The following is a 144,179-nucleotide window of genomic DNA, read 5'->3' as shown; positions in this document are numbered from 1 at the left end:
TTAACAAAATCAGAAATGAAAAGGGAGACATAACTACAGATTCAGAGGAAATTCAAAAAATCATCAGATCTTACTATAAAAGCCTATATTCAACAAAACTTGAAAATCTGCAGGAAATGGACAATTTCCTAGACAGATACCAGGTACCGAAGTTAAATCAGGAACAGATAAACCAGTTAAACAACCCCATAACTCCTAAGGAAATAGAAGAAGTCATTAAAGGTCTCCCAACCAAAAAGAGCCCAGGTCCAGACGGGTTTAGTGCAGAATTCTATCAGACCTTCATAGAAGACCTCGTACCAATATTATCCAAACTATTCCACAAAATTGAAACAGATGGAGCACTACCGAATTCCTTCTATGAAGCCATAATTACTCTTATACCTAAACCACACAAAGACCCAACAAAGAAAGAGAACTTCAGACCAATTTCCCTTATGAATATCGATGCAAAAATACTCAATAAAATTCTGGCAAACCGAATCCAAGAGCACATCAAAACAATCATTCACCATGATCAAGTAGGCTTCATCCCAGGCATGCAGGGATGGTTTAATATCTGGAAAACCATCAACGTGATCCATTATATAAACAAACTGAAAGAACAAAACCACATGATCATTTCATTAGATGCTGAGAAAGCATTTGACAAAATTCAACACCCCTTCATGATAAAAGTCCTGGAAAGAATAGGAATTCAAGGCCCATACCTAAACATAGTAAAAGCCATATACAGCAAAACCAGTGGCTAACATTAAACTAAATGGAGAGAAACTTGAAGCAATCCCACTAAAATCAGGGACTAGACAAGGCTGCCCACTCTCCCTACTTATTCAATATAGTTCTTGAAGTTCTAGCCAGAGCAATCAGACAACAAAAAGGAGGTCAAGGGATACAGATCGGAAAAGAAGAAGTCAAAAATATCACTATTTGCAGATGATATGATAGTATATTTAAGTGATCCCAAAAGTTCCACCAGAGAACTACTAAAGCTGATAAACAACTTCAGCAAAGTGGCTGGGTATAAAATTAACTCAAATAAATCAGTAGCCTTCCTCTACACAAAAGAGAAACAGGCGAGAAAGAAATTAGGGAAATGACACCCTTCATAATAGATCCAAATAATATAAAAGTACCTCGGTGTGACTTTAACCAAGCAAGGGAAAGATCTGTACAATAAGAACTTCAAGACTCTGAAGAAAGAAATTGAAGAAGATCTCAGAAGATGGAAAGATCTCCCATGCTCATGGATTGGCAGGATTAATATAGTAAAAATGGCCATTCTACCAAAAGCGATCTACAGATTCAATGCAATCCCCATCAAAATACCAATCCAATTCTTCAAAGAGTTAGACAGAACAATTTGCAAATTCATCTGGAATAACAAAAAACCCAGGATAGCTAAAACTATCCTCAACAATAAAAGGACTTCAGGGGGAATCACTATGCCAGATCTCAAGCAGTATTACAGAGCAATAGTGATAAAAACTGCATGGTATTGGTACAGAGACAGACAGATAGACCAATGGAACAGAATTGAAGACCCAGAAATGAACCCACACCTATGGGCACTTGATTTTTTTGACAAAGGAGCCAAAAACCATCCAATGGAAAAAAAGATAGCATTTTCAGCAAATGGTGCTGGTTCAACTGGAGGTCAACATGTAGAAGAATGCAGATCGATCCATGCTTATCACCCTGTACAAAGCTTAAGTCCAAGTGGATCAAGGACCTCCACATCAAACCAGATACACTCAAACTAATAGAAGAAAAACTAGGGAAGCATTTGGAACACATGGGCACTGGAAAAAATTTCCTGAACAAAACACCCATGGCTTATGCTCTAAGATCAAAAATCGACAAATGGGATCTCATAAAACTGCAAAGCTTCTGTAAGGCAAAGGACACTGTGGTTAGGACAAAACGGCAACCAACAGATTGGGAAAAGATCTTTACCAATCCTACAACAGATAGAGGGCTTATATCCAAAATATACAAAGAACTGAAGAAGTTAGACAGCAGGGAGACAAATAACCCTATTAAAAAATGGGGTTCAGAGCTAAACAGAGAAGTCACAGCTGAGGAATGCCGAATGGCTGAGAAACACCTAAAGAAATGTTCAACATCGTTAGTCATAAGGGAAATGCAAATCAAAACAACCCTGAGATTTCACCTCACACCAGTGAGAATGGCTAAGATCAAAAACTCAGGTGACAGCAAATGCTGGCGAGGATGTGGAGAAAGAACACTCCTCCATTGTTGGTGGGGTTGCAGACTGCTACAACCATTTGGAAATCAGTCTGGAGTTCCTCAGAAAATTGGACATTGAACTGCCTGAGGATCCAGCTATACCTCTCTGGGCATATACCCAAAAAGATGCCCCAACATATAAAAAAAGACACCGTGCTCCACTATGTTCATCGCAGCCTTATTTATAATAGCCAGAAGCTGGAAAGAACCCAGATGCCCTTCAACAGAGGAATGGATACAGAAAATGTGGTACATCTACACAATGGAATATTACTCAGCTATCAAAAACAATGACTTTGTATGAAATTAAGTAGGCAAATGGTTGGAACTGGAAACTATCACCCTGAGTGAGCTAACCCAATCACAGAAAGACATACATGGTATGTACTCATTGATAAGTGGCTATTAGCCCAAATGCTTGAATTACCCTAGATGCCTAGAACAAATGAAACTCAAGACGGATGATCAAAATGTGAATGCAGATCGCTCCTGAGAGACACAGCCAGAATACAGCAAATACAGGCGTATGCCAGCAGGAAACCACTGAACTGAGAACAGGACCCCTGTTGAAGGAATCAGAGAAAAGAACTGGAAGAGCTTGAAGGAGCTCGAGACCCCATATGTACAGCAATGCCAACCAACCAGAGCTTCCAGGGACTAAGCCACTACCCAAAGACTATACATGGACTGACCCTGGACTCTGACCTCGTGAGGTTGCAATGAATATCCTAGTAAGAGCACCAGTGGAAGGGGAAGCCCTGGGTCCTGCTAAGACTGAACCCCTAGTGAACTAGACTGTTGGGAGAGGGCAGCAATGGGGGGAGGTTGGGAGGAACACCCATAAGGAAGGGGGGGGGGGGATGTTTGCCTGGAAACCGGGAAAGGGAATAACACTCGAAATGTATATAAGAGGTTGGGGATTTAGCTCAGTGGTAGAAGCGCTTGCCTAGGAAGCGCAAGGCCCTGGTTGGTCCCAGCTCCGAAAAAAAGAACCAAAAAAAAAAAAAAAAAAAAAAAAAAATGTATATAAGAAATACTCAAGTTAATAAAAAAAAAATAAAATAAAAATAAAAAAAAAAAAAGGCTTCAGTTTCTAATGGCAGTGAGTGACATAAGTCAGGGAGGGCAATTTAGACAGGGAGCGGCATTTCTCAGTCTTTTGAATTATGGAATAAACAAAATAAATGGTCAAAAGTACCCTATTAAAAAACGTAAAAAAAAAATAAATAAAAAAAAAGAAAAAAAATCGTGGCTCCTCTAGAGCTTATGTTTTGGTAAGAGAGTATAGATGCTAATTTAGGTGAGCACTAGTCACAGTTACATAAAATGATATAGATAAAATGATAAATGTACACGTATACAATACATCTATGCATAGAATGTATAGTATGTTAGAAAGAAAGAAATTTATGTTTAAAAAAAAAAAAACACTGCAAAGGACCGAGGGCTGGACGTGATTACAGACAGTGACATTGAAAAGTGTCTTCAGTGGCAGGTAGTGGTGGCACACACCTTTAATTGCAGCACTCAGGAGGCAGAGACACGTGGATTTCTGTGAGTTTAAGGCCAGCCTGATCTATGGAGCAAGTTCCATCCAGGACAGCAAGGACTACACAGAGAGACCATGTCCCCCCCCCAAAAAAAATAATAAAATAAAATAAATAAATAAAAAAAAGTGCCTTGAGTAGAGACATAGCAGAAGTTTCGGGTAAGAGTAGACATTGCGGAAACAGTTACAGGAAGGGGAGGGGTCAAGAAGGCAGTGTGGTTGCAGGCAGCACACAAGAGGACAGATGGGGTGTAGTGCAGGGGTGGGGGATGATGTCAGAAAAGAAGGTGTGTCCATTGTGGTGTACGTATGTGTGTTTGTGTGTTGGGTGGCGGGAGCCTTTTTCAGAAGCTGTGGTATTACTGTGACACGCAGCTGAGGTTGGGCCTTTCTGTTTAGGCAATGTCATAAGATCCCCTTCTATAATTTCCCCCTGACGCCCGGGACTTGGGCTTGCAGACTACACTTCCCAGACTCCTTAGCCAGATGGGGGCCGGGCAAGTTCTGCCAATGTACGGCCGGGAGAAAAAAAAGGAAAGACACCCTATCTAACCCCCACTACAGTCCTCCTTAAAGTCAGGCTCCCGGCAGCTTCTGTCACAGCATTTCTGTTCTACCAATTAGGGATCTTTATAATGAAATCCTGTAATGAATTGCCTGTTAGAAATGTGTAGAATGGCTTCTCTTCCTGGTTGAGTGACGACTGGCATAAATGTTTTGAGTAGAGGAAGATCGTGGATGCCAGGTTTTTTGTTTTTTGTTTTTTGGTTGTTGTTGTTTTTGTTTTTTATTTTTAGCTGCTTGGTTGTTGCATTGGGAAGGAAACAGTAGGGTAAGGGGAGACTTGGGAGGCTGGCAGGGAATAGTTGCCACGATCCAGGTGGTGGCTTATGGTACAAAGTAGTCCTATTATGAATGTTATATTCTGAAGGTAGAACCACGGGTTTGTTTACTGCTCTTCGATACGATCAAGCCAGTGATACAGTGATGCGGTGATACAACGATACCATGGTGCCATGTTCTCTGAAAGTGCAAGAATTTTTTAAGTGAACAAGGAATTTCAAACATCCAATGTTTCACAGAGTATGACGGCCCATGCCTGGACGTCCAGCGGTGGGGAGGAGGAGGCAGGAGAATGCTGAGTTTGAGATCAGCATAGGTTAGTGAGACAAAAAAAAAAAAAAAAAAAAAAAAAGCCAAAACAAAACAAACTAAACCAAAAAAATCCAGAAGTATCACCAAACTGTTTTTACATTGGTTTTCCATTAAGTTCCAGGCATATGCCCCTTAGGAAACAAGCACAGAAGAATTTATCACTAATGAAATTACAGCACTGGGCCTGTAAGTCAAGGTAATACGTGGTTTTGACTTTCCAATCTAGGGATAGCACTACGGCTATGCACTGCTATTCATGTCGGTGCCTAGCCAGGTCAGTTGATGGGTGTGTACAGATTCTATTTATTTCATTTAGCAAACACATATGAGCCTTAATGGACGCAGGGCTTTATTCTAAGTTCTTTTCACTTCCCAGTTCCTTCAACCATCTTCATAGTAAAATGTATTCAGTTATTAAGTTTATTACTGTTCCCTTACTCCCTCAAGTCCTGTGGTGGTTTGAATGAGAATGTTCTCCATGGGCTCCGGCATTTGAATGCCTGGGGTAGCACTGTGTGAGGGGTCTGAGAAGGTTTTGCCTTACTGTAGGCTGTATGTCACTGGGGATGGACTTTGAGGGTTTCTGCCTTTCCATCTGAGTTCATCCCTTTCCTTGTGCTGTGAGGAGAATGGCTCATCTCTTTGGCCCTGCACCCCACAGGACACCTAGACTTCACACACAGGCCCTTTAGCATCCAGGGCCCTCCTTTCTCAGTTCTGCCCTTGTGGACTAGAGTGGCAGCATGTCCCCTCCATGCCTATCTACCAATGTCTGCAGAGTCAAGAAAGGCACTACCCAGAGATCTTAAACCATTGATTCTAGAGAAAGAAAGAAAGAAAGAAAGAAAGAAAGAAAGAAAGAAAGAAAGAAAGAGAGAGAGAAAAAAATGGAAAGAAAGTGTCTCATTTGTGTCAGGTTGGCCTCAAACTCACTGTGTGCCTAAGGTTGACCTGAAACTTCTGATTATCCCGTCTCTACGTCTGAAAATAGCCGCTGCCACCATATCCAATTTTGTGTAATACGGGGATCTATCCCAGCACCTTGTACCTGCCGCGCAAGCGCTCTGTCTACTGAGCTACTACTGCCCCAGCCTCCCTACTTTAAGAAACAAGAAGTTCATTTTTACTTCTAGAAAAGATCTCTATCAAACAGTGAACTACACATTTCAATTTTTTTTTTTTTTTTTGGAAACTGCATTCAGCATTAACTTTGTGACCCCAAATTTGCCTTCCTAACTTAAATTGGTTCCAAACATCAGTGAAGTCTGAGTCCTATGGAAGATGATGTTTTCTAAGTTTTCCACTTATGAATAATGTGAATTATTCCAGCAATGTATTCATTCAGATGAGCACTAGTCACAGTTCTGAAAAAATTGTGGTGGTTCTCTGGAGCTTAATTGGAGTGAAGTCTGTGCAAAAAGTAAATCAGGGAGAAATGTTCAGTTGTTTTTAATCACCTGTTCTCATTAGCCAAATCTTCTCATTTTCTAATTAAACATAGTTGTTATCAGAGAGTTCATATTCACACAATTATTTGAGAGAGAAATGGAGTTAGGTCAGTGTCATAACTGTGGAGTTTAAGCCCTGCCTGCGTCACAGAGCATGTAAAGCCTCAAGAAGAGAAGAGCTGGAAGTCAGTTCAGCAGACGGGCCCACGGAGCTGGGAAAAGGGCGGAGGGAGGGGCAGCTGGCCTGTCTGCTGTGCTTCCTGCCTGCCCAGGTCCCTCAGTATCACCGCTATCCACTATCCGGCTCCTAAGCACTTCCGCCCATCAGTGGGTATTTCTCAGAACACCGGGACCATTACTTCAGAGGAAAGTATATATAACATAGAGACAGCCAACCACATCTGCTTTTATAAACTCAAAGTGTGTGTTCTGAGGATTCCAACACATCAGGTAACGTGAAAGACACACGTAGGCACAAAGATGAAAGAGAGGTGTTCCGCTTCAGGGACAATTTCACCTTCACAGGAAACCAGAGATTTAAGTAGATAGTAGAAAAACAGAGTGGCAGGTGTCAGAGAGAGAAGAGAAGAAAAGTGGCGAAGTTGTTCTTCCAGAGTTCCTTTCTTGGTCGTCGCTGTATGCACATCTTCCCGTAGGGCCCAGGATACAGGCATCAGTGAAGACTCGGAGATTACTTGCTGAGATACATCTAGCTTCGCCCCGGGCCTTCAGTGTGTTGTTTGTTATCTCATCTTTAGGAAAGCTTCACAAGTAGATAGCTTTAAAAGTGATTACGAGCTAGGCATGGTGACACATATCCCAGTGCAGGCACTCAAGCGAGGGGTTCTTCAGTTTGAGCTCAGGCTGGAGTACATACTGAAACCATACATTTAAAAACATCATTTCCAGTGAGGCCCACTTCCTGGTTTGTGCCTCGTACAATCATCTCCCCTCAGGTGTTGGTAGCCCCAGAGGCTTTCTTCTAACACGAGGACAGGGCCAAGATGTGATGTCACCTATGAGATTTAATTGTAGAGAAGAGTAACTCTGTCCCTGGCTCACCCAGGCCACATGTGTGTTTTGGATAGGTCCACGGGGCAAGGAGTACAATGTGACCTCTATCCTCTAATCCCTCAGCAACCTGTCAGTGACCAAAGGAGGGAGCTTTCCCAGGACAATCTGAATGTTGCAGCTGTGCCTGGCCCCTGTGTGACAATGACAGCTCTGCAGCCAAAGTAGTCAGCTGATCCAAGCTTGTGACTCTAGTTAATAAATGTTTGTAGATGGTAAGCAAAGGGCTGGAGATTTAGCTCAGTTGCTAGACTGCTTGCCCAGCGTACATGAAGTGCTGGGTACCATCTGCACCAAACAAACGGTCATTGTAGTGTATTAGGAACGGAGGTGGGGTCAGAGGATCTGAAGTTTAAGGTCACCCTTGGTTAAACAGTGACTAGAAGCCAGGCTGAGACAGGGGATCTAAACAAACAAGCAAACACACAAACAAAAGACACAAGCACTTAAGACTCGGTGGGTGGTTCTGGAAGATTGGGTAACTAATCCAGGCCAAGAACACCTTCTGTTTAGCTTCTCATCAGGGCTTCTTATGCTCCTAGGTTTTTTGTTTTTGTTTTTGTTTTTTTTTTTTTTTTTGCAGGTCAAGAGACACTCGTGACTCTTTCTGTGATTCATGCTCAATACCCAAATCACCAACCAATTTTTTCTTAAAGCGTTTAAACATTGATTAAAATATGATAAGTAAATTTTAAAAGTTTAAAGTAGCTACAGTTTTATATTTAGGAAGCTAATCCTTTTAAACATTGTAACAACACAGTTCATGAACACAGAAAGAAGGTAAGACCTGGGGCTGAAGCTTCACCCCATCTCTGTGGCATCACTGACTGCGTGGTATTTTGTTTTGTTTTTGTTGTTTGTTTTAATTTCTGTGCTTGTTTTTCTCTGCTCATTTGGACAAACCCCTGGGGCTTCAGTCTTATTATTATTTCTTTTTCCTTCTGGGGTCACAAAATTCTTAGCAGACACAAAGAAAAGATTATCTTATCAGGACCTGAGACTGGGCCTTGGTACATGAACGGATTAATCCTTAGGCAGGCTTACTTGTGTCTCCTGAGTTGATTTTAATCCAAATCGCCGTTTCCTTCAAGGCTTTTGTATAGTTCATTGACATCTGTCACATCACAATGACTATTTCAGGTTGTCACTTATGCCTAAGGCTTAATTTTGCAACCTACTGCCTATTCTTGAGTTTAAAAAAAAAAAAATTCTCTCTTGACAATTGTTATATAACGATTGCTTTGTCAGAATCAAATATTGATTTGTTCTCTTAGTATTAAAGGCTGGCATATTTCTTATTATCATGGAGACTTAATCTCTTCAGTTGAGAGACTGGGTCTGCAGCTGGGAATTTTGCAGCTAATCGTTCTTTATTTTGGAAATCACTGTAGAACCCTTTTCCTCTTTTGTTCATGTGAGGGTTCATTCAGACGGAATAGCTCTATCAGGTTTTTCCTTACAGTTTCCACATTCATTTTCCTTAAGCAGGGAGAAAAGGCCACATGACTATGTCTCATGTACACAAAATTACTAGAAGCAGCACCATTCCCTTCTTAATATTAAAAGTAGTAGGGACTGTGCTCACCATTTTGTACTGCAGTGATCTCTGGGCAGGAGTTTTCTTCGCTTTTCTACTGTGTGTCATTTTGAGCTTCTGTTTTTTCAACAAGACTTACCTTGTTCCTGGAAGGTGCGTTGATGATGGCCACGATAATAAACTTGATGCTCAAACTACAGCATCGCGTTAGAAACTACTTCCTTTCCCTCTCCTTTGAGAAAAAGTAGAGAAGACACCATAGAAGGTATAAGAAGACAAAAGGGGGATCTTGCTGGGAGAGTGCACCCTGCAGAAAGGGAAGCCAGCGAGGCTGGAACAAACAAGGCTCCCGGGGTGGTGGGAAGGGACTTAACAGTTTGGGTAGCACTGTTTGATTTTGTTGACCTGGAAATACATTTAACTTGTTTCATTCTGTTGTTTGTACCTTATTTCTATAGTAAACTTTAACTTTTTATTACATGGAGTTACATAAGGCCATGTTGTATACAGATGTATACAATACTATGGGCATAATCCCCCTTTCTCCCTCCCCCACACCCCCATCCCCATCCCTCACACCCTCCCATCCCCACACACTCCCATCCCCCACACCTTCCCATCAGCCCCTCATGTTGCCTAGATATTTTCACTTCTATTCTCATGTCATCAATACATAAATCCACAATACAATTTTTATTTCAAACACTGTCACTGTGTAGTCAGGGGTGGCTTTAAGAGGCCCCTTATGCTTTGCACAAGGGTGCTGATGTCCTTGAAAACATTTTTTTTCTCTTTTGGTAACAAAAGTATAGTAGGAAGATGTCCTGATTTTTTCCCCCTCTGTTCTCAATCCCAGACTTAGAGATCCTCTGAGGATTTGTGTCTCTCTTCAGAAGAAAACAACACGAAAGGCCTTGTGTAAGGCTCTGAGAATGCACTGGAACACTGGGATAGGTGCTATTGATGTTGCTGCCGGGTTACTCGGAGCTGGAAAAGGACTTTTAAAGGTTATTATTTCCCACAGATATTTCCAATGTAACCGACTGTGTTGCTATTCTTTACTGTTCTTGTGTTACATAAGTTTCATCAACTTCCAAACTGATCTCCTAAGTTGACAATCTTTCCCTTTCTTTTTTTCCCTTTTTTCTTTCTTTTTTTTTAATGAAACTACTAAATGGAGCTAAGACAACCCTTTTACACCCTCTTTAGTGTAATGAACCCCAAACATCTGCCATTCGGATATTTTTGCCATTATTTTCAAACTAAGAGTTCTGTAGTAGTTCTGTGATTGTTTTGTTACTGTTCTGATTTCATTTACATTAGGTATCCTAGGCTAGCCTGGAACACCCTGCCCAGGTGAATGTTGGGAGTTTGAGTATTTACTATCCCATCTATCTGACTATTGAGAATTTTGGTTGTAAGTGGATTTTTTTTTTAAATATACATCTGAGTAACAGAATTTCTCCTCAGCTTTTCAAGTGTAAAACTGGACAATGGCAGTGCCCAGCTGTGGTGGTTAAATGACTTAATATATGCCAGCTACTCTAAGAGTCACCAAGAGTGACTGGCACTTATGTACAGAATCCAACACATGCTAGCCATCATTGTTAAGAAATTAAAGTTTACACCTTGTCTTGTTTGTACTGCATGATGATTAAGCACTTAATGTTAATTCCTAAACATACGTGCACCTTTGAGAAATTCACCAGTTTCATTCCATAGTTTGAGGGTAGAAAAAGCAGTCTCTCCAGGAGAGCTGAGCCTAGGCTGTGAGCTTTTTTCTAGTTGGGATTGTTTTTTAAAAAATTATCTTTAGGCATCTGTGTTTGAGTATCGGGGTATATGAGAGTGCAGATGCCCACACAGGCCAGAAGGTGGCATCACATCACCCGGAGCTGGAATTAAGGCACATGAGCTTACTCCTGACATGGATGCTGGGACCATGCAAGAGCAATGTGTGCACCTAACCACTGAGCTATCTCTCCAGCCCCAGGTGGTTTATTATTATTATTATTATCGTTGTTGTTGTTGTTATTATTATTATTATTATTATTATTATTATTTTAAATCTACAAGTCAAGCCTAAGCTATAGAGTAGCTAGCTAAAAAATGGATCTGTTAGTATATCATTATGAAAATTGTATGATATTTCAAATAGTTGGTTCAGGATTCGATAAAACAGTGCTCATTAAAATCCTAGTCTTCTTCATATTGTTAACACCATGAATTAAAGTGATGCTTTAGATCTCAAATGTTTCCCAAAAACCTTGTGTTGAGTTTAGGCTTGGCTGCCAGCCAGTAGCATTGACAGATGGAGGGACTTTCAGGAGCAAGAATCTAGTAGAATAAAGTTAGAACACATGTGCTATGTCCCTAAGAGAAGGTTAGGGGTCTACTCTCCTCTCTTTGCATCCTGAGTATCACGAGCAAGCAACTTCCTAACCATGGTGACAGTTCCAAAGGCTATGGGACCAACTGACCATGCATGGAAACCTCTGAAACCAGAGGGTAGGGGAGCACCCTCATAGAAGCAGGGAAATGGTGTGTATAGAGGGGGAAACTGGAAAAGGCGATAACATTTGAAATGTGAATAAATAAAATATCCAATTCAAAAGAGAAAAAAATAACAAAAGCTAGGTCTGGTGGCACATATCTCAGTGTTTGAAAAACTGAATAAGTATCATGATTCTGAGGCCAGTCTAGGCTAAACAGTGAGATGCTGTCTCAAAAACAACCAAAAAATACACCTTTGACTTAGGTGACCCTGCTTATCAAAATGACCAACCCAGAAGAAGTACCCCCCCCCCGTGCCTTTAGAAAAGATATCTCTCTCTCTAACTCACACTGGCTTAGAACCTTCTATGTATCCCACAGTCATCTTGCCCCAGCCTCCCTCGTTCTGGACTTATAGAACGTGCCATTGTGCCTTATTAAGACAGTCATTTTAATGTCACCTTTGCTTTTAATGTGACAGAGCTCCGTTTTATAGCTCTAGTTGGCTTAGAGTTTTGTAGGTAGGTGAGGCTGGCCTTGAACTTGAACTTGAGATCTTGGTTCAGCCTCCCAAAGGATGGCTTTATAGGTGTGTCACCAAAACTGGCAAGAAGCATTTGCTTAAGGTTTAATCATTTTAGGAGAATTATCATCACCACCACCACCACCACCATTATTGTTGTTGTTGTTGTTGTTGTTATTATTATTATTATTATTATTATTATGCCAGTGTGGAGATATATGAAGTCACAAGAATCTTCTTCTCTTTGGAAGACGTTCTTGACTATCGTATTTACCTATTGAGTTCAGTTTTCCCATGATTTCCTAAGTCCCAGCTCTCTTTTGCACACTGCATCCTTTCTTTGCGAACGTCAGTGTCTTTAATCTGGACCTTCGTGGTTAAGGCTTCAAAGCAGCCCGGTTTTCTTGTACTTACTCTGCACGGGAAGACTCTATCTTCGCAGAATGTAGGGACACTGGATCTTAGGGCTCTCCACGCTGGAGCCTTTCAGCCTAGTCCATGAATAGTCACGACGACGTGTCAGCACTCTGCTACACCTCTCCTCCTGGGTGCACTCTCACCTCCTCAGGGCCTGCTCAGACTTGCCTTTTCTATGGGGGATTTGTTTATCTACCACATAGAGCTTTCTGAATAATTGATGTGGTCTCAAATGGAACCAAATCTGGGAGCAGACTGACCCTGGGCTCTTAACTTCCTCTAGGTGTATCTTCCCAAAGCATCTCTTAATATTCATGTATATGATTCCTCATCTGGAAATCTGTTGCCAGGGAAACCAATCTACAGAAAGACACACATCTCTTCAGACTGTTGCAGGTGGATTGTATATGTAGAGCTTTTGGGCAACACCTGGGCTTGGGAACAGAGATCATTACCACGTTTGCTGTCTGTCAGTATTCTTGGGTGGTAGATACTTTATTGGCTAATAACATTATTGCCATTCCAGCCAATCACCCCAATCAGTTCTTTGAGGGAAAAAGATAATGGTTAGCTGAAGCTAGGACTGTAAACCATCCCAGTTCACCCTCGCTTTGCTCTGGGGCTTCTTGTGGTTGGTCACCCTGTCTCTACTATTCTCCTGCTTCTCATACCCATCCCATTCTTCAGTGTTTATTAGATCCCACCTCCCTTGAACAATAAGTGGGGACCTAGGGGTGCAGATCAACGCTAGAGTGCCTGTCTAGTATGCATGTCCTCTTAGGCTTTGATATCTAGCACTGCAAAAATATGCACACATAGGAAAAGAATAAAAACCCTTCAAGAAGAAAGCCTTTATTGTTGTTGTTGTTGTTGGAGGTGGCAGTGGTGTGTGTGTGTGTGTGTGTGTGTGTGTGTGTGTGTGTGTGTGGTTGGATTCTCTGAGCTTCAACAAGATCCTTCCATTAAATCTCTCTTTTAGTACTTAATTTGGGCACTAAGACTCCTACCTACTAGTAGGATGTAGGAGGAGAGAATAAGCTGCCATAAGTTTGGTGCTAAAAGAAAGCAAATCCTTTATGGTCCGGTCTATATTCTGTCCCCAGAGCAGCTCAGCTCCTGAGACTTGGGAAAGCCAAGCTGCCGCTCACACTCACCTTGCTTTCACCCTGATTGTTGAAAAATCCAAAAAGAAATTTGTTCATTTTGTTTGGTAAAATTGTATTATGAAAAGGCCAGCTACCTCACCTCATTAGTGACATGCATTTTTAAAAGCCTTTATTTAAGAAACGTCTTGTCAGAGACGATGGATTTTAAAAGACTGATCTCATACCAGATGGAAAGCCAGAAATTACTGAAGGGCATCTGCAGTCATACAGCAGAAAATAATAATGTCTAAAATCCGAAAGACAGAGCCAGGGAGAAGAATCAGTGGATAGAGTTAGCTGTGTAAGTGGACCCCCAGAACACATGCCATGCTAGGTGCTCGATAGCTCCTCTGTGATCCCAGCATCACAGTGGCAAGATGGGAGGCAGAGACCAGAGAGCCTCTGGAAGCTTGAGGGCTAGCTCTGTCAGTGTACACAGTCCAATGGCAAACCACAGGGAGAGCTGGCAGTGGAGGTGAGAAGTTCCACCTGAGGTTGTCCCCTGACCACGCCAGCTCACCATATCCTATATATACATGCTCACATACACAAATGTATGCATGTGTGCAGAGAGAGAGAGAGAGGCCGGGAAGAGGGAGGGAAAGAGGAAGGAAGGGACAGAGAGTGTTGATTAAGAGAGAACTTCAAATGGAACCATGCTGCTCAGCCTCCAGGAGGTCCAGGGTTAGGGCACGGGTTTAAAACAAAGAAACAAAACAAAAATAAAAAAGGCAACTAAATGTAGTGAGACATGCAAATGACATATTAAGCCTCATGTGATTTTTGTTCTTGATGCTGGGGATTAATCCAGGAGCCTCAAACATGCCAAGTCCATGGCTTATCCACAGGTTTCCCACTATAGCATAGCACCTTAAGGTGAGAAACCTCAGAAAGTCTTTTCTGAGTGCTGGGAATATGGCTCAGTGATTAAAAACGCTTTCCACATACATGTGTCACTGGTCTATCCCCAAACTCCACCTCAATGTGGAAGGAGACAAGTGGTTCTTCAAAACTGTCCTTTGACCTCCTGAATTTGCATATGACACATCTCCACTCCCACCAATGCAGGGACTGGAGATGGAGTCCAGTGCCGCCAGGATCCTCTCTGCCTTCCATCTCTGCTAGTCCATGCCTGGTATTATAGGTTAAAGTGTGTTCTCCAAAAATGTATTGACATCCCAATTCCAGTACCTCTGAATTCCAGCTCATCAGGAAGGAAGGCTTTCAGCAGATGATCAAGTTCTGGTGAGTTGGTTTGCCAGGATTCATAGTAAATAAGGGAGCTTCAGGGACTAAACGACAGAAACATATTTCTCGGGCTGGAGAGATGGCTCAGCGGTTAAGAGCACTGACTGCTCTTCCAGAGGTCCTGAGTTCAAATCCCAGCAACCACATGGTGACTCACAACCATCTGTAATGAGATCTGATGCCCTCTTCTGGTGTGTCTGAAGACAGCTATAGTGTACTCATATGAAATAAAGAAATCTAAAACAAAACAAAACAAAACGTGTTTCTCAGTGATCTGGAGGCTGTAAGTCTGAGGTGGAGCTCTCAGCAGAATGATTTCTCTGTGACTTGTAGATGATACTTCTGCCTCTGTCCCTACAAAGGCCTTCCCTCGGAGCATGTCTCTTCCTCTTCTAATGCCACAGTCATATCGGATCAGGGCTCAATGTTATAACATTATTTTAATTTAAACATCTTTCAAAAGCCCCATCACAAACTATAGTTACATCACTAGGGTTATAACTCAGTGTGTTCATGGTTTGTGTGAGATACTAGATTCAAACTCCAGCACCCTAAATAAATGAAAAGGAAGATAAATGCAGTTATAGAAGTGTTAGGACTTCGACACAGGACTTTTGTAGTAATACAGTGACATGCATTTTAAAAAGCCTCTATTTAAGCCTCTATCTATCTATCTATCTATCTATCTATCTATCTATCTATCTATCTATCTAATCGAGACAAGTCTTATGGTGTCACTCAAGTTACTTTGTCATTTTCCCATCTCAACTTTTATATTTGGTAAGATTAGATGTGTGCACCACAAGACCCAACTTCTGGGTATTTTTGTATTAAAAAAATGAGATTGGCAGATGGTATATCTCAGAGGTAGCAGTCTTGCACACTTAAGGTCCTGAGTTTAATACCTAGCACTGTGAAAAAAGAAGTTAGAAGACCTTGGAAGCTATCTAGGACTAGATACTCTAAACTTTTAAAGAGTTAGAGCCTTCTTAACTTTCTCCTGTTTCTCTCCCCCATGAGAGACTCTCTGGAATTCACTTATATGTCATCTCCAAATTAGACTCATATATTTGACTGCTTGGCCTTCAGTTGGTGGAATAATTTGGGATGGATTAGGAGGGGTGACCTCGTTAGAGGAGGTATTTCATTGATAGTGAGCTTTTAAGTTTTAAAAGTTCACACCATCCCCAATCATCTTTCTCTCTGCCTTGTATTTGATACTTGTGGTAAGGTTTTAGCTACCGTTTCAGTACCATGACTGCCTGCTACCATGTTCTGCACCATGAAGGCCATAGATCCTAATCCTCTGGAACTGTGAATCTTCAAATTAGAGGCTTTCTTTTTTAAGTTGTCTCGATTGTGGTGTTTTGTCATGCAAAGAGAAAGGTAACCAAAACACCAACACGTTTTTAAAGTAAGTTTCATAGTCCTTTTTCCTTGTGGCTCCAACTCAGCAATGAAGATCTCTAGTGTGCAGACTGGCAGGAACTCTAAGTCATGTGATCACAAACCTTATGCTGTTTAACTTGGCATGTTTTCCTACCCTTAGACTGTTTTGATGACCTTGAAATGGGCAGGTGGCATTTGCTTTTAGGTCAGTCATTCAGCCAACCAACCTCCCACAGTGCCAACAAGAGCTGGGTCCTGTAACCTCTTAGGACATACTCTTGGCCTTTTGTGGTCACTTAATCGGAGGTTGGTGAGCAGCTGCCTAGGGACATATGCTGGAGCAAAGTTGTGGCTCAGAGGAGAGTGGGGACCCAAGGCTGCCATTCTGTGGTGTACTACTCAGGGTTCTTTAGAGTCACAGGATTTATGGATAGTCTCTATGAAGTAAGGGAATTTGTTGTGATAACTTTTTTTAAAGATTTATTTATTTATTATATATAAGTACACTATAGCTGTCTTCAGACACACCAGAAGAGGGCATCAGATCTCATTACAGATGGTTGTAAGCCACCATGTGGTTGCTGGGATTTGAACACAGGACCTCTGGAAGAGCAGTCAGTGCTCTTAACCGCTGAGCCATCTCTCCAGCCCTTGTTGTGATAACTTATAGTCTGTAGTCCATCTCCCCAATAATGGTCAGCTGTGAATGGAAGTCCAAGGGTCTAGTAGTTGCTCAGTCCCACAAGGCTAGTAGATTCCAGCATATGTGCTTTGAAGTAAATGCAAACAGGTAAAGAAGAACAAATTTTCCTAGTTCTAATGTCATTATGTAGGTCTCCACCAGAAATGGGTGGCCCAGATTAACGGTGTATACCACCACACATGAATCTTGGACTTGTTTTGTCGCAGATTGATCTTGAACTCTGAGATTTCCTTGCCTTAGTCTCCTGGGATTCACAGACACTATGCCTCAAGATCTCCATGCTAAGATCCAGGTCAGAAACTGGGGTCTCCCAGCCTCAAGATCTGAACCACAGGTGAGCCTTCCAATTCTGGATGGTTATTCATTCCAGATATAGTCACGTTGACAACCAGGAATAGACATTACATGTTGTAATAGAAGCAGACCTGAGTATTACAAGAGCTAAGAGAACTTTCCTCTCTATCCTTTGTGAAGAAGTCTCAAAATGAACTCATACCAGGAAGATAGAAGAAAAGAAAAAGAAAAGAAAAGAAAAAAAAAACAAAAAACACCCCAAAAGCATATTAACATAAAAAGGAGAAAATAACAGGAGTGGAAATAACCCCATCCCAACATGATTAAAATTTCATATACTCCCATTCCATGGGACAGGGAAGGAAGCAATGGATAAGGCAGACAGGGATTTTAAGTTCAGTGATGGTTGACAGGGAGAACAGAATGAGCCTAGAGGAACACACATGGCCATGGTCAAAGTCTACTGGGCCTACATAACAGACAGTGGGTTAGAAGTGATTCTTTGGGGGATATTGTATAAGACTGAAATAGAAGACAATGCCGTGTGAGGAAAAGCCCTGTCTGATTGTGTTGCCAGATCAGTATTTTCACCTGCTTTATGAGTTCAGTTAATGAATGCTCAGGGTAGAGATTAGAGGTAGTCATTTCTTCACTGGCTCTAATGCTGATAAGGAAACTAAACAGAAAGTCTCTCCCTGCTCTGCTGGGAAGAGACAAGATGAGGTTCTGAGTCTACTGGTAAGGTCTTTTCGTTTCCTTCAGTTAAACTGTATCACCCCCAAACCTACCACGTTTTGGGGATATCATTCTTAACAGTACAATACACTCCAGCAAGCAAATGATTTCTGCTTTGTGAGTTCGTGTAGGCTCTCAGGGAGATTGGTTTTGTTTGTTTGTTCTGAGATACAATATTATTGTAGTCCAGATTGGACTTGGACACTTTGTTCTGCTTCTACTTCCCAACCCATAGGCATACTAGGAGATATTTTTACCCCTCTGTAAGAAAGCATTGGTGACACCACAGAGTTTTCTCGTCAGAAGTAGGAGCTATGGGACCTGACCCTCATCACTCAGCATGTCAAAGAAATGATGCTTAGAGGTTTAGTTCAGGTGGGGCTTCTGTAACTCTTTCCTCTGAATGAAGCCATCTTCTTTAGAGGGGGGCTCATGAGACTCAGGAAGCAATGAAACCTAGAAGACTCAAGAATCTCACAGGATCTGTCTCCAGGTCACATAGGCAGCAAGCAATTGTGTAGGGGAAAGAAGACTCTTTGGTGGAACTGCCTTCTCCCTGTGTAAAGAGTTTCAGGGTTAGCACTTCTGTGAGTTGTCACCAGTTATGGGTGGGTTTTATGGTGACACAGCTACTTTTATTCATGCTTCTGGGAATGGCTTCGATTAACCAGTCAGTTCACCAGGGTGGTTTTGGTGGAATGGTTTATTTACTCTGGCATTTGGTCTTTTGTTGGCATCCTAAATTCAGTGAACAGATGCTTGTTCCTGTGTTCCCAGGAAAAGTTATGTAACACAGGGATTACAAATTAACCATTGTTGCTGTGTGTGTGTGTGTGTGTGTGTGTGTGTGTGTGTGAGAGAGAGAGAGAGAGAGAGAGAGAGAGAGTCCTGCCACCATGGAAATCAGTATGGAGATTTTTCAAAAACTAAAAATAGATCTACACTTCTGGGAATTTACTGCAAGTCAATTTTATCATAAAGATATTTGTTCGTCAATGTTTATTGCAACACAATAAATAAGTTATGGAACTGACCTAGGTGTCCATCAACAGAGGAATAAAGAAAGTGTGGTGTGTGTAGACAATGGAATGTTTCCAGCCTTAATGAAGAATATAGTTACATTGTTTGTAGGAAATGCACGCAATAGGATATCACTGTAAGAAGTGAATGAAGCCTTATGTTTTTTTCTCATGTGGTTCCCGAACTTTATATGGTTATAAAAACTAATGTATGTCTACATGTGGGGAACTCTTGGGACTGCTAGGAATTTGGCAAGAATTTGACATTGGGCTAGGGCAAGGAAGTTGGCTCAAGATGAATACAGTTGAGGAATCTATTATATTCCTTGTATCTTGGTTATCCTGATAAGTCCCTGAAGACAGTGACCATGGGGCTTTGTTTATTGCTTTCTTTGACTACTTTGCCTTTGATTTAAGAGCTGATCCTATTCTTTGCAAGTACCTAGAATGGTATAAAAGCAGGCTGGGAAAAAATAAACCTCATTCAGCTTCAGCACTGGCTGGAGTAGTGTTATAATGTTGTCTAGTTCTCTCTTTTTTTGTTTAGTCCTTACTCCCTCCCTCAAGACCCATTTGACTGACTGAGCTGGCTTGGTCATTTACATAACATGTAAGTGATTGTGGGACATAGAGAAATCAAGCTTGAACTAAGCCAGAAGCTTCCTGTCCACTGGCTAGTTTTCGTACTGTTGGAAGGTGCTATGTAGGCTGCTGGTGGTGAAAACTCATCAGTAGTTTTACCTATGTAGTTCAATATGAATCTGCAGGTGAGAGTGCCCCACTGGTGTAATAACGGCACGGCATTATGGGGATAACCGACTGCTTTCTGATTATCATTGAGGCCCGCTTCAGAGGAGGGGATTCATTTCTGGTACTGTAGATCCAGCCAAAAAGTTCGACTGGGGAAGTCATAGGCTCTAGTTAGGAAACTACTATTGTTGTTTTGCTAAATGAACACAGTGTCAAGCTGCCGTCTAAATATTTATGTTTACAGTAATAGAATAATGCTACTCTCAGCTTTGGTCAGAGAAGCTTCTGTTGGCAGTGGGTGACAGTTAATGCAAAGGCTCATAACTGGTCGAGGTGTTGAGAATAAGTGACCCTTGAGTGCTCAGCCTTAGTCTTGACATTTATGTCACCCCTTCCAAAACCCAGGAAGAGATGGATGAAAGAGTATGGGAATCGCAGAATGGTGAGAAGTCCTAAGAAACAGTTTTCTGGATACATCATAGCTGTTGCAATCACAAAAAGAAGATTTGACTATTTGCACAAGACCTACTCAGACCGGGCCTGTAGACATCCCATCATGGACAGAGGAGGGAACTGTGAGTTCCTTTTCCTGCATGAGGAAGTATTGGCAACTAATGGTTGCTGGGGCTCGGGGATAGTCATTTTCTTTAGTGTCGTGGCTGTTCGTTGGTTGTCCATGCTCCAGTTAATGACTTCCTATTCAAGCTCATGCCACTAAAACTAATTAGGTTCAGTTCCCTCCCCCACCCCTGGTGACACCAACAGAACCATGCAGTTGAAAGTGGGAAGAAGGGGGGGGATTCTGTGGGACTGGGGAGGAAAGATGATCATGGGTGGTGAAATGACCAAAGTATATACTCACAGGAATTGCCAAATGAAGAAAGTCATAAGCAACAAAGAAAGTAGAAATGGACAGGTGATGATGGTAGAGCACTCCTTTAATTCCAGCACTCTGGAGGCAGAGGCAGGTGGACCTCTGAGATCGAGCCAAGCCTGGTCACAGCACAAGTTCAAGGATGTCCAGTGATACACAGAGAAACCCTGTCTCAAAACAAACGAACAAAAAAAAAAAAAAAAACAAAAAAAAAAAAAAACCCAAACCCCATAGAACAATACAACAACAAAACCAAAATAGAACGAAAGAAAGAAGGAGAAATGAAACAAGCTAGGAGACTAAAGGGGATTGATAAAAGACAGGAGAGGGGTAACGGAGGGGGTCAGGGAGATATAGAAGGTATGCTCGCTGTATGATACATACTTGTATGACAATGGCCTTATGTAATACAATACTGTGCATAATGAGCATATACAATGAGAAATTAAAAGAAGAAAAACAATGATCATATTCTTGTTATACAAGCTATTCAACCGGAATACAAGGGACTTGTAAAACATAAGCCACAAAGAATTAATTACAGAACCTAGCAGTTTTGTCACTGGGAATTTGATAAGTGTAGTTTGATGGTGGAGGACAAAGCTATGGGAATGGTTTCAAGATATCATAGGTTTGTCTCTCCCCTGAGGAGTACATTGGAGGCAAGATGTCTGGAGGGATACAGGAGTTAACACTGATTTGTTTGTTTTGTTGTAGGGTGAAAGAAATCACAGTGTTCTTGTGTGCTGGGTGTAATGATGTCCTAAGTATGGGTGCTGATGATGTGGGAAAGAGGAGGGCCATTGCTAGAGAGAGCCCTCAAGTAGGAAAGAAGGTAGGAGGTTTCAGTGATGTGCTGGGATTGGCTGTGAACATGGCCATCACTAAACATTAAGCATTATACAGTTATACTTAAGAAATTATATTCTAAAAGATAGTAAGTATTCAAGATGTATCATTTCCTAATGATATCACTAGTCTTTTATTATGCTGAGGTTACTTTTGACTAGCCCTATGTAGATATTTTGCTGGTCCTGTGTTCTATTCCCAACTCTATAGTGAGATTAGCTTTAAACACAGTAGTATTCTCACCACAAAAACTGGCAACTTAGTGGAAAATTACGATCTGTTTGATTTGCCTTGTAAGGGAAGAAGTTTGTAAAGCATTTGTCTGTCCATCTTGCTTTTGGAAGCCAAGTGAACAGATGGTCCTTAAACTAAGCTCAGAGAATTCACCTACTAGGACGGGGTGAAATGCTTCTATTTCTGAGTGAGGAGGACATCTATGTTTTGGCCTGGCAACAGGGCTGGGGAAGACAGCAATGGAAGCCTGAGATGAGGGAGTGTCTAAGAACAGGTAGATTAGAGACATTTTGTAAGTTGATAGACCACTGGACAGACACCATTCAAAGGCTCTTGGAAGGAGCCAAGGGTGCATAACTTAGTTGTAAAAGTGCTTGCCTAGTAAGCAGAAGCCCCGAGCCTGATCCCAGCACCACATAAAAATTATAAAAAATTGAGTGTGGTCATGCATATCTGTAAACCCAGCTGGTAATTTCTCTGGAGGTGGAAGCAGAAGAACCAGAAATTCAAGGTAATCCACTAATAAATCGAGGTTATATGAGACCCCCTCTTTAAAAAAAAAAAAAGCTGAGGGCAGGGAGAGAACAACCCAACACACACACACACACACACACACACACACACACACACACACACACACACCACACAGACACACACAGACACACACAGACACAGACACACAGACACACACCACACACACACCCACCTACACACACACACACACACACACACACACACACACACACACACACACACACACACACACACACACACACACACACACACACACACAGGAAATGGGCGAGGGAAGAGAAAAGACCCGTTGAGGTTGGTGGTTTTTGAGGTCTGACAACAAACGGCGCAGGCAAATGTAGATGCCAACACCTCAGGGAATGTCCATGTTTAACCTTGCACCAACACGTCCTAGGTCCTGGGACTTTATTTTGCTATATTATTGAGTGGGTGTCAAATCCCATGCCTTACTCCCTTTACCCAGGGACCAGCTGAGTTTGCTGCTGAATCTACAGCCTCTGTCACACAGCAAGCCCGCGCAGGAGTAGGTGAATAACTTAGGGAAGAAATGTAACATTTGCTGCTTCTACAACAGTTGCTCTTTGGAGGAAAGAAAACACAGTTCTTCTGTATCTTTTTTCTTGCTGACTGCTGCTGAACCTTAATCCAGGAACTTCCTAGAGTTGAGTAACTCTTTCCTAGACTGTTGTGGGAGAAGGGCAGTTTCCTGTAGGCCAGAGGCCCAGCCCCGTGCTTCAGGCAGCCATCCAGGTCCGCGAAGTGTGCGGTTGCTGGCCTTTGTCTCTCTGGACTTCTCAGCGCAGGGCTGTAGCACCACACCCGTAGTTTCAGGGCGGTGGCTTACCTATTTATTATATCTTATTTCTATCTGGTTGTCAACAGAGGATAATTCTGTGACCTCCGGCGGTTTGGAATTCTGGCTGCAAATCGCAGGGTTGCGGCGTGTAACTGGGTGGCTCAGAGACAGGGCGTTATCTGCAGGCGTGGCCAGGGAGGGAACGTGGGCGTTGACACACTTTCCAGTCGCTGGGGTCTGGGGCGTCCCGGGCGACAGCTTTATAGGGCGGAAGTGAAAGGGTGTGAACTATAGCCTTGTCTCGGAGGAGGACAATAAAGTTTGAGAAGTTTGAAGAGGGGAGAGAAAGTGAACGCCCCTTTGGCTGAGGGGTGTGGCCGGAGCTCGGCGAGGAGACCGAAGGCGGGTGCATGACATGGGGGTCACCGTGGACGTGCACCAGGTGTTCCAGTACCCCTTCGAGCAGGTGGTCGCTTGCTTCCTCCGAAAGGTACCAGTCCCTCTGACCTGGGAAGTGTGCCCGCTGCGGAGAGCCTGAAGTGCCCCCGCCTACGTCGCATGGTGACCGGACCCAACCCTCAGGGGTCTAGAGTCCCCCTCCGAGTCCCATTCCTGCGCGCGTGCTGCTCCCGGGATGTGCAGGACAAGGGTGGAGGCGGGTTTCCTCGAAGGCTGCTCTCAGGGATGAGCGAAGGGCGCCGTGCATGGCATCACGTCCACATGCCTCCCTCCTCAGGCAGAGGGTGTGGGCTCCGGGTGGCCTTCCAGGATGGACTGTCTAGACCTGCTTTCTAGTTTATGTCCCACTCTTTAAACGCTAATGCATGCCTTTGAAACTGTGATCTCGCTAGACTCTCGGGTGTTACTCTACTGTTTCAAGACTTTCTCTTAACTAAATAGCGGTGGGACTCCCTCAGAGCTCACCCTCTCTGGACCTTAGTTTGCTAATCTGTAGCGTGAGAAAAACAGTGCACACTCCCAGGGTTGTCGTGAGGATTTAAGTGAAATATTAATAGGGAGTGTTTATCACAGGATTGATGATTGTAAGGGTTCAGAAATACTGCTGTTTCGACTATTGTTGTTAGGGGATTCCATGGCCCTCATAATGGGGGCTCTTTCTAAGAACTGTGCCTCCGGCTAACAGTAAAATGAAAAACATCCCTAAGAACTAGTTGTCACCAGGCCTGGGAGGCGGGACTCTGAACTCTAATCTGTTTTTGGTTCAGTTAAGTCTCTGGGTGACTTTGGTCAGAGGAAATCTGTCTAGCCTAGAAGTTAAACTGAGGAGGGGCTGTGAAGATGGTCAGCTGGGACCTCCCATTACAGGAGGAGCCTCATCCCTTGTATCTGCTAGGTCCTTCTCAGCAAAAGTCTCACGAATGAATGAGTGAATCTGGTGTACACTCTGCCGTAGATCAGGCTTCTAAGCACATAAAAGGAACAGCTGACACCCCATGCTTTGATCAGACTCCCAGTTTGGAGTGTGGATCCCCAGTGTGTTTTGTGTTAGTCGCCTTTGCCCTGTGATGAAGTGTCTGGGATAACAAGGAGAAGTTATCTATATTGGCTCACTGCTACGAGGGCTCCCATTCATAATTACTTTGTTCTAGTTTACTTTCTCTTGTTGCCATAGAGCATTGGCCACAGGCAGCTTTGGGAGGAAGGGGTTTATTTCAGCTTACAGGCTATTCATTGCATGAAGTCAGGGGCGGGAGCAAAAGGCAGGAACAGAAGCAGAGACCATGGAGGAGTCTGCTTTCCTGGCCTGGCTCAGTTAACTTTCTTCCAGTCTCCTGCAACAGCTCATGAAGCTGAACATTCTGCCTTTTCTGGCCCCAAACCCTAAAATCTATACAGGATTTTCCCCACAGACAACAAGGTCAGGTCAACCACAGCACTATCCCACTGTTCGGTACCAATTTCTGTCCTAGTTTGCTTGCTGTGATAAAATACTGACCAAAAAGCAAGTTGAGGCAAGGGTTTAGTTTATTTTACTTCTGCCAGGTCATCATTAAGGGAAGTCGAAGCAGAAACTCAAGGCAGGGACCAGGAGGCAGGAAGTACAGCACAGGTCACTGTGGAGCACTAGGTCATGGGGGACATTGCTGGCTTGCTCTCCATGCCTTGCTCATTCTGCACTGGGGAGGTACCACTCACACTGGCTTGGGCCCTCCCACATCAATCATTAATCAAGAGCCTTTCAATATGCATACAGGCCGGGCTGATGGATGAACTTCCTCAGTTGAAGTTCTGTCTTAACAGCTGATGCTACTTTGTCTCAATCTGACAAGAAATAACCAGCCCAGCTGCCCTGGCACTCTGGCCTGTGGAGAGGCAGAGTGTCTCACTGTGGGAACCTGTGGTAGAGTAAATCTGCTGAAGTCTGAGCCAAGGATCAGAGCGGAAAGGTCAGATGAGCTGCAGTTCCATAATCCAATTCAAGGGTACATACCAATGCCTAAAGATCTCTTCCCACAATTCTCCACCTATTCAAGCATCTACCACTTCCCAGTAGGGCTGCCCTGGGACCTAACCATTAACTTATTCCTTGGGGAATATTCAAGATGGAGATTGCAGCACCATTGCCACCTGGGAAAAAGGACCGTTATCCTGAAAAGGAGACCTCTGCCTTCTCAGAATGGGAGGGAACACACTTTGTCTAGGCTTCGCTGACCATCTCCTCCTTCCTCCCTGCCCCTTTCAACTCTCCTTGGGCAGATCTCCCTTTGCAAAACCACACATACAACACCACACATTCTCTTCTTTGTAATACACTCCCTCCTACATATCAGTTTCAAGTAAAGGTGATGGGTTTTAGAGAGTGAGACCAACATTAATAAATGATGATGAGGTTGGCATCATTTCAATGGGTGATGCGTACTTCACACAAGGAGCATACGGGACGGTGGGGGTCGGAACAGCTATAGCAGTCCCACGTGGAGGCTTTTGTAGGTAGGCTTTCTCAGTAAGGCGACACCAATAGGTTTGCTGAAACATGAAGAGGAGTTTTCTAGGCTCTCTCTCTCTCTCTCTCTCTCTCTCTCTCTCTCTCTCTCTCTCTCTGTTTATACACATTTGCTCTGTATAATACAGTATTATTTCTACTCTTCCAAGCAGGCTAAGAAGTCATCATAACTGACTCACTCACGTTGCAGGGAAACAGGCTCAGAAGTCTAACTGTCCCAGCGCCCCCAGCTAGTAGGTCGGAGAGCCAGGATCTCAGCTCATCTGAATCTAAAGCCCATGGCTCACCAGCGGACTGTGCTTCCATCTCTGCACAGTGGTCATTCAAGAGATTCTGAGACAGGGCTCAGCTTTGCTGGGAATAGTGCCCCTCGGTTCATTTGCCTCTCATGGTTTGCTTATCAGGGTGGACTCTGCACCTAATGTGCTGCTTAGCTTAGGTGTGCGCGGGTGGGACGAGGTATTTGCTAGTCATTTCTGTGCAACAAATCACTCTAAAACTTAGTGGCCTTGCTTAGTGACAGGCTTTTAATTCTGGTGATTCTGTGGGTTGACTGAGCTCATGTGGTTGGATTTAGTGTGGTGTGGTTGAAGTAATTTATATAAGAACATTCAGTATCTGATGCCATTCTTATAAGATAGTCAGCTAAGTGCTTGGCATGTTTGAGAACTATGGAAGGACCCAGGTGTGGTGGCTCATGCCTGTATCCCAGGCCGTGGTGAGTCTGAGGTAGGATGATCAGCAGTTTGTAGCTAGCCTGGGCTACATAGCTAGACTCTGACCCAGAAAACCCAAAACCAAACAAATTAAACTAAAATATTAACAGAAGGGAATTCCTGTGGGCAGCCATTACGACCATGAATTATGAGTGCAGTATTTGGTCATGACTAAAAGACCTGGGTCTTAAAATCTTTCCAATCCTTTTTTGAATGGTCCCTCTGAGCCATGGTGTGGTGTGGTGTGGTGTGGTGTGTATGTGTGTGTGTGTGTGTGTGTGTGTGTGTGTGTAATATTGATGTGCACTCCATAGTCTCTTATTCTGCACTTTGACTAGTTGTGACTTTCTCTAATAGCCACCATCTACTTCACAAAACATTTCCCCATGATGTCAGAGAGCTGTTAGCATTGTAGCATGGAGGGCAAAGGGTTCGTGAGCCTTCACTCCTGTCACCTATGGACAGTGTATAGCTTCTCAGAGAGAGAGTTAGTTTTCTTTAAGGGTGTAGCTCCTCATAGGTCTACCATTCTCCAGTGGATAGCCCCACACCTAGAACTGTATGGGCGGCATAGCTTAGAGTTGATGCGATATTAAATAATGCTGCTGCTGCTGCTGCTGCTAATAATAATAATAATAATAATAATAATAATAATAATAATAATGACATGAAGTGGAGGTAGATAGGAAGGTGGGTGTGGGTCTGGAAGGAGTTAAGGGAAGGAGTCGAGAGTGAATATGGTCAAAGGACGTTGTGTGAGAATCTCAAAGAATTAATACACGTATTATATCTTAAAAAAGGAATTGCTTCCTCTGAGTACACATGGCCCACTGATGCACCCACATAGCACAGGAGCCCCTGTGCACTGAGCAGCATGTACGGCTGTGTAGACAATCTCCTTTTCTCCTCTGTTAGTGATGATGCTACCATCTTCTAGATTTCTTGTGAAGATGCAACAGATCTAAAGGCATGTGCTTTCGATAGGGCCTATGGTAGTAAGTTGTATTTTGGGCAAAATATGCTTTAAATAATTTTAGACCGTGTGATGATACTTTAAAAAAATGACAATTAAAAAAATTGAGCAGAAGAGACAGTCATGTGAGAAGCTCTCCGGACGTTTAATCTGATTTTGCCCGACAGTGGGCAAGGCTGCTTTAGAACTGAGGACATTGTGTTTTAAATAGAATCTACTGCTCGGTGGCTTTTGGTATGTGCAGATTCGCCTCGAGTTCCAATTCAGTACTATTTTTAAAACCCAAGGAATGCCTGGTCTCCTTACACCTGTCTGTTGGCTTCTGAGGGCAGAACATGAGCTGCATGCTTCCAGCTGTGAGTGGTACCTAGAAAACGGAGGCTACAATCTTATCGGTGGAGTACAGGACTCCTCCTCATGGGAGAGTGCTGACTCTGCATGGCTCCTTCAGATGCTATGCTATGCTTCCCATAACTGCAGCAGTGGCTGCAGTGTCCTTGCATTCCTGGCTCTCCTCTTTGTATAATTCTACCTTTTCTTTCTTTTCTTCTTCTCCTTTCTTTCTAGGGAGTGGCACTATTTGAAAGGATTAGAAAGATTAGGAGTGGCTTTGAGGAAGTGTTTTATTCAGGGTATGCTTTGCTTTGAGGTTTCAAAAGCCCATGCCAAGCCAAGTCTCTCTCTCCCTCTCTCTCTCTCTCTCTCTCTCTCTCTCTCTCTCTCTCTCTCTTAATGTTTTTGAGTTTTTTTGTTTTGTTTTTTTTTTTTTTTTGTTTTTTTTTCCCTGTGTAGCCTCCAGCTGTCCTGGAACTCTCTCTGTAGACCGGGTCTGGCCTTGACCTCAGAGATCTGCCTGCCTCTGCCTTGTGAATGCTGGGATTAAAGGCATGTGTGTGACCGCCACCCAGCTATACAATTCTTACCTCTCTAGCACTCATCAGTTAGTGTATTTTCCTTTCAACTGACTAAAAATCATCTTGGGAAAGAACACAAAGTTGTGTGGACAAGCGTGGAAGCCTAGAAGACACCTCTTTGTGGAGGCTTGTGTAGGTCTTTTTGATGGATGTGTCTCTGTTATGCTAAGAGAATTCCTTACATGTCAAATCCTGGAATTTAAAGTCATTACTAAGGATGCATGGGAGCTGTGGTGATGAGTGGGTCTCCATGTTGATCCGAATGAGTGCAGAGAGCTTGAGGTTTCTCACCGTGGACTTGCTTAGGCTGGTTTTGCTCTTTGTGAATGTGGGCAAACTCCTTGGGGATCTGTGTCAGTTTTTTCTGTTGTACCCCAAGTGCACCGGACAGGCTCTAGAACACAGGGAACACTCAGCAAACCCCTGTTCCATGAGGAAAGCTCACCTGCCTGTGGTTTGCAGTATATAATTTTACACTAACGTCACTATTTGAGAATCTGAGGCAGGAGGATTGCTTGAGCTCAGAAGTTTGAGGTCAGCCTGGGCAACACAGTGAGCCGCCCTCTGACCATTTCACAAAACGAAACAAACCAAAACCCCCGAGAGAGGAAAGCCAACACAGGAACGTGTACTTTCTGGAATACTGTAATAAAAAAGAGTAAAATAAATTTTTATTTACGCTCATGACCTAAGGCTTTATTTATTCCAGTGGCGTGCTGCATGGAATGGGTCGGTGTTTACCCATAAGCTCATAAAGTGGATTTATGAATGGCCATTTCCATTTAGAGTAGAAAGCTGATTGGATAATTAATAATGCTTCCTTCTGATCCCATCTTCAGTCTCTTGCAGACTTGACATTTACATGTGTAGAACATTTTTCCCCACGGAGCTCCAGAGGTATTTAGGGAGGATCTATCTGCATTTCGCAGTGGAATGGGGGTTTGGTTAGATGTTAGGCCTTAGTGTTGTGCACAGCTGACAGATGCTCTTTATCTCATGCTGTGTTGCACTTTTCATCTTCCACCCTAGGCTCTCCTGAAAGCCGAGGTGTGGCATGAAGGAGAAGCTGGCTGTAGTGTGCACAGTTGTGGGGGTGTGGGACAGGTGAGTTCATAGTTCTGTGCCTCAGTTTCCTTGTCTGCAGAATTAGAGGAATAGCTAACTTGTAGGGTTGTCAGGGGACATTAATTAACATATGCACTTCCATGAAAGCACCTACCTTAATGCTGGGGCATGGTAAGTGCTTTGAAAGCACTTGCTGAATTCTAGCGAGCTTTATGTTTGTCCAAGATGGGAAACTGAAAAGCTGGGGGAAGCAGTCTGCAGAAATCTTTACTAAGTTAGAACAATAAGGGAGAAGGTGAGCATGAATAATGGTGCACATCTGAATGATAAATTATTTTTTAAGTGCAATTTAAATTTTAAAGTGTGCTTAGTAACTCATCCAGTAGAGGATGTGGCTTTCTGTCTGAAAGAAGATTTTTTATCTATCAAAGTGCTAATAGCTACATATTCATTATATGCCTATTAATTGGTATTCATGCTAAGTCTGTGCACCCTTTGACAATAAATAAAACAAGACCTTGTCCTGAAGGTGCTTTCTGCCAGGTGGAGCAGAGAGGAATATATAGATTATTGTGCCAAGCTTTCTCAGGATAATATACAGACATATAGTGTGGGGCAAGGAACATTTGTTAAAATTGCATCTTCCTATGTAGCCCAGGCTGGCCTTGAGCACTTTGATACTCCTCCCTCAGCCTCTCCAGTTCTGCAATTATGGGCATGACGACCACACCAGGCAGATCAAAGAAGTGTTGATTAATTGAAGACTCATTTGATCTTGGTAATAAGTCAACTTCGCTTTTCTTCTGGAGTGAGCTGCTTTATGGAGACCGTGGAAAGGTTGGGCAGTGTATGGTGATGTCTCTGTATAACTGAGCATGTAGCAAGGTCCTTTGTATGTGTTTGGAAGCAGCTGGGTAGCAAATTCCCTAATAGTGTATTGAGCAGATATGCAGATGCCAGTGAACCAGGAGTACTGCAGTTCCTCATTCTTTGTGCTTTCTCAGATAACCCTATTCAAAAGAGGGCCCACAGTGACTCCTGTGAAGGCACTGACTGAGGAGAAGGTCCTGTTCAAAAGTCAGGTGTTGACCTCTCAACTTTAATAACTTCCTGCTCTTAAGAGTGTGCCTTCTGAATGACGAACTTTCCCTTAGCAAACAAATGTAGAGGCTTAATCTCCATAAAGCTCCACCATGTGTGTGTGTGTGTGTGTAAATAAAACATATATTAGATAGGAATATATATTATTCCTATAATAGATGGACTCAATTTCTTGACCTCTCCCTTTAATAATTATATATTTGCTTTAATGTATATCCTCTGAGCTTGGCATTATGTGGCTTTTGGGCTCTTTTTAAAACAGTTTTTTTAATTAGCATGTGTGTGTTTATGTAATGATGGGTTACACCACGACATTTGTACATTTGTACTTTGTATTTTTATCATGTTTAAACTCATTACCCTCTGTTGTTCCCCTTTCACTCCAGCTGATGCCCTTCACTCTGCCAACTCGTTCTTTTTCCAAGGTGTGTGAGAGAGGGGTAGGGCGTGGTCAGGGAGGTTAACTGCCTATAAAGCTCCAGGGAAGGGCGTGTTGATAGGCCAGTGCTTTGCAGCTGCTGTGAGTTTGAGTGCAGCAGATATAGTATACTTAGGATACCTTGTTCTACAACATCCCACCCCTTTGTCCTCTCCTTATTCATACTCTTCTCTGAGTCTTGAAGGGGATGATATTAATGTCCTCTTTAGGGCTGAGCACTCCTCAGTCACTTAGTCTCCTCACTTTGATCAGTTAAAAGTTTCCTCAGTAACCACCACTTACTGCAAGAAGGGCCCTGCCCAAGCGTGGTGGCACACAATCTGTGTGGGTAAACATAACTATTTAGAAGGCAATTTGGTAGAAAAAGCATATCCACTGAACAGTCCAACAGCAGTGCTTTTCCCATTAGGACCCATGGCCTATCCAGCCACAGGGCTTTGGCCAGGCTTACAGTACTGAGGATTCATTCTCTTTTGTGAAGCAGGTCTCAAGTCCAATCAGAAAGTGGTTGGTTACCTATCTTAGTTAGGGTTTTACTGCTGTGAACAGATACCATGACCAAGGCAACTCTTATCAGGACAACATTTAATTGGGGCTATTCAGAGATTCAGTCCATTATCATCAAGGTGGGAACATGGCAACATCCAGGCAGGCATAGTGTAGGAGTAGCTGGGAGTTCTACATTTTCATCTGAAAGTTGTTAGCAGAATACTGACTTCCAGGCAGCTATGAGGGTCGTAAGCTCATGCCCACAGTGACACACCTACTCCAACAAGGCTATACCTTCTAATAGTACCACTCCCTGGGTCAAGCATATACAAACCATCACATTAACCGATAATGGGCTTGCCACCATTGCATTAGTGGGCATATCTTGTCTGGCAATTCAGTAGAATAGGATCCAAAGCTGAAGAAAATAACTGAGGGCAGTGTTTCCACAACCCCCTGTACATTGTGATGCCAGCCTCAGCATCACCTGTAGCTTGATTTCTCAGTGTCCTTACACCAGAGTATGTGCTGTCTTCATCAAGATGATCTTACCATCTAGTTCCCGTGGGCAGCTAACAGCAGGAGCCCACTGTATTATTTTGAAAGCCCCTGAAGGATCATTGCAGGTAGTAGCCCAATCCCTGGAAATGGGATTTTCAATTAATAACCTGTGACTTCTAGGAGTAGCTTTGTCTACTTGCACAAGATACCTCCACTCAAATGGTTTCTGGACCCTTTTAATATGTAAAAAGGAAAATAGGAATGAATGGGCAAGAGCCTCAGGAGTAAGTGTGCATTTTACCTTTGTTAGTGTTGCGGTTGGGAAAGTTGTGTTGTTGGGAAGGGAAGGAGTGAGCCTGTTTATTCTATAAAGAAAGTAAAATCATAAATAAGATTTAAAAAATGAAGCCAAACATACCTTGAAAAATCCCCAGAGTCACTGATAAACTACAGTGCATCTGGCGTGTGTACGCTACCATCAAACCAGGCTCGATAGACAAGGCTTTCGGCAGAAACTGGGTCAACAGACCACATGGCTTCCAGGAGTGTCTGGTATGGAGTGGGGATGGGCAGGCTCATTTTTGTTTGTGTGCAGGATTTACACATGAGACTTTTAGCAAGAAGAGGCCATATCTTAATACCCATTAATATGTTTCCTGTTTGGAAGAGAACTAAATGAGATCATGTCAGGCAGCTGCTGGGTAACACACACAGGGTGGGCACAGTATCGATCTGGATCTGGCTGGATCAATTCCATAGTCATGTGGTGTTTGAATAGGTGTCCAGAACTCCTGAGTGCCTACTTGACGCCTACCCAGGCTGATGGGAAGAGCTCCCGTGGTGGTATTCAGAACTCTGAGCAGCTCTCCCTCCAGTATTCTCTGCTCTGTAGCAGGTTTTTGATACATTTTGTGTGTAAGGATAAAACATGATTATGTAGGGTACCACAAGATGGCATTCTATTATTCTAAGTAATGCCAGGTGGAGGGAGCCTTGGTTTAATACATTTTTAATTTCTGCAAAGAGTTAAAATATGGGCCATCCATGCCACGGTCTTTAGCTGTTTCACACAAACCTCTAATTTTTTTTTTTTTTTTTTTTTTTGCCATTCTTTACGAAAACTCGAGGTTTATGTCTGTTAACTCCAGAAGCAGCCATCAGGGAAAATGACTTAAATTTTGCAAATGATATTTATTAGCATGAATAGTTCACGGTCTCTTGTGGTCAGCTATTAAAAGTCCCATTTCCTCTTGCTGTTTGCAAGGACTACAAAGTGAGTGACCCTTGTGTTCACTGCTGCCGTGTCTTCCACGGTTTTCCACTTCTGACCCTGCCTTATTTTCTCTTAAGCACATCTGACATTTATTTACTGCTTTTGTTTCTTCAACTAATAGATGAATTTGTAAGGAGCTGCATAGTTTTCATGTCACTCCTACATCCTCAGTGTCTGAAACAGTATTTGGCTTGCTGTCTGTCTATCTATCTATCTATCTATCTATCTATCTATCTATCTATCTATCTATCTATCTAATCTATCTATCTATCTATCTTATCTACCATTATCTACTGTCTGTCTGTCTATCTATCTATCTATCTATCTATCTATCTATCTATCTATCTTATCTACCATTATCTATCTATCTATAATCTATCTATCAATCATCTATCTATCTCTATCAGCTATCTACTTATCATCTATCAGTCATCTAATCTGACTATTCATCTACCAATTATCTATCTTATCTATCTATCAATTTTCTATCATCTATCAATCATCTATCTAATGTATCCGTTTATCCATCCATCTGTCTGTCAGTTCATCTGTCTGTATATCTATCTGACTAATCACAGAAGACGAAGAGGGTCTTATTGTTTAAATGAATATCACTTCTTTTCAGTAGGTAAATGTTAAAATTAAGTGAAAATGTGAAGCAGTATATTTTTACCTGTAAAAGTTTCACTGACAATTTAGTGATATAATCAGAACTGAGGACGTTTTATTACTATACCTGTCTAGTGATACACTCTGGTTTTTTTTTCTTTCATAGTTTACTTTAGTTATCTTCCTACAACTTACAGTGTGACTGTAACATTTACTCAGAATGCATTTATGGATATTTAGTGAACAAGCTGGGATGCATTAAAGGAAGCAATTACACTTTTTGTTAGTGTGAAAGGTTAATTCACATACCTGCCCACATGGTTTAGGGAGCTATGTGCAACTTACATGTCTCTGGTCCAGGACATCTCCTCTGTAGAGGAACCGAATCCCCAATTTATCCTCCTCTTACTAGCATGGATCTTTTGAGGGCTAACCTTCATGAAAGTAGTCTTTGTAATTTTGAGCCTTTCCTTCTAAGGCTGAACTGCGTGAATGCATGCACAAATGCATCCCCCACTCCTTTTCCCACCTCTTCCTTCTCCTCTTCCTCCTTCTGATAGACAGGGTTTCCCTGTGTAGCCCGAAACTCACTCTGTAGACCAGGCTGGCTTCAGACTCACAGGATCACCACCACTCAGGCACCTTCATTCTTATTTTTGGTTCTTTGAGACCCATACTGATAGTTTTATATTCTGTTTCTAAGGGTCTGGGAGTCCTGAAGCTCAAGTTTCTCCAGGCAAAGGGCTCCTTTCCCCACCTCAGCTTGAGCCTGGCTGAGGTGCTCAGTGTGTGACAGTGCCATTGGATCACAGGATAAAGCTGGGAACCTGGGGAAGAGCAGAGAGAGCCCAAGAGCATCAGGCTCCAGTTAGAAGCCACTTTATCTTGTGGCTTTGAGAGATTCCTGTTCTCCTTCTCCCTCCCTGCCAACCTCCTTCCTCCCTCCCTCCATCTGAGGAATGGAAAGGTTAGGTTAAAGTAACTCTGAGGTGACTTCATGATGGATGTGGGGGCAGCCAGACAGTATCTGGGGTAAGTTACATTATTCCAGGTGCAGTAATTATTAGCTATTTTGAGCAGGGTATTTAGTTTTTCCTAGCCTTATCTCTCATATGTAAAATAGAAAAGAAACACCATTAATTTTATGCCATGTTTCTGAGAATAGACAGACAGTGTGTGTAAATTGACAAAGCTAGAAAATGGTAGCAATTATCAACCGTGGTGTATCTAACTTGTCTTTCAGGCCAATTTAATAAAAGAAGTAAAGCATTTATCAAATGTCTCCTATATCCTTCTATGCTAACATAATCACCAAGCCATCGTCCAGGGCAGTAATAAAGGAATTCTCTTTGTGTTGGACTGGCCTGTCTAGTTCTCTGACTCCCATGGACCATCTGGGTACTGAAACAATCCAATTTTCATTCAGTTTCTACTTTTGAAAATTGGGGTTAATAATATTATGTAGTGTCCTCACAATAGAATAGCTGTTAGAATTAGACAGGGTGATATAATCGAGGTATTTAGCACAGGTTGAGCACAGGGAGCATGGTTTATGTTATCCTGTTTTTTTAATAATAATAATAATAATAATAATAATAATAATAAAAATAAAAATTATCCTCAATCTCATCTCATTCTCATCTTTGCTCAGGGCTTAGATGGCATCTTCCTTTGGGACAGAGATGGCTCTTTGGTTGAGCACGCTTACTACTCTTGAAGGATCAGGTTCAATTCCCAGTACTGAGGCAGTGGCTCATATTCAACTGTAACCTCAGTTCTGGGAGGTAGGGATCTGTTGCCCCCTGGTGTCCTCTTTGACACCAAGCACTCTGGTGTACATATATATATATATATATATATATATGCAGGCAAGACCCATGCACACAAAATTGAAGAAAATTTCCCTGGATTTCATGAAAGCCTGCCTCATTTGTTTGAATTCAAGTGCTAAAACCAAGATCTTTGATGTAAAACTGGATATCTTAGTCAGGTTTTGTATTCTTGCATAAAACATCATGACCAAGAAGCAAGTTGGGGAGGAAAGGGTTTATTAAGCTTACACTTCCACATTACTGTTCATCACCAAAGGAAGTCAGGACTGGAACTCACACAGGGCAGGAACTGGGAGGCAGGAGCTGATGCAGAGGCCATGGAGGGCTGCTGCTTACTGGCTTGCTTCCCCTGCCTTGCTCAGTTTGCTTTCTTAAAGAACCCAGGACTACCAGCCCAGGGACAGCACCACCAACACTGGGCCTTCCTACCCTTGATCACTAACTGAGAAAATGCCTTACAGCTGGGTCTCATGGAGGCATTTCCTCAAGGGAGGCTCCTTTCTCTGTGATAGCTCCAGCTTGTGTCAAGTTGACACACAAAACACTGGGTTTTCCTTGAGGTTTTCTGGAAGAAATTTACTAGTCCTGCAGACAACCTGTCACTTCTATCAGCTAATTCATGTTGACAGAAGAGAATGCTAACTTTTCTTTATGTGTTTTTGTTCAGTATCCGAACCCCATGGATAAAAATGTCATCTCTGTAAAAACTGTGGAAGAAAAGAAAGGTAAGTAAGTTCTCTGACTAAACTCTTACTTTAGTTAAGGTCCTTAAGTCTACCGACTTTGTAAAGGATGTATTTGTATGTGCATACGTGTGTTTGCGCCTGTGCGCATGTCCACTACATCTTAAGCAGGGCTCTGGTTACTTTCTAAATTACAGCTGATGGTAAGCCTGAGGCTGGGTGTAAGTGTACAGGTAACAATGGGTGCCAGCTCCCTACTTCATGGACTCATTCAACCTGTAGAATAATGTTGAGGTAGGAATGATGGCTATTCCTCGTTAATGCAGAAGGAAACAAAAACATGGAGGGACCAGCCTGCCCAAACTCACTCAGCTGTATCCTTAACACACATCCACTCGTGGACGGCAAGACATTTGTATACAACACGGAGATGATGGTGGCTCATGCCTGTGATCCCAGCTATTGAGTGATGGAGGCAGGAGATCAGGAATTCAAGGCTACCTTGGAGTAATATATATATATATATATATATATATATATATTCATTATAGATGAGATGTTGACATGAAGTTCTTAGATTGTGGAACCGTAACTGTAGTTTGGCAATTATGACCCATGCTGTCTGTTTTTTGTTGCTGAGTGGTTAGACACCCCTCCCCTCTGTTTGTACGTTATCAATGGCTGCTTCATCTGACTAACAGCAAGAGCTGGGTGTTTGCTAAGGAGGCAAACAAAGAGGAATTATCTACTCCATGACCCCTTTCCGACAATGCTGACTGTGCTCCACAGGGACCTTTGGGACTTTTTGCATTCCCTTCCTAAGTTGTCACCATCAATGCTGGGACTTGAGAAGTTGGGGTGCCAGAAGCTCTGATGATGTGCACACTTGACAGGCAAGTGTGGAGACATCTAGACCCTGGCCCAGCATGCTCTTCAGCCTTAGAAGCCATGGGCTGTTACTGGTGGTAATATGGCCACAGCCTTCTCTGCGCTTCGTAAGCCCAAAACTGTCAGATTTATGGGGTTGCTTTCTGCATATCTGCAGGTATAGAAATAGATTGCTAAAAAGCATTTTCTCACATACCTGTATGCAGTGAGGGACAAGTTTGCTATCTGGCCTTAGAACTTTTTAAAGGCTCAAGGTCTTTATCTGTCAAGTGGGGAAACACAATCCTGTTTATTTAGATTGCTATGAGGACCAAAGGAGACGATAAAGTACATATTCTAGAGTGGCATAGGGTGCTGGTTGTGATTTTATGGTGTCAGCTTTGCCTCTGTTTTTTTCTTCTTCGTCTGTTGGTTTTAAGGACATAGTCTTGCTAGGTAGCCCTGGCTGACCTGAAACTTGCTATGTTCACTAGGCTAGCCTAGAACTCATAGAGAGCCACCTGCTTCTGTCTCCTAGGGACTGGGATTAAAGGCATGTGCCACCATGCTCGGAAGCTACTCTGTTTTTAGTATATGTGTTGCTCACATTGGCTGAGATGACCAAAGGATTGCTTGGGGTGGAGCATTTGTTTCTTGCCAACAGGATCCTGGTGGTCAGGGTGTTTGTATCAGGGGCCAGGACAGCCGTAGTCAGAGTCTGGGAAACCCTGCACTGTGACTGAGCCTTAATAATTCATAGAGAAATGGCAATGCTTCAGTCTGTCTTTTTCTTTTCTTTTCTTCTGTTTCCTTTTATTTTAACTCATTGTTGTCATTATTATGGGTAGTTTTAACATTCCTCTAGGATGATGCTCTGGTCACAAGTTTTATTCCTCTATGAGAGAAGAATGTGACTTACGTAGTTAATTAAGTATACAGTTAGAAATCTGCGCCTGACACTGTGGTCCAGGACGTGGCAGAACCCATTTCCATCTTCCTTGTTGTTGAGCAGGTGGCCATTGGCCACTGCTGCTGGACGCTTGACATTAGTCACTCAGAGTGGTGGCTCATTGGTGATTCATTTTTTCAGCTTTAGTATGTGTGTTCTGTGTTGTTTTATCTTTATCCCCTCAAGCATTTGAGATTTGGCTTAGAACACTGATCAGAAACAGAGAATGTTTTAAGAAAAGATTGATTTTACTTTGTGTTGTGTTTATGGGTGTATGTCTGTGTGCGTATATGCGCCCGGGTGTAGGTGTCTGAGGAGATCAGTTTGGAACCCTTGGGAGTGGAGGTATAGGAAATTGTGAGGTGCTTGAGGTAGATGCTGGGATCTGAACTTTATTTATTTTGTACGAGAACTGTAAGTAAGCACTCTTAACCAGGGAGCCATCTCTCCAGTCCCCGGAAAACCGAGTTTTATATTAAGCCTTATCTGTAAGAATTCTACATGCTGACAGTCTAAATTGAATTAAGAAGCTCTATGGACTCCTGGATAAGAATACATTTTACTTTTCTAATTATTTTTTGGCTATGAAATTTTCTTTTTCTAGATGAATCAACAGGACTCATCTATAGAAAGAGGATTGCTATCTGTCAGAATGTGGTTCCAGAAGTTTTAAGAAAGGTAAATTCATTTCAGAGTTTAATCACAGTGGATATAGAATTGAAGAACTTTAATAGTCATAGAAAAAGACAGCTTTTTCTGATATGAAGTGGTGTTAGAATTTCTTGCTTCCCCAAATTCATAGCTTGATAGGGGAAATATTTCTTTCATGTCCACCCTAGTTTTGGCAGATGTTGCATGATATGCTGTGTGTTGATTTCCATCCTTGGTGGATGTGGGGAGACTTGATGATTATTTTGTGGGTACTTTTGATGTCTTGAATGAAGTGTTGTCTTTTCTAGTCTGCCCATGGTTGCTAGTGGCCTTTAGGTAAGGACAATTACAAATGAACAGATTGAAATGTCAGTCCCCTGCTTGGTCAGGAAGGCCACACTTCTGTTTGCAATGCATGGTCAGACATAATAGCTGTTTCAGAGAGCACGATATTCCTAGTGTCCCGTGCAAGCCTTCTGGTGTGTATTTCTGTACAATAAGGTTGCTGATGCTGGAATCTTCATTATAGAAAATTGTTTTCTCTCTTTGATACCCTTAAGCACTCTGCTGATTCTGTGTTGGACGGAGGTGAGTGGAGACCGTCACTTGCATGGCTTGAACCATCTGAAGATTTTTCTTCTTGAGAGAAGGCCTCACACTATAGCCCAGGCAGGCCTGGAACTCACTGTATAGCCTAGGCTGCCCTCAGACTGGGAATAATCCTCCTGCCTCAGCCATCTAAGTGCTGAGATTACAGATGTGAACCACTATTCCTAGCTGTAGAAATATTATTGAAAATAGTTTTTATTTATCCTGAAAATTTTATACGTGTATACAATGTCTTGATCTTATCGACACCCCCCACTCCCAACTCCCTTCAGACTCCCCAACACATTTCCCTCCAAACCTCTGTTTTAACTTCTGTTCTAGTGTTAGTATTTTTTAATCATTGAGTCTAACTACTGTTGCCCGTATCTACTTGGGTTTGTGGTTATCTACGGGGACATGGGTACCTCTCCAAAGTAAAGTGACTTTCCCTCCTCTAGCAGACATCAGCTGTCAATAACTCCTCGGCTAAGCCTTTGCCTGTCGATGCTTTCTAGACTGGGCTTTTTGAGCAGCTTTTTTTTTTTTTTTTTTTTTTCAAACCTGGGGACCGAACCCAGGGCCTTGCGCTTTCTGGGCAAGGGCTCTACCACTGGCCTAAATCCCCAACCCCTTAGACTGGGCTTTTTAACTGGCTCCATCTTGGGTGGGTCTTATGTAGGAACACACAGCCTTTATGAGTTTATGTGTGCAACAGTCACGGCGTCATATCCATAAGATAGTCTCTTACAGCACCCACCCTTCCTCAGTCTTTCTCTTCTCTCTGGCACCTTGTTGCCTGACCCTTAGGGTGATGGGTGTAGATGTTCTATCTATGGCTAAGCACTCGCTGTCACTTAGCCTAGTGCTTTGGATAGCTATGAGGCTCTCCCATCACAACGTATGATTTTTGATGGGGGTCTTTTAAGACATAAGAGGAGAGCATCTGGACAGACACTTGAAGAGATTCCCTCTGTGATGTGGGACACAGCTGGGCACAGTATTAGCTTGCAAATTAAATTGCTGTGCTTATACTAGGAAAAATGGCAGCTTCCATCCATTCTTCATTGTGGGTTAAAGAACTGTTATTCTCTCAATGCAGAGAAAGCTGGAACTACAGAGAAAATGAACTTCTTTCGACTTGCAGATGGGAAACCGCGTTACACTTCCACAGCAAATTATCACTGGCTTTTGCAGAGTTCATAGCTGCCTTTGCCCTATATAGCACTTAGAATCTATTATTCAGAAAGGCATTCAGCTTCGCCTTGTATCTCAATTCTTAAATAATTTAAGGCTCTGACTTGTACAGTTCTGCCTTTGTAGCTTTTCTTGTCCTCTCCACCTGGGAAAGCATCGATTTCTAGGGACCGAACAGAGATTACAACGAGGAAACTATTTCGCTTGATACTGCCCTGCATGGGAGCATGTAGGTGGGCCTGGTGAGAAGCCATCAACTCGAGGAGGCCAGCCCCAGAAGAGACACAGAGCAGCTGATAATTTGCTTACTGTTCTCCATGAGTCCTGGGTCACTCGCAAGTCCTTCACAGTAGTGAGTCCACAGTGTGTCCGGATAGGTTGAAGTGCTACTACATCAGGATCAGTGGTCCCCCCTGTTATCCAAGACTGAGATGGGCTCTAGGCAGAGTCTCCATGTGGCTTGTTCTTCCTAAATTGAGAATGCTGTCCTTTCTCTGTTGGGCAGGTGAGTATTTTAAAGGTACCTGATATCCAACTAGAAGAAGAGTCATGGCTCAGTCTTCAGAAAAGGAACATGGCTATCCGGAGTCACTGCCTCACGTGGACACAGTATGCATCCATGAGAGAAGAGTCAGTTTTCCGGGAAAGTGGAGAAATCCAAATTGGTAAGATCACACGTGTGTGTGTGTGTGTGTGTGTGTGTGTGTGTGTGTGTGTGTGTGTGTGTGTGTGTGTGTGTGTCTGTGTCTGTGTCTGTGTGTGTTAGGGGAGGGGATCAATATACAAGCACACAATTTCATATTTATGGTCTCTGTCCATTGAGCACATACTTCATTTTATTTTTTATCATATAAGTAGATGAATATCTTTTGGAGGAAGAAGGGCAGAACTCAACTCTTGTCCAAGTTCCCTCCAAATTCTGGTATTTTCTTACTCTCTCAAAGGCAGTGATGCCACCAGTTGGTTGAATATTCGTTTGGACCTTTAAAGGCAGCCTAGATATTCAACAGAGCTTAAATAAGGAAAACATTTTGTTTAATGTTATCACGAATGTGACCCTGTTAGTGGCCCTGTGTAGTAGCCCTGTTAGTGGCACTAGCCAATCCAAGCAGGTTTTTTTTTTTTTAATTTTTTATTATATATTTCTTTACTTACATTTTAAAGGTTATTCCCTTCCTGGTTTTCTGTCCATAAGCCCCCATTCCCTCCCCTCCTACTCCCCCTATGGGTATTCCCCCTATACATCCCCCTTATTGCCCACTCCCATATTCCCCTGCACTGGAGGTCCAACCTTGGAAGGACCAAGGGCTTTCCCTTCCACTGGTGCCCCAACAAGGCTATTCTCTGCTACATATGCAGTTGGAGCCCTGGGTCAGTCCATGTATAATCTTTCGGTAGTGGTTTAGTCCCTGGAAGCTCTGGTTGGTTGGCACTGTTGTTTGTATGGGGTTGAAAGCTCCTTCAAATCTTTCAAAATTTCTTCTAATTCCCCCCAAGGGGGTCCTATTCTCAGTTCGGTGATTTGCTGCTAGCATTGACCTCTGTATTGGACATGCTCTGGATGTGTCTCTCAGGAGAGATCTATATCTAGTCCCATTCCGCATGCATTTTTTAGGTTTATCAATCTTAACTAGTTTTGATGGCTGTATATATGTGGGCCACATGTGTGTAGGCTCTGAATGACCATTCCTTGAGTCACTGCTCTAAATTTTGCTTCCACATCCCCTCCTATGAATATTTTCCCCCCTTTTAAGAAGGAGTGGGAACATCTGCATTTTGGTCATCCTTCTTCTTGAGCTTCCCGTGGTCTGTAGATTGCATCTTGGGTAATTTGAGCTTTTTGGCTAATATCCACTTATCAATGAGTGCATACCAAGTGTGTTTTTCAGTGATTGAGTAACCTCACTCAGGATGATATTTTCTAGTTCATTCCATTTGCCTATGAATTTCATGAAGTCATTGTTTTTGATAGCTGAGTAGTATTCCATTGTGTAGATGTACCACATTTTTTGAATCCATTCCTCTGTTGAAAGGCATCTAGGTTCTTTCCAGCTTCTGGCTATTATAAATAAGGCCACTATGAACATAGTGGTTCATGTGTCTTTGTTGTATGTTGGAGCATCTTTTGGGTATATGCCCAAGAGAGGTATAACTGGTCCTCAGGTAGTGTAATGTCCAATTTTCTGAGGAACCTCCAGACTGATTTCCAGAGTGGTTGAACCAGTCTGCAATCCCACCAACAATGGAGGAGTGTTCCTCTTTCTCCACATCCTCGCCAGCATCTGCTGTCACCTGAGTTTTTTCTTAGCCATTCTGACTGGTATGAGGTGGAATCTCAGGGTTGTTTTGATTTGCATTTCCCTGATGACTAAGGATGTTGAACATTTCTTTAGGTGCCTTTTGGCCATTCAATAATCCTCAGCTGAGAATGTTTTGTTTAGCTCTGTACCCCATTTTTTAGTAGGGTGATTTGGCTCTCTGGAGTCTAACTTCTTGAGTTCTTTGTATATGTTAGATATTAGCCTTCTGTCAGATGGAGGATTGTTAAAGATATTTTTCTAATTTGTTGGTTTCCGTTTTGTCCTAATGACAGTGTCTTTTGCTTTACAAAAGCTTTGCAGTTTTATGAGGTTCCATTTGTCGATTCTTGATGTTAGAACATAAGCCATTGGTATTTTGTTCAGAAAATTTTCTCCAGTGCCCATGTGTTTGAGACTCTTCCCCACTTTTTTTCTATTAGTTTTAGTGTATCTGGTTTGATGTGAGGTCCTTGATCCACTTGGACTTAAGCTTTGTACACGGTGATAAGAATGGATTGATTTGCATTCTTCTACATGCTGACCTCCAGTCGAACCAGCACCATTTGTTGAAAATGCTATCTTTCTTCCGTTGGATGGTTTTAGCTCCTTTGTCAAAGATCAAGTGGCTATAGGTGTGTGGGTTCATTTCTGGGTCTTCAATTCTGTTCCACTGATCTACCTCTACCAATACCATACAGTTTTTATGACTATTGCTCTGTAATACTGCTTGAAATCAGGGATGGTGATTCTCCCAGAAGTTCTTTTATTGTTGAGTATAGTTTTTGCTATCCTGAGTTTTTTGTTATTCCAAATCAATTTGCAAATTGCTCTTTCTATCTCTATAAAGAATTGAGTAGGAATTTTGATGGGGATTACATTGAATCTGTAGATTGCTTTTGGCAAAATGGCCATTTTTACTATATTAATCTTGCCAATCCATGAGCATGGAAGATCTTTCCATCTTCTGAGATCTTCTTCAATTTCTTTCTTCAGAGATTTGAAGTTCTTGTCATACAGATCTTTCACATGCTTGGTTAAAGTCACACCAAGATATTTTATGTTATTTGGGACAATTGTGAAGGGTGTCATTTCCTTAATTTCTTTCTCAGCCTGTTTATCCTTTGAGTAGAGGAAGGCTACTGATTTATTTGAGTTAATTTTATACCCTGACACTTTGCTGAAGTTGTTTATCAGGTTAAGTAGTTCTCTGGTGGAACTTTTGGGGTCGCTTAAGTACACTGTCATATCATCTGCAAATAGTGATATTTTAATTTCTTCCCTTCCAATTTGTATCTCTTTGACCTCCTTTTGCTGTCTGATTGCTCTGGCTAGGACTTCGAGTACTATATTGAATAAGTAGGGAGAGAGTGGGCAGCCTTGTCTAGTCCTTGATTTTACTGGGATTGCTTCACGTTTCTCTCCATTTAGTTTGATGTTAGCTACTGGTTTGCTGTATATTGCTTTTACTATGTTTAGGTATGGACCTTGAATTCCCGTTCTTTCTAGGACTTTTATCATGAAGGGGTGTTAAATTTTGTCAAATATTTTCTCAGCACTTAATGAAATGATCATGTGGTTCTTATCTTTGAGTTCGTTTATATAGTGGATTACATCGATGGACTTTTGTATATTAAACCATCCCTGCATCCCTGGGATGAAGCCTAACTTGATTATGATGGATGATTGTTTTGATGTGTTCTTGGATTCAGTTTGCAAGAATTTTATTGAGTATTTTTGCGTCAATATTTATAAGGGAAATTGGTCTGAAGTTCTCTTCTTTGTTGGGTCTTTGTGTGGTTTTGGTATAAGAGTAATTGTGGCTTCATAGAAGGAATTTGGTAGTGCTCCATCTGTTTCAATTTTGTGAATAGTTTGGACAGTATTGGTATGAGGTCTTCTATGAAGGTCTGATAGAATTCTGCACTGAACCCATCTGGACCTGGGCTCTTTTTGATTGGGAGACTTTTAATAACTGCTTCTATTTCTTTAGGAGTTATGGGGTTGTTTAGATGATTTATTTGTTCCTGATTTAACTTCGGTACCTGGTATCTGTCTAGAAAATTGTCCATTTCCTCCAGATTTTCCAGTTTTGTTGAATATAGGCTTTTGTAGTAGGATCTGATGATTTTTTTTAAATTTCTTCAGATTCTGTTGTTATGTCTCCTGTAGGGAGCAGTGATGTCTGCGCCTCAAAGATGGTGCTGGTTTCCGCCTTCCACCCTCCTGACGGTGAGCGCTCCTTGTAGTAAACAAGTCCTTATTTGGCTATGCCTGCCTGCTAGGTTCCGCATAGTGATAGCCTATCGGCATGACCCACGTGTCACGTTGGGGTTGGTTGGGGTTGGTACTTAAGCCGTAGTAGAAGATTGTATCAAGGTTCCTGAATAAACTGCTTGAAAAAGATCTCCTCTGGTTGTGTCTTCCTTGCTGGTTGAGGTTGGGTGTGATAGTCTCCCTTTTCATTTCTGATTTTCTTAATTTGGATACACTCTCTGTGACCTTTGGTTAGTCTGGCTAAGGGTTTATCTATCTTGTTGATTTTCTCAAAGCTTTTGGTTCTGTTGATTCTTTGTATTCTACTTGGTTGATTTCAGCTCTGAGTTTGATTATTTCCTGCCTTCTACTCCTCTTGGGTTTATTTATTTCTTTTTGTTCTAGAGCTTTAAGGTGTGCTGTCAAGCTGCTGACGTAGGATCTCTCCTGTTTCTTTTTGCAGATACTCAGAGCTATGAGTTTTCCTCTTAGTACCATTTCGTTGTGTCCCATAAGTTTGGGAATGTTGTTTCTTCATTTTAATTAAATTCTAAGAAGTCTTTAATTTCTTTCTTTATTTCTTCCTTGACAAGGTTATCATTGAGTAGAGCATTGTTCAACTTCCATGTATATGTGGGCTTTCTGTCATTATTGTTGTTATTGAAGACCAATCTTAGTGCGTGGTGATCTGATAGGATTCATGGGATTATTTCTATCTTCCTGTATCTGTTGAGGCCTGTTTTATGACCAATTATATGGTCAGTTTTGGAGAAGGCTCCATGAGGTACTGAGAAGAAGGTATATCCTTTTGTTAGGATGGAATGTTCTAAAAATATCTGTTAAATCCCATTGGTTCATAATTTCTGTTAGTTTCTCTATGTCTCTGTTTAATTTCTGTTTCCATGTTCTGTCCAGTGATGAGTGTGGGGTGTTGAAATCTCCTACTATTATTGTGTGAGGTGTAATGTGTGCTTTGAGCTTCAGTAAGGTTTCTTTTATGAATGTAGGTGCCCTTGCATTTGGAGCCTAGATATTTAGGATTGAGAGTTTGTCTTGGTGGATTTTTGCTTTGAGGAATACGAAGTGTCCTTCCTTATCTTTTTTAATGACTCTTGTTTGAAAGTCAATTTTATTTGATAATAGAATGGCAACTCCAGCTTGTTTCTTTAGGCCATTTGGTTGGAAAATTGTTTTCCAGCCATTTACTCTGAGGTAGTGTCTGTCTTTGTCTTTGAGGTGTGTTTCCTACATGCAGCAAAATGCTGGGTCCTCTTTATGTATCCAGTCTGTTAGTCTATGTCTTTTTATTGGGGAATTGAGTCCGTTGATGTTGAGAGATATTAAGAAATAGTGATTATCACTTCCTGTTATTTTCATTGTTAGAGGTGGAATTATGTTTGTTTGTCTCTTTTTTGGTTTCATTGTAAGGAAATTATATTCTTGCTTTCTGTACGGTGTAGTTTTTCTCCTTCTGTTGGAGTTTTCCATCTATTAACCTTTGTAGGACTGGTTTTGTAGAAAGATAATGTGTAAATATGGTTTTGTCATGGAATATCTTGGTTTCTCCATCTATGTTAATTGAAAGTTTTGCTGGATACAGTAACTTGGGCTGGCATTTGTGTTCTCTTAAGGTCCGTATGACATCTGTCCAGGATCTTCTGGCTTTCATAGTCTCTGGTGAGAAGTCTGTTGTAATTCTTATTCGTCTGCCTTTATATGTCATTTGACCTTTTTCCCCTACTGCTTTTGATATTCTTTCTTTGGTTCGTGCATTTGGTGTTTTAACTATTATGTGATGGGAGGAGTTTCTCTTCTGGTCCAATCTATTTGGAGTTCTGTAGGCTTCTTTTATGTTTATGGGCATCTCTTTCTTTAGGTTAGGGAAGTTTTCTTCTATAATTTTCTTGAATATATTTACTGGCCCCTTAAGTTGGGAGTCTTCACTTTCTTCTATACCTATTATCCTTAGGTTTGATCTTCTCATTGTGTCCTGGATTTCAGGTATGTTTTGAGCAAAGAGCTTTTTGCATTTTACATTATCTTAGGCAGTTGTGTCAATGTTTTCTATGACATCTTCTGCCCCTGAGATTCTCTCTTCTATCTCTTGTATTCTGTTGATGATGCTTGTGTCTACAGCTCCTTGTCTCTTCCTTTGGTTTTCTATATCCAGGGTTGTCTCCCTTTGCGCTTTCTTTATTGTTTCATTTCCATTTTCAACTCCTCCACCTGTTTGGTTGTGTTTTCCTGTAATTCTTTCAGTGATTTTTGTGTTTCCTCTCTAAGGACTTTTACCTGTTTTCTTGTGCTTTCCTGCATTTCTCTAAAGGAGTTCTTTATGTCTTTCTTAAAGTCCTCCATCATTATCAAAAAACGTGATTTCAAATCTAAATCTTGCTTTTCTGGTGTGTGTATTTTCTTTGGTGAGAGTACTGGGCTCTGATGATGCCAAGTAGTCTTGGTTTCTGTTGATTAGGTTCGTGTGCTTGCCTCTAGCCATTGGGTTGTCTCTGGTGTTTGCTTGTCTTGCTGTTTTTGGGAGTGACTTGGCTCTGATGTAGGCCTCTGTGTCAGCACTCCTGTAGAACTGTTTTCCTGTTTTCTTTCAGCCTTTCCTGAGAACAGGTGCTCTACTCTCAGCTGTGGTGGTTCTCCTGGAGACTGTCTTCCCGCTCTAGGCGCAGGCAGGAATCAAAGGGTCCTTCCCCTGATTGCTTGTGTAGGTCCTTGCACCCAGTGGGCACAGTTGGCACTATGCGATTCCCTCTTGGGTCTGGTCTGTGGGCAGAGGGTATTCTCCTCTGACTTCTTAGGAGTATCCACACTTCTCAGGTTCCAGCTCTCTCTCCCACGGGATTTGGGTGTAGGAAGCTGTTTTGCCGGATCAGTTCTGTCCTGGGCACAGACCAGAACTGCGGGTACTGGTGGCTGTCTGTTCCTATATCCCTCTGTCCAGAGGCACTGTGCAGTTTCCCCTTGGACCAGGGATGTGGGCCGAGGTGTGTAGAGGTGGCAGTCTGTCCTGCGGCCTTGGGGTGTCTGTACTCCCAAGCAGGTTTATGGAGGTGTTTATACATAGACTCACCTACCTTGGTTAATTTGCATATCATTTTTACACATGTGCTTTTGCATCATCTAAGTTTTTATACACTTATCTTTTATGTTTACCAGACAATCAAATTTACCTTTCCTAGCATTCAGCTCTTTGAGTTTTGACAAATACATAAACTCGAGTCACTACTGTCCTACTTCCTGCCAAACCCTGTAGGTACAGTCAATTCCTCTAAAATGTGTGAACTTAAAATAAGTGAGCTCTAGGTGTATGCCTTATAAGTTAGTTTTAAAGTACTGCGGGCTGGGTTTTAGGACACACCCAGATTGAGTTCTAGGGAATCTTGGTTTTAGCTGCTGCAATTAGATACTACAGTCTATGTGCATCAAGCAACATTTCTGATCTTATAGTTCTGCATGCTGGGAATTCCAGTCAGCGGACACTGTCAGATCCTGTGTCTGGAGGCCTGCCTCTACCTTTGTAGACATCTGTCTTCTGTTAATCCTGGCAGTGGAGAACATGTGCTCAGCTCTTCTTCTCCATGGACCAGGTTCCGTGGCCGAGTTCTTGGAATCACGTAAACGAATTACTCCCCAAAGCCCTAAGTCCTAAGTCCTTCCTACTGTGAGTTAAGGTTTCAGCTGGAGGCAGCGGACTGGAGGCAACTTTTTCCGCATGCATGAGCATCAGTCAATCAATCAATCAAATGCAAAACAATACAATAAAAATGTCAACATAAATTTGGGGGTACACAGACATGGTCTGTAGCACAGATTCGGGCACATTGTCTTCCGATGTTAATACAAATTTGTATTCCATAATAGCACCCAACAATGTTCATTTCCCTGCAGCATAGTCTATAATTAATTAATAAACATTTAAGTTTTTATAAGTATAGTGGGTGAGGAACGGTCAGTTCCTTGAAGATAGATTTATATATCTTTACGTGGATGGTGTTTTACCTGCATATATATATATATATATATATATATATATATATATATATATATATATATATATGTGCACCACATGCATATCTCATGTCTGCAGAGGCCAGAACTTTAAGTGGAATTATATATAGATGTCTGAGCTGTTGTGTGAGGATTGAGAACGAAACCCAGCCCTGTGCGAGGGCTGCCTGTGCTTCTGAACTGCTGAGCCATCTCCCCAGTCCCCTTGTTTTGTTTTTGAGACAAGTGTCTGAGAATTTACTCTAACTTGTCTTAAATTCCCAGGCCCCTGCCATCCTCCTGCCTCAACTTCCCCGTGTCATCTTTTCATGTATTCAAAGGTAGATTTTGAAACAAAAATAAAACATCACAAGCACTAAACCACTACTGTGAATAATGTGATTTCAGGGGATCGTTTGCTGTGTTTTATTGTTACTGTTCCTTGTGGCTTGACATTTTTTTACTATATAGTTACAGTCGTAATGAAAATAGTAAAACCCTCAAATAACTAATTGTCCCAATGTAAAAGCTGTTCTTAAGGCCCAGCCTTTCTCCAGATCATCCCCTGTTGCACAGCTTGGCCATACATCAATGACGAGGAAGGAAGCACCAGAGGCAGAGTCACTGATTCACGGTTTTTATTTGCCGATATCGAAAGCTAACCTAGGGCATGGATGGGATTAAGGCCCGAGCCAGAGAGCAGAGCTCTGTCGTTGGTATGCAGATGTGGTAAAAGGATGGCTTTGTCCGATTCCATGCAGGACTTCATTCTCTTTGTTTTAGTATGGTTTGTGCTGCCGCTATTGCTACATTTGGGTGCTGGGTAGTCTTAAAAGCTGAACTGAATACTTGTCCAGTTCATGAGAGTTAAATTATGATTTGCTCTGATAACCTGAGAAACTTTTCACTTTGTAGTTTTATTTTTTTAATGAAAAGAATTCTGATTATAGGAAAAATAGTACATGACACTGTTATCTAATATTAATCAGTTCAGCAAACAACTCACATTAACTAGAGATCATGCTCATTTATATACTGTTTACATGTTATTTACATATTAGTCTTGGTTCATTCTTATTTGACTCCCAGGTTTCTGAACTTTTAGCGATGGCAGTGTTATAATGAAAATCTCTGTGATTGTATATTTTATCATGTATTTAATTATTTTCTCTGGAGACAGAATCTCATGACACCAAGGCTGGTCTTCAATCCATTATGTAACCAATTATGACCTTGAACTTCCCCAATACTAAAATTACAGGCTGATGCTACCCCATATGGTGGGGTATGTGGTCCTGGGGGTGGGATCCAGGCCTTGGTTTATGCTTGGTAAGCGTTCACTCACTGAGCTACACCGTCAACCTGTTATCTTTGTGATCTAGGAATTTTTATGACCCAGTTCTAGTTGGTAGTATGCATACATGTATATATGGAGAGAGAGAAAAATGACTGAATATGAATATTTGTTGCTGAAGTTTGGTCAAACTAGGCAGGTGCTCTACCACTGAGCTGTAGTTCAGTTTGCATAGTTCAAAATATAGAAGCAGAAACTATGTTTATACCTATTTCCCATTAACTTGCAAGACTCACAGGACTCCACTCCAATGTTTACATTCTGTGTTATCTCAGTACACCATCCCCAGAAGTGTTCATGTCACCATTTAAGACTGATGGAACTAGAAACCTGCTGCTTTACTTCCAGAGCCATATTTAAGTCCGGGAAAGATGTGTATTCAGGGCTTTATGTATTTAGTAGACAATCACACGTATTTGCTGTTGTCTTTTCTCTTGTACAGTGACTGGTGTTTGTAGGTCCAGGATGCCATATGGAGTGTTCTGGCGAATTTCAGAGCCTCTGGACTCTGACTTCAGGCTTATCTTCTCCTTGCTCTTATGACTTCTCGGGACAAACCAGAAAATAGAAAAGTAGATAAAACTACAGAGCAAAATTAAAATTTTCTCTTGTGGGAGTGTGCTTTTACTTAGAAAATGGAGAATAGTGGTGCCCTGTTTTACATTTTTTTGGAAGAAGAACAAAAATGATAGTTTGCTTTGTAAACCCCTCCATTCTGAGATAGACTTATTAATTTCTTAGCACTTGTATTTGAACTGATTCTTTTTTAATGTTAATAATATATTTGATTTAACCCGATAGGACCAAAATATCATATCTACATATAATTAGTATAAGCAGTTGTTGAGGGCTATTTTACAAAAATTCCTAATGAGCTTCTGACATCTATTGATTAAAATATGCCATTATTGATTTGGAGGCTCAGCACCCAGTGGCTGCCACTCAAATGCTGCAGTTTTGACTAAGAAGACAGAGTAAGCTTGCTGTCTCTTGCCCTTAGCTTGGCAGCCTCAGAACTAAGGCCGTTTTGGCAATAATGCTTATGCATTCTAACCAGTACATTGATCAGTTTTGAGTTTTTATTTTGTAACTGAAAACTTTCTGATGTACTTATTTTGTGTGCACGTGTGCTTGAGTGTATGTGTGCTCAAGTGCATGTGTGCATGCTCCTTGGAGGTCAGATGACAGCTTGTAGGAGTTAGTTGTCGCTTTCCACTGTGTGTGTGTGTCTTGGGGATTTAACTCAGATAGTCGGGATAGGTGGAGTAGTTTTACCTGCTGAGGCATTGCTCTGGCCCTTTTAAAAATAATAAAAAGATTCAGGTGTGTGTGTGTGTGTGTGTGTGTGTGTGTGTGTGTGTGTGTGTCTGCATGCCCTTAACTAACACAAGCACTAAGGCAGCTTGATTTACAGAACTAGTTCCAGGACAGCCTGGATTATACAAAGAAACCCTATCTCAAAAATCAAAAAACACACACACACACACACACACACACACACACACACACACACACATACACATAATAAAAAGTTCACCAACATTTCATACATAGATAATAATGAACTTTGGTCACTCTCACACCCCTCCCCCCTTGCTAGCCTTCATTCTCATTCTTTCCTGCTGAAATTCCCAATGAGCCCCCCTTCTACTTTCATGTTGCATGTGAATGTATGTGTGGTCCATCAAATTAAGTTAGAATTGTTTGCATGAGCATGGTCTGGGAGATTACTTACTGGGGTGGGAGGGTGGGATGGTCAAGCAGTGACTACACCACAGAGGAATGTTATTTCTTTGTCTGGTAACCATTTTCTGTCAGTAGATCTTCCAGGAGGGGTGAGGCCTTCTGGACCCTGATCCTTCTGTGATGGAGTGTTAACAACCATAGCCGTTGTGAGTTCTCGAGCGCTTACTCAAGTAGTTTTGAGTAGTCTTATTATTATTTTTCCCTTTATAATAAAGTTTTATTGTACTGTCTAGAGCATGATAGATTTACAGTTGCTTTGATTTTAATCATTGCTACTTTACCTAAGAAAATGCAGTTTTAAATAACTGTTGTCTTGAGGGGTTTTGCCTTCTACTCCACATCCCATAACTCTGTGTATTTTTGTAGCAAGGTAAAATATCTGTATCTTCAGGTTCTCCCTCATAGAGCTTTGGTGGAGTTTTGGTTTGTGTGACAAGATGATTCGTCTACACCCAGTGTCGTATCTCAGTGACTCCTAGCTGAGCTAGTCTATGCCCAATACTCCATCCGCGTGCTCTGCTGGTATGATATCTCACATCTGGCTTTAAAATGCTCAGCTGAGTAGATACCAAGAACACTGAAGATTTGGTTTTTACGAAAATTTCATTGAGACCATTCCTATAACAGTACAATAGACATTGAGAGTACACATGAAATTTTACAGACTAAATTAGCGGGTTGAACAGCCTAGTTTTATAGAGACTCCTCAGGTGAATATTACTCATTCTAATAAACAGGTATGTAGCCTTTGAAGTTTTCAGTTTTCTTGGCTAAAAGTGCCAAGTTTCAAGTAATTACCTGACAAATCAAGTAGTGTGATTTATGGCTTTCAAGAGGTAATTGTTGGACACTTACTTTGTGCACTTACCTCTTTCTTCTTCAGGAATTGTAGTGCGCTTGTGTCAGCAACAGATGTAGTAGTTGGGTGACTTCTGTGAGCATTTAAGTTTGGTACTGCCATCTTTTGATCACTTTCCAGGCTCATGGTTTCCCAGGTATTAGCATCTTCCGGTTCTACTTGCCTAACTTGACAATTGTTTCTACGCCTCAGTCCTGATGCTGAAGGCCTTGTGGGTATTGTTACCTAATAGCCCGGATAAGTACTACCCCTTTCATCTGCAGACGCAACTCTCTCTGCTCACATTGACCTTGATTTCCAGGACACCAGAGGGTGATCTAACAATTAGCAGAGTGCACTGCTGGTTATGACCCTAAGGCCCCTTCTGCTCAAACTCAACGTCTGGGGAGAGCCTTATTTGTGCGCAGGATGACTGACCTCTAAAAGGATCACATTTGCCTTCTGCTATTTGTGTTCACACAGTTAGAGTCTGTTCTGGTTTCCTTACTTGTACTTCCTGCCTTGTAGGGGTTTTGCGCTGATGTCATGGTTTTCCATAACTCAGAGTCAAGCATAGTGTGTAACGCACAGAAGATGCTCCGGTTCGTTCGACAAATGAATGATTGATGTTCATGGGATACATCTAGTCCATACTTGGAGGCGTGGAAGGGATAGGAAAAGGGCTGATACTGGGCAAGGGCAAGTAGACCTTGGGAAATTCTGGTGGGATAGGGTAGGAGTCTTGTGCACTGGTATGGGGAGCTCTCATTGATGTTCCTGGTCACCTGTGTTCTCTATGCTCTGGGAAAAGTTGACTTGAGCTCTTTCACAGATTTAGCGAGGTCCCAAGTGGGACTGCTCTACTCTTGGAGGATTTAAATACGGAGTGAATATGAGTTATTGTCACTAATGGTGAGTGTGTGTTTCTGATATTGGGTGGCTCTTAAAAGGAACCATGCTTGAAAAGTGGTGATCACTGAGTTGGAAACAATGATGTTTAACCAAGACAGCATTCTGTGACACTTACAAGTGAGAGCTTTTGAAATATCTTAGTGGACATCTATTGATTTTTTAAAATCCTCCATTGGTTTAGAGTTGTGTTTTAGCCCAGGGTTCACAGGGGAATTAAGAAGTCTAAATATGTTACAGCAAGTCTAGTTTTATAGAGACTCTGGGTGAATCTGCCTAGAAACTTTGCAAACTTTGATAACCAGCCCGTTGTCCTATGGCCTTACTGATAAGCAGATACAGAGCTGGCACCCCTATTTTTGCAAAGTCCTTGCTAATCTTGTAAAGCGTGACAGGAAGTTGATAATCTTACTCTCCAGCAAACAGCAAACATTTCCCAGCGGAAAAAATTCTTGCTAAGAAGCATGGGAAACTCGGCACCTCTCGAATGTATGTGAGAGGAATGGTGGATGAAGGGAAGGGGTGAGGAAGTGGACTGATGAGAAGTGCTACTGTCTGCTGTCAGGGACCACATGCCATGGGCCCATTTCTTTGTTAGTTTCGACTCTATAATAAATTAAATGCTTAGAATATTAAAATGATAGTGTTTTATTAGCCAGGCAACAATAGGGCAGAACTCAAGATCCCAAGACAATCAAGAGGAACACGGTGACAGTCTCCAGTCTCAGACCCACCTCCATTGTCGGGAAGCTCATTGGCCCAGAAACTTTATTATCACAAAATACAGCTGGGCTGTATTTTGTCACTGTGACAACATTCTAGAGGAAAAAAATTCCCAACTTAACGGAGGCACCATTTCTTTTGTCTCACTTCTTCAGAGATTCCAGTGCATGACCAGCTTGTTCTGCTGCTTTCTATCAAGCTTGTGGTAGGGTTTACATCATCAAGGAAGGGCATGGTAGAGAAAAGTCGCTTGACGCTCAGCATCTGAGGAGAGGGAGGGAGAGAATGAGCCTGAGCTATACTCTTCAGAGGTCCACATGTTGTATTTCTTCCTTTCCATCAGCCTCCCAATACAGGTCAAGAGATTAGTCTATTCATTTTCTCAATCTTACCTCAGCCTACTCATTTCCATTTTATTGAGGATCGAGCCTTCCACATGAGCTTTGTGTGGATGTTCCATATTCTAACCATAGCGAGGGGGTGCTGGTTAGTTATTTTTTTTTTTTTTTCAATTGACATCTAAAAGAGTGGACTTCAGTTGAGAAAATGCTTCTATCAGTTTGGCTGGGTGGCTAAGTCTGTTGGAACATTTTATCGGTTAATGATGTGGGAGGGCCCAGCCCACTGTGGGTGGTGTCATCCCCTGAGCAGATAGTTGCTAGATTGCATAAAAAGGCAAACTTAGCATTTGTGTGTCACCTAGAGCACCTTATACAGATGGCTTTATTCAACTGTGGGACAGTTCAGGTAGTAGGTACTAACCTCATTCTACAGAGGAGTAGAATTTTAGAGAGGTTCAGGGATTTAGTTATATGATAAGGAAGCCAGGTGAGATGAGGATCCATGAGCATGATTTCAGGAGTTGCCTCATCAATCCCTGTCCTGAAGTGGCATCTCTCTGTTTGTCCAGTAGGAAGACATAGCATGTATACTTGCTTATGTTAGCTGAAAACTGTGCACTTGAGAGCTCTGTGGATTGTGTGGGTGACCAGGATCACGGTTACAGAAATGGATTTTGCCAAATCACATGGGGGGAGACCACGTGAATTGGCATGGTGGGAGCCAGGTTCAGCCATGGGCGCTCTGCAGCAGTGTTAGGCTTGGGGATTGTTCAGTGAGTGAGCATGCTGACTGCAATGCCCTGTGTCTCCTTTGGGGCATCCCTCTTTCTGTGTGGTTATAGAAGGCCTTAAACTCTGTGATTGGAACTGAGATGTCACCAAGTCATAACTCCAGTGGAATATTTTCCCTCCCTGCAAAAGCACTTTAATTAAATTTCCCTCGTGAAGATAATTAGACATCAGACAGGATTTGCCACACCCAGCTAGCCAGTTATCCAGGCCAGGATCTCATTAAGAGACTCTGCTTTTCTGCAAACTGACCCTTTAAGCTTTCTGAGTCTATGACCCTGTGACCTGGGGATTCGTCTTCATTTGTGTTTTCCCTGGACTCTTATTTCCCCAAATTTAGAAGGAAAAACAGTCAAAAAAGGAGCCTTGGTTGTTTAAACTACTGTTAATTTTCAGAGCTCCTAGGCTTGGAATATGTGCTCTTTTTCGTGGTTCTGGTGTTCTGTATGTTGAATTGCCTGTGTAGGACAAAAATAACTGGTTCCTGGCACTGTCTAAGTCAGCCAGATTCACTGACAGGTGTTGCTGTGTTGCTGTCGGCTGGTCCCTCAGCTGGTGAAGACTGCCCCCTACTGACCTTAGCAGCTGCATAATAAGGAATAATTTCCTTGACAAAATAATCTGCAAGCACATCTCTTTCCACTCTTCTTCCTGCCCCCCCTCCTTCCTAGTACATTTAGTGATTTCTTACTACATACTAGTTATTATGATTGAAATTGATGTTGTAATGGAGGAAAAAAGAGGTACTTCTACTTAGAACATTTTTTGGACTTCTTTAGTAAGCCATTTGACTGCTAGACGCTACAGTGACATATGGACACACACACTTAGAATTGCAGTATATATATTCACAACAGCACTGTTGATAATACATACTAGTCAGACCATGCTACCTCTTAGTGCTAAAAACGTGGATAAGTAATGTGGCTTGTTTACAGCAAGTGGAACGTTATGCAGGAGATGAAACTGGGCATCCTCCAGATATGTGCAACAAAGAGGTGTCTGGTAAGTGTAAGTTAGTGTCTGAGCATTCAGGCTTTATCTGCCCCACCTCAGTAAGTGGGCAGGGATGTGACAGCTGAGTTTTGAGCAGGGTAAAGTAGAGGAACTGCATTCTAGATACGATGACCCTAAGGGGAGGTTGCTGACTTGAAAGTAAAAAGAGAAGGCACTGCGAGAATGTCAGGCAGTAGCAGTAAAGAGGGCAGAAAGGCGTGACCTCCTGAGGGTCAGTGGAAATAAACTGAATATAATCAGTGACTGACGAGATGCCTGAAACTGTAACACTTGTGGCTGCTGATCTCCCAACTGTCGGTAAGGAGGGGCAGAGAAAGGAGAAGGCTTTGAGGTTATGTGTGATGGATCTGAACAGGATCAACGCTTCAGCCTTTGGGTAAGTTTTTCAACATCTATTTATTACAGTTTCTTCATATTTATATAGAGAAACTAATTTTCAAAGTATGGCAGCCTCTGGGAACGTGCAGTCTAATGTATGATGACCATGGAGAGTTTTGAGTGTGACCGAGAGGGTGGAAAACGTGTGTAAAGTGAGTGTGATGCAGTCTTGTCTGTAGGCGTAAAAGAGAGGAAGGCAGAAGGTGGAAAACCTGAATCACCATGTGTGCTTCTTGTTATAAACACCAGCCACGTCATGTGCAGGCTAGAGGGGAAGAACCAACCTTTCAGAGTGTAGACTAAATGATGGGCTAGCCCATGCTAGCTGCACTTTTGCTGAAAATGGTTCTTGGCTGCACAGAACATATTCAAAATGTTTTTTTTTTTTTTAATTCTTTTTTTCGGAGCTGGGGACCGAACCCAGGGCCTTGCGCTTCCTAGGCAAGCGCTCTACCACTGAGCCAAATCCCCAACCCCTCAAAATGTTTTACTTTATAGAAATGGTAGTCAAGGCTTTACTACTCATTTTATATGATTGCCAAAGTAATACATATCCAGTACATAAGATTTATAAACCATAGGAGAGTATAATAAATATGTAACAGCTCTAATTCTAATGCTCATGGATTTTGTTAACATGACATCTTAGTCTATCTATCCTGTTTTATTTTTTCTTTTAAAATATTTATTGGGTACAGGTATTTCGCTTGCATGTTGTCTGTGCACCATGTACATGCATTGCCTGTGAAAGTCAGGAGAGAGCATTGCAAGGTCTGGAACTGGAGTTACATATGGTTGTGAGCTGTCCTGTAGGTGCTAGGAATCGAACCCAGGTTCACTGGAAAAGCAGCCAGTGCTCTTAACAACTGAGCCATCTCTCCAGCTCCCTCCCTTTTTTGTTTTCTTTTAAAATGTGTGTGTGTGTGTGTGTGTGTGTGTGTGTGTGTGTGTGTGTGTGTGTGTTGGGAAAGAATCTCCTGTTTGCCACTTCCTATACCGAGGAAGTTGGTTTGTGAACTTTTGGAAGTTTCCTGGATTCTCCTATCTTCCCTTCCCATCTCACCATAAATGCTTTAGGATTGCAGACATGATCTACTGCATCAGCTTTCCATGGGTGCTGGGGATCTGAGCTCAGGTCCTTCCACTTGTTTAGCTGTTTACCCATTGAGCTATCTCCTTGGCCCTAATTCTTTCCCATTTCTCAATGAACACAAACCAGAAGAAAACATCTGACATTAAACTATGCTGCATAACCAGTTGTGCTTTTCTTTTTTTGAAGATTTATATATTTCATTTATATGAGTATACTGTATCTGTTTTCAAACTAACCAGAAGAGGACATCGAATCCATTACAGATGGTTGTGAGCCACCATGTGGTTGCTGGGAATTGAACACAGGACCCCTGGAAGAGCAGTCAGTGCTCTTAACCGCTGAGCCGTCTCTCCAGCCCCGAGCTGTGCTTCTCAGAGTCATTTAAACAGAAGCTCGTCCTGACAAGAGGCATCTGGGATGGTCTTGTGTCACAAGGAGAAAATGCTCTGGTGCTTTGAGTTATTGAGAAAATGTAGTATTTTCTTCTCTGGCCGTCTTAAAATATAGTAGAGTGAACTCCTGTCTTGTGGATGGCAAGGACGTGACCCCCCTTTACTGCCTGCTACTCTCTGGCATGTGGGCAAACCTTGAGCATGCTTTTCTGAGAATTCACTTCTCAAACTGGCAGAAAGAAATACTGGTTAGAATATGATCTAAGAGAGACTTTGATTAATCCCTCACCTACACTTGCTCGAGGACTGAAGAGTTCATCTCCTGAAGAGCAGAAGCCTCTCCAGTTTCTCATTTTTAAATATTAAAATCACTGTAAAAGTCTACACTGGCTAATCCAGAATAAAGACAGGAGAGATTAGTGTCACGAGAATGTAGTTTTACATGAACAAAGCACTTTAAGGGAGCTTAAGTCTAAGAAGCTGCTTAGGCAGAGGGGCGTGTGTCTGATTGGGTGGGATAACTCTGTGGTGTGTGTGTGTGTGTGTGTGTGTGTGTGTGTGTGTGTGTGTGTGTGTGTGTGTGTGAGTGAGCAAGAAGAGCAAACTAGGAGGTAAGAGGGAGGGAGGGAGGATGCCTGAAGTGTAGGTTGGAGGCCTAAAGTGTAGGTTTTTGCCGTGATCTTGATCTAAATGTAGGCGCTGCTGTTAGATCCAAGGAAGAGTTTATGGGCTGGGGCTGATTGTAAGGGATGGAGAACTTGTCTTACATAAGGTCCTGAATACTTAGCACTGGGAGAAAGGATAGAAAAGATAAGGTCATCTTACCTATATTGACTAAAACCATGTCTTGTTGAGTTTAGTGTTTCTCAGAATATTTTTTTTGTGTGTGTGTCTGCGTGCATGTATACATACATATGTATATATGTGTATATTTGATGCATGTGTATATATACATAGGAACATAGATATAGGAGACTTGGGTCCTTTCTCCTGTAAGATATAAACAAGTTAGGAGAATTGAGAAAACACGTTCTGTACTGAGTAGTCTGCTTGCAAAGATTTTTAGCTAGTTCATTTAACAAGCGCGTGGCACTCATGGAGTGTAAGAATTGCTCTGCAAATGGGGCCTAAGGAATTGTCTACAGACGTCAGTGGTGGCAGCAAAGGTCACTGCATTCCGACAGCTGTTAATCTGTGTCAGTTACTCTGCAGGGAAGCCTCTTTCCCTGGGATAACATCTGACTCAGAAGCCTGCATACCATGTAATTCCAGAGATTCTCACAGGATTGATGAGGCCTGTGCCAGGTATGGGCACTTTCATACTGTGTGTGTGTGTGTGTGTGTGTGTGTGTGTGTGTGTGTGTGTGTGTGTTAGGGGTTTGTTTTGTTTTGTTTTGTTTTGTTACCTTGACACAAGGTAGAGCCATCTGGGAGGGAGCCACACTTGAGGACAAGCCTCCATCAGACTAGACGGTAAGCAGGTATGTGAAGCACCTTCCTGAGCAATGATTGATGTGGGAGGGCTCAACCACCGACAGTGGTGGCTCCCTTGGACTGTCTGTCCTGGTTGCTATAAAATAGAAAGCTGAGCAAGCCAGCAAGCAACATTCCTCCATGGTCTCAGCTTCAGGTTCCCGCCTCCAGGTTGAGTCCTGACTTCCTCAGTGATGAACTGTGATGTGGAAGTCTAAGCCAAACATATCCTTTCCTTCCCAAGCTGCATTTTGGTAATAGTTTTTATTACAGCATAGAAATCAACCTAGGGGTGTGGCTCCTCTGTATTGTCTGAGGCTCCAGGTTTTTGATTGGGCCCTTATAGGTTTTCTGTCTTGGAAAGCTTTGCCTCCATTGGCTGAGGCTGACACTCCCACTTGCCCCTTTTTATTTCCTATTAAAACAGTGAGGTCCTGGAAGAGTTTCTAGTTCTCTGTATGGTATGGGAAAGGAAAAGCAAGTGGCGACTTAGGATGTCTTGAAGTGAAGGGCGAGCCAAAGTTACCGGGTGTCTTAACTGAAAATGTTTCTTAGTACCACTGGCATTTTAAAACAGATTCACAGCCATTGTTTTTTTGTGGTATGTATGTCATGGTGTATGTGTGTGTCTGAGAGTATGGCCATCTCTCTGTATGTGTAGAGGCCAGAGGAAGACACTGGGTGTCCTGCTTGATTTCTTTGAGGCAGGACCTCTCACTGAATCAGGAACTAGATTGGTTATCTTCACGTCCACCGATCCTGTGTCCTCCTGCCATAGCTGGTAGGGTTACAAGCAGGTTGTTACACATAGCTTTTTAGTGTGGGAATTTGAACTTCACTCCGCATGCTTGCCAGGAAGCACTCTTATCTGCTGAGTCCTTTCCATAGCTCTGCGATATTTTTATGTGTGTGTGATTATATGCAATATGTAATATAGAGCACATAGTAACTGTGAAGTCAGTAGTTTCAACAAATGAGTTAGGCCAGGTTTGTAAGAGCGTCTCCATTCTGGATTAAGCTAAACTGGAGAAAATCTGCACTGGATGTGGGTGGCATTAACCCCTGCACTGAAGTCCTGAGCTGGAAAAAAAAGGGAAAAGAAGAAGCTAGCCAAGTGCCTTGTTTGTTTGTTTGTTTGTTTGTTTTCCTGGTTTGTGAATCCACTGAGATGAAGGCAAGTAGCCTCCCAATGGCATGGACCAGAGCTGGCCAGGTAGTCAGTCTCTCCCCACCATGATGGATCGTCTGATGAACCAGGACCTGAAACACCTCTCCTCCCTACCCAGCATGGTGCTATGTGCATATAACTTAGCACTTGGGAGCTGGGGACAGGATGTCAGAATGTCAAGGCTAATCCCTACCACACAGACTTTGAGGGCAGCCTTGGTTACATGACACTGGGTCCCAGCATCAACAAACAGTATAACCCTCTCCTTCCTGCATTTGCTTGCCTCAGGCATTTTGTTACAGGTTTTTCTTTTGGTAGAAAGGTTGATCCTACAGTAAGTGATAGCAGCCCACATTTCTGCTGCTTTGGCTTGACTATTCTTGGTTCTACCCTCACTGGGTATACTCCACCTCCTAATTGGATTCAGGAGGTCTCTCAAAGGTAATTTTGTTTGTATATTTTTGTTAAATCATTGTTTTCATGGGACGATGAGAACTGGAGGCTTCCAGTTTGGCCATCATATCATTCCCAAATGTAATCCAAATCTCTGTTTTATGAGCTGGGGACAATGACTATTGGTAGAACTTTGGTAATTAAAATGATAGATATACTAACATATCTGCTCCCTGTCGCCTCTAGCCCTTGTCAGAGACCCAGTACCTATTGCAGACTTCTGGCTTTGCAGTCTCTGTGCTCATCTGTCTCTCTTTATCAACTGTTGCTAGCTAGCATTTAGCAAACGCTCAGCACATGTCCGCCGTTCTTCATATCCCGGTTATATGCATAAACTCCTTTGTTACCACAGTTGTAAGTGGGCAATGCCGGAATCCCATTTACGTATTATTACATGTGATTACATATGATTACATATGATTACATATGAGAAAATTGATTATAGAAAGTAGGTATTTTATTCAAAGTCAGGAAGCAGAAACTGGTCTCAGATTCAATTTTTAAGAGGCATTTCTCTTTTAACTACATTCATTGTCACGGAGAAAGTTTATGATAGTCACATAGTGAAAGGGACTCTTGGTCCTGATTGCTATGAAAATAAATGTATTAGATGTTATGTTCACAGAACGTATACATCCCCTCAACTGCAAGCTGAGTGATAGTTTCAGCCGCGCATGCTGGCGCACTGCTTTAGTTCTAGCACATGACAGGAGGAGGCGGGAGGATTTCTTTGAGTTCAAGGCCAAGTTCCAGGGCTGTCAGAGCTATGTAGTGAGAGTCTATCTTGGGAAAAACAGCACCCTTCCTCCAAAGTGATCATTTCTTTTTAAACTGTTTTTATTTTGAATTTTATGCATGAATCCAAAGCATTGTAATCCTATCTACACCCTTCCCTCCCCAACACAGTCCAATCCACATTACCTGTATGCATATGCGTGTGTGTGGCTGACCACTTAGGCATGGCCAACCTATTAGGAGCTTGTCTGTGAAGAAAACTTGAGTATTCTCAGAAACTGGATTGCCTCTAGTTGGTCAACTAGGGGTGACCTTGTGAGCCCATGTTGATCCATGCCAGAATGTTGACAGGCATGGTCTTGCACAGGTCTTGTGCAGGCAGCTCTAGCTATTGAGGGTCCATGGGTGAGACATCTTCCTCATATCTAGAAGACATCAGTCCTCCCTGTTCTCTGGCTCTGATAATATTTCTTGGGTGTTTCAGGGGCCTATTAGAGATGTTATAGATGGGAACTCCAGAGATACTGGATCACTGCACTATGGCCAGTTGAGGTTCTTTGCAAATGGCATTCATCTGCTGCAAAAAGCAGTTTCTTCATTACAAGATGAGAGCAGCACTAATCTGTGGGCATGAGAATTTAGTGTTTGGAAAGCACTGCATCCATTTGAGCAAAAATGGTTGTGGTAGCTTCTTGAAGAGGCATTTTGCCTGGTGAAACAAATATTCTCTAATTCAAATGATTTTTTTTTATACTGAATAAACTGTATATAGTTAGGTCAACCTTAAATAGAATATTTTGTTGTAACAAGCAATTACTCTATTATTATGAATATTATTTTGTGTTGATTATAAATGGTAATTATGCTGCCGAAGGTGCTTATAATTTACATATCCAAATGCAAAGTGACATGAAAGATGAGTTTTTCGACAATTCCATGGAAAAACTGTGTTGTGTTGTATTTATGTCCATCATCTTTCCTTTTCCTTCTGCCACGCTAGTTGACTCTTCCTAACTAGTCTCCCTTCTGTGCTCAAAGCTTGCTTTAGTTTACTTTATGCATATGCATATTTTATACAGATGAAAATTCATGGAGATGAATTTTATGTCTTTTTTTTTTTTTTTTGCAGGACAGAGTTCGTTCAAACAGGCAGAATTTCAATCACAGGGGCTGGATTTCTCAACTGCATTTTGGAAACTTTTGCTAGTACATTCTTAAGACAAGGAGCCCAAAAGGTAAGCTTGTTTCTACTTTGAGCTAACATTAGTTTTAAGAAAACATGGAGGTTTCAGTTGGGTATTGACTAGGACATCGTAGAAGAAGGTCGTGGACAGATATGATAAAAATAGGGAGTTAATGAATAAACATATCCCCAGAATTTCTCTTAATAATTGAGTCAGGAGTTTACCCTTCTCCTTTGAACCTAGGCTGAACCAGTCTGAACGTGTTCTAAGAAGCACTGCACAGGGATACTGAGCTTGGTAATGCGTTCTTGGCCTAGTTGAGGGGTTTCTGCCATGGATCTAGATTGGTTTAGCCCAGGCTGGAAGGGAGTAGCTGAAACCCTAGAAGGTCGGATGTCACTTTTACTCACTGAAACATTATTGGGTTTGTTTTCTGCTAGTCTACAATATGTGCATTTATTAAAAAAGAAAGAAAGAAAAAAAGGAAAGAAAGGAAAAATAACACTGCTATCCTCCCATCTGCAAAACTGCTGCCGCAAAATAATGCCCCTGGCGAGAAAATTAATTTTATCACTGTGTCGCTGAACAAGTTGACTCCTTGTTCATCTATTAAATCCCATATTAGAAAAGCCATAATAATAATTAAGTATAATTGTTTTGCACATAAGTCTATTCATCAAAAAGAAGGGATCCCTTTTGGGAAAGATAATATTTAAAAGTTGAGTTGAGGCTTCTTATTATTAAATTGGCTGCACACAGACATCTGTAAAAAAAATCCTTTCTGGTAGTTTGTATGAGAACAGAATGGGGGGCTGTATGCATTTATGACTGCTGCACTTGAGATAAATACGTGTCCCATTCAGCCCAGTGACTGTATTTTACCTGTCTTCAGTCTGAGCCTGGTAATACTTGTTAATCATATCTTGATCCCCATTTTATTTGTGAAAGATGATTAAATAAGGATGCCCCATACAGTCCTTCCATCTCACCTGTCTTCTTCTTACAGGAGAGAGTACCTGCATTGTGCTAGGAACTGTGTAAACTATGGGTAAATGGATTTATTCTGTCACAGGAGTAGTAAAATTTAGGCTGTAGACTCACATCCCATGTTTCATTGGTGTGTTCACTCCCATCCAAAGCCCCAGGCAGATGTGGTAATGACCTTACCATCTCAGGACAATTAACTTTACACAGATGCCTGCTCTGGGGCAGACTTGTGTTATGCCTATGCTTCTTGTATATGTTAGGATTCTTTGGTTGCAAGTGACAAAACACATGTTAGTTTGGTCACTGAAATGGTACAAGGGTGCTGAAACTGGCTGTTGGCTTCAGGAAGGACTTCCCTGAGGCGGGAGCTTATATGAATATGTTTGTAGGATTCCAGTCTACCCCTGTCTGTAGAGATGGTTGTGTGCTTCATGGTTACTTTTCCTGCAGCCTGGCTCTCTATGTTTAGAGGGAATGTGGGTCTTCACTGTCCAGGTGTTATGTTGAATAGAGTTCTAGCCAATAGAAAGACCGCCTGCATGTATCTATCTGTCTGTCTGTCTATCTATCTATCTATCTATCTATCTATCTATCTATCTATCTATCTATCCATCTATCTCCTCTCTATTCATCCATCCATCTATCTATATGGATCTCTGTCTCTATGTATCTATCATCTATGTCTATGTATCTATGTGTCTATCATCTTTGTTTATTCATTTGTTTATTCCTTCCTTTCTTCCTTCTCTCTTTCCTTTTCATTTCTTTCTGCCAGCAAAATAACTGTCCATTTATTTCTTCTTTTTCTAATGTTTCTGGAAACAGAGGGCCTTGTTTGTAAGCACACCAAACTTATTAGGAGGTAGAGTGACAGCTACAGAATTTGACCTTCTTCTCTGCCATGACCATGGGGATCAGGACTGAGCTCTCTTCTCAGAAAAAATATTCCCTAAGCATTTTTGTTTCTAGCATGTTCTCACAGTAGACTCTGTACCCTGTACCCTAATGGGAGAGAGAGCAAGAAAGATTTCTCTCCCTCTCTCACCCCCCATCCCCCACCCCCACCCCTGTACACCATGTGCCAGAAGAGGATGTAGGTGTCTTACTCTGTCTCTCACTGAACCTGAAGCTAGTCTGGTGGTCAGTAAGCCCCAGCCATCCACCTGTCTTCCACCCACCTATTGTGTGTGTGTGTGTGTGTGTGTGTGTGTGTGTGTGTGTGTCCAGCTTTTTATGTGGTGGGTACTGGTACATGAACCCAGGTCCTCACGTTTGCACAGAAAATGTTGTTATCCACTTAATCGTTTCTTCAGCCACAACTTTATTAATCTTGATCCTGTTTCCTCCATAACTTTTGATACTTTGGACAGCGCCTGGTTTGTGCAGGTGGAAATGAATGGGGAGAGGAGTACACAGCAAGGTGCCTTGTTAGCGATTCTTTTGAATATTCACGGGAACAAAACCAACCTTACCAAGCCACCAACCCTTTACCAACCAGAGGAACCCTTTATTTTTTTTATTATGTTCAGAAGAGAATATATCCAACCCCACCAGCTTTTCTAATGTTGCCTTCTGAAGAGGCTAAGTTTAATTAGCTTTTTGGTTTTAGGAGACAACCGTGCTTAAGTGTCTTTTATCTTGTCCACGTGCTGAGGTTTTGAGGGCCAGCCTGCCTTCTGGCACACCTCAGAGCTGTACCTGCATAACTGGGTTCTGCCCGCGTGCCTGTGCCAGCGGCTTAGGTGACTGTACTTTCCCTCTTGAGCTTTGTCCTTGAAGCTGTTTAGCAGAGGTAATGGCAGGAGCTGAGAGCTATTCTTTTCCCCTAGAGAAAGCAAAACTAAATGCTCAGACTTTCTGTGTTTGCGAGCGGCTGATGTGGGGCTGTGTGCTGAGGTCACTTGTGTGTCTGAGTCTCTGCGGGCTTATTCAATTGTATTTTTCTCCTTTCCCTTCACTTTCTAGTGCAGTTTGTAATTTGTAACTTTCTGGCAAACACGCTGGACTTCACACACCAGTCAGAAGCTGCTCTCCTCTTGGGTTAGGTGGAGTGGTTACCAGAGTTATTGATTTTCGTAGAGTGCCAAGCTCCAGGTTTGCTCCTGCAGTGGGAGTGCCTGTACACAGGTGGCGGCTGGGCACCCTCCCATTGCTTTTGTGACCCAGCAGGAGTCCTTTTGCCCAAGTTTGTTTTTCTGCCAAAGAGGGATTTTTACACATTCCTAGAGAGGCACACAGGTCACGCATAAACACATGTTCTCCTTGTTTTTTATTTTTTTAAGATTTGTTTATTTATTTTATGAGTACACTGTAGCTGTCTTCACACACACCAGAAATGTGCATCAGATCCTATTACAGCTGCCATGTGGTTGCTGGGATTTGAACTCAGGACCTCTGGAAGAGCAGTCAGTGCTCTTACCACTGAGCCATCTCTCCTGCCGTTCTTTGATTTGAAGGGTGAAAAGCCTGACAGTCACATGATTCTGTCATGCTCTCTTCTTATGGTGTGTCCCTCTCCCAACGCGTGTGGACATGGCCCACAGAACCTGAGAGGTAGGAGGCACATGTTGTTTTAATCTGCAAAGTTGGGGTAGTTTGTTAGTCGCAATAAATAGCCAATAGAGTGGCTTTGAAAAACACCACCAGAAAAAAGATCAGATCCACTCTGCAGACCAGGCTGGCCTCGAACTCACAGAAATTTGCCTGCCTCTGCCTTCTGAGTGCTGGGATTAAATATATGTGCCACCTCACACAGCTTAGCCAGGGATTTTCAAATGCCCTTTTGCACCACATGTATTACATCAAATTTTCTTTGATAGGAGGGAATTATACTATCCATCCTAAAAAGGGAATTAAAAAACAAAAAACAAAAAAACAAACTAATGACCACACACCCTAAACTGACATGTCCAGGCTTTTTAGACATAGCATGTCCAAGTCAGACCTTGAACGTCATTTTGAATGGTCTGACTTGCCCACGGTTGTTTCTGTAACAAATATTTCACACACTGTTGCATGCCGTCTCTGCTCCAGCCTTCTGATCAGCGTGATTAGAATACCCGTGGCACAAATAATGGGGCCTTCTACAAGAGTGGCTGCAAATAACAAATTATTTTATCACACATTGAAAAATATATTTCACAAACTTAAAGAAAGAGCACGTCTATGTGATTGTATAATGAGAACTCTGCATTCCGAGGCATTCGTAGCTGTCCCTAACCACAGAGACAAACTGGCTAAAAAAAGAACACTCTTATGACAAGATTGTTACCATGTATTATCTTCCAAGTCTCCACGGAGAAGTGAAAAGTGAATTTCGGCCCCCAGAGAAACCAAATGGGAGCAGCTTACCAAAAAGCGATGATGTAGATTTGCCTCTTATTTGGAAGTGGGGGCGGGGCAGGGTGTGTGTGGCTGGAGGTGACTTCTGTTGACTTGCAAAGATGGAAGCAAAGCTTCCCAGGATCTTGTTCACTGTGGTGCAAAATGCCCTTTCTCATTGGGGTGGTGCTAACAAGAGGGAAGAGTTGGGCTTTGGAAGCAAAAATGTCTTGTCTGAATGAAAATTAGAGGTGTAATAGAATATACACACAGATCCTCAGTTTGTGGTGTCACAGACTCATAATAAGGAGAAGGAAGTAGAGTCAAACAGTCTTCTGAACCAGTGGTTTGGTATAGGACTATCTGATCCTGAATGGTTTTAATTGAGATATAGCCTCCATGATCAGGTGAGAATGGGAAAATCTTGAGAATTTTGAGCTGATTCCTATATCTCAAGTCTAGAATTTTGACCTGATCCCTATATCTCAAGTCTCATTCATGGCATTAATGAGAGTCTATCTCTAATGTTCACTATGGTAGTTATTGAGACACCAATTTCACCAGTGAAAACTCAGTTCACATTCCTTGGGCTAATGTTCTTTCAAGGATAATGATAATAGAAATTTCTTAAGTGAAGGTGCTGACTAGAGTAGTCACTATGACCACTGGAGCGTGAAGGCCCCGAGGGCACTGGATGTGCCTGGCATATGACAGCACATAATGTATACATGCTATATTATTACAGTGTGTATACTCAAGTGCTTTGGAGCAAATCATAGACACCATGACAGCCAGATTCAAGTATCAACCCCTGAGCTAAAGAGTGTGCCTGCTTCTCAGAGGCTTTTTGGAATGAGGTGGAATTCTGGGCAGGTGCTCAGTGTAGCGACTGAATGTGAAGCTTAAGAGAAAGATTCGTCGGCCACTGGTCTCCTAATCTAGATATCACGTTACAATCCAGACCCCAGCTTTTCCTCTGTAGAATGGGCGTTCATAGTTTTATTCCACAGAGATTGGAAAGGATTTCATAAGCCTGTAAGCATGCTTGGCACATATTAAACTTCAGTAATTACTTGTATTAAAAGGTGTTTTCTGATAAAAAGTGGATTTATATGTAAATAAAACACACACACACACACACAGAGAGAGAGAGAGAGAGAGAGAGAGAGAGAGAGAGAGAGAGAGAGAATGCGTGTTTGTGTGTGAGAGTGTGTGTGTAGGAAGATAACACATGCACATGTGTATGCATAAGTGTAGAAGACAGAGGACAACCTCTTGCATTACACCTAAGATGCCATTCACTTTGTTTTCTGACACAGCACCTGTTGCTGGGACCTGGGGCTCTCTGGGAAGACTGGCAAACTAGTGAATGGCAGGGCTGTCCACCTGTCCGTGCCTCCCTGGCACTGGGATTACAAGTATATACCTCCATGCCTGGCCTACTTCTATTCTGAGATTGACCTCTGGTCCTCATGCTGACAAGACAATTACTTTACCAAGTGAGTTACAGTGCCAGCCCTATAAACAGCTTCTTAAGTACTTACTTTAGAATGATTTTGGTTGTTATTTTGTTGCGACAAAAATCTCTCTATTGTAGTATCCTTGGCTGGCCTGGAACTTGCTATATAGCCTAGTTGGCCTAAAATTCAGGATCTTCTTGACTTAGCTTCCAAGTTCAGGTTACAAGTGTGGGCCACAGTAGCCCACCAAGATGAGATTTCAGTTGCCTTTGGAAATGTCTTGACAGTTAATTGAGCTTGGTTGTAGGTGCTATTGCTTCTCCCTTTTGCTTCATTATTGGCTTGGGTCCAAGAACCATGACAAGGAGCAACAAGGGAATGAAGAAACAACTTACATGTGGGTACAGAAAAGCTAGGATCTGATGGAGAAATCACAGCACCTTGGGACTCAGAGTATCTATTATATACAGTTGAACAGGGAGGGAGGCGCTATTATCACATACAGATAAATGCAGAGGGAGGGTTATTTATTATATGCAGCTGAACAGGAGGAGGATCTAGTTAATCTCTGTAGGAGCAGTTTCTGTAGGGGAGCTGTCTCCAGGTCACAAACATCCAGGAGGAGACTGCTGTAGGGGACATTTTCTGCACACATTGTAGCATTAGCACTGGGATCCAAGGACGACTCTTCTGTCCCTTTGAGCCTCACCCAAGGAAGACTTTGCCATTCCTGTGGATCTGGAGTCTTTGTTATGGCTGTGCCAAATCAAACACTACTTGATTACTCAGGAGTTCCTTGCTTCCCTACTTCCCTACATCTCTTCTTCCGTGTGTGTGTGTGTGTGTGTGTGTGTGTGTGTGTGTGTGTGTGTGTGAGAGAGAGAGAGAGAGAGAGAGAGAGAGAGAGAGAGAGAGAGAGTAGGCTGTTGGAGATCAAATTTATTGCCTTGCACATGCTCAGTATACAAGCACTCTTTCAGTGACATATGTCTCCAGCCTTGGATAATATTTTAGATATACAATGGTAACAGAGACGTTTGGGTTGTTCCCTTTTTGTGTTTTTATCATTTTTAAAAATTATTAATATTTGATTCAAGTACAAGGAAGTATAAATTATAATTATAATAATGTATCCTCTTTGCATGTTGATATAGCTTTTTCTATGTATCTCTGTGTTTTTGCAGGTGTCTAGATTAATGGCTTTTATTTTTTAAAAAGTTGGAATTATTCAGCCTAGTGTTTTCACTTACGGACATATTTTAACTTTTTTTTGTCATTACATATTTCCTTTGTTGTTGTTGTTCTTTGATTTTGTTAGATACGTTTTTACAAATAGCCTAAGTTGCCTTAACCTCTTTCCTTAGCTCATGCCGGTGTTGAACTTTAAATCTCCTGCCATTGCCTCCCAAGCATGGCTTATGGGTGTGCCCAGGTAACTAGACAGTGCAGTCTTCAGAAGTTTGACAGTTTGTACAGTGTCCTCTTTGAGTAACAGCTTTTGTTATCAATTTCTATTTTTTCCATTACTGGAAATAGTATTGGGTCAAATCCCTAAGTGTAAATACTTCTGTACACATCTGATTACTTCTTGGGTTAAGACTTTCTATATGTATTATTAGCAAGTTCCTGTCTAAAATAATTCTGCCAGTTTGCAGCCTCTTTACCAATTCTGTTCTGGCCATCCCTAGTTTTCTTGTGAGTTGAATGAACGTGGACATCATAGGACTGTCAAAGGGCTGATTATTTTTAGCTCATTGAATTGCGAAGCAGACACAAAATTACCAGCTCCGTCTGAGCCTCCAATTATCTGCTCTGGAAATGATAACAGTTACTGATTCTGCCATTGGCACATCATTTGGCCTCAGTTCCCGTCTGGGCCTTTTCTGTTGTGTGATGTTGATATGGCTGCTCTGTGAATGATGAGTTCCTTAACTGACAACTTTGTGTCCCATGTATAGACTTAATAAAAGATGGACATTTCAAAGTCAGTGTCCCCAAGAGAGAAGAATAGAGCAAGAAGAAGTATCATTCCACAACATAAATAAAACTTACTGGCACGAGAAGAGACATTTTCTGTGTAGCCTGGGCTATCCTAGAATTTACTGTGTAGACTAGAGATCCATCTGTCTCTGCCTCCTGAATGCTGGGGTTAAAGGCTGATAATGCTCTTTAACCCACCTCTTGAGAGCTCAAATAGACCAATTCAGGAGATACAGGTGTATTAATTCATTTGATGCTATGAGATGACTACTTCTTTTTGATGCCATGAGATGGCTACTTCTTTTTTTTATTTTTACCTTTTTATATATTTATTTTATTTTATTTTGATCATAGTCCCTCTCCCTTCCCCTATTCCAGATTTACTCTTACAAATTTCCTTCCATTGTCCTCTCCTCCTCAGAGAAGGGAAGCTCCTCTTGGGTATCACTCTACACTGGGGCATCAAGTAACAGCAGGACTGGGCACATCCTCCCCTACTGAGGCCCAACAAGGCAATCCAGGTAGGAGGAAAGGGATCCAATGACAGGGGACAGAGACCAAGAGAACCCCCACTCCACTTGTTAGGGACTCACATGAAGACCAAGCTGCATATTTGCTACAAATGTGTAGCCCCTACATGCTCCTTGGCTAAGATCAAAAATTCAAGTGATTGTACATGCTGATGAGGATGTGGAGCAAGGGGCACACTCCTCCATTGCTGATGTGAATACGAACTCATACAACCACCTTGGAAATCAATTTGGTGGTTTCTCAGAACATTGGGAATAGTTGTACCTCAAGACCTAGCTATACCACTCCTGGGAAAATACCCAAAATATGCTCCACTGTACCACAAGGACACTTACTCTACTATGTTCATAGCAGCTTTATTTGTAAAATCCAGAAAGTGGAAATAGCCTAGACATCCCTCAACTGAAGAATGGATAAAGAAGAATGGATAAAGAAAATCTACAGAATTAGACTACTATTTAGCTATTAAAAACAAAGACATCATGAGTCATGCAGGCAAATGAATGGAACTTGAGACTATCATCTTGACTGAGGTAGCCCAGAGCCAGAAAGACACATATGGTATGGACTCACTTATAAGTGGATATTAGCTATAAAGGAGACTACTTCTTAACAATTTATTTCCAGATAGGCCTGTGCTATTGCTTTGCCCCTCCCTATCAGCTCTGCTCATTCTGTTGCCATTAGAGTCTTAGGCTCCTGAAGCACAGCCATCCCAGCAGAGAAAAATGAGTATTCTGTGAGCTATATATATATATTTTTTGACTATAAGGTCTACGAATCCCAAATTCCTGGATGGCTCATTTGAATTCATCTGTTTGTAATAGACTTTGCTTACCACCATAGCTTTTGGGAATCTCTTAAATCGGCAAGCTGGAATTCTGGAATGTTTTCTCTCCGAAGGAAGATGAAATCTGGGAATTTAAGCTCTTGTCTGAAAGGTTAAAATTGTTTTACCAAGGTTCCGATATGTGTGGCGTCACTGTTTGTATGATGGTAGGAGAGACCATGAATACACGGTGCAGCAATGAGTGTGCTGACCTGGCCATGAGTTAGGAAACCCAGGCCTGTTTTGGCCAAACTCTGATAACCATGTTGTTCATTTTGCTTGCTCTGTTCTTGTAAGGCTTGAAGTGAGTCTTAACTACCAGGAGATCCCATAAGTGAGACATGAGAACGGAGTTTGATGCAAACATAGAGGTTTATTTTTCCAGTATGTTGGGGTCAGCCCTCACTCAGCCCCTCGTGGCGAGTGAGTAGAAGTCGACCCCAAATGGCTATTACAAGCAGTTTTTATACTTTTTAGGGGTACAGGTTACATCAGCAAGATTACAGTTTCAACTTATTAGCTTAAGCATATTGACTTTTGAATCTTTTGGCTAGCAAGCATACGACATCATTTGAACTCTATCTGGGACCAGAGGGTCAGGTGACTATCAGTCTGTTCATTTTGTAGTTTTTCAAGAATGTCTCTGCTCCTCCTGAGAACTGTGGGTGGATAATGGAACTTGCCCTAGCCTTGACCCGAGGCAGGAAGCTGGTACTTGGCCTAATTTTGACCCGAGTCTGTGGGTGTAAGGCTGGCTGAAAGCCCTAGGGTCCTTCAATCTAAACTATCATTTTCTGTAAAATTAGATTGCATTAAGTCATTACTTTAAAATAGGCATTACCTCCTCTTTTTTTTTTTTTTTAAAGATTTATTTATTGTATATAAGTATGCTGTAGCTGCCTTCAGACACACCAGAAGAGGGCATCAGGTCTCATTACAGATGGTTATGAGTCACCATGTGGTTGCTGGGAATTGAACTCAGGACCTGTGGAAGGGCAGTCAGTGCTCTTACCTGCTGAGCCATCTCTCCAGCCCCAATTAAGTAATTTTAAATTCTAAAATTATATCTATTTTTCATTCTCTTCTATTTCTTGTTATTTCTAAACATTTTTCTAATTGTTAATCTTTAAACTTACATTAAAAACTAAATAATTTCAAGTATGCCTAGATTAAAGAGCACCAGAGATAAACCATTTAAAAAGTAGATGGTTAAAGGTTGAAGTATTAAAAATGAGAAACATGCTCATAAAACACTAGTTAGCAGGAAAGGCAGTGAACATGCATTAGGGATTTTATAATTTTATAATACAGTTCTATTCATATGAGCCAAATGCCATATTATAAATATGTGTAGGCCTTTGGCATGCTGGTCCCAGTAATAGAGCAAGATGGCTTATTTTTAATTTGTACCTTCCATAAATACAGTTTTGAAGCTTTAGGGAGACCAGGTAGAACAATGATAGTAGTTAATCAGTGGTTGCACACCGTGATCCAAGCACTTTGTAGTTTTACAGTTACCCTTGTGATAGCCTGGAAAAGGGCTGTAGTTATTCCCAGCTTTCCTCCTACAAATGTCAAAATGAATCTAGCATACAATGCTGGAACTTGAATCCCATTCTCTTAGCTTCTGGTGTGAAGACAGGAATCTTGGTTAGGAGATAAGACAATGGCCCAGCTGAAGCAGCAGCAGGTGTACCTATGACCTTGAAGTGGACAGTTGTCAGACTGCAGAGGTCATACACTTGCCATCTTGGCTCTTACTGTGTCACTCATTTTCAAATGCTCTTCTGTTCTACTCAATCCGGTACTAGGACGTCATGAGCTGAGTCCTCTCCACTGTCCTCGATCAAATCTTCCATCAGTGTGTTAGTTTTCTGAGCCTGTGCACTTACTCTGTTGTGCAAAAGTTCAAATATACTAAGACAATGGAAACAGATTGTGGCCACCATAAAACATTACCTTCTAGATTTAAAATGAGGCAGGCCCAGAACTTAAAGCTGAAACAGGCTGAACCAAGATGCACCACCTCCAAAAGAAGAAGAAGAAGAAGGGAGGAGGAGGAGGAGGAGGAGGAGGAGGAGGAGGAGGAGGAGGAGGAGGAGGAGAAGAAGAAGAAGAAGAAGAAGAAGAAGAAGAAGAAGAAGAAGAAGAAGAAGAAGAAGAAGAAGAAGGAGAAGAAGAAGGAGAAGAAGAAGAAATAATGAAGGAAAAAGCAAGGAAGAAAAAGGGAAGAAGAGAGTTTGCACAGTACATGGGCTGAATGCTAAGCACACCACAGCAGAGGTACAGATCTTCTGTGGATCAAAACACTTGGTAGGTTCTAGGCTCTTTGCACTAAATTAAGGCTCTCAATTTGACCTAAAGACCAAAAAAAATCTCAGCTCAGGAGTTAAATTCAGAAGTATAGGAATGGCTACTCAATTGAAAGGTAACTTCATTTCTTACTGGCCGTCTAGTAGTCCACCTTCTCACGCCTTCCTTCCTTTTTTTTTTTTTTTTTTTTGGTACAGGGTTGCTGTTTTCAGCCCTGGCCATTCTAAAACTTGCTCTGTAGTCCTGACTGGCTTGAACTCACAGAGATCTGCCTGCCCCTGCCTCCAGAGATCCAGAGATCTGGGATTAAAGGTGTATGCCACCACTACTCAGCTGAGATTGGGGAAGGGTGTGTGATTTCTTATCTAGACATCTACTCTGTGGTATTTGAGGTAGGTCTAAATAATGCTAATTAAAGGCTTCCTGGGTTTCTGGTTGTGTGGACTTGTTACTTTTGGGTCCTTTGCCTCTTCTCAGGGTTGACTTCTTTCTTATGTAGACTTCTACTCTGTGGTAGGAGTTCATGTTTTGGTGCTGGACGCATGTCTACTCTTTGAGAGACCTCAGCAGTGGGCAGAGCACCTGGAGGGTGTCTGGAGGAGGCTTCTGTGTCTTCCTGTTCAAGAACAGAGGAGTGTTGTATTTAGTGAGTTTGCTGAAGTATGTCTTTTTGTGACCTTCAAGTTGTTTGTTTTGAATTCTACTTGCTGTCTGGTATTTGGCACTTTGACTCGTGCTAGACCTTAGCTATCTGTCTTCCTTGGAGGCAGTTTAAACAGCTGCCCTTCTATTTCTACCCTTTCTCCCTGCCTCAAACCATCTCTCCTGTCTGCTTCCTCCTTCTTTTTCTCCCCTTACTCTTTCTGGATTTTTGTTGCCGTTGTTATTGTTTTGAGATAGTGTCTTCGTATCCTAGGGTGGCCTGGAATTCACTATATAGAACAGGGTGACCTTGAATTCATGGTGACTCTCCTGCTTCAGCTCCCCAAGTACTAAGATTACAGGCATGAGAGGTTGGGGATTTAGCTCAGTGGTAGAGTGCTTGCCTAGCAAGCGCAAGGCCCTGAGTTTGGTCCCCAGCTCCGAAAAAAAGAAAAGAAAAAAAAAAAAAAAGGTTACAGGCATGAGCTGTCTGTCACATGTGACCCTAAACTGTTTTTTATTTTTAACCCCAAATTTCCTGAGCAAAAGAAAACGGTGTCTTTGCAGTTAATTAATTTCTTTCGTATTGATTCCCAGCATAAGTGGAATTTAAAGGGTCTAATTAAAATTTTTCCTGGTCAGTGACCTTTGGTAGGGTATAGCTTTTGTTACTTTTAAAGATTCTTAATTTGTTAAAACATTGACTTTTTTTTTATTACTCTCTAATCTTTTCCATATGTCTGAAATAGTTAAAATTCAAAGAAATTAGGACATTCTTCTCCCAAAGACTATAAATCTTTTACATAATTTTTATGAGGCTTTTTAAAGACTGTTTCTAAGTAATAGTACATGAACTAAATAACTAGTTCCTCTTTTAAATTAGAGTCTTTGTAGAGCCATTCATGACAATTCCCTGCCCAGAATAGCTGTGTGACCTTGGACAAGCCATTAACATCTCCCTTTTGAGGACTCTACTTCCTAGAGTCCTTGGGAAGAGTAAATGAGTTATGTAAAACAACAAGGGTCAAGACTCAGGACAAGGCAAATGATCAGTTGTTTTGTCATTATTTAAAAAGCAAAGCGCAAGACAGTTAAAATCAAAAACTTATTTTCCCCATTATAGGACTGCCATCAATTTTTAGTGGTTATAATGAGCCTGTCTTTGGAGTCATTATGACCTGGGTTTAAATCTTGTAGCCCAGCCTTTCTCTGGGTGACATTTGAATAATGCTATTTACGTCATGAGTATGAGAATCACAGGCAAGTGTAATGAAGCACTTCCGATACCTTGGCACACAGGAAGTGACCATAAGTGGTCACTGTCATGTTTTTATGTTAAAGTCCAACTTGGAGGCATTTGCCCTCCAAGCTCCCAGAGTTGCTCGCCGAGTCTGTGCGGTCCTGAACTGTGGTGTGGCTGCCATGGGAACAGAGAGGGTCTGCCATAACCTGTTGAGTAGCTATGGAAGACTATATCAAAACAGAGAAACTTGGAGAAGGTACTTGTACGGTATGGTATAGCTGTGTATAACTACAGGCCAGACACCAGGGAGAAAATCAGTCTTGAAAGTGAGGAAAGAGTGCCTAGTAATGCAATTTGGAGAACTTGGTCATCCAAATAGTCAGACTTCAGACTGTGCTCATGCAGAACTCCAGGTTGTATCTAAGTTTTGAATTCCTGTTCCTGGATTGCAAGAAGTACTTAGATTTAATCCCTCCAGGTCAGTTCATGGGTTCCTTATTCTTTAAGAGTTCCCTGTCCAAATCCTCCAGGGGATCATGTTTTTCATTCCCAAAGAGCACTTCATAGAGACTTGAAAACTCAATCTATTGATTGATGACAAAGGAGCAATCAGCCTAGCTGATTTTGGCCTTGTCATGGCATTCAGAATACAGATAGGAGTGTGCACTCAGAGGTGGCGACACTGTGGTATCCATCTTTGGAAATGTTGCTGGGATCAGTTCCATGCTCCACTCTGTGTGACCAGTGGAGCATAGGGACCATATCTCCAGAATGGCCAACTGAGAAGCTGCTATTCATCGGCGATTCAGACACGGACCAATTTTTCAGGATTTTTAAAGATCTGGAAACTTCTAACAACCAGGTTTGACTGGAAATAAAGAACACATTTCCCAATTGGAAGCCAGGGATCCTTGTAGTCCATGTCAAGGATCTGGATGAAACAGCTCAGATTTGCCCTAAAAAATGCTAGTCTTTGATCCTGCCAAACAAATTTATGGCAAAGTAGCCCTGAAGCACCCGTACTTTGATGACTTGGACAATCAGATTAAGGCGCAGCTTTCTGCGGAAGTCCCTGCCTGCTGAAGCAGGGGGAGATAGTATCTTTTACTGTTGATTCTCTTCCTATCTTTTCTCTCTTATTTTTATTGTTTATTTTATTTATATGCATTTCAAATGTTATCCCCCTTCCCAGTTTTCCTTCCACAATCTCCTTATCTTCCCTATCTCCTCTTCCCTATCTCCTACCTCTAAGAGGGTGCTCCCCTACCAGTCTACCTACTCCTGCCTCAGTGGCCTAGCTTTCTCCTATTCTGGGTCATCAAGCCTCCACAGGACCAAGGGACTCTCCTCCCAGTGATGCCAGATAACACAATCCTCTGCTACATATCCAGCTGGAGCCATGGGTCCTCCATGTGTACTCTTTTGTTGGTGGTTTAGTCCTGGGAACGTTGGTGGTGGTAGTGGGATCTGATTGGTTGATATTATTGTTCCTCCTATGAGGTTGCAAACCCCTTCAGCTCCATCAGTCCTTGCTCTAACTTTCCTATTGGGGTCCACACACTCAGTCCAATGTTTAGCTGTGTACACCTCCATCTGTATTGATCTGGCTCTGGCTGAGCCTCTCAGGGGACAGCTATACCAGGTGCCTGTCAACAAGTGCTTCTTGGCATCAGCGATAGTGTCTGGGTTTGGCGTCTGCAGATGGGATGGATCCCTAGGTGGGGCAGCCTCTGGATGGTCTTTCCTTAAGTTTCTGCCCCACTTTTTGTCCCTGCATTTTTTTTTTTTTGGACAGGTAGAATTCTAGATTAATATTTTTGAGGTAGCCCCATCCCTCAACTGGGGGCCATGCCTATCCCCTGGATACGGTCTCTACAGGTTCTATTTCCCCTTTGGTGGGTATTTTGGCTAAAGTCCTCCCTATTGGATTCTGAGAACCTCATGGGTCCCTGGCATCTGGGACTTTCTAGTGGCTACTCCCACTTCCCCTTCCCCCTCTGCTACACAACTACTTTCAAACTCCTGAACCTCTGTACTTCTCTTCTCCTCCCATATTTGAACTGACCCTCCTTTTTCCCTCCCCCTCCTCTCTCACTCCCATATCCCTCACTCCCTCTACTTCCCAGAGATTATTCTCTTCCCCCTACTGAGTAGTACTGTAATATCCATACTTTGGTGTGATTTTCTTTCTTCTCGAGGTTCATATGGTCTGTGAGTTGTATTGTGGGTATTCCGAGCTTCTTTTGGCTAATATCTACTTATCAGTGAGTATATACTATGTGTGTTCTTTTGTGACAGGGTTACCTCACTCAGGATGATATTTTCAAGTTCCATCCATTTGCTTGTGAATTTCATGAAATCATTGTTTTTAATAGCACAGTAGTACTCCATTGTATAAATGCACCATTTCTGTATCCATTCTTCTGTTGAGGGACATCTGGGTTGTTTCCAGGTTCTGGCTATTATAAATAAGGCTGCTATGGACATAGTGGAGCATGTGTTCTTGTTATATGTTGGAGCATCTTTTGGGTATATGCTCAGGAGTGGTATAGCCGGGTCCTCAGATAGAACTATTTCCCATTTTCTGAGGAACCTCCATACTGTTTTCCAGAATGGTTGTACCAGTCTGCAATCCCACCAACAATGGAGGAGTGTTCCTCTTTCTCCACATCCTCGCCAGCATCTGCTGCCACCTGAATTTTTGATCTTAGCCATTCTGACTGGTGTGAGGTGGAATCTCAGGGTTGTTTTGATTTGCATTTCCCTGATGACTAAGGATGTTGAACATTTCTTTAGGTGCTTCTTGGCCATTCGCTATTCCTCAGTTGAGAATTCTTTGTTTAGCTCAGTACTCCACTTTTTTTTTTTTTTAAGATTTACTTATTTATTTCGTATATGTAATACATTGTAGCTGTCTTCAGACACACTAGAAGAGGACATCGGATCCCATTATAGATGGTTATGAGACATCATGTGGTTGCTGGGAATTGAGCTCAGGACCTCTGGAAGAATTGTCAGTGCTCTTAACTGCTGAGCCATTTCTGCATCCCAGTACTCCATTTTTTTTAATAGGATTATTTGCTTCTCTGGAGTCTAAATTCTTAAGTTCTTTGTATGTATTATATATTAGCCCTCTATGGGATGTAGGATCGGTGAAGATCTTTTCCCAACTGATAGTTGCTGTCTTGTCCTATTGACAGTGTCCTTTGCCTTACAGAAGCTTTTCAATTTTGTGAGGTTCCATTTGTTGATTTTTTTTTTCCGGAGCTGGGGACCGAACCCAGGGCCTTGCACTTGCAAGGCAAGCGCTCTACCACTGAGCTAAATCCCCAACCCCCATTTGTTGATTCTTGATCTTGAACATAACCCATTGGTGTTCTGTTCAGGAAAATTTCCCCTTTGTCCATGTGTTCGAGGCTCTTCCCCACTGTCTCTTCTATTAGTTTCAGTGTATCTGGTTTGATGTGGAGCTCCTTGATCCACTTGGACTTGAGCTTTGTACAAGGAGTTAAGAGTGGATCGATTTGCATTCTTCTACATGCTGATCTCCAGTTGAACCAGCACCATGTGTTGAAAATGTTGCCTTGAAAATGTAGAAAATGGATGGCTTTAGTTGCTTTGTCAAAGATCAAGTGTCTATAGGTGTGTGGATTCATTTCTGGGACTTCAATTCTATTCCACTGATCTACCTGTCTGTCTCTGTACCAATACCATGTGTTTGTTTGTTCTTTTTTTCCACTATTGGTCTATAGTATAACTTGAGGTCAGGTGTGGTGATTCCCCCAAAAGTTCTTTTTTTGTTCAGAATGGTTTTTGATATCTTGGGTTTTTTTTTTAATTGTAGATGAATTTGAAAATTGCTCTTTCTATCTCTGTGAAGAATTGAGTTGGAATTTTGATGGGAATTTCATTGAATCTATAGATTGCTTTAGGTAAAATGGCCAATTTTATTATGTTAATCCTGCCAATTCATAAGCATGGGAGATCTTTTCATCCTCTGAGTTCTTCTTCAATTTCTTTCTTCAGAGACTTGAAGTTCTTTTTATATAGATCTTTCACTTGCTTGGTTAGTGTCACATCAATATATTTCACATTATTTGAGACGATTGTAAAGGGTATCATTTCCTTAATTTCTTTCTTAGCCGGTTTATCCTTTGAGTAGAGGAAGGCTACTGATTTGTTTGCATTAATTTTGTATTTATCCACTTTGCTGGAGTAGTTTATCAGCTATAGGAGTTCTCTTGTGGACTTTTTTGGGTCGCTTATGTATACTATCCTATCATCAGCAAATAGTGATATCTTGACTTCCTTCATTTCTATTTGTATGCCTTTGATCTCCTTTTGTTACCTAATTGCTCTGGCTAGAACTTCAAGTACTATATTGAATAGATGGGGGAGAGTGAGCAGCCTTGTCTAGTCCCTGATTTTAGTTGGATTGCTTCAAGTTTCTCTCCATTTAGTTTGATGTTGGCTTTTGGCTTGCTGTATATTGCTTTTACTATATTTAGGTATGGACCTTGAATTCCTATTCTCTCTAGTACTTTTAGCATGAAGGGGTGTTGTGTTTTGTGGAAGGCTTTTTCAGCATTGAATGAGATGATCATGCGGTTTGTTTATACAGTGGATTACATCGATGGATTTCCATATATTGAACCATTTCTGCATCCCTCGGATCAAGCCTTGATCCAGTGAATGATCATTCAGATATGTTCTTGCATTTGGTTTGCAAGAATTTTATTGAGTATTTTGCATCAATATTCATGATGGAAATTGGTCTGAAGTTCTCTTTCTTTATTGTGTCTTTGTGTGGCTTATGTATTAGTGTAACTGTGGCTTCATAGAATGTATTAAGTAGTGGTCCTTCTGTTTCCATTTTATGAAATACTTTGAGAAGAATTGGTATTAGGTCTTCTTTGAAGGTTGGATAGAATTATGCACTAAAACCATCTGATCCTGGGGATTTTTTAGTTGGGAGACTTTTAATGACTGCTTCTATTCCATTAGGGTTATTGGGACTGTTTAGATGGTTTATCTCTTCCTTAGTATCTGCCTAGAAAATTGTCTATTTCATCCAGATTTTCTAGTTTTGTTGAGTATAGGCTATAGGCTTTTGTAGTAGAATCTGATGATTTTTGAATTTCTTCAGTTTTGCTTATGTCTCCCTTTTCATTTCTGATTTTTGTTAATTTGGATACTCTCTCTGTGTACTCTGGTTAGTCTGGCTAAGAGATTACCTATCTTGTTTTTTCTCAACAGCTCTGGTTTTGTGGATTCTTTGTGTAGTTTTCTTTGTTTCTACTTGATTGATTTCAGCTCCGAGTTTGATTATTTCCTGCCATCTATCTGCTCATCTTGGTTGTATTTGCTTCTTTTTGTTCTAAAGCTTTCAGATATGCTGTTAAGCTGCTAGTGTATACTCTCTCCAATTTGTTTATGGAAGCACTTAGTTCTATGAGTTTTCCTCTTAGTACTGCTTTCATTGTGTCCCATGAGTTTGGGTATGTTGTACCTTCATTTTCATTAAATGTCTTTCATTTCTTTATTTCTTTCTTGACCAAGTTATCATGGAGTGTATCCTCTGTAAAGCTGGATTGGTGGAAAGATATTGTTTAAATTTGGTTTTGTCATGGAATGTCTTTGTTTCTCCCTCTATGGTAATTAAAAATTTTGCTGGATATAGTAGCCTGGGCTGGCATTTGTGTTCTCTTAGGGTCTGTATGACATCTGCCTAGGATCTTCTGGCTTTCATAGTCTCTGGTGAGAAATATGGTGTAATTTTGATGGGTATCTCTTTATATGTTACTTGACCTTTTTCCCTTACTGCTTTTAATATTCTTTCTTTGTTATGTGCACTTCATGTATTTAATTATTTCTTTTCTGGTCCCATCTGTTTAGTGTTCTGTAGGCTTCTTGTATGTTAATGGGCATCTCTTTCTTTAGGTTAGGGAAGTTTTCTTCTATAATTTTGTTGAAGATGCTAGTTTGCCCTTTCAGTTGGGAATCTTCACTGTCTTGTATACCTATTATTTTTAGGTTCATTGTTTTCATTGTTTCCTGGATTTCTTGAATGTTCTGAGTTAGGAGCTTTTTGCATTCTGTATTTTCTTTGACTGTTGTGTCAATGTCTTCTAAGGTATCATCTACACCTGAGATACTTTTATCTCTTGTATTCTGTTGGTGATGCTTACATTTGTGACTCCTGATCTTTTTCCTAGGTTTTCGATCTCCAGGGTTGTTTCCCTTTGTGATTTCTTTATTGTTTCTATTTCCATTTTTAGATCCTAGATGGTTTTGTTCAATTCTTTTACCTGTTTGATTGTGTTTTCCTGTATTTCTTTATGGGATTTTTCTGTCTCCTCTTTAAGGGGTTCTACTTGATTTCCTGTGTTCTGTATTTCTTTAAGTGAGTTGCTTATTTCCTTCTTAAATTCCTCTATCATATTTATGAGATGGGATTTTTGGTCTGAATCTTGCTTTTCAGATGTCTTAGGGTATCCAGGGCTTGGTGTAGTGGGAGAACTGGGTTCTGATGTTGTCAAGTAGCATTGGTTTCTGTTGTTTATGATTTTATGCTTGCCTTGTGCTGTCTGGTTATGTCTTGTGTTAACTGCCCTTGCTGTGTCTGACTGGAGCCTGTCTTTCCTGTGATTCTGGTTGTGCCAGAACTCCTCAGAGTCCAGCTGTCTCTGTGATCCTGTGATTCTGGGATCCTATGATCCTGAGATCCTGGTTGTGTCACTGTTCCTGAGAGTCAAGCTGCCTCTGCGGTCCTGAAGTCCTGGTGTAACCAGGCTCTTGAGATACTCTTTTTTTCAGAGCTCCTGGGAGTCAAGCTTTCTCTAGGTGTTGCAGGAGTGGGTGGGGAACCAGAGCCCTGGGTCTGCACTGGAGACAGGTACAAGATGGAAGGAACTCGTGCCTCTGGCTGGGTGGGGTTTGGGTTTCCTGGTTCCTGTGGGTGTTGCAGTTATGAGGGGTGTTGGGAAAGATGCTGTGGCCTCAACTGTGCTCTTGAGTATGTCAGCTCCAGTCATCCTGGGTGTGTCTGATCTCCTGACCATCGAGCTTCCTCTGTGATCCTGTTAACCTGTGATCCTGTGATCCTGTAATCATGGGCGTTTCAGAGCACTTGAGAGTTGGGCTCCCTTTCAGTGTTGTAGGAATGGGTGGAGAGCCAGCACCCTAGGTCTGCTCTGGGTGCAAGTTCAAACCACAAGGAACCTGTGACACTGACTGGGTGGTGTTCCTGTGTCCCTGAATCCCTGGGGTCCCAGTTACTTGGGGTTATGGGTCAGATGTTGGGACCTCATCTGTGATCCTGGGCATGTTAGAGTCCCTGGGGGTCGAGCTTCCTCTGGGTGTTGTAGGAATGTGTGCAGAATCAGTGCTCCAGGTCTGCTCTGGGGGCAGGGTCAAACCAGAAGGCTTCTTCCTTTGTAAGCTATCATCTGGACTTTTCCTAATTTCATACATATAACTTAATTCACATTAATTATTATTCCATATGAATTTAAATGTAATGTATATGTGCTTTTATTAAAAGCACAAATTGGAGTCAGGCTTGGTGGTGTATACTTGTAATTCTAGCACTCAGGATACTGAGACAGGAGAATCATGCCTGTTCTATATAGCAAGACTTAGGCTTAAAAACAAAGACAAAAACATGTTAATAACTAATTGGCACATTTTCACCCATGTTTTATATGTAGATTTCAAACATTGATACCTACAGAATTAATACAGTTATACATCTGTTAAAAAATAACATTTCATCACAAATGCTTCTTATACTAACTACATAAACTTCAAAGCCATCATTTTCATTGCCACATAATGTTTCTTTAAATAGTTATAACTTACTTTCTCTTTAGTACTGATGTTACTCAATGTTACAGTGTTACAAAGTGATCCAAGGTGAAACATCTTCAGGTTAGAACCTTTCATGTTTACAACACTATCTTAGAAAATATTAATGGAAGGACTCCTACATATGTAACTGTTACCCTGGTCTTTGTAAAGTTTCATGTTCCTTACTGACCACTTCTAGATGGAATGAACTACTTTATCCTCAGCGCCCAGAAATTGCTCAGGGTTCAGTGGCTATCTATTGACTTGATGAACGTATTGTTATATTATTTCCCAGGAATGGTAAGAGGTTTTATGCTTCTATTCTGTTTTAAATTACTATTAAAGAAAAGTAATTTCTTTTCAAATACAGAAACAATGGGATGGTAATGAAACTATTAAGAACAGGTAATGTTTTTTACCCCAATATTTTACTTATTGCGATTTTATTATTACCTACTGATTTTTAGTTAGTAGACAAAGGAATGGCTTTCATTGTGGCATTTTTATACCTATATACGTATATATTTGGTTACTATTTGGACCCCCAAAAATCTTGTCCTCTTCTCCACTTCTTTATTCTTACTGGGCCCCTTTACTCTGTAAATCACTCCTCGTTCTGCCTCTGTGTCAGATGTCTTTTGCTAACCTCCTTTGGTCTCCACTTTAGATTTTTTTCTTCTGTGATAGTTTCCCTTTTACTTTATGGGCTGTATGCACACATAAACCTAAATACAGGCATAAAATTTAAATCTGTATTCTATATATGAGACAACTCATACAATATTTGTCTTTCCTGGTCTGGCTTTTGCTTTCCACAATTATCTCCAGTTCTATCCATTTTTTTTTCTTGAAAATGTCATTTTGTTCTTTATGGCCATGTAAGGCCCTGTTGTATGAGTACCATGTTTCCTTTTTCCGGTCACCTTCTGAATGGGCCTCTAGACTGGTCCTTTACTTCTGTGAACTGTAAGCAGTGGACATGGATATGCAAGTATCTCTGCGGTGTGATGACTTGGGAGCCAGAGGAGTTGATGAGACTGGGTGTGTTGTGTGCTCAGCCTGGTGCTGCAGAGCTTTTAGCCTGCCTGCTGAGGACCAGTACTTCCTTTGACCGAATTCTAGTTGTGTCCCTATTGTTGACCAGTGCTGTGATCTAGTGAAGGCTGGTTGGCATCACAGAGCATCTTTTTGAGGTGATATAACCAGCAAGTGAAATGCACTCCTTGAATGTAAAGATGTTCAAAGTGCATCTCTGGTGGCATTTCTTGTGGGCCACTGGACACTGATGGAAGAGGGCCTTGTGGTCTCAGAGGTCACCACTTGTCTTTAGGCTACAGGAAAACGAGAAGGTTAAGCATTGTTAACGCAAGCATGCTGTGTGATTTGCATATCTCATTTAATCCTTAAAGGTAACATTGCAAAGCAAAATGCTCCTTCTGCTCTCTCTACTCTATTCCAGCCAGGCGAGGAAACACATCCTTTGAGAGAAGTGCTCATGATGGAAATAATTGGAGAAATCCAGGTTGAAATTCTAGGTTAGCTACTCAATGACCATGTGGCCTTCAGTTTTCCACTCTGAGACTGTTTCCTTCCCTGGAAATGATGAAATCAAACCTCATAGGACTGTTGAGAACATTAAAAATATGGGTGAGATGGAGGCATGTAGTCCGTCGGTAATAGATCGATAGTAACCTTGAGGATGCTGAGACTTCCTGAGATGGGCTTTTTACTAACTTGTGGCTTCAGGAAATGATGATTTATTCAAAGGAAACACCTGATTTGAAGACATGCATGCAAATATTCTTGATTAAAAAAGAAGTATGAATATGGGCAGAGGTAGAAATAGAACAGAAAGGAATCCATTGGATTTATTTACTTTCTGGGGACAGTTAGATTTATGCATTCTCTTAGGGACAATTCATTGATTAAAAATAGACAGACATTGTGGCTCTCCGTTTTGTCTCAGAGCGAGGAAGGAAAATGGAGAAACTGTACTTTGGCTTAAGTTTGATGAACAGGGGGGAAAGGTGATAAAAGGAATTTGTAGAAGCCTCGTTATTTTTTTCATTTGTCACAACAAGAGTAGGTAACGAGCCCCACTGGTGCCAGGCACTAAAGGTGCTCTCTGCTGGAGGATGAGAGAGAGTCCCTTGTAATTAGGACCAACATAGATGGAGTAAAGAATGGTGAGCTCGTCCCATGGATGGAGCCTTCTCAGCAGATGTGGATGATCAGTTACGGGATGGTCCTGGGTGGGGTGTGGCTCTGAGTGAGAAGCTGGCCTTGATTAGCCGTGAAGTTCAAATCAGGAGAAATAAAATTATGTTCAGGTCACAGTCAAAATTAAGGCAGGTCAAGTCTTTTTTTGAAGGTGGAGAAAGAACATGGTAGTAGAACGTGGTACCAGAGACTTGAAGCTTGTCATGTTGGGGTTTACAGGGAAAGGGCCATGGAAATGGCTCTGCCAGGTTTTCTTCTGTTTGGCTCTAGATTTCTCTAAACCAAATGGGGCACTTTTCAACCCTTTGCTGAGGATTTCCTTTATTCTGGTTTAGAAAACATAAAGTCTTTCCCAAGTTTTAGATTTTATTATTTGGGGAATTATTATTTCCTGTTGCGAGTTAAATATTCTCCTTCAGGAGAGAGAAATTAATAATATGAAGCCGAGGAATCCACATCATTGTAACAGTTAATGTTATGCAATCACACCTAAAGATTTGGTGTGATTAATGAAAACAAAAATTAATCTTACTGAAGAACGTTTCAACCAGTATGGAAAAATTATTTCATAGCTGTTGTATCTGAGTAGTCCTGTTTGAAAGGTATTGTATTTGAGATCATTTGTAGATGTGATTAGATATTGACTCATATATTAAAACTCATGACATTTTGTTTGGGAACAGGACTAAAATATCTGATTTGTTTATCAGAATTTTCGAGCCATAGTCAACAGGAGAGGGAGAAAAGCTCTTGGTACACATCCAGCCTTGTAATAGGCTTTTCACACTCTCATTTGAACTTCCAGCCTAGTTGAAATCCAAGCTCCTCTGCTTGATTGCCTTGAGTCAAGTGGAGGCTCTGTTTCTTAGTTACTGTGTGGGTTTGGATGGGATGTTGAATGTCTCTGAGCTTTGGTGTCACCCTCAAACACAAATAACAGCCTTTAGGGCAGATGGGAGGTAGAAGGAGTTTGTTCTGGGAAGGTTCACATACAGTGTTTGGCACATAGCATGTGCTAATAAATCTTTCTTATTGTTATTTGGTCCTATTCCAGTTTTGTAGATGAAGCTAGCTCTAAATTGAAAAGAGCTGGGCATCCAATTAAAAGGTGCTTTATTGTGATAAAATATCTCTTTCTGGAAAGCTTTGCTGAGTGCTTCTCATATTTTGATGAGAAAGCTGGATGCAGATAGCTTCGTTCTTTCACCCCACCCTTCCTCATGTCTTGCCCATACTATCAGGTTCTAGTGAAGGTGGGATTCAGCAGCAGATACCCATAGCATCTTTCTTTGGTCTCATGGAATATAACTTCTCACTGGGAGTGACAGACAAGGCAGGGTATTTAGAAGCTTGAGAATTGTTATATGAATGCTATAAAGACAGTGGGGCATGGTGATTGCTCTTGACTGGCTGGGATGTGTGAGCAGGGGTGGTGGCTCTGGGAGGAGGTTTTCTCTGAGGAGGGGCTAGATCAGTTGAGCTGTGAATGCTGCAAAGAGCTAGGGTTGCCACTTAAAAGAACCAAGAATGCTCCTCAGAGAGAACAGGCAGTGAGAAAGAAGGCACTGGCAGGTTTCTGAGTAGGAAGCTGGCATGTGAGTCATGTCCGTGGTCAGAGGAGAATGCAGAGGGCCCTGGCTGAAAGACAGAGACAGAAACAGACTGGACAGAGCCCGACAAGCATGATGATGACCACAGGTCAAGTTGGGAGTTGAGGCAAGACAAGTTCTACATAGTCCATCTTAACGGAAATGGGAGTTGAAAGGTCTGAAGTTCATGGAGTAAATTTGATGCAAATATTTTTGTGTCCGGTGGTTAACAACGTGAACTTCAGCATGGACAAGTAATTGTTGACTAACTCTCCGTATTTGTTGACTGATCTGGTGTGTGCTGCTGGCTTCCTCCATGTCACATCTTCTTCCTCTGATCCTTCCATCCTTTACTTGTTTTGTCTCTTCATCCCTGTGGCAGCTCTTGTGATGCTGAGTGTGAGGCAGACTCCTTGAGGGCAGTTCATCTTAAACTCATTTTAGCATTTTCAAAAATTATAAGGTGAAAAGTTTTACAACCCATCAGCATTGACCACCTACTGTGTGTCAAAAAATTCCGCCCAAGATACTGGGATTAAAACATAAGCAAAATTCCTTCCCTAGCTGAGCACCTTGGCATCTCATCTAAAGTGGTAGGAATACAAATTAGTGATTGATTGGTTAACTAATGGGTTCATTCATTCATTCGGTGGACGTTATGATGTGTTCTTCGTCCCAAGGCTGTATTCTTGTTTGTTTGCCTTCTTATTGTTCTATGTGTGTTGGGGGTGGAAGCTGGGGGCTTGTGGGTATCAAATGCTATGTTGTGTATGGAAGTCATGACTGTAAGGCTCAAAGTGACTCTTAACTACCAGGAAACCCTCCCTCCCCTCAAGTGAGACACGAGAATGGAGTTTGATGCAAACGCAAGAGGTTTATTTTTTGGTGTATTGGGGTCCACCCTAAATCGGCCCCTCATATCGAGTGACTAGAAGATGACCCCGAATGGCTATAACAAGCAGTGTTTATACTTTTTAGGGGTACAGGTTACATCAGTAAGGTTACAGTGTCAACTTATTGGCTAGGCATACTGACCTTTGAATGTATTGGCTAGCAAGCATATGACATGCATTGGAACTCTATCTGGGACCAGAGGGTCAGGTGACTATCAATGAGTACAATCTGCAGTTTTCCAAGATTGTCCCTGCTGTTCTCAAGAACTGTGGGTGGAGAATGGAACTTGGCCTAGCCTTGACCCGAGGCAGGGAGCTGGTACTTGGCCTAATCTTGATCTGAGGCGATGGATATAAGGCTAGAAAAAGCCCCTAGGGTCCTTCCCATGAGCCCCATAACCTACCTACTTTCTACCAGGTCAAGCTTCTCAATAGCTCTTACACTTCAGTAAGAACTGGGGTCCAACTCTGTGAAGTGGTCTCTCATTACCTTCTACTTTCTTTATAGGGATCAGATGTGGTTGGTCAAGATTTCATGGCAAGGGGTTCTATCTAAGCCGTATCATCAGCCCTCCCCTCCCCTCCTCTCTTTCAAGACTGAGTTTCCTGTATCTCAGGCTGATTTTGAAATTGCTATGTAGCCAAAAATGACCTTGAATTTCTGCTCCCCTTTCCACTACCTCCTGAAGGGTGGGGTTGCAGCCATATACCACTACACTTGATTTTTAACCAGTGCTGGAGAAGGAGCTTTGTGCATGCTGGGAACCAGCTAAGCTACTTCCCTGGCCTCAGAGGATTAAGGACGATTCAGGGGAAGCTCGGCTATTTAATTACAGGATGTTTAGTGTAAACTAGCATTTTAACACTAGGAATCTTGGTAATCAGATTAGACATGTTTTTACCCCCAAACAAGTCCATGTTGCTATCTTTATTCAAAGAGGAGGCAATCGAGGCATAAAGAATTTTAAATTTTGCACAGTTTCACAGCAAGCTTGGATGTGACCCAAATGTCTTCAGTATGAGAGTATTAGCCAAATGACAGTGTCATTTGTGGCTACTTAGGAGGTTTTAAGTGCTACTGTCTCTTCCAGTAAGAAGTGGAGCTGAGGATGGGAAAGTGTGGGTGTGGGTGGGTGGGGCACCAGGACCTTGAAAGATGGGAAATCCTTTTCCTTCTGTCCAGTTCCCGGTGCTAATTGCTTAATAGTGAGCGTGTAGTGTGCAGCACCACCACCCCCAACCCCCACGCACGCGCCTTTTCCTGATCTTTACTGTCTCTGGCAACTGTGTCATAACCCGGCTTTGGAGTTTGCATGTCTCCTCCTCTGGTTGCTCCCCAAGTCACTCTCTCCTTGCATGACTGACCTGCTCTTCCGGTTTCATACTCCCTTTCCTCTGTAAGTTACAACACTTCTCAGAGATTGTCTCATCTTCCAGTTGTTTTCTCCCATGAGACAGATGACCTCTGTGTGGGGCCATCCTTGTCCTGTTGGATCTCAGTGCTGCTGGCTGCAGCTTTGTGTACATTGTGGCATCTGGTACTATTGGATAGAATGTTAATTAGGTAATAAAATACTATTATTGACCAAAACAACTTGGTGAGGAAAGGGTTATTTGCTTACACTTCCTTATCAGAGTCACATCCTTGAAGGAAGTCAGGGCAGGAGCTCCAGGCAGGAACCTGGAGTCAGGAGCTGATGCATGGCCATGGAGGAATGCTACTTTTTGGTTTGCTTCTTATGGCTTGCTCAGTTTGTTTTTCTACATTCCAATACTACTTGCCCAGGGATAGCGCCATCCACAAAGGAATAGGCCCTTCCTCATCAACCAAGAAAATATCCTATGGCTTGTATACATGCCATTCTTTTAATTTAATTTAATTCACTTTACATCCCGTTCACTGCCCGCCTCCCAGTCACCCCCTACAATCCTTTCCCTATTTCCCCCTCCCTTTCTCCTCTGAGTGGATAGGGGTCTCCCTGGGTATCTTCCTCCCTGGCACTTCAAGTCTCTTCGAGTCTAGGCCCTTCCTCTCCCACTGAGGCCAGACAGAGCAGCCCAACTAGAACAAATCCCAAGTACAAGAAACAGCTTTCGGGGATTCTCCCCCCACGCTCCAGGGCGACCAAGCTGCACATCTGCTACATATGTGCAGGGAGGCCTAGGGCCAGCCCTGTATGTTCTTTGATTGGTAGTTCAGACTCTGAAAGCCCTAAGGGTCCAGGTTAGTTGATTCTGTTGGTCTTCCTTCTTATGGAAGCATTGTCTCAAGTGAGGTTCCCTCCTCTTGGGTGACTCTAGCTTGTGTCAAGTTGACAAAAATTTAGCTAGCACAGGCAGTATTTGCTCCAAAGCCATGAACCACCAGAAGGAGTTATCTCCAGTGGGGTCTTTGACACCATTTTTTTTTATTACTGTGATAATTAAGTGAGCAGCTCTCTTATTAAGAGCTCTGCATGGGTATATCTTTTGGGAATGGCTCTGATGTCTGTAATTTTGTAAGGTCTAATATGACTCCCTTTGGAGTCTCCCAGGTAAATCAGAGCTTCCTAAGGGAGTGTCAACTTGATTATAAAACAAACACACTGTCTGCAGTTAGCTGTCTTAGGTTTTGACCTCTCCTGAAGACACACTTTGGTCTTGCAGGGATAATCACCAATTTCTCAGAAGCAGAGTGGGCTGGTTGTGAAGGCTTTTGAACGTGAAAGGCTCTGAGACTATAGAATGGAAGTAGCTTTAGGCATCGCTGTCCTGGCATCAGGGACACACAGCCCTGAGGTGCCTTAGTTGCCTGGGCTTTGATAAATGGGGAAAGATGCCCTAGTAATAAAGGAAAAACACTCTGAAGGTAGAGAGATCAAGCTGCTTTATGCATTGTCAGTCCAAAAGGCTTTTAAGGCACATCTAAAAGGTGGATGCGCTTAATGTGTGCTCTGCATGTGGGCCTCATCGTGTGATAAGGAGTATAAATTTAGCTTCTTTAAGCCTCATCTCTCAGGGGTGAGATTTGACAACTAGAATAAACTTTATTTGAAAGTTCTATCGATGGGCCTTTGGCCCCGCCCGCCCGCCCGCCCTCACGCTCCCCTTTCTGCATCTAACTCTTCTTCTTAAGAGTAAAGTGGTATGAGGGGAAAAGAGGGAAAGAACAAAATCAACTGTCACATTGTGAACATAATTGATTCAATAAATAACGTCTTTCAAGTCCCAGGGCAAACCTCAGAATCTTTACTTTCGTCAATTAGTGGCCCAGTAGTGGTGGAGGTCTTAATTTAGACGATGGGGTGGATCATGGCTTAGTTCTACCTTCCCAAGGAATAATGCACTTTGCTTGTTTTAAAGACATACCGCCTGCATGTGCACCCCGAAAAACAAAGTCTGAAAAAAGGATTTTATGTGGCAGTTTTCCTTCTTCCGGGAGGTGAAAGGACATTTAATTCTTTAATGGGATTGTTGGAACAAGAATAAAATTGAAACGAGGAAGAAAATTCTTTGTCAATTCTATCAGGGCAGTGATTTTTGTCTTATCTGTTCAACATTTAATATCCAGTGCACATAGTAGGCACACAAAAATATTTGGTAGCTTTGTTGTTGAATAAATGAATAAATGAACAGAAGTGAATACCATCCTGGTCTGGGTTTTAGAATCTGTTTGGATTTTATCCTATTACCTTTTGTGTCCCTTGTCCCCACCTCTTTCTCCACAGGGATTTAGAAAACTAGCTTTTTTTTTTTTTTTTTTTAAAAATTTATGTTTAGTTATGTATGTGGGAGATTGTACATGCATGTGACTGAAGGTGTCTGAGGAGGCCAAAAAAGGGTGTAGGATTCCCCTAGAGCTGGTGTTACAGGAGGTCGAAGGCTGCCTGGTGTAGGTGCTGGGACTTGAACCCAGGTCCTCTGCAAGAGCAATTAGTGATCTTAGCTAGTCAGCCGTCTCTCCAGCCCTGACAGGAGATAAGTTTTAAAAGTACAATTTTAGAGAACATCTCCAGGTCTGATTAAGGAGAGTCTAATTCATCATGCCCAGATGAGCAGAGTTGGAAGTGACCTTAGAGATATTACAAAGGTACTATTTACAAATTTTTGTGAATTGCATGTTAGAATCACATGAACTGTGTTATCAATGTACAGATCCAGGCCATCACTGTTAGGGCTAAGGAGCCTCTAATGTATCGGGAGATAGTTGGTTTGGTGTGCTGGAAATAGATAGCATTGATCCAGTTGGCCTCAAAGGCCTCTGGCCTTGGTAGTCTAAGACATTGCTGTACTAGTTCATCTGACAAGTCATGCTTCTCAGGCCCTATCTAGATCCTTTAATGCTGCAACAATATCTGGGGTGATGGCCCTGGCACAACTGGAAAGACCTTCAGGATTGTATGCCATTTATTCTGCTTTCATATTAGTGTGTGTGCCTATTTGTGTATAATGTGTATGTGTGTGTTTCTGTGTATTTGTGTATATGTGTGTATGTTTGAATGTGTGTTTCTATGTGTTTATTTGTGTATATGTACATGTATGTGTGTTTACGTGTGTATTTGTGCATATGCACATATGTGTGTATGTGCATGTTTGCATATATGGTGTATGTTCATGTTGGTATGCATATGTGCATACAAGGGTTATGTGCGTGTTTGAGGTTGCTGTTAGGCATCTTCCCTATCATTTTCTACCACGTGTTTTTGAGATGGGTCTCTAGTTGACCCCTGAGCCCACAGACTTGGCTAGAATGGCTTGGCAATGAACTCCTTATGTCCATCTATCTGTCCCTGCTCCCTTGCCTCCCGGGGCTGGGAATATAGATTTGTGGTTCACTTCTTCCCTTCCTTCCTTCCTCCCTCCCTCCCTCCCTCCCTCCCTCTCTTCCTTCCTTCCTTCCTTCCTTCCTCCCTCCCTCCCTCCCTGCTTGCCTGGTTTTTTTTGTTTATTTGGTTGTTTTGGTTGTTTTTTTATTTTTTTTTTTTTTTTTTTTTTTTTTTTTTTCCGGAGCTGGGGACCGAACCCAGGGCCTTGCGCTCTACCACTGAGCTAAATCCCCAACCCTGTTTTGGTTGTTTTAAACAAGTGAGTTGGGAATTTGAACTCAGGTCCCCATTTGTGCACATTGAGCACTTTCCCAATGCAGTCGTCTCTCCAGCCTCTAAGATATTTTACTGTGTTCCCCTGTGATGCTTTTGATTCCGCCCAATCCCTATCTCCTGATGCACACAACACTAATGGTGGGTCCTAGCCCTTCTTTTGTAGGCCCACTTAGCATGGCCCAGCCCTGCTTTACCTTAAGGTAATCACGTGAAAGGTTGTCAAAGATAACAAAACTCTGTCCCCACCCCCACCCCCACCCATACCCCCAACCCCCAGAGCCATTAAACCGGCTTTTCTGGGAGGGCCTGAGGAAACATTTTAAAATTCCTTTCATTGTTACTTTTCTCAGTATTTCTTGTCTGTGAATGGCAGGTCCCCATCCTTCTGGATCTTTCCTTCTTTAAGATCCTACCCACAATTATGCCTCAAGTCCAGGTTTGTTTGTCTGTTAGTTTCTGCTCTCTCTCTCTCTCTCTCTCTCTCTCTCTCTCTCTCTCTCTCCCTCCCTCCCTCCCTCCCTCCCTCCCTTCCTTTCCTTTCTCTCTCTCTCTCTCTTTCTTTCTTTTTTTCTTTTTTTTGGCTATTTTCTTTACTTATATTTCAACTGTTATCCCCTTTCCTGGTTTCCCCTCCAGAAATCCACTATTCCATCCTTCTGCCCCTGCTTCCATGAGGGTGCTCCCTCACCCAACCACCCACTCCCTCCCATCTCCCTGCCCTTACATTCCCCTACACCGGGGCATGGAGCCTTCCCAGGACCAAGGGCCTCTCCTCCCATTTATGCCCGACAAGGGCATCCTCTACTACATATGCTGCTGGAGCCATGGGTTACTCCCGTGTACTCTTGGGATGATGGTTTAGTCCCTGGGAGCTCTGAGAGGGGTGGGGTGGGGGGAGGGTCTGGGTGTTTAATATTTTTGTTCCTGTCCATGTTTCTATGTGAAAGCTATTCTCTAGCCCACAGAACTGGTCTCTAAAGTAGGGGAGGAGGAGCTGCCATATTCTTTCCTCCAAGACTCAAGTGATAGACAAGGTGGTGTGGGCAGCCCGGGAAGAAGCAGAGCAGAGACTGGAGTGCTGCCTGTTGGCATCACCACGTCAGAGCTTTCGGCACACACGTAAAGCTGTTTGAACATCTGTGTTCTAACTAGGAAAGTGGTTTTGTCTGCTTCGAATAAGGTGTCGGAGAAGTGGGGGTTTTCATGCGGAGCCCATTGGGTGGGGCTCTGGGAGCATCCGTGTGATGCAGAGGGAAGCAGGGTACTATGGTGCAGCTGCAGCAAAGGTCTTGGCTATGCCATGGGGGGCTCTGGGGATGCAATACCTACAAAGTTATTAGCAGTTGAGGGAAGAGAGCCATTATATCTTCATATCCACCAACCATAGGGTATGGGCTGGCCCTGGAGAGGGGTCATGACCTCAGGTGATGATCTGCCTTGGCTGAGATCCTGAGACTTGTGCCTGCAGCAGTCCGTAACGGGTTCTTGTGGATGGGGAAAGCGTGCCTTCATCTTGGAGAGCATCTCAGTGGGACACGGCAGCACCTGCTGCCCACACCGACATGCTTGAACCTTGGCAGGGAAAGCATCACAACTGTCAGTGTTCAGCAAACATTTACAGTTGCCATTATCCCAACGCCAGCAAGCTGTGCCACTTGTGAGACGTCGCTTACCTTGGCGTGGGCTGCTTTCTGATGCGGTAAGCAGATTCTCAACTCTGCTCTGCCCAGCTCCAAGAGCATGCGATGAAAACAGAAGGGAGGTTGCCTAGTGAAATATTACAGAAATGTCAGGGATGACTGAGCCCTCTCTTCTGCAATGAATATATGGTCGGGACCTGGATTCCCTGAAGGGAAAAGGTTTCGATAAATGTAATGGTGCTTGTCTATGATAGATGGCATTTTGATCTTTCTTTCTTCTCTCCATAGGGAATTAGAATAATGGAGATGCTGCTGAAGGAACAGTGTGGTTCCCCCTTAGCGGAATAAAAAATCATCAGTGAGTATCAAAAGCAAAAATCAGAATTATTTACTCAAGCCGCGTTGTCATGCTTATAAACCTGGCATTATGAATCAGGCTCCCTGAGCTATTCACGCTCGCGTTTCCCAGTGATACCCGTAGAATACTATTTCACAGGCGTTTTGTTATCTGTTCGGCAGCTTTATTTGCTCTCTGATTTTCAAAGCAGTTTTGTACTGTGCGCTGAGTTACAACTGCTTTCAAATCGCTAAAACTGTTCAGTATAATCTAGCATGATTGAGGCCCTTGAGGTGGCAGAGATTTGTAAAGGCAGCTCTCAGGATCAACCGAGGCTTAGTTGATTGTTCTCAGAACAATAAAAAGAGAGACTTAGAGCTGTAATTGGGGCAGGAAGGATCACAAGAAACAACAAGGATCAACAGGAACGTGTTGATTGGCCCAGAAAACAAATATATCTAACTAGTCTGGAAACCAACCCCCAAGACCAAAATACGAAATTCTCCCAAATATGCAACTTCCAGAATGCGGACCTAAAGTGATGTGTGACCTTTATGCCGGACCTTATGTGGTAGGGGGGTGAGTGGATGTCCAGACAAGGGAACTGAGAATTGTATGTAAATCATCTTCAGGGTAGGACTATACAGTCTACATGAAACAGAAATGAATTTAGTGTTTACACTTGGGTTCTAGCTCTAGGGAATCTCATTTGGTATGTGAAAATATTTCAAAAATATGGAAAATTTCCCAATCCAAAATATTTGTGGAGGTATTTAATAAGTAAACATGTTCCACTGCTCAAAGTACTGTTCTGAAGGAATCTGAATCTTAGGAATAATTGCTGGCCTCTGGCTGGCGGGCCTTGAGTTATTAGGATTGTTTGTCATTGGTACAGACTAGTAATTCATTACCTTAGGCCAGCTTGAAAGGACACTACACATGGCTTCCTGTAAGCAACTCACAGTCTAATTGTGGTATACAATGAATTCTGAGAGCTGTTAGCCAAAGAAGACCTGATAGGGGCACTCACGTACAAGAACCTTGAGTTTCAAAGCGTGCAGGTCATGCCTCTGAATGGACATCAGTTGGAGAGTCGCATTGCCGTTTATTTGCAAGTTGAACGATATTCTGATGAATACTTAGCTATGTACACGTGACATATTGTAGATTTCACTGTTACTGGAGGGCTAAATAAAGTTTTATTTAGTACAGGCATGGCAAATGGTAGGTGCTTATAAAATGTTAGAACTGAATCTGCACAGGTCAAGTAGACTTAAATGAAGATATGGATGAGCCACCCCCCCCCCATGGCCTTGACGGTGACACAATCTCCTCAGGGATTCAATAATGGCTTTCTTCACTGTTGTTCCAGATAGAGGCACCTCTAATGGCTTCCATTTCTGTTTCAATGTTAAAATGGACCCCACTCTCACTAAATACTAATGTGCTTGTGCACTTGGGCATGGATCCCATCTTACCCAGGGAGTGAGATCTGAAGTCAGCTCAAAGTTATGTGAGGGAGTTAAGGGGCCTGTGCTAACACTGAGAAGGTATAAACCTGATACTTTCCAAATTTTATATTAGTGGTTTTAAAGTTTTAATGAGTGTCAGAATCATCCGGAGGATTTTAAAGCATAGAAGAGTGAGCTCACTCTTAGAGTTCTGGTTGACCAAGTCTTAGGTGGGCTCCTGAGCTTAGGCTTTTCCTGGTGTATGGGAAGCCATTTACTGTCTCTCAAGTAGCTAAGTGGTTGGGTCTGCAAAATGCCAGGACTTCTGAGTGGGGTACTATCATTTTGTGCCATAGAATAATTCCTACATTTTATGCACAGAGTGGGATGTCACAATTCAGAACTCACTTTCTCAAAGGAGTAAATGTAAAGGACATAATTCTTCACAGAGATGTCCACAGTTACTATAAACTGAATAAACTATTTAAGGCATGAGCTGTTCCCCAAGCACTATCATCGACTTATTTATATATAACTAAATTGATGATTTAATTGTTGATTTTGAGGTGTACCAGTTTGTGAAGTATAAACAACTCTGTAGATTTGGAAAATTTGAGGTTTTGATTCTGTAGCCCAGCTACAGGCTTATTTTCTCCCCTCCCCATTTTCTTGACAGCTTTTACAACGCCTTTGTAGTTTAAATTCCCTCCGACTTGATGGAGCGTTTTTTACTTTCTCAGAAACAGCTTTAGGAAAAATAAGTTGTAGGAGGGGAATGTACTGTTCTTAGGAGATGGAAAGCAATAAAATTAAATGGAAAGGGGCCAGCATTTGGGAGGCTGAGGCAGGATTGCTGAGAGGTTTGGAGCAACCTGGGCTATGGAGTGAGACCTATTTCAAAAATCAAAATAACAATTTAAAAGATGGCTTATTCGGAGAAGGTGCTTGCCGCCAAGCCTGATAACTTGAGTCAGTCTTGTGGACCCAGCTAGTAGAAAGAAGGTACTGAGACTGTCCTATGTCTTCCATACATGGGCTGTGTAAGTACACACACATACACAGACACACGGGGACACACACACACAAATGTGACTAAAATAAAAAAAGTTAAAATATAATAATGGGTAGGAGGGATCACACAGAGAATAGGGTTCAGAAAACCAGAGCCCCATAAGCTACTCCAGACTGCTGCCTTTTATAAATAAAGATTTATTGGAACATAGCTGTGCTTGTGGCTGCATTCAAAGCGGCAACAGCAGACTGGAATAGTTTTGACAGAGACCCTGCAGCCTTTACCTTTAAAGTCTAAATTCTTTACTTTATGCTCCTGTTGTTGTTTGTTGGGAACAAGAAAGAAAACATTGCTGTCTCCTGAGTTAGTTTTTTTAAATTAACACCAAGGATTGTGGTGGAGATTGTATGGCCTTTTAAACCTATAAAATCGATCACATCACATCTCTGCTATGTACTGTCTATTTATCCCCTCTGCATTTGTGTTAACACCCTCACTTAGCGAAGACTCACATGATGCTATCTTAAGGCATAAAGACATATTAAAATGCTAATAACAATGAAGTTAAAATTATCATCAACAGTGGTCGCCGAAGTCACTCAGAGGGGCCCAGACAAAATCACTGTAGCACGGTCATAGTATGAGCACTGCATATAACTTCACTGATCTACGAACTTGGGAATTTTGCAATTCTTAGTTTTCTTTTGTCTTTTGCATGTGTGCATATGTGTAAGTATGCACTTATATGCAGGCGTGTGTGTGTGTGTGTGTGTGATGTAGGGAGGGAAGGAGGCGGGGTGATAATCTAAGGTATTGGTTCTTATGTTGTACCGTATTTAAGATAGGATCTCTTGCTCTGCTCTGTGTGCCAGGCTTGGGATCGTCTGGGGACTTTCTTGTTTCCACTTTCCATCGTATCTGAGTACTGGGTTGATAGATGCACGTGCTAATGTGTCTGACTTCCCATGGTCTCTAGGTATTTGAACTCAGATCCTCATGATTGTGTAGTGAGCATTTTACCCATGAAACCATCTCCCCAGCCTAGTATATATATATACACACTGTCTTTAGACACATCAAAAGAGGGCATCGGATCTCATTACAGATGGTTGTGAGACATCATGTTGTTGCTGGGATTTGAACTCAGGACCTCTGGAAGAGCAGTCAGTGCTGTTAAACACTGAACCATCTCTCCAGCCTGAGCTCTGTCTTTAAAAGACAATTCGTAGATTTACACAAATTTGCAACATAGATTGTTTCATATTTTTACAACATATGTCTTCAATTCCAGCACTCAAGATGCATGCCTATCTCTCTGTGTTCCAGGCCAGCCAGGGCTGTATTGTTAACCCCATCTCAAAAAAAAAAAAAAAAAAAAAGATTTGCATTCATGTAGAATATGCCTCCATTTTCCCTGGTACCTGGCATCAGAAGTAACATTCATGAACTCTCTGCCCTGTGCGTCCGACTGGACATTTGAAGATGTAGAACGCTTAGAAGGTAATTTTCTCATGGACTGAAATGGAGGCCCATAAATCTCAGTAACCAATCTGCTCGTGGCATTGCTGCTGACACATCTGTTTGATGGATTTTTGATTTCCTGTCACGTTTGAATAAAACAAATAGTACTGACATCTGTTTGTTCTTGCCACTGGCATTCAGGACTGGCTTGGTGAGGTCTGATAACACAGTAGAGTTCTATCCCACCAGAATGATTAAGACCTTACTTTTAGCTGTATCTTCAGCCCCGCACTGAACTGGCTCCTCTAGGTAGCAGGACTTAATAAAATGAGGTCCTTGCTTTGTTCGAAGATCATTAGGAGGTAGGAATGCAATTTCTTCAAGAATTATCCATAGTGAGAGAATTCAAGTGACTCTCGGGAGTTGCTTTAGACAAGAGGGCAAATAAGTATTGATCGCTGAGACGTGTTTATTAGGTGATAAAACCTATTTCTTTCTCTTGCAGGGAAGCTGCCACTGTGTCTACTCTTCCTTGAGACTTACTTTTTGGCCACAACATCATAGGCACACTTACTGGGTGCTGGTTCCAGGGCAGAGTCAGTGGCTTCGAGAAGAGGGGACCTTCCTGCTAGAGTACAGACTTGTCACTCCCCTTTGAGGCCTGCTTCAAGTCATGGGACTCACAGAGACGAGCCTTTGCAGCTGGAGTTTCATGACATGGTCTCTTCCCAATCTCACGAATAAAGGGAAAAACCTATCAGATGACATCTATGCTTTCTCCAGATGTTTTGCCGATTCCCTGCAATGCTGTCAGGGAAGCCAAGAGGACGATAAAGGCTCGGGGAAGCTCCTCGTGTGCCTATGATGCCAGCATCTGTTTTCAGAGGATCCAGAAGAGGCTTCTGGGAATGATAGATAGAGGTCCATCCTAGTACCTCTTTCCAGAGATCTGGAATAGAAAGACAGTGTGGCAGACCCATGTGCAGCTAGGCCACAAGTACACCCTGCTGAAGAAGCTTAAGTAATATGTACACTATGGTCAACTAAGCCATGTTCATACCATGCTCGGCTAAGCCACGTGTGCATGGATTTTTGATATTCTCAGAAGTCAGACAGCTTTTAGGAGATAACACATGAACTGACTTGCTGGTCCGTGAGAACATGGAGTTGAGAGCATAAGGCAGGGTCTGGCTGTGGCTCCCACTGACTTGTTCTGTAATTTGGCACAAACTCTCCACTTCTCTTTTGACCAGAAAAGTGTGAGTAGTCAGACATAGTTCTCTCTGTAGGTTTAGCTTGGAGAGTACAGGCATGGGGCCAGTTGGATTGGCGTGGATTAAACCCAGGTTCTCCTACCATTATTTAGTGGGCTTGCACATCATTTTTAAACCCCTCCAAAGCGAATTTAAATCAAAATTGTGCGATGAGGTAATGGCTTTAAAATGAGGTTGTCTGACTGACCTGAGATGGTATGTAGGACTATTAAATGGATTCCATTATTATGTGAAGTGATTTTTTTTTGGGAGCATTTGCTTTTCTGTGTTCTTTTTGTCTTTTACCTCTTTTGAGACAAGGTCTGGTGTAGCCTAGGCTCGCCTCAAACTCTATGTAACTGAAAATGAACTTGAACTTTTGATCCTCCTGCTTCTGCCTCCAAAGTGCTGGAATTGCAGGATGTGCTGAGGACCGGGCTCAGAGCTTCCTGCACGCTGCCAAGTGCCACACCAACGGAGCCTGCCAGCCCAGGCACCCGCTTTTTAACTGGGTTGTGTGTGGTGTTAATATTTAAATTTAGATGACATTAGTTTGCATTTCTCATGATGAGAAGCCAAAATGTAAATGCGCACCATCTACAGGAAGCTTGAAAGGAGGTAATAATTTAGAACTCATCTTAAGGTAAAAATTAGGCCACTATTGAAAAGACGTAAGGAAATTGTTCCCTCTTTTCTCTTTTCTTTTTTATGATTTGAACTTTTTTCCTGCTTAGTGCATTGATGAATTCCAAAGCAATTGTACTTTTTCATACAAGCCTGCCACCATGAGCCTTCTCCCATTGTGTCTGAGCCATTTGTGCTGTTTGAGTTTTGTCTCCTGGGATAATTTCCCCTCCTTCCTTAGTGTTCTACTCTTCCGTTGTGTTGGAGGGAAAATGAGTGGTAGAAGTCAGAGCATATTTGACCTTGGTTTCCAGCTTGTAAATGGCGTTTGGAATAATTTCCCTTTTCCAAAAGTAAGTGATTTATTATGGATGAGAGAGGCACGAGTTTTTTACTTGGAGGTTGACATTGGAGTAAATACAGTTCTCTGCACTTGAATAGCTCACATCCTCTCAAAGCCCGAGTTCTCTTCCTCAGCTACCCTTGAGGGTCCCTTGGGAGACTTCATTCTATCTCAAGGCTCAGAGTGCATCCCAGACCAAGAAATAAGAATCCCTGAACGTGAGACTTTGTGGATCACTGCCTTTAAAGTTCCTCGGCTGTGCCCAATGGGAATCCAAGGATAAGAGCCCCATGTTAAAGTCTGATTTTTTTCTTCTTTTATTTCTTATTTATTCATTTATTTTACATAGGGTCTCACTGCGTAGCTTAGGGTGCTCCAATACTTGCTGTGTACTCCAGGCTGGCTTCCAACTTGGAGCAACTGTCCTGCCCCGGCTACTCCTTGATTTCTTCCTTAACACATGTGAGGCAGGAATTTTCACTAAGAATGTAAGGCAGGGAGAGGCTGAAGCTGTGCCAGATTCTTTGAAAGCTGGGGTGGCTGCTGAGAAAGTGTGTGGGTCCTGACAGCTGCTATGGTGAGTGGAGCTGCCTGAGGTTACTGCAGAGACCCTGGAGCCCATGCTTGGTTGAAGGTGGACTTCTGTTAAGTCCCTGGCTGCTTAATGTGGCTTTTGCACTGTTCACCTTGATGGGGAGGGAGAAGAGGAGGATGAGGAGGAAGAGGAGGAAGAGGAAAAGAAAAGGTGAGGGAGGGAGGGAGGAAGGAGGAGGAGGAGGAGGAGGAGGAGGAGGAGAAACTTTTTAACTTTTAGGTGTCAACAACAAATTCAGAATGGCTTAAACTCTTCTGTTTGCAGTGGCGTTTGCCAGCCCAGCCAGTACTTTTGAGCCCATGCTTTGAGGGTGTTAGGATTGGCTTGACTATCTCAGCCAGACATCATGGATGCTTTTTTGTACTCTAAATATAAGCTGCACTCTGCCTTTCTGCCAAGGCAGCTTCTAGCTGATTCTCTTTCTTTGTTCCCAAATCTCTTAACTTGCATCAAATACTCTTTCTCACCCAATGTTGTTCCCTGCTCAGACATCTGTTGCTTAAAGTTTGACTGGCACATTCTAGAATCTTATAGTCCTGGGTCTAGACAGAGGGCTCAGCAGTTAAGAGCAGGTATTTCTCCTCCAGAGGCGTTTGGTTCCCAATACCTACTTGGGGTGGCTCACAACCATATGTAACTCCAATTGCAGGTGATTCAGTGACCTCTTCTGGCCTCTGAGGGCACTGCACTCATGTGCATACAGCCCTCCTCCCAGTATTAAAAAGAAAACCTTAACAACAACAAAAAAAGTATTTATAAAAATATAAAGGGCTGGGGCTGGAGAGATGGCTTGGTGGTTAAGAACACTTTCTGTCCTTCCAGAGAACCCAAGTTTGATTCCTACCCACATCAGGAGGCTCTTAAATTTTTGTATTTCCCGCTCTAAGGCATCTGATTCCCTTTTCTGGCCTTTGAGGGTTTCCCACATACATGTGACATTTATTCACACAAATACACATATATACATAAGTAAAAATAACAAAAATCCTTTAAAGATCTGTTTATAATTAGGATACTTTTTAATTTTTAAAATTATGTATATTTTATCAAAGCATGTACATTGTCATCTAATGAGTTAGATAAGAAATGTCAAAGTCAGGAGTGTGGCCTTATTGGGCACCATAGTCACAAGAGTGGGGAATGTTCACTCACAGGACTGGGTAGTTTCCTGACTGCATTGCTGAGCCTGCCCTTCAAGATGAGGCTGTACCATTATGTGGAGACTTTCTAGACACGCCCAGAGACCAGTGCAGTTCAGGTTCAGCCCTTCCCCCAAAGACTCTGATTCTTGTAATGTACAGTCTCTGGATGTACATTCTGAAGCAAGTTCTGTAGTACATTTGTGGTTCTGTAACACAGACTACATTTTGAGAGCATCCGATGGGGCAAGTTTTGGTCTCCATGTCTCCTGCCTTTTAAAAAGGTTTTGCACAGTGGAATCCCTTGATCAGTGTAGTCAACTGCTCAGAATACAGTGTAAGGTCCTTGTAAGGAAGGAAGCTAGCTTGAGTGCCTTCTGGGTGACTTAATTCTTTCACCAGGGAGGGTTCTTACCTTTTCAAGTCTTTGATGGATGGCAAAGATACTAGGCTATTTCCATATGAATTACTTTGTATAGGCAAGTTCCCCCTCTTCATTTTGTATATATTTCTCACTTTTGTAAAAGGAATGTATTGAAGATTCTTCAGGGCCATCATTATATTTTTTAACTCTTTGGGGTCCTTCCCAGGTTTCTGAAAGCCCCTGTCTACCGACTGACTGCTCTTTGGATTCTAGTTTCTTTTTTTTTTTTCGGAGCTGGGGACCGAACCCAGGGCCTTGTGCTTGCTAGGCAAGCGCTCTACCACTGAGCTAAATTCCCAACCCCCGGATTCTAGTTTCTTTTGAGGTGTCCTTTCCTTGCCATTGCCTGCCACCATTACCATGTCGGCTTCTAGTTGCCTTCCTCTCACTTTCTGTGGGCTTGTGAAGTCATGTGACAACACAGTTTGTGTCAAGTAGCAGTGAACAGTATCTGATGAGGATGTGAGAGGCCTTGCTCACATTAAAATGAATGAACTTGCTGTCATGCCCTGAGGAATTGTTTCAGTGGCTTAACTGCCTTCGTATTTCCTGCTTTCAGCCACAGTTCTCAGACTGTGACTTCAAGTGAGATGCAGCTCGGGCTCATGTCTTTTGATGTATAAACCCTTATTTTCCCAGCTCTGTTTGTATTTTCATATGTATTCTCTTGATAATGTGAAGCCAATACGGATTAAAATCCAAAAATCCAAATGGAAATGCTTTTTATACATATACAACGTGTTTTAAATTCAGTGTTACTGTGAATTAGAGCTATGAAATGCCATTCTGTAGTTATCTGAAATAAAGGCATTACAATGGGTATTTATGAGTGAACACTCCTTTCTTGGGAACGTCACATCCTCTCTCCCCCGCCCCCTCCCAATCTGTGTTTAGTGGTTGCAGTAGCAATCCTGGTTTTTGGCATCTGCTTTAGATAAAGGTGATAGATAACGAGATGTTCACTCCTCACTCTCTCAAGACGAGCCCATAACATTTCTCTGAGATATAAAGGGAGGCCACCATTTGATCCACGTGGGCCAAAGGAAAAGACACAGTGTGCATAGTGGAGCCAGATAGCCCCAGAGAGGAGAGGGGGGGACAGTTGCTCTGCCTCTGGCTGGCCCAAACCTCTGCGCTGTCTCCTGCACATTGTTTCTGAGACTATCTTCTATGTTTCTGTTGTGTATTTCTGTTTGTCTGTTGTACTGGCTAGTTCTGTGTGTTGACTTGACACAGGCTGGAGTTATCACAGAAAAGGAGCCTCAGTTGTGGAAATGCCTTCATGAGACCCAACTATGAGGCATTTTCTCACTTAGTGGTCAAGGTGGGAGGACCCAGTCCACTGTGGGTGGTGCTGTCCCTGGGCTGGTGGTCTTGGGTTCTATAAGAAAGCAAGCTGAGCAAGCCAGGGGGAAGCAAGCCAGAACATCCCTCCATGGCCTCTGCATCAACTCCTGCTTCCTGACCTGCTTGAATTCCAGTCCTGACTTCCGTTAGTGATGAACAGCAACGTGGACGTATAAGCTGAATAAACCCTTTCCTTCTCAACTTGCTTCTTGGTCATGACGTTTGTACAGGAATAGAAACCCTGACTAAGACATCTATCTTCACTTGGATGTGTTGGAGTGATAGCTATACCTTGTTATTGAAGTGCCTGTGCAGACCTTATCGATGTTTTCCTTCCCTAGGTTGGTGATGTGACTTTAGGAGTAGACGCTAGTTTACCGGCATTTACTGAGCACTTGCTGTGCGTGACATCAAGGCTGGCTGGCCGTGCCATCTCTTTTGACTTGAACTAGATTCTGGATATTGCCTAAGTTAGGGAGGGCCATGTGGCATCTTAGATGATAACGGCTTCTTGTAGATCCAGATCTTGTGTCTTGTAGTAGACAGAGGGTGGAACAGCCTCCTACGACCATTCTACCATAGCAGTGAGCTGTGTCGTGGTAACGGGATATGGGGCACTCAGGTGTGAGTCTTTTACCTTCAGACTCTCACTGGCAGCCCAACCTGGCATCTTGTAGTTCAGAGCTGCAGTGCCAGAACAGTGTCTCTCTGATGGGACAGGATGACGTGCGAACGATGACAGGTTAACCTCCAAACACGAGCATTTTAACAAAACCTTGAAGAAACTGAGGGTAATGGAGGGAGACCAGAGAAGGGAGTTACCGAAAGTACCAAACCCAGGCCAGAGTGACCCAGGATAGAAATTAAGTAACAGAGCTAGCTTTCTATAAATCACTTTACAAAAACATGTAAAAATTTCAAATGTATCACTTCTTGTATACCTTAGTCATCCTTGGACCACCAGAGGAACTTGAGAAATGATTCATGCCTGGGTCTTGTGCCTGGAGACTCTGGTAGACTGGCTTGGTTGCAGCCCTTGTGTTAGGGTTGGGGAGGGGTCCACAGGTGGTCATAACAGTGGTTCGCACTGACTTTAGAGGAATGGCACTGTAAGAAGCCCCCTGAGGAGAAAGTGTGATGCAGACCTCCCTTTGGTGTTTGCCTATGGTCCCTTACTAGGAGATTAATTATCTACCTGATGAAAAAAAGTGCTACAATGTTTCCTAATTACTAAAAGAAGAAAAGTGATGTAAAATATATCCAGCCATAAACAGCCTATTTGGTTATGACCAGAAATTCGATTTCCATTTTCTGCAAACAGGATCCTAGGTAAAGAAAAAAAAAAAGGTCTAATAAACAAATGCCACCCCACAATTCTTGCTTATCTCATGGTGCTGACCTCAGTCACTGCACAGTCGGACCTACGAACTATGGACATACACGCTGAGCAAGAAGTAGCAGAGAGAAAATGGCAGCCACCATTAAATTAAACTCCATGGAGCCATTCTCCAGCGTTCTCTGAGAAGGTTACGGCCATTTCGTGCCTGCCATCTGGTAGCTGCTGATGGAATCATTACTTCTTTGTGTGGGCGCCAAGATGAACTTTTAGATCGGAAGACGGGAGAGAATGCTGCTTGCTTGCATGCATGCTTTTGTTTTCCTATTTGCAGTTGAGGTGTCTCCTTGAATTCAGAAGCTCATCAATTGTTCACACATGGAACTTGTCACATTGCTGGCTTTTAGTTTTGCTTTGTTTCTAGAGGTTTAGGGGAAATTACTTTCTGGATGGAAGCCCCACTGTCATTTGTGCTTGTTTAAGGATGTGGTTATTAGTCTGATCTTTGGAAACTAAAGTTGCCCTTGTCAGTGAGTCAAAGAAAAAAAAATCTTCCTGGTCCTTATGGTAGGAGCTTTGTGGGGGGAGGCTAGAAATTCAGGCTATAGAAAACATGCTCAAATGTGGGTTATATAGAAGCTACGAGAGAAACTGAAACGTTTGTTTTCAACACATGCTTGCAAATGGGTATTTTTCTAAGATTAAAAGTCCCTATAATGCTAGGGAAAATATTTTCGTGAATGAATGACCCCAAAGGACAGTTTATTATAACGGAAATAAGATGTTGGAGAATGAGGAATGCCCTTCTGGGGCCATACCTGTGGCTGATTAGATTTGGGTGGCTATGAGGGAACGCTATTGACTGTTTTCTTTTGCAAATGGCATTTCAGAGACACAGGCTCTGGCAGAGAGGTTTAGAATGGTCAATCATGTCTTCCCTTTTGCTGCGGTGCCCCCAATCTCCCATATCCTTAGAGCAGAAAAGAGCTCAGTGCAGTCTGGGTGCTGGCTAACTCCAGTTTTTAATTACAGTTTTAAATTAGATGAAACATTATGGCTTAGATTACAAGTGGAGCCAGTGTAGCATAGAGAACAGTGTTTATGTGTGAAGTCAGAGACAAGTACTGGAACCTGTTTTCTTTGGTGTTAATTGTTCTGTCAAATGTTATAAAGAATGACCTCCTGGAAGAAATGAATGTTAACAATGCTTTTGGGCCTTAGCGAAAGGATGAGATTCGTGGAGACAAATCAGGGGCGGGGGAGAGGCTGGCAGACTGTGTTTTCCCCTCTGTTCCTCTTCCTGAAGCCCATGGCTTGTGATTATCAGAATAGGGACTGTTCCCTTAGAGATCTACAGCTGTCTCTGAGATGTGTATGAAGAAGGCCTTTGTGGCGTCTGCTTTTCTCAAAATTTTAATGTTAAAGCAAGTTAATAGCTTTGTTTGGGGCATTTGATATGTGTGTGGTGCTTCCTAGCCTGGAGCAAGCGTGAGGGGAGGTTGAAGCAATGGGCAAGCCAAAGAATGGCAACTAATTACAGTTCAGGCCAGTGACTGCTGGAGTCAGTCACTTCCCAGAATACACCGGGGCTCTGGCCTGCTGGTAGAGAGCTGGTGTCTCTTTCTGGAAACACTGGAGAATTGTCAATTCTCCATTATCAGCCATGAAAATTCCCAGAAATCCCATGCCTTTCATATGAGCCTTACTTATGTCCCAGAAAACACATTCTTCTAAAGGAAGACAAGCGAATAGACTCAGCCAGACCTTGCCATCAGCCACATCGTGGGTTATATTGATTACTAAATTGTTAAAGCTCTTGGTTCGGAAGGAAGTATGCAAACATTGCACATTATATTGTCAATTTGTTTTGTAATGTGTTACTGTTGGCAGAGACACTCCTCTTTTACTGCCTGCTGGTGTTTCAAGTGGAGGCAATCAGCTATGACTGTGTCCCACTACAGTTTCTAACCAGTTGGTTCCACAGTGTTCAATTTGGTGTACTTAAAATCAACAGGAAGGGATATGGCTTAGCTACTTTTTTCTGGCTGTGACAAAAAAAAAAAAAAAATGACTGAGGCAACTTATAAAAGAATGCAATTTAATTTGAGGACTTATGGTTTCAGACTATTAAGAGTCATGACCATTGTTGTAAAGATCATGACCACAGGCAGGCAGGCAGGCAGGCAGGCAGGCAGGCAGGCAGGCAGGCAGGCAGGCAGGCAGGCAGGCAGGCATGGTGTTGGAGCAGTGGCTGAGATCTTACATCTGATCGACAATCCCAAGGCGGGGGTTGGGGGGTTGAAGTGGGGTGGGAAGAGAGACAGAGACAGAGATAGAGCAAAACAGAGAGACATTTAAAAAGACAGTTAAAAACTTAGGCTTTTGAAACTCCTAAGTCCATCCCCATTGACAAGCATCCTCCAAGGTCACACCTCCTAAGTCTAAGTCTTCCCAACCAGTTCCCTCAACTGGGTACTAGGCATTTAAATATGTGAGCCTAGGGGGGCCATTATCATTCAAACCACCACAGGGTACAATTAGTCTTGAAGGTGTAAAATATCAAAGGAAAGGGAAATTTAATGAAACAGGATTTTGATCCCTGGCCCTTGTAATTACAGTGTTGGGATTAACCTTCCAGGTAACAGACTGCCCTTTTGGTGTGTTCTCTCAAGTACATTTTTTTCTGCTTTCTGAGTAAAAACAATCTGGATGGAAATTGCTAGAAGGAATGACCTTCCTGTTTATTTGGACAGTTTCTGGGTGGAAGGAAAAGTTGAATAGTGCCTGAACTTCTCTGTTGAAACAGTTCTCTTGTTGAGGTGAATTTCCATCAAATTGAAAGTAAATTTTGTAATAGATTAGGAAACTTTGCACCTGTCTGGATTCCAATATGCCCTGAGAAGTGGCTGTGTGCCAAACTCCGTCGTGAACTGTACGAGTTGTGGTGGGCGAGATGAGAACTTGGGACCAGAAGCTGAACTAGAATACTGGAAGGGGCATGTGCTGGCCGTGTGGTTGGAGTGGGTTCTCGGGGACTCATTTTCTTGCAGGACAGGGCACATTGGTAGTGCTTGCTTTGTTGCCTCCTTGAAAGGATTAGTGAGTTAAGCCGTAATTGCTGTGGGAGCAAGGACTGCCTCCATCCCAGTCAACATCCAGCAATTTCTAAAAGCTGTTGTGGGCAGTTGGTGTACATGCTTTAAATAAAAGGTAGATTTCTCCATAGGAGTCATTTGGACTTGGGTATTTTTGTTTGAGGTGTTTCTTATTTTATTGAATTTTTTAAATTTACATTTTAAATGTTATCTCCTTTCCCATTTCCCCTCCAGTTTCCCATCCCCCACTGCTTCCATGAGGGTGCTCCCTCACCTACCCACCCACTTCCTCCCATCTCCCTGCCCTGGCATTCCCGTACACTAGGGCATCAAACCTTCAAGGGACCAAGGGCATTGATTCCCAGCAAGGCCATCCTCTGCTACATATGCAGATAGAGTCATAGGTCCATCCCTGTGTTCTCTTGGGATGGTGGTTTAGTCCCTGGGAGCTCTGGGGTGGGGCTTGGGGGTAAGTCTGGATGGTTGACACTGTTGTTCTTCTTAGGGGGTTGCAAATCAACTACTTCAGCTACTTCAGTCCTTTCTCTAACTTCTCCACTGGGTACCCCATTCTCAGTTCAATGGTTGGCTGAGAGCATACACCTCTGTATTTGTGAGGCTCTAGCAGAGTCTCTCAGGAGACAGCTACATCAGGCTCCTGTCAGCATGCACTTGGCATCTGCAATAGTGTCTGGGTTTGGTGTCTGTATATGGAATGGATCCCCATGTGGGGCAGTCTCCGGATGGCTTTTCCTTCAGTGTCTGCTCCACACATTGTCTCCATATTTCCTCCTGTTTTTATTTTCCCTTCTAAGAAGGTCTGAAGCATCTACACTTTGGTCTTCCTTCTTTTTGAGCTTCATGTGGTTTATGAATTGTATCTTGGTTATTCCGAGCTTTTGGGCTAATATCCACTTATCAGTGAATGTGTGCCATGTGTGTTCTCTTGTGATTTGGTTACTTCACTCGGGGTGATATTTTCAAGTTCGATCCATTTGCCTAAGAATTTCGTGAAGTCATTGTTTTTAATAGCTGAGTGGTATTACATTGTGTAAATGAAACTCATTTTCTATATCCATTCTTGAGAAGATTTTAAATGGTCAATTCCATTTCCTTCATGGTTGGAGACCTCTTCCAGAGTTTGCCTGAATATTTATTGAATGAGTTGTGGCCATTTTCAAGATGGGTGGGTCTACATCAGCTGCATTTTCTTGGTGTTCCATGGGATGATCCTCTGGTTCTTTGGTGGTTACCAGCCATAGCTCCCTGTATTCCTGATTTGTGTTGCACCAGCTTCATTTCATTATTCTATTTTTTTTATAGACTTCATGTTTGTTTTATATTTACTGTTCACGGGTTGCAGTTGTTCCATCACTGATGAGCTCTTCTGCTGCTTCTTCTTCCTGTGTGCCTGTTACAAGTGTACATCCGTTCATCCCTGGGCATGGAGAGGTTACAGGGAAATGTCTCATGTCTTCCTGTCTTCTCTATCACTGTTTTCTTTTTAAATACTTCTCTCATATATTACATCCGGCTGCAGTTTTCTCTTCCTCCTCTCCTCACAGTCCCTCTTCCCACCACCTCCCTTCCTCTATCACTCTTCACCTTTTTTTTTTTTTTTTGACAGAATTTCTCGCTAAACCCGGAGTTCTTCTTTTCAACCAGAATGCTCTAGAGAAGCTATCTCCACTGTCCCTCAGCGTGTTTTTGGACATGTGCCACCATATCTGTTATGTATGCTAGGGATCTGAACTCTAGTCCACCTCATTCAAGCATTTTTTCTACGGAGCCACTTTACCAGCTCTGCCAGTGACTTTTCCTAATTTAAAGTCTCTGGCCTCTTCCTCTGTGTCAGCCCCACCTTACCAGTTGCTTCTTCTGGAACACTCCGAGACCTGTAAGGGACTGGCTCCCCATCGCACCTTTGTTTAGTCTCTGAACTTGACCGCAAGTTCCTTGAGTGTCAAAATCCCAAGTGGCAGTCTCAGTCCTCCCCATGCTCCTTTCCCTTCTTCTCTCCTTCACTTCTCTTTTCTCCTTTTCATTTTCCTTTTCCCTAACCCACCCAGGTCATTTCTATGACCGAACACATTCTTCTTCATTCTGCCAACATTACATTTTATCATATAAAAGCAAAATTTAAATTGCAACTGCCTTCTAAGTGGGTAATCTTGCAGAGTTGGGTGTCTTCATTTTGCATTTGAATTCAAGTTTGTTCATCACATCTCCAACTACTGCTCTCACTGTGTACCTAGCTTGATTGGTGTCTTTAGAGACGAGCACAGTTTTTGGGACTTATCAAGTTTTTCCATAGGTTGCATGATCACTCACACATCATTTATAAATTCCCTCGGCTCACAGGTGTGCATCTGCCCTTCCCCTCATTTCCTTACAGGGTTCACTAACAAATACCTTACCCAGGACCCCAGAAGATGTAAAATTAAAGCAACCCACAATTCACTTAGTATGTTGTCCATCACCACTTCATCTATTCAAATGGAAACATCTTCTTTAAAAGATGGGTCTGGTTCACCTTCCCTTGTTTTATAAATCTTAAGCAATTTACTTTTTTTTTTTTTTGTAAATATGAGAGGCTAGTGGTCACTGCATTTAATATTGAGCTATGTGTTCTAGGATAAGTCATGTATTTTCTATGAATACCGGATTTTTCATCTTGAAATAAAGCAAGTTGACAACTTTTAAAAGCACAGATGATATTTTTATATAATGTTTTTACTGTTTTTTGGGGGGTTTAACCTAATGTACCAGATTACCCTTATTTCCCACTCTTTCCATGTCTGTCCCCCAACCCTTGTGGCCTCTCCCTTTCCACCTAAAAAAGATAAAAACAAAACAAAACAAAACAAAACAAAACAAAACAACAACAACAAGTCCAATTTGTGTTGTCCATACAGTCACTGGAGTGTGGTCAAACTCCCAATGGCCAGCGTCTTAAAGAAGAGTGAGTCGCATCCCTCTACCCCCTGCCAGTAGTCATCAATGGTTCAGAACTACTCTTTAGCATCGTTATCTCTTTAGCATCCTTACCACGATTTTTATAAAGTTCTCTTCAACCCCTTCCCATCTAGGTTGTTATTTTTGGGGAGTGGGGGCTGAGGGAAAGGTAGGGGTTGTTACAGAAGCCCTCTATGTCTTTCTCAACTGTGAGTCCTCAGCCACCATCCGTCCCACTGCACAAGGAGCTTCCTTGTCCTTTACAGTCAGCAGGAGTACAGTTCATGGGCTTCCACATGGTATCTGGTGAGAGCACGGACCACAGACATCCACTTGGCCTCGGGTATTAGTCCATGCCATGGACTTCAGCATGGTCTCTGGTGGCTGTAGCCTGGCCCCCCAACATCATCTGGTGACTAAGACCATGGACATCAACACTTGGGTGATAACATAGGCCATACGGGCCATGAACACTGCATCAAGACTATAGAACCCAGGCATGACCCCTGGAGGCAGCATGGTCAACAGATACCAATGTGGCCTGAGGCGGCTATAGGCCAGGCACTTTAAAGAGCAAAGACAAATTTTTATTTAAAAAGAAAACAAAAATATAAGTGTAGTCTTCATATGGAAACTTGGTTTTTTTTTTTTTTGTTTGTTTGTTTTTTGTTTTTTTTTTTTTGTAGTTCAAGGAAACTTCTTTTTGCAACAGTTGGAAACCCACAGCCAATCAACACACAGAGTTGTGGAGGCCCAGTCCCAATGGATACATCTACAAAACACTCCCCTACCTGTGGCTCAGGGAACATTGTGGAAGAGGGGGTGTAGGGTGGGGAGAGCAGAAAGATTGAAAAAGTCAAAAGACCAGAAATTTTGCTATAAGATCGTATCTCCTAGCATCATCAGAAACTATACCCACAGAGTCTCACCATCATGGTTGCCATAAGGTGAACTGAGCAAAGAAGACACAAATGAACCAACACGACAAACTACCCAAGGAAAAGCTCCCAATGCCTCAGCCCCATGCAAAGAGCTACAGGCTACCATTAAAGCTGGGACATGAGAAATGGCCCTCCCTAGGGAAGAGCACACCAATGGTTGTCCAGTGCCGAACGGTCAGTCCTGGAAACATACATACAAATATCATATGGACTTATGGGTTATGTTTGGGAATATATATGTATATACATTTGTGCATACAATAGCAACTGAGAGATCATGGCATTGAAGGAGGCTTCAGGGGCTAAATGGGAGGGGCTAAATGGGAGAGTTTGAATGGAAGGAAGGGAAAACGGAACTATAATTGAAATAAAATCTCAAAAGTGAACAAACACCAAAAAAGTAAAAGTGCTTGTGATGTATTTTTCTGACAGTTCTTAGCTGTCTGTAGTTCTTTGTCTATGAGTGGAGACCCCTGAGATTTCCCTTATTAGCATGTCAATCAGCATTGAACTTTCACATTGTGATAAGCTATGTTCTCTAACTATGCCATGCCATTACTGTATAGTCTTATTTATTTTTCTCTTTCTCAGAGGTGAAAATTTTTCCATTTGGACTTCCGCAATGAATTACCGAGTAAGGGTAGAAACATAGCTCTGGGAAAATCCCTTCATTAAATTCTCATTAACTACCCATTGTGGCTACTTTATTTCTTGCTGGGATTCTGACTGTTACAGTGATAAAGCTATGGCAGGTTAGATTAAGTAAGATTTTATTGGAAAAATGAAATAGGATTAACATCCAAGAAATGAAAAAACTTTCAAATTAGAGGGATCACAGTTCAAGTGCCGGCTGCTTCCTGGCATGGATTACGGATGTGACCCGACGGCCTAATTAACTCTCCGAATTCAAGTTTCCTTATTCATAAAGTTGCTAATGACTTCTCCAGTAAACCCTCTTCAGTTTCCTACAAAATATGCCGATTAATAAAGCATTCTTAACAATCACTGTACAGCCCACTCCCCCAGTCTGCAGATATTGGGTCTACAATATGGGGTTTTGTATTTGCGAAGAGTTATTTCTCAGAATGATCATACTTACTGTAGCAGTATTTGTTTAGTTTATAACTGCGACGTAAACTGGTGTGCTGACTTACTGTTGCTGCTTTAACAGAACACCCCAAACTCTGTACCTCAAAAATCGTACAGCTCATCACCTTTCCAGAGGACTGAGACATGGGCTTCACTGGACGTCAGTGGGCTCCTTTGCTGGAGCTGTAAGGACGAACCTGTTCTTTGGCCTTTCCCACTGCTAAGGGTGGCCCCCACACTCTTTCGCTTGTGGCGCAGCCTTTCCTTCATCTTCAGAGACAGTGGACATTATTCTGCCTGCCACAGCAGTTGGAAGGAGGAGGAGGTGCAGGCTGGAAGGGGAGAAAGGGGGAGTGGGGCACACCACAGAGAATGAATGATCATTTTTATGGATTTCAGGCTTTTTTTTTTTTTTTTGCTTGCTTTAGACTGTTTCATGAAATTAAGAAAAATTGTTTTTGAATTCGATGTGGGCTAGATAATGGAAAACATGCGGGGTAACTGTGAAACTCCCCAGTGTATCCCTTCTCTCTGCTGGAGAAGTGTCTTAATGCTCTCGATTCATTTCGAACAATCTGTGAATACAGAGGTGCAACATGCTTTTGATTTATGGGAGAAAGATGATGTAGAGGAAAATAAACACTGTTTAAAACAATGTTCCCTAGTTAAGATAACAACGTGACAGGCCATTGTTACACCCAAGAGCTCTCTTGCCACACAAGTCATCATCACTTTGTCTACAGGGTCCCGGGCTGGGCTAGACTGTTGATGCTCCTCCCCGCACAGCAGCCTGCACAGCGCCTCTGCCACTACGAAAGCTGGCCAGCGGAAAGGAAGCTTCCTAGTCAGTACCAACTTGACGCTTTCTTGTCCTCTCACCAAAACGTGTGTTGTCTTCAGTGGTGGGGCCTTACCGTAGAGTTCTGGTGGGCAACCTAGAGCAGTGGAGGTACAGTGTATTGCGCTGAAGAAGTTTCTGTGGCACCCTGGCCAACAGCTGGAGGAGGGATTCCCACACACCTAGAATTGGATTTTTCATTTTCAGCTTATGGCTTTTCAGAGTAACATTACCCCTTAAACTCTTTTACATGAAAACATATTTATTCGGCAAATTTATAAAATTTATAAAGTTTCCATGCCGCTTTCTCAAACATCCTTAGTATTAGATTTTCTTCTCCCCAAGCCCTTACCTGCCCATTCTTCTCACTTATGTATGTGGGCAGCACAAGTTAGATTTGATTAGCTATTTAAAGAGAGAAAGACAGAGACAGAGAGAAAAGAGGACATGAAGTTGGTGAGGTAGAGGGTGGACCTTGGAGGAATGTGGTAAATAGAGTCAAAATACATCGTATTAAATTCTTAAGGAATTAATAAAATATTATATAAAAATATCATTGGCATATATGGTGGTGCTCACATAGAGCCTCAGTACTTGGGCAACTGAATCAGGAGGATTGTGAGTTTGAGACCAGCCCTGGGTCATACATTAGGACCTTTTAATATACATATACACATTTATATACATACATACATACATACATACATACATACATACATACATACATACACACATGTCTAGAACATTAGATTAACCAGTAAACTCCCAATCCTAATTATGTCAGGTCTCCTAGTATTCATCCAATCTTCACGCCTCTCTAAATCTATCTGTTTTAAGATAGAGAATAGATTTTGGTCCATGATTTTCCCAATTCTGGTGGGAGTCTTAGATTTTTTGAAAGCAAGAACAACTTTGAAAATCCAGTGCAATCTTTTTAATACCTTGTGTGTGGAAAACTGAGTCATTCCCTTCAATCCTTGGCTCACTATTGTTTTTAGTTCGAACAAAACTTCCCTCCCGTCCTTTCTCCTCCCCTCCCCTCCCTCCTCCTCTCCTCTCCTTTCCTTTTCTTTCCTTTCCTTCTTCACCCTATACCCTCTCCCCATAGGCACTGTCTCAGGGTTTCATCGCTATGAAGAGATGACTAAGGCAACTCTTAAAAAGGAAAAGATTTAATTGGGGATGACTTATAGGTTCAGAGGTTCAGTCCCTTGTCATAATGGCAGGAGGCATAGCAGTGTCCAGGCAGGTAGACATGGTGCTGGAGGAGTTGAGAGTTCTATATATTGATCCAAAGGCAGCCAAAAGGAGACTCTCTTTTTGCACTGGACAGAGCATGAGTATAGGAGCCTCAGAGCCCACCCCCACAGTGATACATTTCCTTTAACAGGGTCACTTCTCCTCCAAGCAGGTCACACTTTCTAACAGTGTCACTTCTCACCCATCAAACATTCTCAAACCACCACAGATACCCACCAAGATTTATTTAATACTTGTTCTTGAGTGTCTGTGTAATATCTCATCTATAATTTTAGATGATTTTATGCATCCTTTGAGGATGACCTGAGACTCCAGAGGTCCAGAAACTTTGCCCTAAGTCTGTACTGTTCAACTCAGTGAACATTAGCTTCATGGTACTACTTAAATTCAAATTAAATTATTTCAGATTATATTAAATTGAAACATTCCCAGTGACATTAGCTTTGGTTTAAGTGCTTAATGGCTGTACATATCTAACGGCTGCTGCTGTATTAGACAATACAGAGAGATGATGTGTCCATCCACGTGGAAAGCATTGTTGGACAAAACAGCCCCAAATTACCCACAAGAACTCTTAGGTCTCACGTGTGCTGCTGCTGGCAACAGTCAAGTGGCAATCTTGGCTCTCTCACAGATAAGGAACTTGATTCTGTGTCCCTTACACAAGCTTTATTGTCATTAGGATGGTTATTGGAAACAGTGAGGGTCAGATTGTGCCCCAGCATCTCTAACAAGCCTAGCTTGAGCACCCGTCTTCAATCAGTCAATTTAAAGAACCAAATTAACATAAAAAAGAAAAGCAAAGAAAGGAAGTCTATCTATTCAATGTGGCCACATTAGAATAAGGAACAAGAGTTCCAAAGACACCCCCAGCACTGTCCACTCTTGAGTCCATCCTCAAGGCTCTAGTGTGAAATTTAGTTTTGAATAGAAGCAAGAACTACGAGTGACGAGGTGTTGAACCACCATTTTCTTGGTTTCATTCTTTGGTAAGGAGGTCTGACAAGTTGCAAATCTTTTCCTTGAGAAGACGTTCCCCTCTCACAGACCCAGGTTTTAGGTGTTTTCCTTTCCCAAGAATGAAATTCCTGGGGAAATTCTCCTGTCTTGGGGTTTACTGTTTCAATAGTCTGACGGTGAAAGAGAGGTACAGATGTAACATTTTTGTATACCCTCATTCCTGCCAGGCGAGGTGCTTACAGTAAGGGTGATTCAAATCCATGGCTCCTCAAAGTTAGAAATGCCTTTATGTCATGGTTCCTCACACAACACATGGTAGCTAATATCACCAGAGATTTGAATCATCAGTTTGTTAAGGGTACACTTGTCATGAGCACCAATCATTAAAGTTTGCCTACTCTCAAGGATGGCGGTGGACCTTGCCTTTAATCCCAGCACTTGGGAGGCAGAGGCAAGTAGATTTCTGTGAGTTTGAGGCCAGCCTGATCTACAGATTGATTTCTAGGACAGCCAAGGCCACACAGAGAAACCCTGTCTCAAAAAGCCAAAACGTTCTCTGTCAGATCACCGCCATCATGGACATGAGTCATACGCAGCCCATCAAGCTGGCTAGAGTAACCAAAGTGCTGGGCAGGACTGATTCGCAGGGACAGTGCATGCATGCAGGTGTGAGTGGAATTTGTGGATGACACCAGCCTCTCTATCATCCAAAATGTCAAAGGCCCTGTTCGAGAAGGCGATGTGCTCACCCTATTGGAGTCAGAAAGGGAAATTTGGAGGTTGTGCTGACCTTGCTGCTGGGGCCTGGATATCCATTACTTAGCCCATGGAATGACCTGCTACTGTTAAATAAAGCATTTGTATTCATAAAAAAGCCAAAAACAAACAAACAAACAAATAAATAACAATCTTACCTGTTTTCTACCTTTTGCATATGTGGTATGTGGTAGAATTACACTTCTCTTTCTTTTTTTTCTTTCTTCTTTTTTTTTTTTTTTTTTGGTTCTTTTTTTTTTTTTTTTGGAGCTGGGGACCCAACAGGGCCTTGCACTTCCTAGGCAAGCTCTACCACTGAGCTAAATCCCCAACCCCTACACTTCTCTTTCATTCTTTGAAATTGTACTTGACTATGAGAATTTCTTTGGCCAATAAAATATTACTAGACGATACATGATTATCCTCTAGATAGATGTCTTTAGAGCCACATGCAATATATTCATACAGATCAGTCTTCCAAGCTTACGGAAAAGCCCCGAACCTTCTTTAGGTGTATAATAGGCGTTTGAAGTGGAAAACTGTTTCTGTGAAAAAATTATGCTGCTCTTAAAGCTGGATCATATTCTCAAGACTGATGAGGGCAGTTGATGCTTGATCTACACAATGGTTTTCAGGCATAAATCTGTGCATTCTTCCCCATAGGCTCCTCGCTGGACCTCAGTTCCCAGGTTCTAGTCCAAAGTCTGATGTTCTCCTTGAAGCACATGCAAGCATACATCTGTCAGTCTGTCTCTCGTGGTTATCTTGTGTATCTTTAACCTCTTATTTTGTAGAGCATTGGTAAGTTTGGGTGTATCTAATATTTTTCATGATTATATCGATATATCTCTATGTATCTCAATGTGTTAGTGATCTGAGGGAATACACACACACACACACACACACACACACACACACACACATCACAAAGGACATGTGTTCTCAGACATCAGGGACTCCAAGCTTATCAAATCACTTTGTACTACTGCTATCGCAGTTACTGTTCTGTTGCTGTACAGAGACCTCATGACAAGGCAACTAATAAAAAAGCATTTATTTAGGGGTTAATTACAATTTCAGGGCTATTCCATGAGTATCGAGGCAGGGAACATGGTGACAGGCAGGCCTGGCAATGGAGCAGTAGATGACAGCTCATATTAATTCACAAGTTGCAGGAAGAGAAGGGGGGAAGGGGAAGGAGAGGGGGAGGGAGAGGGAGAGAGGGTGAGAGAGAAGGAGGGCGAGAGGGAGAGGGACAGGGACAGGAAGACTGGACCTGGCACGGACTTTTGAAACCTTAAAAGCCCACCCTGAATGACATATCTTCTCCAACAAGGTCACACCTCCTAATCCTTCCTAAACAGTTCCACTAGCTCTCGCTCAAGCATTCAAACATATGAGCCTATGAGGGCCATTCTCATTCAAATCACAACTGTTAAAGGTCTTAAGTGTAACCTTTGGCTAAAGCGAGCTTGCCAATAACCAGCTTTTCTTTTGTAATTAACTACATTTGCATATTCTGGAAATATAAATATATTTTCATGCTGTTGCTTTGTCTCCCATCAATATTGGCTGCAGTTAGTTCATTAGCTCATAGAAATCTCTCTTTCCCTCTTTTACTCCAAATGTCCAGCCCTTGTCTTTACATATATCACAATTTATTCTAGCAACCTCCTGGGTGTAGACACTTAGGTTGTTTCCAATCCTATGGATGTATAAATAGTGTTATAATGAGTAACTGAACCCAAATGTATATCCTTATTTTTTTTTTCTATTCTTTTTTTTTGGTGCTGAGGACCGAACCCAGGGCCTTGCGCTTGCTAGACAAGCGCTCTACCACTGAGCCAAATCCCCAACCCCTATATCCTTATTTTTGGAGGTGTACTTTCAGGGTACATTTCTAGAATGAACATTTCTGAGTTAAAAGGAAAATCCATATGTAATTTTGTCAGAGATCACCAAATTCCTTCAACATAAGGGCTGTGATGCTTGTGGTCCCACCAGCAACATGTAGGATTACCTCCAGCCTTGCCAATAGAATACATTGCTAAGATTTTAATCTTTTTTTCGAGTTTGATAGAAAATAAATGGTCTATCAGGCTAATTTCACTTGAAGTCCTCTTACTACAGGTAAAATGAGATGGTCTCTATGCTGTATGCTCCTGTCATGCATCACGTGTGTCTTCAGCTTATAGCTCTGCTAAGAATTTGCCCGCTTTTATTTTACTGACTCTTTGAGACAGGGTTCTGCTTTGTAGGCCAAGCTAGTTTCAAACCAGCAATCCTCTTGCATCAGCCACCTGAGTGCTGGGTGTTAGGTGTGTGCCACAATACTCAGTCTCCCCCTTTGTTTGAAACTTTTCAAGTATCTTAAGGCCACTCCATTTTTATTTATGATATATCATACACATGTTTTACCCCCTTTGCTGCTTGTCATTTACTTGGTTTGCAGTGTTTTAATGAACTGTATGCATTTTCATAAAGGGTAAATTTATCCTTTTTTTTTTTCCTTTGCAACCAGATTTCATTCTTACTTAGAAACTTTTTAAATCAATAACAAGCTGCAGATAAATTCCGTATTTCATACTTTTCGTTTTCACATTTAGATTGAGCTTATTTCTGTATATGGTGGGAGTAATGGGCTTAGTTGTGTTTTCTTCCACACTGAAAAGACAAGAAGGTAGAAGGGGGGAGCTGCTGAGAGTGGGAGGAAAAAATAAGAAAGGGGAGGGAAATGCCCAAAATTCACTATCTAGAGGCAGGAAACTGTCAAAGGGTAAAAAAGTAAAATAGATTTAGAGATATTCAGCATAGGAAAGATGACTTTTGTCCATGTTATAATGGCCTCCTTTGCTGGATGCTAATTTTCATTTGTGCCTGGGTCTCTGTCTAGGGACCTTGGTTTGTCTGCTTATCTGTGAGTGGTCCCACACTGCCTTCATCACGGAGACGCTGCTGACTGTTGTTTGAATCTGTATATGGAGGGTGAGTCCCTTCACATAGCTTGTTTTGGGACTGTTTCCCTAGCTCCTGATACATGTTTGTTTCCGATACAAACTTTGATTGCAGCACATTTAGCCTCACAGAAAAGTTTATTGATATTTTTATTGCTGTCTTAAATGTGCGAATAAGTGTTGGGAGGAGCAATCTTTTAACTTTGTAACTTCATTCTGTTTGAGAATAAGGGCTACCTCTCCATTGTTCCCAAGTCATTTTTGTGTCTTTCAGCAGTGTTTAATGTGTTGCTGAAATAGGATCTCACGAGGGGACAGAGGGCAGATAAATAGTGGGCCCTTAAGCATTACCCATTTTAAAAAAAGCATGCTTTTCACACATTTGTCATAAAACAACAGATTGGTTTCACAAGGCTATAATAGTTACATGTTAGAAGCCCCTGATGACTTAGCCAAGCTCAGACTAGAAGAGTTTAAGATGCATAAAGATACACAATGACAAGACAGACTTGTTACGAAGGAGAACCCCAACACTCTCTAGCTGCACTGCTCCCTGTCCAACCTAAAAACCATCCACTTTAGAGGGCGCATAGAGAAATAATACATCAGCCTCTGACTTCACTGCAGACACATCTGTACTAGTGTCTCTTTACCAATGGGTGACACTTTACTGGTATCTGGAGACACTGAGTACAAGACTCTAATGACATCCACTTGGCACCTCCATTCTCCTGTCTCCTGTCCCGTCCCTACCTCAACCTTTGCATCAGACTCTACACTGCTTCTCTAGGGGACGCGCTGATTGAGAAATACTTTGTCTAAGACAGACATATCCACTGGAGTGAAGAAATGTTTCTTTCATTTCTTGTTCATCAACTTCAGCACCCTTTGTCCTTTAGCATTATCATAAGTTCCAGATCAAACCACAAGACCTAGCACCTTAGCATTTTTCTGGATCCAGTCATTGCTGTTTAGCCAAGTACAAGGCCAGCATGTTTACACACAAAAAAGAGAAGATCTGACCGTGTGTACAACTAGTAGGCAATTGCTCTCAAAATCAAACAAAAATCCAGTGTAGTCTCATGAATGCTTGTTCAGTGACAATCCCCCTTCAGCCCTCCAGCTATTTCTCCCCCAACTACTGTTAAAGATTTGCTTGTCTTGTTCATAAAATGTGGCTTGGTCTCATTTTACTCTTTCCATGACACAAGATTTCATTGTCTGGTGTCATGATGAAGATTTTCTACAGCTCTTTAACAAAATATGCCAGAACTCACTGGCTTAAAACAGCAATAAAAATTCTTTCTCTTTCCCTTTTCTGTGACAAGAGGGTTGAACCCAGGGCCCTACATATGCCAGGCAAACACTTCCCTACAGAGTCATAACTCCATTCAATCTAAATTTATCATCTTCCATAGTTCCTGTTAGTAAAGCATTGAGGAATGAATTCACGGTTCTGGCTTTGGAAGTGGTAGCAGCCAGGATGGTGATTGAGGCTTCATACGTGTGGGGTTGCATCGATGCTTCCAAGGTGGGCCAGTAGCATAGTTGGTAGGTTGATGCTGACCTGTGGCCAGAGGTCACAGTTTCTCACCACATGCCATCTCCAGACTTGCTTCAGTGTCTTTGCAGCAATGGTAACTGAATCCCACGGGGCAAAGAGAGCCAAGAAAGAACAGAATGGAGGTAGTACCTGATATCTCATGCCACATTGCAACATTTATACAGTATTTGTGGTGGGTACAGTTCAAGACTTTAAGGATTAAGTAATGTGGAGGTATCTATGAAGAGTGAGTACATGAAAATGAGAATCACTGGGGTCAACTTGCAGGTACTAGTCCAGCACATATATAGAGTACTTTTTTTTTTTTTTTTTTGGAGCTGGGGACCGAACCCAGGGCCTTTTGCTTGCTAGGCAAGCGCTCTACCACTGAGCTAAATCCCCAACCCTAGAGTACTTTTATACTAAGTATGATCATGTCTTCAGAATCACTGCTGGGCATGTGTATGTTTAGATATGTATACATACCCATCAAGCTTTCTCTTTCTTCATGCAATTATTTTTAATTATATGTATGTGAGTATGCTGTATGTGGGTATGTGCACATAAGTTTATGTGTACACAGAGGCCAGAGGCATTGGAACTCTTGGAGTTGGACTCATAGGTGGTTGTGAACCACCCAGTATGAGTGCTCAGAACCAAATTCAGTTCCCCTGCAAGAGCAGCGAGTTCTCTCAGCCACTCGTTGGCAGGTTTTCCTTCCTTTTCTTTCTTCCTTCTTTTCTTTTTTTCTGAGCCTTCATCTCACTATGTAGCACTGACTGATCTCAAACTCACAGAGACCCAGGGCCTTTGTTTCTTGAGCTCTGAGGTTAAATATGTCTATGTTCCAGCAGGCATTGACCCATAGATTTGTCTAAACAAAGGATGTCTTACATCTGTTTGGTGATTATATATTATTGTCATTAGTGTAGCAATGAATTATGCTTTCCATAGTAAATATTTAATATTTTATATTGGTAGTCAATGCTGTATTACTCTGCAATTTTATTAAATTTGTTTGGATTAGAGCATTTATCTAAAATCAAGATAATCAGATTTTTGCACTAATATTACATTTGCTTCAGAAAATAATTTTTAAAGTTTTCCTTGTTTTTCCTGCTTTGGGACTATTTTTGTGCACTGAAAGTACCTTGCTGTTCAGTTTGGTAAAATTTTCTTTTAAAGTCTTTGTGGGTGTAAATTTCTTCTTTGCTTTTATTGAATTTTTAAATTTGCATTTCAAATGGTATACCCTTTCCCAATTTCCCCTCCAGAAATCTGCTATCTCATCTCCCATCCCCCTGCTTCTATCAGGGTGCTCCCCCACTTCCCCACCCACTCCCTCCCACATCTACACCCTGACATTCCCCTACACTGGGGCATAGAGCCTTGGAAGGACCAAGGGCCCCTCCTCCCATTGATGCCAGACAAGGTCATCCTCTGCTATATATGCAGCTGGAGCCATGGGTCCCCCCATGGTTGGTAGTAGTCCCTAGGAGCTCTGGGGGGCCTGGTTGGTTGATTTTGTTGTTCTCCTATCGGGTTGTAAACCCCTTCAGCTACTTCAGTCCTTCCCTTAACTCCTCCATTGGGGTCCCCACTCTCAGTCCAATGGTTGGCTGCAAGCATCTGCATCTGTATTGGTCAGGCTCTGGCACAGCCTCTCAGGAGACAGCTATACCAGGGTCCTGTTAGCAAGCATTTTTTGGCATCAACAATAGTGTCTGGGTTTGGTGGCTGTATATGGGATGATCCCCAGGTGGGGCAGTCTCTGGATGGCCTTTCCTTCAGTCTCTGTTCCACTCTTAGTCCCTGCATTTCCTTTTGACAGGAGCAATTCTGGATTAATAATTTTGAGATGGGTGGGTGGCCCCATCCCTCAACCAGGGGCTGTGCCTGTCCACTGAATATGGTCTCTACAGGTTCTATCTCCCCTTTGTTGGATATTTCGGCTAATGCCGTCCCTGTTGGGTCCTGGGAACCTCTTGGGTCCTTGGCATTAGGGAATTTCTAGTGGCTACCCCCAATTTCCCCTCACCAACTGATATATACTTCTGTTCAAATTCTTAACCCTCTGTACTTCTCCCTGTCTCCTCCTGCATCTGATCCTGTCCCCCTTTACTTCTGCCTCCTCTCTATCTCTCTCCCAGATCTCTCTCTTTCTCCCTTTTCCTCATGTGATTATTTTCTTCCCTGTTTTGTATAGGACTGAAGCACCCATAATTTGGTCTTCCTTCTTGGATTTCATATTGTCTGTGAGTTGTATTGTGGATATTCTGAACTATTCTTTGGCTAATACTTACTTATCAGTGAGTATATCATCCTTCTTTCCTTCCTTCCTTCCTTCTTTCCTTCCTTCTTTCCTTCCTTCCTTCCTTCTTTCCTTCCTTCCTTCCTTCCTTCTTTCCTTCCTCCCTCTCTCCCTCCTTCTTCCCTCCCTTCTTCCTCCTCCTTTTCTTCCTCTTTCTCCTCCTCCATCCCCCCCCCGTCTCTCTTTCTTGAACCATGATCTCAATTGTTGCTCAAGCCGGTGTATAACTCACTGGTAGCCTAGACTGGCTTGGAACTCTTAATCTCTTAATTATACTCTTGTCTCAGCCTCCTAAATACTGAGATTACCACCTCCTGCCCTTGCCCCTGCCTTTTTTTTTTTTTAGTTGTGGTCTACACATTTTTAAAAAAATAATTGGATATTTTTTTTATTTACATTTCAAATGTTATCCCCTTTCCTGGTTTCCCTTCTGGAAACTCCCTTATTCCTACCCCTGCTTCTATGAGGATGTTCCCCAACCCACCCAGCCACTCCCATTTCCCTGCCTTGGCATTCCCCTAAGCATCAAGCCTTCACAGGACCAAGGGCCTCTCCTCCCATTGATGCCAGACAAGGCCATCCTCTGCTACATATGCAACTAGAGCCATGGGTTACTCCATGTGTACTCTTTTGTTGGTGGTTTAGTCCCAGGGCACTCTGTGGGGTCTGGTTGGTTGGTATTGCTGTTCTTCCTATGGGGTTGCAAACCCCTTCAGCTCCTTAAGCTCTTCCTCTAACTCTTCTATTGGGGACCCCATTCTCAGTCTGATGGTTGGCTGTGAACATCCACCTCTGTATTTTTCAGGTTCTGGCAGAGCCTCTCAGGAGGCAGCTATGCCTGTCTTTAGGACCATTCTGTTATTCCACTCAGTGCTTTTTTTCCACTTTACTTATTCAAGCCCTGCAACTGACTAAGGGCAGTTTTGTTCTCATACAGTAAGACAGCTCTGGTGTGTGTGTGTGGTTTCAGGTAGCCCGGCAAGCTCTAGTCTGCTGACAACCTTGTCATCTAGAAATGCCAACCCTCAGTTTCCACTAAAGCTGAAGGCTTGTGAGAAATGTCACCAGAAACCACATGCATATCTACAGTTTGAAATGATTGAGTTCCTTCCTAAGAGAGGCATCGGTAAAAGAGAAGAGAGGGCCAATGGACCCACAGAATAAAGAGCCCTACTGCGTGCTGCTAAGACTCAGAGAGGGATAGATACAGTGATGCAAACCTCTAATCCCAGCCCTTGGGAGATGGAGGCAGGAAGCTATGAGTTCAAGGATAGCTTCTGCTATATAGCAAGTTCAAGGCCAACCTTAGTTATAAGAGACCTTATTTTAAAACAAAACAAAACAATTCAGAGTGGGTATTACCATCGATTAGGTTGGTGGATTAGGAAAAGACAAATAGACAGAGCCTGCGGGTCAAACTCAGACCTCATCTCTGGGGCTTGCTATGCCTGAGCTGGTGGTAGTGGTGGCGGTGGTGGCTGTGGGCTCTTGCATTCCAGCTGTCTATCCGCCACATGGCCTGCAGGGGACTTAGAAGGGTTTTGTCATTCAGGGTGTCGTTCTCCAGGCCCAAGCTATCTTTCCACATTTTTTGGTTTCCTGGCTGCGCGAGGAGACAGCTGTAGTCAGTGTCCTTGATGCCAGCTTCCTGGGGGAATTTTCCACAAAGCACGAGGATTTGTCTCACCCGACTGAGAATGCTGTTTTTCTGGATGGATCTCTGCTTATGCATGAGAAGACTTGGCATTGGCAAAGTGGTAGCTTATTTTCCTTTTTTGTTTGGTTTTATTTTTTGCTTCAGAAATAGAACAGCTTAAGTCTCGCTTGCTTTTGAAGGCTTCAGCTCTCCCTACAGCATGATTGTAAGTTCTTTTCCCCCAAGGAGATTGGGAAAAACATCTTACCTAGCTTTTGTTAAAAGCAATGCAGGTGTAGGGAATACTTGGGAGGGTCTTGTTGTCATCCTTGTTTAATTCAATTTAATTTAATTCACAAGTCTTTGAAAGTAAATCTTTCTACAGAAAGTATATGCTCATTGAAAAGAAATTAGAACAAATCAGAAAACACACAAAGAAGAAGTAAATAAAATCGAGTGGTAATTAAACTACCATTATTGAGTCCAGATTTAAAGGACTTTAAAATTAATCTGTCATCAAATTATTTTAACAGTGATATAAATGGGCATCAGAGAAAGAAACTATCTAAGGTCACACAGCTTAAAATAAGAGAACTAATGTCTTCCACTTTTTCTTTTTCTGTCTGTCCCTCCATCTGTCCATATCTCCTTCCCTTCTCTCTTTCTCTCCTTCTTCCCGCCATCCCTCTGCCATTTATTTATTTATTTATTTATTTATTTATTTATTTATTTATTTATTTATTTGAGACTACTTTCCCTACATAGCCCAAAATTACCTCCAACTTGCTCTCCTCCTCCTCAGCCTTCTGAGCATTGAACGAGAGGCTTGCTTACATCATTGTGTTCAGCTTCTTTCTCCATCCATCTGCATGTTTATGTTCATATGCATGTGCATATTGTGTATGTGTCCTAGTTGGCAATAACTGACAATTTGACACTGTCTAGAGTTGCCTGGGAGAAATAAAAGAGTCTCGAGTGAGTGATTGTCTTTGTTCGGTTGATCTACAGGCATGTCTATGGAGAACTGTCTTGGTTGTTAACTGATATAGGAGTGCCCAGCTCAATGTGGGCAGCACCATTCCTTTGGCAGGTGGTTCTGTGATACATAAGGAAGCCAGCTGGAAGGAAGGGGTGTTCCTTCATGGTTTTTACCATTGAATTCCTGCTTTTACTTCCCTCAGTGATGGACAATGTCTTGGAAGTATAAGCCAAAGGGATCATCCCCCCACCTTGCTGTTTCATGTCATAAGACAGAGTCATTTGGGAAAAGAGAACATCAGTAGAGAAAATGTCTCCATAAAAATGTAGGCAAGCCTGTAGTGCATTTTCTTAATTAGTAACTGGTGTGGAAGAGTCCAGCCTATGGTGGGTGGTCCCACTCTTAGGCTAGTGATCTTGAGTTCTATAGGAAAGCAGGCTCAGCAAAGCCACAAGGAGAAAGCCAGTAAGTATCAGTTCTCCATGTCGTATGCCTAGCTCCTGCTTTCAGGTTCCTGTCTTGACTTCCTTCAGTGATGAGCAGTGATATGGAGGCAGAAGCTGAATAAACCCTTTCCTCCGCAAGTTACTTTTGGTCATGGTGTTTCATTGCTGCAATACTAATCCTGACTAAGATAGCTGCTTTAAGTCAGAGTATTTTATTAGAGCAACAGACATGTAAGTGCCCATGTATGTATGTAAGCACACATGTATGTACATACTTGTATTGATGCAGAAGCCTATGGTTCATGTCAGGTGTCTTCCTTGCTCTCCATCTCTTACTGAACCCAGAGCTCATTGTTTGAGGTAGCTTGGGTAGCTACCTGGTTTCAGGAATTCTTCCTTTCTTCTCCGTGTGCTGGGGTCACAGGTGGGCCACAACACCAACTTGCCTTTGCTTCTGGGAGTCTGAACTCCTGCGCTCTCACTTACAAGGCAAATGCTTTGCTCTCTGAGCCATCTCACCAGCTCTTTTTCCTTTTTATGTTTTGAGTAATCAGTTTTTCTTGTACCAATGGTTTTCAAAAATTGCGTTTTCCTTTTTTTGTGATGGAACTTTTTCTTTAACACAAACATTTCTCAGAAGTTCAACATATAAAACTAGTATGTTCTAGCTGATTGAAAATAGGTGGAGAAGGAGATGTGTACACTTGCTTATTTCACATATAGGAGTCTGGAAATGCACACATCATGGTTCCTAATCAGGAGAGACAGATTCATTCAGTGACTACTTACTGGCTGGACCCAGACCCTTGCAGGATGTGATATATCCAGTCTTAAACAAAGCCAGCAGGAGAGTCAAGCAAGGTGTGCAGTCAATGCTTGGGTGTCTCAGGGTCTGTAGTCTAAGCCCTGGCTGGCTTTTTCTCTTGCAGGTCTGAACATTCATATAATTTAAACCATCTGAGCATAAATCAATCCAAGAATCTCTAAATTGATATTTGTGTTTTTCTGACTTGAGTACTTCTTGTTTTTTTCTTTATTTAGAAGTCATCCAATGCGCTCAGTGTTCACCAGAGCATTTCTCTGTTGTTGGCAGTGAAGTAGGCAGATGCCTTGGGCCAGTCTCATTAGAGAAGAGGGACTTGTCACACCCACCACCACCACATCAGCACCCCACAGATAAATCTCCTAAGCAAAATGAGCATCATCCTTTTGTACAGTCTGAATGAATTGTGTCCTGTGGGACACAATTATAGCTTCTGTTTGTACATTCTCGAATGTAGAATGTCTAAGATGAAGTTTACATAGTGATTCTCCTTAATCATAAAGAATGTGTTCCTAGACCTGCAGTGGGTCCCTGAAACTCTGGCTAATACCAAACTCCATTTGTACTATGGCTATCCTAGACAGATCTAGGATAAAAGCTAGCTTGGAAATGAAGTATGAGATTAATAACAACAGTAACTAATCATATGTGTAACAGTATGATATAATGAAAGTTGTGCAGAATGTACGATTGGCTTATTTGTGGAAGTTTTCATTTAGTGTTTGTCCTTGCCTTGCCTTCCTCTTTCCAAATCTCTTCTCTTTCCTTTATCTTTCCCTTTCTGTGTTTGACAACCAACTGTGGGTAATTGAAACCCTGGCAAGGGAAAGTGTGGATAAGCAGGATGACCACAGTGTAGACTTTATCTTCTTCTTTCCAGTGTTATTGGTAAACTCACATCTTGAATCAGCTGGCCCTTTCTGAAGCTGGCTGCCTGCTTCTGCATCCTTGTGGATCTGGCATGAGAGCAGGGGAGACAGATGTTACTGTGAGCATAGGGGACAAATCCTGGCTCTGCCACTTCCTGGTTGCAAATCCCTGGCAAATGCTCCAACTTCCTTGAGTTTCAGAACATATTAATACAATGAGCAGGAAAGCAGAACTACTGTGTGAATAGAAAAATACTGGTATGGAAGTGGCAAAATGCTTGACTGGAAGGTACTAACTGGGGGCACATGAAGGTAGCAGTGAGCAGTCTGTGAGGGAGGCCTGAGGCATCACACTTCCTCCCCCCCCCAAAAAAAACATATATTTACCTCTCTACTCAGTACACCCTTGAGCACCTTTGCCAGAACCTCTTGGGAATGTGTAGTTCACCCATCCCACGTCCTGCCTATCGCTTGGTGACAAGGCCCTTCACAGTTTGCACAATGGCGTCCTTGTCAATACCAAAGATCTTCAGTAGCTCAGCTGGCTTCCCACTTCATGGTACTTGGCTGACAGCCAGGCGAGTGACGGTGACTCCAGGTTCTCCCGCTGTGGCAGCAGACACTGCCTTGCCTATGCCACCTTCATAGTAGTGGTCCTCTGTGGTGAGGATCCTGCCTTTGGTTGCTTGGGCAGAGTCAAGAATGAGCTTTCTGTCCAGGGGCACGAAGATGAAGGGGTCCAGCACACGGATGCCGATCTTTCTTCAGCATCTCTGCAACAGCCGAGGCCTCCTACAGAGTTACACCAGCCCCGATCACTGTCACTGTCATCCTTGCTCTTCAGGACCACCCTGGCTTGGCCAACCTGGAAATTCTCTTTGTTGCTATAGATAATGGCATTTCTGGGCGGCTGGTCTGGATGAAGCAGATGCCCTTTGTATTGGCTGCTAATTCCACTGCCTTCTCTGCTGCAACTCTGTAACGGGTAAAAGACAGTAGACATAGGGTCGGACGGAAACATGACCAGGTCTTCCAGGGCCATCCTAGAGGGCCTGTCTTCCCCAGTGGGAAGCCGCAGTGGGAGCCACAGAGATTGAGGTTGCTGCAGTCGTGCGAATCTAGTCGAAGGCCCGTGTGAAGAAGGCTGCAAAAGTGCTACAGATGGGCACTGTCCTGTCACGTGTGGCACAGCCCACAGCAATGCTCACCATGTTTTGCTCAGCAATGCAGCACTTAATGAAACGCTCTGAGTGCACCTTTCTGAAGAGCTTCGAGAAGGTGGGATTTTTGGATTCACCATCCAGGGCGATGATGCGGTCACTGGAATGGCCCAGCTTGGCAAGGGCCAGTCCGTAGGCCTTCCGGGTGGTTATCTTGTCCCCTACTTTGTATCTGGGTGGGCTAGGCATTCAGATGTTGGCAGTATCCACTAAAGGGGCATCCTCCTGAGGGGGAGTGGCCAGGATCTTCTTTTTGTTCTGAACCTGACTGTACGTCTCCTGGATAATGTGCTCATCCATGTTTTTGGGGAGGGACTTCCCGTGCCATGCCTCCTTGTCTTCGATCCCTGTGATCGCGCGGCCCTCGAAGGTCTTGGCAATGATGATTGTTGGTTGGTGCTTGGCCTGACCAAATGTCTTGCACAGCTCCCCCACGCTGTGTCCATCCACAATGATGGTGTGCCAGCCAAAGGCCTCACAACGCTTCTGGTAGATGTTTACCTGTGCTGCAGCGGAGTTAGGTCGCTCTGGGCCAGATGGTTGATGTAAAAAATGGCAATGAGGTTGTCCAGCTTGTAAATTCCAGCAAAGGCCATGGCCTCCCAGATGGAGCCCTCAGACACCTCCCTGTCTCCCAGCATGCAATAGACCTCGGTAGCTGGCTTTGTCGAAGTATTTGCCTGTGTATGCTATCCTGCAAGCAGCTCCCAGCCCCTGGCCCAGGGAGCCAGTGGCCACTTCGGTGAAGGTTTGTTTCGGGACAGAAAGCCCATCCAAGTCAGAGCTGATCTTCCTCAGGTTCAGCAGCTCCATCTCGGGCAGGAAGCCAGCTTCAGCCCAGACTGCATGTAACATGGGAGCTGCATGGTCTTGGAGAGTACAAAGCGATCATTATGAGGGGTTTGGGAATCCTTGTAGCACATGGTATGGAAAAACAGGACAGCCATGGTCTCAGCAGTGCTGCAGCATGATGTGGGATGGCCCGACCCTGCTGCAGTGGTGGCCTAGATGGATGGAACTGATGCACAGGCGATTGGCTTGTTCTTCAGGGCCTGGAGCTTCTGCTTATCTGGCTTGTGCTAACCTTCCATGGTGCGGTTAGGTGAGGACGAAGATGCTGACTGAGGACAGAGACACAGAGCCAGTGGTGGCTCAGGACGTGACTGGCAGTGACCTGGCAGTGACCTGGCACTGCACTTCCAACAGTCTTTCCAGGGATAGCTAACACTCAGAGGCATAGTGCACAAGTGTGATTGAATCTTGACTTTGTCAGTTTGTCCAAGACAAAGCATTTTGTCTGAGTTTGAGTCTGTTAATTTTTAAAGATTATTTGAGAGAGAGAGAGAGAGAGAGAGAGAGAGAGAGAGAGAGAGAGAGAGAGAGAGAGAGAGAGAGAGAGCTGTCAGGACTGAACTCAAGTTGTCAAGTTTGTGGGCAAGTGCCTGTATCCATGGAGTCATCACTACAGCCTGTTTCTTCCTTCCTTCCTTCCTTCCTTCCTTCCTTCCTTCCTTCCTTCCTTCCTTCCTTCCTTCTTTCTTTCTTTCTTTCTTTTATTTTTTATAGCAGACAAAATATCTTTATTAAAGTGATGTTAGCTAATTTCACAGGACAAATTGGCTGATACCACAGGAAGGCAGGTAGCATACTATTATAGATAAATGTACTGTTTCTTTTTTTTCCCATCTTTATTAAATTGGGTATTTCTTATTTACACTTCAAATGTTATTCCCTTTCCCGGTTTCCAGGCCAGCATCCCCCTAACCCCTTCCCCTCCCTTTCTATATGGGTGTTCCCCTCCACATTCTCCCCCCACTACCGCCCTCCCCCCAAGAATCCCTTTGACTGGGGGTTCAGCCTTGGCAGGACCAAGGGCTTCCCCTTCCACTGGTGCTCTTACTAGGCTATTCATTGCTAACTATGAGTTTGGAGCCCAGGGTCAGTCCATGTATAGTCTTTGGGTAGTGGCTTAGTCCCTGGAAGCTCTGGTTGGTTGGCATTGTTGTTCATATGGGGTCTCAAGCCCCTTCATCTTAGCCTGTTTCTTAACTAGAATCATTATGTTGTTTTTCTAGAGAACAGTATCACAATCACAGCATTTATCGTTACTGTTGTTGTTGTTGTTGATGGTGGTGGTGCTTTTTTTAGTTAGTTTTGATGCATCACACTACAAATTGACAATGCGGATATGAGGATGCTGGCAAAGGAGCTGCAGCAGCTGGCAGAGGGCAAATGTCTTTGGATGGTGCCTTGTACAGTGCCACGCTTAGAAATGAAGTGCATCTTGGTCAGGTGTCTCTTCACAGCAATAGAGCAGTGAGGTTCTAAGACAGGGTGTAACTGTGGATTGGGTAGATACTCCAGTATACTGTTCCCAGTTTTCAGAGTAAGCAATTAAAATTTATGGTCATTAAGTGTGTTGTTCAAGTAGCCATTTTTCAAGTATAAACATATAGACTACAGAGGTCATGTTTGTTTTGTATACATAAAACTATAGGGAAGCTATGATAGTTACATCATATTTAGTCTGTAGATTCTGTGTTGCTTATTTCTCATCTCACTGCTTCATAGATCCCTGGGTAGTAGGAATCCCTTCTGTGGTTTTTCTGCTCATGTTTCCAGGCTACAGCTGGGAGACGATGGACAGACACAGGTATTTGAATCTCTTCCTGGTCAACTGCTGTGCTCACAGTGCTTTGAGCCATCAATGGAAGGAAATTGAATGAGAGTGCTCTACATGCCAATCTGGGCTGGCATCTTATCACTTAGCCAGGCTTTGGTCTCGTATCTTGTGTTCAATGCCGGTAACGATATCTCTAAGCTTGATTAGCAGCATTTACATCCCAGTAAGCATGAATCCGAATTCGCTTTAGCATGATGCTTCACCAGGGAGAAACGCAGACACTGCTCTGTGCCAGAGGCCACAGAAGAGGCCATGGGTTCCTTTCTTGGGATGCTCTTATTAAAATATGACACCATTTCAAGGATTTACTTTTCTCAACTTGAGTGAGTAAAACTTGCCACATGGTTTTCTAAAATGTCACTCTGTCTGAAGTAGTCCCGGGATTGGATGCTTGTTGGAAAAAAAAAAATCTCTATTCAGGGAAGTACTCAGGCATGGATAGCAGGTGTGCTAGGAGTTGGCCGGCTACTCCCATATTCATTCCGTTATTCTCCATGTTTCCCTCTAGCAGTAAACTCAACTCTTCCTTTATTTTGTCCCGTGGTTTTTGGGTGCACAGATCCCATACACAATTCCAGAATCAGGCAATGGCTGACACAATCCAACTTCAATATTCTTCTCCTGGTCTCCCATATTAATTTCCTTTGAGTCAAGTGACCTATTTCAGGGGAAGGAAATATATCACTGGAGCTGGGTATGTGCCAGTGGAGGTAACCTGTTCCTTTCCATGGATCATTTATGATAAAAAAAATGTGAGGTTCGAAACAGAGGCAGCTATTTTCCTATTTTTGCTGTCATTGAATAAAGTTTCAGTTACTGTGTATATTTGAATGAATATCCATCAAATGGATTCTGATAATGAAGTTGACTTGTGGAAGGCAGAACTGAAAAAAACAAACACAAGCAAAAAACCAAAACCACCAAGACACCTAGGGTCTGTGGAAGTATTGCCTAAACGGCCAGCAAGCTTCACTGTAAGACTCTTCCAACTAGAACTCAATTGCAAAACCATTTGAATAGTTTTCAGTGATTTGCTAAAAATTCTGATCTCATATTTAACATCTCTAATAAATACCTTTACTCTGAATAGATTATGCTCTTTTTTTTTTTTGACAATTGGAATGACTTCTTCAACTTGTCTCTTGATGGTCAATGAGTCAGAAATATAAGAAATGGTGAGTCTTCCACTAGCAGCCCTCAGATGAAGATGTAGAACTCTCAGCTCTTCCTGTACCATGCCTGCCTAGACGCTACCATGGTCCTACCTTGATGATAGTGGACTGAGCCTCTGAACCTGTAAGCCAGCCCCACTTAAATGTTTTCCTTATAAGACTTGCCTTGGTTATGGTGTCTGTTCACAGCAGTAAAACCCTAACTAAGACAGAAGTTGGTACCAGGGACTGGGGTATTACTGTGATAGGCCTGACCATGCTTTTGTTTGGAAGAATGTGGATTTGGAGACTTTGGATTTGGAAAGCAGTGGAATGTTTTAAATCGGGCTTAATGGGCCACCCTAGAAGGAATATGGAAGACTGTTGCTTGGAGTAATTTGGACCTGGCCCAAGAGGTTTCAGAGGAGAAGAATTTCAGAACATGGTGTAGACTGTTTTTGTGGTATTTTGGTGAAGAATGTGGTTGCTTTTTGCCCTTGTCTGAACAGTCTACCTGAGGCTAAGGTAAAGAGATTTTTATTAATTGCATTGACAAAAGAAATTTCAATAAAAGTCCAACAGAGACTTCATTCTCTGGTTAAGTGTCATGAAGAACATTTTGAACAAGCATAGCAAGCTTAGAAAGGAAAAATATACAATATGTGGTTCGAGTATTAAAGGGATATTAGAAAGTGAAATGGAGCCAAATCCTGTGTTCTAGGAGATAACAGATTATGGGAGTAATGACCTCGGGGCAAGATTCCGCCCAGCAATTTAGGTCCAGGTATGGTAGTACAAGCCTTTAATCCCAGGAGGCAAAGACAAAATCTCTGAGTTTAGATCAGAGCAAGTTCTAGGTAAAGGATAACTTAAATTCAGCTTTGGCAGCCCACCCCTTTAATCCCAGTGCTTAGGAGACAGGCATGCAGATCTCTGAATTCAAAGTCAGTCTACAGTGCAAGTTCCAGGACAGCCAAGCTTAGGCAGTGAAGAATTTGGAAAACAGAAAGCTGGTGATAATGTAATAGAACAAGGGGCCATGTTCCAGCTCCAGGAAGCAGCTTTAGCTACGTGGCTCTGGTTTTAGAGCGAAAAATAGATGGGACTACTGTGACAATTGATGCTGGTTAGCTGGAGCTAAGAAATTAGTGGTGATTGAGAAGAGACCAGCATGACTGAGGTGAAATCTTCTGGGAAGTTTTTTCTGAGAGCACAAAGAAGCTGTGTTCCAGAGATGGCCAAGGTTGTACCTTGTGCTGCAGCTGTACTTGGTAATGTGTAAGAGTCACCCAGGTAGTACTCTGGGCATGAAGGAGTCATGAAGAAAAACTGAGGCTTGGCAATGTGAGAGGCCGTAGAAGCCAATTGGTGTAGTTGACAGCCCTGGACTGAAGGGGTCATGCAAAGGAGTTGAGTCTTGGTACCACGAAGAGAGCTTATGAGAGGCTATTGGTGAAGCCAAGTTGTAGTGGGAAACTCCAGTATATTAGAGACAACAGTACCATGGGATGATCACCAAGAACAGCTGAGACAATGGAGTGGATCAACCTGAGTTTAGAGTACTACAAAGGGCAGAGCTGGAGAAGTGACAGCAGCCCTTTGCAGGAGCCCAGAAGATCATGTATAGATCCCAGACATCGAAATAAGAAGCTGTAACATTGAAGTTACCCTTGGAGACTCCAGGATGTTCGAGACGTCAGAGCCATGAACTATCTGCTGAGGAAAGCTGCTAACAGGGAGTGGAACCAGCCCAGGAAAAAGAAGTTTGTTGTAATCAACAAAGATGAAAAAGGAGTGGAGATCTGAAGACGGCTTTGACAACAGACATGGAGATGCAGAGTTTGGAGTTTGCCCAGATGACTTCCTGCCTTGCTTTGAGGATTATAGTTAAGTGATTGGATGAGTCTCAGAAAAGACTTTGAACTTTGGACTTTTACCATTGTTGAGACTGCTATAGACTATGGAGACTTTGGAAGTTGGACTAAATATATTTTCATTATGCTATGTTTAGGAATGGCTCCCATAGACTTATATTTGAACAAGCCTATTGGGGCCAGGGAGTGGAATGTGATGGTTTGTATATGTTTGGTTTGTATATGCTTGGTTTGTATGTTTGGCCTAGGGAATGGCACTATTAGGAGTTGTGGCCTTGTTGGCATAGGTGTGTCACTGTGAGCGTGGGCTTAAGACCCTCACCTTAGCTCCCTGGAAGTCAGTCTTCCATTAGCAGCCTTCAGATGAAGATGTAGATCTTTCAGCTCCTCCTGCACCATGCCTGCCTGGGTGCTGCCGTCCTCCCACTGATGGTAATGGACTGAACCTCTGAACTTGTAAGCCAGCCCCAATTAAATGTTGTCTGTATAAGAGAAAAAAAAAGAAATGGCAAGTACAGATCCCAATATAGACTAAATTCTTTGCTTGCATAACTGTTGCACATTTTTGTCAGGGTTGAGAGATGATAATTGCTCTATTTGACAGCATTTGCAGTCTTTTGATAGAAGGAAAAATAATTATATAATCTGTATGGCAAATGACTCTCTCTCATCTCCTTCTGGTCTACCTTTATGACTTTAAAGGGAATATAGAGCTGTAGCCCAAATGATTTTCTCTCTGACTTTCAACTAATGAAGTCTCATAAAGGATTCTGTGGACAGTAATGGATGTTTTGACAAGTTTGCTTCATTTGGAACAATTTCTTTCCCTGGGTGTGTATCTGCTCAGAGCTGCACACATGCCAATTCTGGCCTATGGTTGTGACTTGAGAGGATGAGGTAGGGGATGCTTCAGGGAAAGGCTTCTCGGTTCTTTAAAAAACAGGGGATTTTGAATTGCTGTACCTCTAGGCTTCTTATTGTGTGAGTCTTTTCAGCGGGTTGTCAGCGTCTTCTTTCTTTATGTCTTAACTTGTGTCACAAAAAAGCATCCTGATGCATTCTGTCAGGACCATGTGAGTTAGGGAGTTGTTGATTCCCCTAAGGAGCCTAAAAAGAGAAAAAGAAAAAGACATCTAAATATATCTACAGTGGTTCTTTTATGCATATGTGGCCACACTGGTTCTCTGTGCACAGCAATACTCTTAACATGAACAAGATGAGTGGTCTGTGTAATTGCTGAATCTGGAGGGCTCTATTTCGCAAAGCAGTGGTACTTGAACATTATTTGTAGATTATCATAAATTCATGGGCTCACTCTCATACACATTTAAGAAAACATCTTTTATGAGTATATACAGGGAGAGTATTGAAATACTTAATAAGCATTTTAAGAATCTAAATTCATGTACAACTCAAGGAAGAAATAAAAAGAAATCAGACAGGTGTGGTGCAGCACATCTTTAATCTTAGCACTGGAGAAGTAAAGGCAGGTGGACCTCTTAGTTCGAGGCCAGCCTTATCTATAGTGGGAGTTCCAGGACAGTCAGGGATACACAGAGAAACCCTGCCTTGAAAAACCAAGTAAATAAATTGTAGGCTTAGGGTTTTTAAAACCTACTTTTAATAAGGGTTCTCAAATGCGTCATCTCACTCCCCACTTCTAGCCCGCTGTCCAAAGGTAGGCAAGAGAAGATAGTAAATAGGACCAGGGGATTTGGACTAGTTTAGAAGTAGTTCCTTGGGGGCAATTTGAAGCTCTGTTTGTCATGATACCAGCAATAAAGTTCAGTAGTGTCAGGATAGCAAATCCAACCAGCAGCATGATCTAGCAGAAACTGCCAGTCCTCTGCCACCAAATCAGCAAGAATCTGTGGCATTGACCAGGACCAGCAGAGGTGCCAGGAGACGTTCTGTGACATGCTTCAGTGAAGTGAAAAAGCAGTGAATATGAAGACTTGAGACCAATGAAGCATTGCAACACTAGCGATGCAAGCATACCGTCACTGTCCACTGAGACCTAGTTATACTCTCTCCAAACATTACTTGTCTTCCCATGAGCCTTACCTTAGTAAAACACCACATGAGTCAGCCTCAACACATGAATTTGTATCAGTAAAGAAACCAGATGAGTCTGTATCACTTGACATATCCAGAAACTTCCACTTCAGTAAACAAATAAAAAGAAATTAATCATGTATTCCTTGGTATTCTCTGTTCTAAATTTATAAAACTCTTATCAAGTGTCCTAAGTTATAGGACATAGTAAGTCATTAAAATAATCATGATTTACAGATCAGTTGTTTGTTGACTCTTAGGAATTGTGGCTCTGATGTGTTGATAGCAGGGCTGTTAGTTCTTAAGTAACACCCTGAGCTTAGATACAGGGACTTTCATCGACCTTGTACCTCAGTCTCCCTGTTCTGTTCAGTGCATAGTCATTAGGAGATCATCAGTCTTAGGGAATAGAGAGTTGCTTTTAAAAACAGTAATATTATGCATGCTTCTGCTACACTAAGCAACCACATTAAAATTCATTCCTAGATTTTATAATACTGCCTGAAACTTTATATGGCTAAATTCTCTCTTATCGAGTAAACCATGAAAATCACTTACTGGAATGTCATTTTTAATTAAGCCTAAAGTATACTTGAGGCCAAATGAGAGGTTGTGCAGTGTGAAGGTTAAGTATGTACCTCTATTGCTAGGGTTTGCAGTCACAGTCTGTCACTAACATATTCTTTAAAAATATTTTTATTAATTTTTTGGATTTTTGTACAAATTGTTTTGATTGTATTCACCCTTACTTCTCTGTCTAAGACCTCCAAAATCCACTCCGACCTCTCCATCCTTCCAGACTTTGTGTATTATTATCATTATTTTTCAATAATCCATTGAATCTAATTTGTGTTGTCCATACATCTCTGTCTCTGTCTCTGTCTCTGTCTGTCTCTCTCTCTCTCTCATCTATCTATCTATCTATCTATCTATCTATCTATCTATCTATCTATCTATCTATCTATCATCTATCATCTATAAATAATGTTTGTATTCCTGGCTATGATAGTTGTCGACCTCTTAGGAGCCTACCCTTAAAGAAAGCATTCTCCCTACTCCAGAAGCCTTCATTTGTCTGTAGCTCCTCAGTTAGGGCTAAGGGCTTGTGAACTCTCCCATCCAGGCTAGAGTGTTAACTGGCTAAACCTTGTGCAGGTAGCCACAGATGCTGTGAGTGCATAAGTGTAGTGACCCTATGATATATAGGAGAAAGTTTTACCTTGGTCTTCCCCAACCTTGGGTTCTAATAATGTTTCTGCCCACTCTTTCCTGATTATCCCTGACCTTGAAAGGACATGAGACAGATGTTCCAATGGTGGCTGAGTACTTTGGCCAGTTGCGGGTTTTTGTGTCAACTGTCTACTGTCCATTGTGCATAAAAACTTCTTGAATATGGACTGAGAACTTCACTGATCTATGAGTGAAGAGATATGAATTTAGAGTCCCATTTCATACTAAGTCCATTTAGCAGAATAGTAGGTTCATTTCTGGGGCCTATGAGTTACAAGCCATGAGCTTGGTCAGATTATAGTACTGGGCAAGTGTTGCCTCTGGTGGAGTGAGCCTAAAATTCAACCAGAAAGTGACTGGCTACTCTCAATTACATTTATGTCACTATAGTACCCATGGACATATTTTACTATAATAGTCACAGCTCCTTTTTTTTTTTTTTTTTAATTGGATTTTTTCTTATATACATTTCAAGTGTTATTCCCTTTCCCGGTTTCCGGGCAAACATCCCCCTCCCCCTCCCCTTCCTTATGGGTGTTCCCCTCCCAACCCTCCCCCCATTACCGCCCTCCCCCCAAAAGTCTAGTTCACTGGGGGTTCAGTCTTAACAGGACCCAGGGCTTCCCTTCCACTGGTGCTCTTACTAGGATATTCATTGCTACCTATGAGGTCAGAGTCCAGGGTCAGTCCATGTATAGTCTTTAGGTAGTGGCTTAGTCCTGGAAGCTCTGGTTGCTTGGCATTGTTGTACATATGGGGTCTCGAGGCCCCTTCAAGCTCTTCCAGTTCTTTCTCTGATTCCTTCAACAGGGTCCTATTCTCAGTTCAGTGGTTTGCTGCTGGCATTCGCCTCTGTATTTGCTGTATTCTGGCTGGGTTTCTCAGGAGCGATCTACATCCAGCTCCTGTCAGCCTGCACTTCTTTGCTTCATCCATCTTGTCTAATTGGGTGGCTGTGTATGTATGGGCCACATGTGGGGCAGGCTCTGAATGGGTGTTCCTTTAGTCTCTGTTTTAATCTTTGCCTCTCCCTTCCCTGCCAAGGGTATTCTTGTTCCCCTTTTAAAGAAGGAGTGAAGCATTCACATTTTGATCATCCGTCTTGAGTTTCATTTGTTCTAGGCATCTAGGGTAATTCAAGCATTTGGGCTAATAGCCAATTATCAATGAGTGCATACCATGTGTGTTTTTCTGTGATTGGGTTAGCTCACTCAGGATGATATTTTCCAGTTCCAACCATTTGCCTACGAATTTCATAAACTCGTTGTTTTTGATAGCTGAGTAATATTCCATTGTGTAGATGAACCACATTTTCTGTATCCATTCCTCTATTGAAGGGCATCTGGGTTCTTTCCAGCTTCTGGCTATTATAAATAAGGCTGCGATGAACATAGTGGAGCACGTGTCTTTTTTATATGTTGGGGCATCTTTTGGGTATATGCCCAGGAGGGGTATAGCTGGATCCTCAGGCAGTTCAATGTCCAATTTTCTGAGGAACCTCCAGACTGATTTCCAGAATGGTTGTACCAGTCTGCAATCCCACCAACAATGGAGGAGTGTTCCTCTTTCTCCACATCCTCGCCAGCATCTGCTGTCGCCTGAGGTTTTGATCTTAGCCATTCACACTGGTGTGAGGTGAAATCTCAGGGTTGTTTTGATTTGCATTTCCCTTATGACTAAAGATGTTGAACATTTCTTTAGGTGTTTCTCAGCCCTTCGGCATTCCTCAGCTGTGAATTCTTTGTTTAGCTCTGAACCCCATTTTTAATAGGGTTATTTGTTTCCCTGCAGTCTAACTTCTTGAGTTCTTTGTATATTTTGGATATAAGGCCTCTATCTGTTGTAGGATTGGTAAAGATCTTTTCCCAATCTGTTGGTTGCCGTTTTGTCCTAACCACAGTGTCCTTTGCCTTACAGAAGCTTTGCAGTTTTATGAGATCCCATTTGTCGATTCTTGATCTTAGAGCGTAAGCCATTGGTGTTTTGTTCAGGAAATTTTTTCCAGTGCCCATGTGTTCCAGATGCTTCCCTAGTTTTTCTTCTATTAGTTTGAGTGTGTCTGGTTTGATGTGGAGGTCCTTGATCCACTTGGACTTAAGCTTTGTACAGGGTGATAAGCATGGATTGATCTGCATTCTTCTACATGTTGACCTCCAGTTGAACCAGCACCATTTGCTGAAAATGCTATCTTTTTTCCATTGGATGGTTTTGGCTCCTTTGTCAAAAATCAAGTGACCATAGGTGTGTGGGTTCATTTCTGAGTCTTCAATTCTATTCCATTGGTCTATCTGTCTGTCTCTGTACCAATACCATGCAGTTTTTATCACTATTGCTCTGTAATACTGCTTGAGTTCAGGGATAGTGATTCCCCCTGAAGTCCTTTTATTGTTGAGGATAGCTTTAGCTATCCTGGGTTTTTTGTTATTCCAGATGAATTTGAAAATTGTTCTGTCTAACTCTTTGAAGAATTGGATTGGTATTTTGATGGGGATTGCATTGAATCTGTAGATTGCTTTTTGGTAAAATGGCCATTTTTACTATATTAATCCTGCCAATCCATGAGCATGGGAGATCTTTCCACCTTCTGAGGTCTTCTTCAATTTCTTTCTTCAGTGTCTTGAAGTTCTTATTGTACAGATCTTTTA

At 42.4% G+C, this 144,179-nt stretch overlaps 1 protein-coding gene and 2 pseudogenes across 1 annotated transcript; 2 read left to right on the top strand and 1 right to left on the bottom strand.

Moving 5' to 3' along the window:
- Positions 1-23,288: 23,288 nt before the first annotated feature.
- On the top strand, positions 23,289-103,753 carry Prelid2 (PRELI domain containing 2). The gene is given in 8 exon segments (XM_032885910.1): positions 23,289-23,503; positions 36,558-36,615; positions 38,994-39,067; positions 41,328-41,469; positions 41,472-41,487; positions 63,913-64,018; positions 96,833-96,902; positions 101,311-103,753. Coding segments are annotated over 7 exon segments (531 nt in total). The 5' UTR covers positions 23,289-23,428; the 3' UTR covers positions 96,893-96,902; positions 101,311-103,753.
- On the top strand, positions 77,493-78,356 carry LOC116884540 (annotated as a pseudogene).
- A 28,032-nt stretch (positions 103,754-131,785) lies between the features above and the next one.
- LOC116884899 lies at positions 131,786-133,653 on the bottom strand (annotated as a pseudogene).
- Between the last annotated feature and the right edge of the window lie 10,526 nt (positions 133,654-144,179).

This window comes from Rattus rattus, chromosome 15 (genome assembly GCF_011064425.1).
Source record: "Rattus rattus isolate New Zealand chromosome 15, Rrattus_CSIRO_v1, whole genome shotgun sequence".
NCBI classification, from domain to species: Eukaryota; Metazoa; Chordata; class Mammalia; order Rodentia; family Muridae; genus Rattus; species Rattus rattus.
The sequence above is the reverse complement of the archived record's forward strand: the minus strand, read 5'-3'. Positions and strand labels throughout refer to the sequence as shown.